Consider the following 102,974-nt stretch of genomic DNA (forward strand, 5'->3'; position numbering starts at 1 on the left):
CGAGACCCTCAATTTAGCACACACCAACAGTTAGAATGTACATTTACAAAACTACAAGATAACAACTTTTCTCATTACGTCCCATTTGTCCCTGTTTTACTGTCGAGAGTGGCATGTTTGTATTTGTATTCCTGGGGTCCAGCAAAATTAACCTGTTTAGGATAGGGGGCAGTATTTTCACGTCCGGATAAAAAACGTACCCAATTTAATCTGGTTATTACTCCTGCCCAGAATATGCATATAATTATTTGATTTGGATAGGAAACACCCTAAAGTTTCTAAAACTGTTTGAATGGTGTCTGTGAGTATAACAGAACTCATATGGCAGGCCAAAACCTGAGAAGATTCCATACAGGAAGTGCCCTGTCTGACCATTTCTTGTCCTTCTATAGCCTCTTTATGGAAAATAGAGGATCTCTGCTGTAACGTGACATTTTCTAAGGCTCCCATAGGCTCTCAGAAGGCGCCAGAATGGGGAATGATGACTCTGCAGTCCCTGGGCGAAAAACAGTAGGGGTTATGGCAAGGTGTCATTCTGAGAACAATGACATGGGAGCGCGCGTGCATGTGAAGACTCCATTTTCTATTTTCAGTGTTTGAACGAAAACAAGGTCTCCCGGTTGGAATATTATCGCTGTTTTACGAGAAAAATTGCATAAAAATGTATTTTAAACAGCGTTTACATGCTTCGAAGTACGGTAATGGAATATTTTGAATTTTTTTCACGATATGCGCCGGCGCGTCACCCTTCGGATAGTGTCTTGAACGCAAGAATAAAACGCAGCTATTTGGATATAACTATGGATTATTTGGAACAAAAACAACATTGGGTGTTGAAGTAGAAGTCCTGGGAATGCATTCTGACGAAGAACAGCAAAGGTAATCCAATTTTTCTTATAGTAAATCTGAGTTTGGTGAGTGCCAAACTTGGTGGGTGTCAAAATAGCTAGCCATGATGGCCGGGCTATCTACTCAGAATATTGCAAAATGTGCTTTCAACGAAAAGCTATTTTAAAATCGGACACCGCAATTGCATAAAGGAGTTCTGTATCTATAATTCTTAAAATAATTATGTTTTTGTGAACGTTTATCGTGAGTAATTTAGTAAATTCACCGGAAGTTTTCGGTGGGTATGCTAGTTCTGAACGTCACACGCTAATGTAAAAAGCTGGTTTTTGATATAAATATGAACTTGATTGAATAAAACATGCATGTGTTGTATAACATAATATCCTAGGAGTGTCATCTGATGAAGATCATTCAAGGTTAGTGCTGGATTTAGCTGTGGTTTGGGTTTTTGTGACATTATATGCTAGCTTGAAAAATGGGTGTGTGATTATTTCTGGCTGGGTACTCTCAAGACATAATCTAATGTTTTGCTTTCGTTGTAAAGCCTTTTTGAAATCGGACAACGTGGTTAGATAAAGGAGAGTCTTGTCTTTAAAATGGTGTAAAATAGTCATATGTTTGAAAAATGGAAGTTTTTGGATTTCTGAGCGGTTTGTAATTCGCGCCACGCTCTATCATTGGATATTGGCGAGGCGTTCCGTTAGCGGCACATCTAGATGTAAGAGGATAAGGCAGTTAATAACAGATCGGTATCTCAATGCCTTTTAATCTAAATTACAATAAGCATGTGTAGACCTCCAAAATCAACATGATACCCCAAATAAACAGTTTACAGCTACCTTAAATCAATTTACAGGCACAGTTGACCACCCCCTCCTTCCCCGCACTCCTTTTCCGGTGTTTCTTCATGTTCTGCTTCAGATAGTGTTTCAGTTTGTCCTCCAAATGTCACATGTTCAAAGTGGATGGCCCTTGATAATGTATCTCACCTGAGCCGCCACTGTTGTTTACATTCCATTATAACTTGTTCATTTTTCAACCAGTATACCAGCATCATAAAAGAAGATTGGACGGGATCTGTCTCCATGTTCACTCCACGTGGACTCATGTCACACTCCTGAGAGAATAGGCATTAGAGAAAAAGGCATTTGACAGCTTTGAATGGATGCTGTGTACTGGTTGCTGGCTTGGACTTAGGTCTCAGTAGAAGTGGTGAAAGACAAGGTCGTAGTGAATGCCTTTGTCACTATTTCTTCAGCCGGTTGGGGGGGTGAAGCTCACATTGTTCTCGTCGATTTATTCCTTCCATGCATCAAGATACCATCTGCAGTCACTATCACCATAACTTCGAGAGAGGATAGACCAAATCAACAGTTTAAGGCATTTCTGAATCGGAAAATCCAAAGAACTATTTACCGAATGGCAAATTATTACCTTCCTAATTTTCTTAATACAACATTTCTAAGACAAATGTTAAAGAGCATACCAACACACTGCTGACACCATTTTCCAAATTGGCTTATACACCCTTATCATACTGGCGATCTCACTGCAGAGTTACCAGGTCAGGGATTTGGAGAGCTACCTCTTAGGGAGAAACCCCGACCATAATCTGGTGAGATTTGTATCGAAACAAAGTTAAAAATCAAAACATAAACAGCTATACACTTCTTCATATTATACTTAAATCTCACCCAACATCTCTATCCTTTCTAGTGAGGTTGATCAGGCCTCACCAGAAAGTTATGACAAAGGTCATCCAACATCATTAAGTATTTTCTTTCCCTTGGTTTAGAAACCATTTCAAACATTTCCATCATTCTGCATTCCCAATTTACAACCAAATTCAAAAGACCCCACACAATAAATCAAACATGGTATTAACGCCACTAACAAATATTCATAACCGTGTGTGTGTGTGTTGTTGTGTGTGTGGTAAAACGTGGAGCAAAAACACACAAATGGCCAGGCCTTACTTATCTGGGAGCTCCCTTTACGGTCGGATCCGGATACCTTTATACTTTATAAAACCGCAGAATTTCACTAACTGTTCTTCCAAGACGGTCTCAGGAAACATCTCAAAGAGAGAGATAATGACACCTCATCCACTCCTGGAAGAGAAAGTGTACATTTCGTTAGTATTCACTATGCTAAACTTAATCAGCAACACAAACATTTTAATTACAAACAAAACACGATAATGCTCAGACCACTATCCTACCATGCCCTTAATGTTCGAAATTGTTAAAAGGTCATTTTAGGTTTGGTAATCCAAATGCTGTCACTTGACAGAATTGCTTTTTCAAAACTCTACTAACAATTACTCACAATATTAACTGTAATTCCCCCCCGAGCTTGCAAGGAGTCTTAACTATTTTCAAAGGTAGCGATACGCACTTCTCCGGGGAGTAGTTATGGTATTTGTGCCTATTAATTGGTCACAGCCCCTAATACCTTTTATTAGAACCAGTACTGAAAAGTCTGCCAATTTACTAATGGAGATTACGGGTGACCTAATGTCTTATACCAGTGTTACGCCTCAAATATCACTGTTGTTAACCTCTCTAGGGTATGTGGGACGAAATCGTCCCACCTACTCAACAGCCAGTGGAATCCCGTGGCGCGATATTCAAATACCTTAGAAATGGTATTACTTCAGAACTCCTTTATGCAATCGCTATGTCCGATTTTTAAAATAGCTTTTCGGCAAAAGCACATTTTGCAATATTCTGAGTAGGTAGCTTGCCATCACGGGCTAGCTATTTTGACACCCACCAAGTTTGGCCCTCACCAAATTCAGATTTACTATAAGAAAAATTGGATCACCTTTGCTGTTCTTCGTCAGAATGCACTCCCAGGACTTCTACTTCAATTACAAATGTTGGTTTGGTTCAAAATAATCCATAGTTATGTTCAAATATCCTCTGTTTTGTTCGTGCGTTCAAGACACTATCCGAAGGGTGACGCGCCCGATGCGTTTCGTGACAAAAAAATTCTAAATATTCCATTACCGTACTTCGAAGCATGTCATCCGCTGTTTAAAATCAATTTTTCTCATAAAAAAGCGATAATATTCCGACTGGGAAACCCTGTTTACGTTCAAAGACGAAAAAATAAAAACATGGTGTCGGCTCGTGCATGCGCCCCCAGTCTCATTGTTCTCTGATCGACCACTATCCAAATGCGCTACTGTTTTTCAGCCTGGGACAGCAGAGTCATCATTCACCGTTCTGCCGCCTTCTGAGAGCCTATGGGAGCCGTAGGAAGTGTCACGTTACAGCAGAGATCCTCAGTTTTCAATAAAGAGAGTGTAGAAGGCCAAGAAATGGTCAGAGAGGGCACTTCCTGTAAGGAATCTTCTCAGGTTTTTGCCTGCCATATGAGTTCTGTTATACTCAGACACCATTCAAACAGTTTTGGAAACTGTAGCGTGTTTTCTATCCAAGTCAAACAATTATATGCATATTTTTGTTTCTGGGAAGTAGTAATAACCAGATTAAATCGGGTACGTTTTTTTATCCGGCCGTGCAAATACTGCCCCCTACCCGAGAGGTTAACAACACACATTACCGAAATTATTCACAATCGTTTCCTATTTCCACATAATCTGTCAGTGTTCCCCGTCCCAATAGGGCATAAACCAATCTCTCTCTTTATTGCTAGTGTTAATCCACACAAATCACTTTCAAACAACGTTTGAATATCTTCTTGCTTTCTAACCATGAATGTATGAATGTGGCTCTCCTCCAGAATTTATATGCAACCTTTTATCACCATGGACTTATTCTCCACAACCTACCTAAGCATGACAATTTATCCACACACACACACACACACACACACACTACGGCCTCACGGAAACCACGGCTGGGCTTTCACCCACCCCCTTCGGGTCTAGTAGGGAACCAACCCAACTCGAGATTTACCCCCAAGGATTTACCCTTTGCAGGTACCAGCCTGCTCGGGCTTACCTTCCGGGACTTACCCTACTCTTTATGGTACTCGCAGAAACCAAACCACTCAGGATTTAACCCCTAGGACTTACCCTCTGCAGGTACCTGCCTGCTCGGGCTTACCTTCCGGGATTTACCATATACCATTAATCTACAACCGGTCGTAATACAATGGGGTTACTGAATAAATTTAGGCTTTCCAGGTCCGTATCCTATAATTGGTTCAGCCTACGACTCTCATCTCCCCAAGATGTCAGAATGAGTGGTAAATGTGCCTACCTTGATTTTTGGTGCCTGCTCCTTTTTCACTGTTTTGGACTCTCTCTCAGACAGGGCACGTCCTGCATGGAATCTTCTCAGGTTTTGGCCTGCCATATGAGTTCTGTTATACACAGACACCATTCAAACAGTTTTAGAAACTTTAGAGTGTTTTCTATCCAAATCTACTAATTATATGCATATTCTCGTTTCTGGGCAAGAGTAGTAACCAGTTTAAATCGGGTACGTTTTTTATCTTGCCGTGAAAATACTGCCCCCTAGCCCCAACAGGTTAAAACGGATTATGATAGAGACATGAGGTTTGGACCATTGGTTTTTCTTAGAGTATCTACACAATTAACTTGTTTAAACTTCAGATTGTTACCATGGATACTCCATAATTAATCACCCTAAAAAAATCTACAAGCCAGAACTTTTAATGAGTAGAAATGATGAAGCTATGGCAGCGGATGCCCAACAGTCTATGGATGTCAGTCAGTTGAGAGCTCCTGAAACACTAATTGCAAAAAAGGTTGATTTTTGTAGTGTTTTTTGCAAAGGTGATTAATTGTACAGGTCAAACTAACAAAACAATCGAAGAAATTGGAAATCATTGTGAAAGCGGTAAAAAGGATCTTGGATCTCCAGGATTTCACAGATGCAACATTGCAGGGAATGCTGTCTGAAGATGCTTCCCCCTCTCAGGCCCCAGAGCCTGTGTAGAGATCTGAGTAAGCTACATTTGACTAACACCATGCCCAAACCGGACACGTCGCGTGCGCTGCAAAAATAAATTTACACATGTCATTCAATCATTGTACCCACACTGCTCAAGGACACCAATGAGCATCTGCGTTGCCAGGTGCTAAAATAGAAGTTGATTCTATTTGTGACGGAGAACGCACTGCAAGTCTTGTCTCTCCCATCTTCTCATTGGTTTTTAGAAGCATATACCCACTTGCCATCTTCTCTTTGATTTTTAGGAACATATACCCATGTGGTTGATTGAAAGATGAACTGAGGTCGGTTGTGGTAATGCACCTTATTATGAAAGTTAGTTGCCAATCGCCATATAAAGTCCAAAGAAGAAAAAGAAGCCTGGGAGGAGAGATGACTAGAAACGATTCGGTTGACCATTTTATGTGTGGGTTAATTGTCGGAGTAGAGGACCATGTGCATTTCAGGTAAAATAACAACTCAATGTTTATATGCCAGGACAAATTAAATAGCAACAGCAAGCTAGCTAACTAATTTGTCCTGGGATATAAACCTTGAGTTGTTATTTTACCTGAAATGCACAAGGTCCTCTACTCCACCAATTAATCCACACATAAAACGGTCAACCGAATCGTTTCTAGTCATCTCTCATCCTTCCAGGCTTTTTGTTCTCTTGACTTTAGATTGCGATTGGCAACTTTCATAAATTAGGTGCATTACCGCCACTGATCTCGTTTGTCTTCAGTCACCCATGTGGGTAAACCAATGAGAAGATGGCACGTGGGTACCTGCTTCTATAAACCAATGAGGAGATGGGAGAGTCAGGACTTGCAGCGCGATCTGCGTCAGAAATAGAACTGACTTCTATTTTAGGCCTTGGCAACGCAGACGCTCGTTGGCGCAATAATTGAATAATATAGATTTCTAAATTTATTTTGCAATGCTTGCGCACGTGAAGCGCACGCGAACCGAAGTGGTGTAGTCAGCCTGTAATAACACTTCCCTGTGGATATTTTGTCTCATATTACCTCCTACATAAAGACAAAATCCACAGGCAACATGTAAAGTACATTCAAAAGTTTATTCAACAGTCTGATTTGTGAAGGGGCTTCTGAATGGCGCAGCGGTCTAATGCACTGCATCTCAGTGCTAGAGGCATCACTACAGACACTGGTTCAATTCCAGGCTGTATCACAAACGGCCATGATCGGGCTTAGGGTAGGCCGTCATTGTAAATAATAATTTGTTCTTAACTGACTTGCCTAGTTATATATATATTTTTTAATTGTTAATTTTCAAAGTATAGATAGGACTCTTATTCTGAAGGATTCCAAAAACCGTGACCCGGAAAGTACTTAATTATTCTTGTCTGCTTCACAGCGGTAGTACCGAGAACGTACCGGGGTGTGAAACACACATTTGCCGGCAGAACAACACCAAAAGAGCGGCAAAGTGTTTACGTTTATCGTTCGAAGAACAAACGTCAAGTAATTGTTATTATCCCGGCAACTGATGACGAGGCGAAACTCCGAACGACTGAGGTAGCATTAAAACAGTTCAGAAATAGGCGCCGTCTGTCGAGTCTCCGTGAAATATTTTCAGAGACTTGTCTTTGAAAATAAATAGATTTGTCTATTGGGAACAATTAATACTCCAACGAACATAATGGGATACGTCGTTTAGCTTGTGCGGGTTGACAACAACTGGGGCAATTTGGGAGGACCTCTGGTTAAGTGGACACCGCAAGCGGCCCGTGTCCACATCAGCGACAGAAGCCGGGGTGTCGGCTTGAGAGTCTTCGGGTGGAAAATCTCCAACACTAGAGCTACAGCGCTGAATAAATAGCGTCGTACGAACAGGAGCTGCGCCGATATTTGACCATTGGGAGCCGGGGAGTATCCGGACAGAGACCTCATGAATGGAAATCGGAACTTCAGGTATATTCTTATACCGTCTGTCAAACCCCATATTAAATTGTTACATTTGGTGTTGAAGTTTTGTAGGCTGACTAACGTTACCAGTTTAATTCCTTAAAGGATAGCATACGATCACGCCTACTATACCAATCAGATGAAATTAAATAAACTAATTCAGTCCTTTCACTGTACTGTCTGGGTTAGAAAACGAATTTGGGTGACTAGATATACTGTCGTTGGTAAGATTGTTTGCTGGTTGGTAGCCTCTGCCGGGTCCCTTTCAACCGAGGGGTCCAGCTGCGACAATCTCTCAGAGCAGTCATCTCTCATGATCTCTATGCTGCCACCTACTGATATGTAATCTCTCAGGAAAAGTGGGGGATTCGAAAGGAACCATAGAGGGCTTGCAGTTGCGTCACAAATCACCTAGCAACCCCACGCTTCGTGTTGGAAGACCAAACTCACATGCTGACTAGACAGCTCGCGCGCCATTGCACGCATACCAGACACGATCAGGACACGCAGGTTGAAATATCAAAACGAACTCTGAACCAAATATATTAATTTGGGGACCGGTCAAAAAGCAAACATTTATGGCAATTTAGTTAGCAGCAGCTTGTTATTAGCAACAGCTATCTAATTTGTCCTGGGATATAAACATTGGGTTGTTATTTTACCTGAAATGCACAAGGTCCTCTACTCCGTAATCCACAACAATTAATCTGCAGATAAAATGGTAAACCAAGTTTGTTTCTAGTAATCTCTCCTCCTTCAAGCTGCTTCTTCTTTGGACTTTATATTGTGGTTGGCAACCAACTTTAAGGTGCATTACCACCACCAACTGGACTGGAGTGTGGACCTCAATTCATCTTTAAATCACCCACGTGGTAATATGCTCCTAAAAACCAATGAGGAGATGGGAGAGGCAGCACCTCAAGCGTCACAAATAAAACCAAGTTCTATTTTAGTGCAAACACTTGTTGACGTGCGCAAGCAGTGTAGGTGAAATGATTGAATAACAGGTATTTGTATGCGACGCGAGCGGTGTGGTCAGCAAGTCAGTCTGTTGAAAGTCCTCCAATTGTCCAAATGGCTGGCTGTGTTTTGCAACCACCATGAACTTTGGGAAGATTTCCTATTATTTGGTTTTTCAAGGACCCAGAAAACAGAGGCGGGGTAGAACCTATTCAAGTAAGTAAACATCTATTTTTAAAATGATCAATTTATTATTAGCTAGCTTGCTACAGAAACTTAGTGTGCAGGCTAACTTAAATGAGCTGCTTACGTAATGTTCGCTAGCTAACTTTACATACTGTATATGTAGCTAGCTACGTGAATTAAATATCACCAGTTTACGGACGTCATATTAGTTAGTTATCTTTACGTATTTGTTGTAATTCCAAATGCATTTGTAGCTAGGTACTGTAGCTAGGTACTGTAGATAGCTAACTAACAGCCAAGGAAGAGGGTGACAGGATTAGCTACCACTTCCAGCTGTCAGAGAAGGGAGAGTAGGCTACTCTGGATATGGCAGGTAACTTTGTGGGAGAACACTATGAAACTTCTCCAGTTCCAGTCCCTAGTGAGGAAAAACTGAGGACAGAGAATTTTCAGGGATGTCTATCTTTAGTATAATGCAGCCCGTTTCTTTTGTGTTTTCTGTCTTCAGATACAGAGAGCTGTCAAACCCTTGCCTGCAGATGAAGAGGTCCCAAGAGAATAAGGGTACATCCTTGTGTACCATATGTTAGCAAATTTAGTCAACAAAAGTAGTTTAAAAGCCACACAATGTATAAACTTATTACAACTGGAGCAGACCAACCCTGCTGGGTGTGCAGGCTTCTGTTCCAGCACTAATGCACCTTATTAAATGTATCAAACATAATTAGTTAATCAAGTGAGCTACTGCTGCACTGGAGCAGAACTCTGCACACCCAGTAGACAGGGATCGGGTGGAGCGAGGTTGGTATTGACATTTCCACCCCCCCCCCACCCCCCGATATTGTTTTAGTAATAATAGCCTACTTGTTGCTAAAATGTCTACACGTTTACATATGAATTAGCTTACTTGTACACTTTGAAATGATATAAAAGTGTTGATTCTTTGAAGTGTTTAAACTTGTTTTAATTGTTAACTTAACTATTATTCAGGATGAACTAGCGCCAATGTTGATTTAATCACAGATCACAATCCAGCAATTGAGAGGTGAAGGGAATCTGTCTCTAATTTGTCTGTTCCTGTGTTGTATTCTCAAATTAATATCACCTTTCTGTTTAGTCATAAATTCTCCAATTAGTTTTATTTGATTGCCGCAATGTTTTCAGGATATCAGCCATGTGACCCCATTTTTTTTAATTGCATGCAACGCCAATGCAGCCAAAGGCCTACAGCAGTGGTTCCCAACTCTAGTCCTTGAGTACCCATCAATAGCAAGCACTTTTTTTGTAGCCCCTGACAACATACTGATCCAACTCATTGAGGGCCTGATGATTAGTTGACAAGTTGAATCAAGTGTGTTTGCTGCTACAGTAAAACTGTACTGTTGTGGGGTACTCGAGGACCAGAGTTGGGAACCACTGGCCTACAGTATGATGGCATTAAAGCAAATTTATGCATGATCTGAAAATGTGGTCAGAGGCACCTTTTGGATGATATGACGCAATGTGTAGCCTCCGGAGGTACGCAGAGGCCAACTTGAGCTCTGTACTGCATCGCCGTGCACCTCTCAAATTTTGTAACAATGTGGAGGGCTCCGTATAACTCTGCATTGACATGATTGGTTGATGGTAGGTGGGGGGCGGGAGGTCCTGTATAAACAAACTCACTTCCTTCACAACAGCTCTGCTCCACGTTCCACAAGAAGTATGAATGCCCCGACTTCTGCAGAGGCCGTATCAGCGTAAATGCTGCATGGCCAATGCAGATGTCGGATTGACCATGTAGCGCCTTTAAGCCTCATGGGCGTTTGCAATGCACCCCTTGACATTGTCCATCTGAAGCAGAAAATGGCTTAACTCACACACTGTTTACATATTGTTCAGCTATATGTTCTTAATTTAAAAACGATACCAGTAGACAATGTACAGTGAGGGGGGAAAAAGTATTTGATCCCCTGCTGATTTTGTACGTTATCCCACTGACAAAGAAATGATCAGTCTATAATTTTAATGGTAGGTTTATTTGAACAGTGAGAGACAGAGTAACAAAAAAATCCAGAAAAACGCATGTCAAAAATGTTATAAATTGATTTGCATCTTAATGAGGGAAATAAGTATGTGACCCCCTCTCAATCAGAAAGGTTTCTGGCTCCCAGGTGTCTTTTATACAGGTAACGAGCTGAGATTAGGAGCACACTCTTAAAGGGAGTGCTCCTAATCTCAGCTTGTTACCTGTATAAAAGACACCTGTCCACAGAAGCAATCAATCAATCAGATTCCAAACTCTCCACCATGGTCAAGACCAAAGAGCTCTCCAAGGATGTCAGGGACAAGATTGTAGACCTACACAAGGCTGGAATGGGCTACAAGACCATCGCCAAGCAGCTTGGTGAGAAGGTGACAACAGTTGGTGCAATTATTCGCAAATGGAAGAAACACAAAATAACTGTCAATCTCCCTCGGCCTGGGGCTCCATGCAAGATCTCACCTCGTGGAGTTGCAATTATCATGAGAACGGTGAGGAATCAGCGCAGAACTACACGGGAGGATCTCAAGGCAGCTGGGACCATAGTCACCAAGAAAACAATTGGTAACACACTATGCCGTGAAGGACTGAAATCCTGCAGCGCCCGCAAGGTCCCCCTGCTCAAGAAAGCACATATACATGCCTGCCTGAGGTTTGCCAATGAACATCTGAATGATTCAGAGGACAACTGGGTGAAAGTGTTGTGGTCAGATGAGACCAAAATGGAGCTCTTTAGCATCAACTCAACTCGCCATGTTTGGAGGAGGAGGAATGCTGCCTATGACCCCAATAACACCATCCCCACCGTCAAACATGGAGGTGGAAACATTATGCTTTGGGGGTGTTTTTCTGCTAAGGGGACAGGACAACTTCACCGCATCAAAGGGACGATGGACGGGGCCATGTACCGTCAAATCTTGGGTGAGAACCTCCTTCCCTCAGCCAGGGCATTGAAAATGGGTCGTGGATGGGTATTCCAGCATGACAATGACCCAAAACACACGGCCAAGGCAACAAAGGAGTGGCTCAAGAAGAAGCAGATTAAGGTCCTGGAGTGGCCTAGCCAGTCTCCAGACCTTAATCCCATAGAAAATCTGTGGAGGGAGCTGAAGGTTCGAGTTGCCAAACGTCAGCCTCGAAACCTTAATGACTTGGAGAAGATCTGCAAAGAGGAGTGGGACAAAATCCCTCCTGAGATGTGTGCAAACCTGGTGGCCAACTACAAGAAACGTCTGACCTCTGTGATTGCCAACAAGGGTTTTGCCACCAAGTACTAAGCCATGTTTTGCAGAGGGGTTAAATACTTATTTCCCTCATTAAGATGCAAATCAATTTATAACATTTTTGACACGCGTTTTTCTGGATTTATTTGTTATTCTGTCTCACTGTTCAAATAAACCTACCATTAAAATTATAGACTGATCATTTCTTTGTCAGTGGGCAAACGTACAAAATCAGCAGGGGATGAAATACTTTTTTTCCCTCACTGTATATGTGGCTAATCATTCTACTAGACTTTGTACGCCATGTACTGATATTACATTTTTGGTTAAAAAAAAATTCCAACCCTTGTAATCTAGGTGGTGAAATGTCTGAAAGCAGGAGATAAGATCCTTAGCTTAAAACATACACACAATTTCTACTACCAAGTTCAATGCCAGATACTTTTCTCCAAGAAGATTTGAGTGGCACTTAGAGGTGATAACTACAACAATTACATTGTCAATGCTAAATGTGTTTTATGGGGCTAGGCAAAGCAGAGATGACAATGATATTCTTTCACCCATACAATAATATTCGCTATAATTAAAGTACAGTATGTTTACAATATCATAAACGATAGCCTTTTACATGTTCCAAATGATATTTTAGATATTCATACGGTTTAAGGGGGCACTTTTGTCCTGACGACAAGGTAAAGGTGCTCTACTTCAATGGCACTACCAACTCATTCAGATTGACCAAAGGACAGCATATAACAACCATCTCGTATAATTGGAGGGATGTCTCCTTTCATATCTAGAAAAGGACAAAGTAGTAGAAACTGATGCTGCTGTAGCACTGCACATCTTCACAGTGGGAATCCAGTCGACATGGGTGTCTTGATAAAGGTTAGCTGCTGAACCTACAGTAGTACATAAACAAATGAAAAGCACACCTGATGCTAGAATATCACAACTTCAGGCCAACTATAATGTCAGTGCAATTGTTTGATTGTGTTTTTAATTCATTCAGGTGTTTTAGAGTCCATATATAAAGATTCTATATTTTTATTTAACTAGGCAAGTCAATTAAGAACACATTCTTATTTACAATGACGGCCTACCAAAAGGGAAAAGGACTCCTGCGGGTACGGGGCTGGGATTAAAAAATAAAATATAGGACAAAACACACATCACGACAAGACAGACCACACAACACTACATAAAGATCGACCTAAGACGACAACATAGCAAGGCAGCAACACAACATGGTAGCAGCACAAAACATGGTACAAACATTATTGGGCACTGACAACAGTACAAATGGCAAGAAAGTAGAATATATTGTTGGGCTTGAACAACCAATAGTCAACACAGCAGGTTTCCCATCCCATTGAGGCCTTTGTCCTATGCTATAATGTCCATACATTTTCCATCTTATGAATAAAGTTCAAAAAATTACCATATGAATATATGATAACCACAATTATTCTGGGACAATAGTGTCCTCCAGGCTATACAGACGTCATATTGTACAATTTGTGTTTCCCCTTTTCATGGCTATGTCTAGAAGGGATCCAGCTTTTGTAAAATTAACGTCATATTTGACACTTCGTAGCAGATTAGGAGAATTTAGGCAGCAGGTTAGGAGAAAAAGTTTAGGAAAAGGGTTATGTTTAGCTAAAATGCAAAAACAATTTTGACAAAAGCTGGATCCCTTTTAGCTTGGACCCCTTTTTTCATAGGCCTAGGTTACATGATTGCATTCAAGACAGTCATTTTTTAAAATATTTTTATTTCACCTTTATCTAATCAGGTAGGCAAGTTTAGAACAACTTCTCATTTACAACTGCGACCTGGCCAAGATGAAGCAAAGCAGTGCGACCAAAAACAACAACACAGAGTTACACATAAACAAACGTACAGTCAATAACACAATAAAAAAGAAAAATCTATGTACAGTGTGTGCAAATGTAGGGAGGTAGGCAATAAATAGGCCATAGAGGTGAAATAATTACAATTTAGCATTAATACTGGAGTGATAGATGTGCAGATGATGTGCAAGTAGAGATACTGGGGTGCAAAGAAGCAAGAGGGTATGTAATAATATGGGGATGAGGTAGTTTTTTTTTTTTTATAAAAAAAAAAAAATATATATATATATATATATATGACAATTACAGCAATACTGAATGAACACTTAACTTAATATAATACATCAATACAATCAATTTAGCCTCAAATAAATAATGAAACATGTTCAATTTGGTTGAAATAATGCAAAAACAAAGTGTTGGAGAAGAATGTAAAAGTGCAATATGTGCCATGTAAGAAAGCTAACGTTTAAGTGCCTTGCTCAGAACATGAGAACATATGAAAGCTGGTGGTTCCTTTTAACGAGTCTTCAATATTCCCAGGTAAGAAGTTTTAGGTTGTAGTTATTATAGGAATTATAGGACTATTTCTCTCTATACGATTTGTATTTCATTTACCTTTGACTATTGGATGTTCTTATAGGCACTTTAGTATTGCCAGTGTAACAGTATAGCTTCCGTCCCTCTCCTCGCTCCTACCTGGGCTCGAACCAGAAACACATCGACAACAGCCACCCTCGAAGCAGCGTTACCCATGCAGAGCAAGGGGAACAACTACTCCAAGTCTCGAGTGACGTTTGAAACACTATTAGCGCGCACCCCGCTAACTAGCTAGCCATTTCACATCGGTTACACCAGCCTAATCTCGGGAGTTGATAGGCTTGAAGTCATAAACAGCGCAATGCATTGCGAAGAGCTGCTGGCAAAACGCACGAAAGTGCTGTTTGAATGAACGCTTACGAGCCTGCTGGTGCCTACCACCGCTCAGTCAGACTGCTCTATCAAATCATGGACTTAATTGTAACATAATAAACACACAGAAATACGGGCCTTAGGTCATTAATATGGACAAATCCGGAAACTATCATCTTGAAAAACAAAACATTTTTTCTTTCAGTGAAATACGGAACTGTTCCGTATTTTATCTAACGGGTGGCATCCCTAAGTCTAAATATTCCTGTTACATTGCACAACCTTCAATGTTATGTCATAATTACGTAAAATTCTGGCAAATTAGTTCGCAACGAGCCAGGCGACCCAAACTGTTGCATATACCCTGACTCTGCGTGCAATGAACGCAAGAGAAGTGACACAATTTCATGTTAGCAGGCAAAATTAACTAAATATGCAGATTTAAAAATATATACTTGTGTATTGAATTTAAAGAAAGGCATTGATGTTTATGGTTAGGTACATTGGTGCAACGACAGGGCTTTTTTCGCAAATGCGCTTGTTAAATCATCACTCGTTTGTCGAAGTAGGCTGTGATTCGATGAGAAATTAACAGGCACCGCATCGATTATATGCGACACAGGACACGTTAGATAACTACACATGGTTGATGATATTACTAGTTTAACTAGTGATTATGTTAAGATTGATCATTTTTATAAGATAAGTTTAATGCTAGCTAGCAACTTACCTTGGCTTCTTGCTGCCCTCGCGTAACAGGTAGTCAGCCTGCCACGCAGGCTCCTCGTGGAGTGCAATGTAAGGCAGGTGGTTAGAGCGTTGGACTAGTAACCGGAAGGTTGCAAAAACTAATCCCCCTTAACCTCTACGGGCCACGGGGGCAGTATTGAGAATTTTGAAAAAAATATGTGGCAATTTTTAACTGCCTCCTACACCAACTCAGAAGCTAGGATATGCATATTATTAACACATTCGGATAGAAAACACTCTGAATTTTCTAAAACAGTTTGAATGGTGTCTGTAAGTATAACAAAACTCATATTGCAGGCAAAAACCTGTGAAAAATAGATTAAAAAAAATGAGAATTTTGTGACTGTACTATTTAGTGTCATTGTTTTAAAGATACCACAGTGAGAAAGGATTCAGTTCGCAACTCCTACTGCTTCCACTAGATGTCAACGATCTTTAGAAAGTTGTTGGAAGCATCTGTGATGAATACAGACCGAATAAGAAAGCTTACAAGTTGACACGTCATCACTTCATTTTTTGCGCCTGCGCATGAATCTGAGAAGAGTGCCTTTGTCATTATCGTTTATTCTAGACACTTGATAGGTTGTGTGAAAATATTACTGATGTTTACTGATGTTTCACGTTAAAAATGGACCAAAAGATTAATGATGAACAACGTTTGACATGTTTAAACAAACGTAAATAGATTATTTACTAGGTTTTCTTTAGCTTTTTGACGTGACTTTACACTGCCCACCTCATTTTGTGGGAGCCTACTGAACGCTAACTATTTGGACATAAATTATGAACTTTGTCAAAAGAAACCACATTTGTTCTGGACCTGGGATCTCTGGCAGCGCCTTCTGATGGAGATAATCAAAGGTAAGGGGATATTTAGAATGTTATTATCGATATTAGATGATGCTAATGCTAACGGTATAGCTTAGCTTAGCTTAGCATATAGCTTATTGTTGTTAGCATAGTACCCAGTTTATGCAAAATGTGATTTCCCAGTAAAGTTATTTTGAGATCTGGCCATTCGGTAGCAATTACGAGATGATAATATATTATTCTTTGAATGACAATATTATAATTTACCAATGTTTTCGAATAGTAATTCCGTGATTTGTAATGCTGGATTCACTGGGTGCATTCGAGCCGAAAAAAATTCTGAATTTCACCGCGACTGTAAATGCTGTTTTTGGATATAAATATGAACTTGATGGAACTAAAAATGCATGTATTGTATAACATAATGTCCTATGAGTGTCATCTGATGCAGATTGTCAAAGGTAAGTGCATAATTCTAGCTAGTTTTCTGTCTGTTGATGCCCTTCTTTGAATTGGCTAAACATTACACGCAGCTATTGTCAATGTACTCTCCTCACATAACCTAACTTTATGCATTCTCCGTAATGCCTCTGAAAATCGGACAGCGTGGTTAGATTTAGGAGATATATCTTTCAAATGGAGGAAAATAGTTGATTATTTGATTTTTTGAAATGATTACTCTTGCAGTTTTGAATTCCCCGCCATGGTCACATGACAATGAATCCCAATACCGGGATAAGATCGGGATAAGATCCTCAACAGGTAAGGCAGTTAACCCCCGTTCCTAGGCCGTCATTGAAAATAAGAATGTGTTCTTAATCTGACTTGCCTAGTTAAATAAAGGTGTAAAAAATTTTTTTTACAAATCGGCAAATCAGTGGCCAAAAATACCAATTACCAATTTGTTATGAAAACTTGAAATCGGCCCCAATTAATCGGCCATTCCGATTAATCGGTCGACCTCTAATCCAGAGTAGTGATCGATTATTGATCTGTTGTCAGTAGAGTAGGCCTGGGCTATCGTCGCAGTGAAGATTTTGCTAATTTCTCCAGTTATATAAAGTGTAGTAGAATTGCATGAAATGTTTATCAAAGGACACATTTTTCCTGTGCAAAGGAAACATCTCTGATATAGCATATAAATCTATGCCACTATGTGCTTATTAATAGCCTAAATTATCAAAATCAAATTTACTCATAACATTTGGAATAGTAGGCTTAGATTTGTCTGTAAATGTGATGGAGGCATGCAATCCTTTTGTTATAAAGGTGAATTTTTATGCTGAGAAATAACTTTCCCAAAACTTAACTCACGTGACACATTCTAATTGCTTGACTACAAGTGTCTACAGTAGCTAGCTAATTTTGGCTAACTTAGTGTTGTTGTTAACACTTGTTTAGCATAAAAGCTAAACTAAATCCAAAATCGATCAGACTTGACTTACCAGTGATGAAATTATCGTAGCAGACCCGCTACTGACAGCTGTCTGGTTTCAAAAAGGTTTCTTCGCTTTTGACAGTTATTGAGTCAGCGCTTCTAGTGATAAGACTCCTTGAAAACCCCCACTTCTCCTTATATGGTTCTTTTCACACCCCCACTTTTCCTGAGAGATGCACTGCACTAAGAGATGACATATCAGTAGGTGGCAGCATAGAGACCTGAGGGATGACTGCTCTGAGAGATGACATTGCAGCTGGACCCTATTGCGTCAACCGGATGTTCAGGTTTTCAGGGGAAATGGAAAGAGAGCCTGTGACGTGACTTCCGCTTTTGGACATAAACAAGATGACACTCCATCTTAACTCCTCCACATTTACTCGATTGGTTGAACAGTGTAGTAGAAAACCTCCTAAGACAGCTTTTTTGTTAGTTTTTTTCCCTCTTCTCGTCAAGACCAGTACACTGAACATGCCCTCCAAGAGCCACCCATGGCTGCACCCCTGCCCAGCCATGAAAAATCCAGGAATTTATTTAAATTGAATGATTTCCTTATATGAACTGTAACTCAGTAAATTATTTGAAATTGTTTTTTTAAGTATAGTTTCAGGGTTTTCATTTACGCCTGCTATGTTAGCTTAGCCGGTTGGTAAACGCCATGTGCACACCAGTCTCACTCGTTTTGCAGACGGTTGTCATAGGCAGGTGGAATGCCCATCAGGTGTGCCTCATCATCTGGAGCCCGTGAGAGACTGGCTGGCTGTGTGTGTGGTTGGCTGTTTGGAGGTTGCCTGCCTGCCTTCCACACCATCTGGTGTCAGAAGTTATTGAATGGTGCTCACTGTAGCCTCGCCCAATAATCAGATCAGCCACAAAGGCAGTTAACTATAACCTATGGGCAGCTGCTTTGAGAGTAATGGTTGTTGGCATACTTTTGAGCTGTTAACATTGAAACCAACCATGATTGGAGATGGATATGATTTGTGCTGTCTGCTTTCTTAGCACTCATTCAACACAGTCTGGTGGGTCGGCATGTTTTCCGAAGAACAGGATGACTGCTTACAAGACTATGGGAATCAAGAGGCCATGTCATTAGGTTATTAGGGTCCACCTTATTCTATCAGTTTAACATCAAATCTTAAAGCTGCAACGTTTTGGGCGACCTGACCAAATTCACATAGAAATGTGAGTTATAGTGCTGTCGTTCTCATCGAAAGCAAGTCTAAGAAGCGGTAGATCTGTTCTATGTGTGCTATTTTTATACTTCCCATTCTTAAGTTAAATTTTTATGTATTTTTATTTACACCTTCAAAAAGCTGAAAATACAGTATTTTTGGTTATGGAAAATATATTTCACAAATGTATTTCTCTACACTGTAATTGCTTGTCTTGTAACAACTGAATTAGGCTATTAGAATTTTAGCAACCATGAAATGGTGGAGCGATATCTGCATAGTTCAGCTTTAATATGTATTTGGTGTCTTAAATGAGGCCTGGTAGATAAATTATGAATAGGTAAATAAAATTGCCTAGTTCCTCCAAAGGACACTCTGTGCTGTGTTTTTAGGGGAAAAAAAGGATACATTTTGCACACACCAAATGACGTGTGTTAATGTGGCTTGAGAGAGGAGCCAAAGGTAGGATACAGCTGCCGATAGCTCTTGATCATGACTCTCAGTTCCATTACTTTACACGTAAGAGCCATTGGACAAAGGCGTCTTCTGTACAAGGGAGTTTTGTTAAGAGGCCTGACGCTCGGTCTGAACATTAACACGCATTGCTTGTGGTACGGTTTTGGATGCTTAAGGACCTTTTATATCAGCAAGAATAAAATGGCATAAAGGTTAACTTGATATACACCTTTCTAGGATTAGTGTTCCCACAGGGCCAAATCTCCATGTTACAGCAAGGGTGTATGGAAGACCTAGGGACCACCTGTGCTAATTAGCTATCTAGCATGCTTTGAACACCTGTGGCCGCCAGAAGGTGTCACTGAAAAATACTGTTGGCTGCAACTGTGATAAAGCTGGTTAAACATTTGTGAAATTATTTTGATGTGATATGAAAGTAAGCGGCTTTATGTTTCTAGAATCGTATTGCAATTGAGAATCGATCCACATGTGGATGGAATATTTGGCTGTTTTGGCTGCCAGAGCCAGTCTACCAAAGTATTCACACCCCTTTATTTTTTTCCCCCACATTTTGTTTTTACAGCCTGGATTTAAATGGTTGAAATAAAAATGTTGTGTCACTGGCCTATGCACAATACTCCATAATGTCAAAGTGGAATTATGTTTGAAGACATTTTTTACAAATGTAAAAATGAAAAGCTAAAATGTCTTGCATCAATATATATTCAACCACTTTGTTATGGAAAGCCTAAATAAGTTTCGGAGTAAACATTTGATTAATGAGTCACATAATAAGTTGCATGCACTCACTCCGTGTGCAACAATAGTGTTTAACATGAAAATTATCTATAAGGTCCCTCAGTCGAGCAGTGAATTTCAAACACAGATTCAACCACAAAGACCAGGGAGGTTTTCCAATGCCTTGCAAAGAAGGGCACCTTGGTAGATGAGTCATTTATTTATTTTTTTAAAGCATACGTTGACTATCCCTTTGAGAATGGTGAAGTAATTAAGTATGCTTTTGGATGGTGCAGCAATACACCCAGTCACTACAAAGATACAGGCGTCCTCCTTAACTCAGTTGCCAGAAAGGACGGAGACCGCTCAGGGATTTCAACATGAGGCCAAATGGTGACTTTAAAACAGGAACAGAGTTTAGTGGCTATGATAGGAGAACTGAGGATGGATCAACAACATTGTAGTTATTCCACAATACTAACCTAAATGAAAGTGGAAAGAAGGAAGCCTGTACAGAAATTATATTCCAAAATATGCAACCTGTTTGCAATAAGGCACTAAAGTAAAACTGCAAATCCAACACATCACTGAGTACCACTCTTCATATTTTCAAGCATGGTGGTGGCTGCGTCATGTTATGGGTATGCTTGTCATCGGCAAGGACTAGGGAGTGTTTTAGGATTTAAAAAAAAACAGAATAGAGCTAAGTACAGGCGAAAACCTGGTTGTCTGCTTTCCAACAGACACTGGGAGACACATTCACCTTTTCAGCAGGACAATAACCTAAAACACAAAGCCAAATATACACTGGAGTTGCTTACCAAGATGACATTGAATGTTCCTGATTGGAGTAGTTAGTTTAGCTTAGGCTTAAATCTTCTTGAATATCTATGGCAAGACTTAAATGGTTGTCTAGCATTGATCAACAATCAGCTTGACAGAGCTTGAAGAATTTTTGTAAATAATAATTTGCAAGTATTATACAATCCAAGTGTGCAAAGCTCTTAGACTTACCCAGAAAGACTCACAGCTGTAATTGTGATTCTAACATGTATTGATTGACTCAGGGGTGTGAATACTTAAGTAAATTTGATATTTCTGTATTTCATTTTCAATACATTTGAACACATTTCTAAAAACACCATGTTTTCACTTGTCATTATAGGGTATTGTGTGTAAATGAGAGAGGAAAAAAATATATAAAATCTAATTTGAATTCAAGCTGTAACACAAAGTGGAATAAGTCAAGGGGTATGAATACTTTCTGAAGGCACTGTAAGGCCCTTGGAGCTAAAGGAGTAATGGTAGGCTCCTTCAGAGTACATCTTGGGCAAAGCTGGCGAGTGCCTGTACCTGGCTGAAAACAACTGGCAGACTCACTATGATGAAAGCCTACAGCTTTCACATGGTGTTTATTGTGTGGGTTTTGTATGTGTAAGCCAACAGAGCCCAGGATCCAGAGCTCTATGGGTAGACTTGTAGCCTAACTATAAAGGGAAGGGGAGGAGAAAGAAGAGGCAGTTAGCCATCCACACCTCCATTGCTGCCCACTCTTGTACACTTCGTTGTTTCTTGGTAGGTTTAGGTTCAGTAGTTGTGCAGTCAGTGTATAAGTTAAGGTTTGAGCGTATAGGCTATTTCTGTTCCTGGCTGACACTATTCATTTTCCAACACACTATTAGACCATCTTCCTTTGATCTTTCCACAGGTAAGCTAAGCTAGACCCTTGATGAGATCGGTGTGTGTTTTTGTCTGTTTTTCCTGTTGTCAGCATTTTTTACAACTTTTTTTTAATGTAACATTTCAAATTACAATACAGACATAAGACATCACTACATGTATATTTTTTTCTGAATAAACATAAAATAGCATTAAAAGTGAAAAAATGAAATATTTATTTTCAAAAGTTAAAGTTCCTTAAAGAAAATAACAAAAAAAGATGAAAAAAGCCAGGGGTTACAGTTGTATAAACTTATGATAGAGTTGTAAGAATAGTGTTTTTTTGTAATTCACTAATTCTGGAGATTTTATTAGATATTGAATTTCAAATATTTGTTTTTCTGTATATACAATTTACCAGCGAGAATTAAGAAATTAATGACTAATTCAGTGGTTTTGTTTTCCTTTGAATAAAAACATTTGACATCTTTCATTGTAAATACACAGGTCTTATTGATTAAATAAAAATTGTAAATACTTGCTCCAAAATAACTTCAGAGTCACACACATAAAAGGTGTATAATAGTTTCTCCTTTATCACAGAAAAGGCTTATGTCCTCTAAATCCATGAATTTAAACAAGTTATTGCAAGGATATATTTTGTGCAGGATTTTAAAGTGAATTTCTTTTTACTTTATTTGACCTACAAAATGGGTGAGGGAGCAACCAAGCTTTCTTCCATTCAATTTCAGTAATATGTGCGTTCCAGAATAATTTCCCTCTAGGAGATCTTGTTCTTGGAGTGAAAAAGTTATCTTATGAATGTATTACATTTCTTATCCAGCAGGGGGAAACCTTGTAACAAGTTGTGCATCTATCATGACATGTTTGCCAAAACACAAATGAGATTTCATTAATTAAGTCCTGAAGATATTGCTTTGCATATAGAATTAAATTATTTTATTTATTATTTGTATTGGGAAGTTATGTTTCTAATAACTTTCTATAAGAGTATATTTCCTTCTTTATCAAATAGTTGTTCCACAGAAGTGGCTTGTTTGGGGAGAAGTTAAAAGGCTAAAAGGGCTTGTTCATGAAATTTGGACAGTGACAGGTAATTTTGCTGGAGAATAATTGCACTTCCACAAAAATTGAAGACCACCCAATTTCATAAAATATGACAGGGAATGAAGTACCATATAGATTCAGATGTAAGCATACATCTTTTTATCCAGTTTACTTTAAAGGTATTGTTGATGTCAATGAAATCTAGTACTTCAAGCCCACCATCAGCTCTTTGGTTTGATATTACAGACTTCTTAAGTTTGCGTTTATTTTTCCATATAAAGTTTTTGTTGATATCCTTGCTGGTTTGATCAGCTACAAATAGGGATAGCAGGGTAGAAAAAACGTGACAGACCCTCTTCTTTGGACAATAAAACCCTTCCAATAATAGAGGTCACGTTGGAGCCAGTTATTAAAGATGGATTTTTTTCTTTAATCTCTGAGAGAAATTGAGATGTTGATGGACAATATGGTTTTTCACCTTGTACACCCCTAAATATTTCACATTATCTTTCACTGCAATATTCTCAACAGATTTGAGTAATTTGAGTCATGCAGGGACAATATTTCGCATTATTTAAGATCCAGACCAGAAGCAGAAGAGAATGATTTGATAATATTAAGTGCAAAAGCAACTTATCCTTGTCTTTTAGAAACAGCTGTATCGTCTGCTAATGTATCTTAATTTATTTTCCAAATATTGAAATTCCTTTTAATTCAGGGTTGTTTAAAATGTTATAGTAATTCTACAACTAAAATAAGTGCTGAAATAGGGCAACCCTGCCGTACACTATGGTGAATATTAAATATTTTAGATGTGTTACGATTAATCATAATAGAACTATTAATATCTTTATAAAACATTGATAACAGAGACAAAGTTAGTCCCGAAACCAAGTGTACAACAAATGTATTAGGAATTTGTGTTCAATTGTATCAAATACTTTATAAAAGTCAAGGAATAAAATAATAGCCTCTGAGTCAACTGAATCAGCGTGATCAATCAAGTCTAAAACGAACCTAATGTTACAGCTGATGTGGCGACCTTTCATGAAACCAGTTTGGGTTTCAGTAATAAGGTGGTTTAGGCCCATTAAGTCTATTAGCATATGCTAAAGTTATCCATTTCTAACTTGTATTTAATAATGTAATGGGTCTAGCTAAGGATTTGGTATTAAGGAAATAACCCCTTGTTTCATGGTAGTAATCATCTCACCCTTAGCTAGGCATTCTTGGAACATGTTGAATACTGGTCACTCTAAATGTTCCCAAAAGTGTAAATAAAATTCCACAGAAAGACCATCTGTTCCAGGTGCTTTGCCCTTCATAGATTTAAGAGCATCTCTAATCAATACAATCGAAAACTCCTCTTCACATATGGACTTGAACTCATCAGAAATCATTGGAACATGACCAGTTTTACAAAATGTTCACATTCAATCCCATTAATTTGATTTATACAGATTTTCATAGAAAGAATACACAAAGTTAGAGATTCTTTGGGTCTTTACACAAGGTGTTGCCAATATTTAAGGGGCGGGAGGTAGCCTAGTGGTTAGAGCGTTGGACTTGTAACCGAAAGGTAGGTTGCAAGATCGAATCACCGAGCTGACAAGGTAAAAATTTGTCATTCTGCCCCTGAACAAGGCAATTAACCCACTGTTCCTAGGCCGTCATTGAAAATAAATGTGTTCTTAACTGACTTGCCTAGTTAAATAAAGGTAAAATAAAAATCAAGGCAGAAAGAGATTTTATCTTATAGTTCCTTTTTTCAAGAGCAAAAAATAGCTTGTGTTTTTCTCACCCTCCTCAACCCATTTTGCTCTAGATCTAATAAAGGCCCCTTTAGCTAAATAAATGTACATTTGATCTAGTTCTAATCGAGATATATTCAAATCTGTTTCTTCTTCTGCTGAAAGGGTATCCTTTTTTCAAAGAAAACATTCAATTTATTCATAAGCTCATCTTTAAAACATTTTTGCTTCTTTAGTTCCTTACTGTGTGTAATGGCGACTAGATCTTACCTTGAATTGTAATATTTCCCAGTTACTTCCATGCTTTGGTTCTAAATCATTTGAGTTAAACAAGTCTATGGTCTATTTATGCTCTTTTTAAAGACTGAATCATTTAGGAGTGAATTATTAAGTTTCCAGTATCCTCGAATGCCACTGGATTTTTCAGAACATTCTAACTTCAACGATATCATTTTATGATCAGTCAAAGGAGCATGTTTATGATTAACTTCTTGTACATACTGTAAAAGTGGGGGAGAAATGAAAAACAGATCAATTCTGGATCTGATTCGTCATTGACCTATTACACCAGGTGTATGATTTAAGTTCGTATTAAAGAAGCGTCATGTATTGATCACTGTCAGTTTACTGCAAAATTAGATGTCACTATTCTGAGATCTTTGAGCTATTCTAGGTGGAAATCTAAAGAGTTATCAGGTGTTTCATTAGTCTCCAGCTATTATAAGCCATGCATTTGTATACTTGTTTTGCAGCTCAGTAAGCTTATCAGCAAGATCCAAAAAGAAAGTCTGTTTTGAGGAGGAAGAGTTGTACCCATGTACAGTTGAAGTCGGAAGTTTACATACACCTTAGCCAAATACATTTAAACTCAGTTTTTCACAATTACTGACATTTAATCCTAGTAAAAATTACTTGTCTTAGGTCAGTTAGGATCACCACTTTATTTTAAGAATGTGAAATGTCAGAACAATAGTAGAGATTTATTTCAGCTTTTATTTCTTTCATCACATTCCCAGTGGGTCAGAAGTTTACGTACACTCAATTAGTATTTGGTTGCCTTTAAATTGTTTCACTTGGGTCAAACGTTGCGGGTAGCCTTTCACAACCTTCCCACAATAAGTTGGGTGAATTTTGGCCCATTCCTCCTGACAGAGCTGGTGTAACTGAGTCAGGTTTGTAGGCCTTCTTTCTGGTACACGCTTTTTCAGTTCTGCCCACACATTTTTTTATAGGATTGAGGTCAGGGCTTTGTGATGGCCACTCCAATACCTTGACTTTGTTGTCCTTACGCCATTTTGCCACAACTTTGGAAGTATGCTTGGGGTCATTGTCCATTTGGAAGACTCATTTGCGAACAAAACTTTAACTTCCTGACTGATGTTTTGAGATGTTGGCTTCAATATATCCACAATTTTCCTTCGTCACGATGCCATCTATTTTGTGAAATGCACCAGTCCTTCCTGCAGCAAAGCACCCCCACAACATGATACTGCCACCCCCGTGCTTCATGGTTGGAATGGTGTTCTTCGGCTTGCAAGCGTCCCCCTTTTCCCTCCAAACACAACGATGGTCGTTATGCCAAACAGTTCTATTTTTGTTTCATCAGACCAGAGGACATTTCTCCAAAAAGTAAGATCTAAAAAGTAAGATCCCCATGTGCAGTTGTAAACCGTAGTCTGGCTTTTTCATGGCGGTTTTGGAGCAGTGGCTTCTTCCTTGCTGAGCGGCCTCTCAGGTTATGTTGATATAGGACTTGTTTTTACTGTGGATATAGATACCTTTGTACCTGTTTCCTCCAGCATCTTCACAAGGTCTTTTGCTGTTGTTCTGGGATTGATTTGCACTTTTGGCACCAAAGTACGTTCATCTCTAGGAGACAGAACGCATCTCCTTCCTGAGCGGTATGACGGCTGCGTGGTCCCATGGTGTTTATACTTGCGTACTATTGTTTGTACAGATGAACGTGGTACCTTCAGGCATTTGGAAATTGTTCCCAAGGATGAACCAGACTTGTGGACGTATACGATTATTTTTCTGAGGTCTTGGCTGATTACTTTTCATTTTCCCATGATGTCAAGCAAAGAGGCACTGAGTTTGAAGGTAGGCCTTGAAATACAGCCACAGGTACACCTCCAATTGACTCTAATGATGTCAATTAGCCTATCAGAAGCTTCTAAAGTCATGACATTTTCTGGAATTCTCAAAGCTGTTTAAAAGCACAGTCAACTTAGTGTATGTGAACTTCTGACCCACTAGAATTGTGATACAGTAAATTATAAGTGAAATAATCTGTCTGCAAACAACTGTTGGAAAAATTACTTGTCATGCACAAACGACTTGCCAAAACTAAAGTTTGTTAACAAGAAATGTGTGGAGTGGTTGAAAAACGAGTTTTAATGACTCCAACCTAAGTGTATGTAAACTTCCGACTTCAACTGTACATTGCATATAATAAAACAAGCATTATCTAGTTTTGAGATCAATATAACCCATCTCCCATCTTTGGACATACAAGACTGAAATATCACCTCTAAACTTATAAAGCAGTATAGTATCATAGTACCAGCTGAGTGGTTAGACCCGTGACTTTAATAAACAGTATTTCCCCATTGTGATTTCCAAAAACTAGAATCTGAATCATAATTCTCCTGTAGTAGAACGAAATCCGCATTGTTTACAAAATAAAAAGTGATTTTCTTTTAATTATGTTTCGTAAACCCTTGGCATTTAGAGAGACAATATTTAGTGCATTGAATTCAAAACGTTGCATAACCTGACAAAAATAAAATAAGACAAATACAGTTTAGTGAAAAGAATAACTAGTTGAACTAGTAAGCTAGGTAGCTAATAAGGAAACCTGAGCTTAGAGAAAGAACTGGTCTACCCTAAACCGAGGTAGTTATGATCAATATGATGAACCCGTATTCATTTACAAACCTGGTGATATAAAACGGGGTGAATGTAAAAATGTCAGTCGACTTGTTAACTCAGTCATTTAGCGAACTCTTAACGTTTTCACTTGACTTAGAAAGAATAGGACATCAATTTTAACTTAGTGTAGCTATATACCTGAGCAGTGTTTTCAAAACATTCCGCACTCTCATGACATTCACTTGATGTCCTGACAATCGATCTTCTTTCCATCGATAAATGCAAAAGGATCACTGAAAGATGTTTTTACCATTGGCCAAAGTTTTTCCATTGCAACAGCATCTCCTGGAGTGAGAGCCTCCTTGATGCATAGTTTATTCTCCACAAGAAACCTGGACTCCTTGGCTTCTTTCCATACGACATCTCTGTAGATTCATTGTTTTATTTTATTGACCTTTATTTAACTAGGCAATTCAGTTAAGAACAAATTCTTATTTTCAATGACGACCTGGTGGGTTAACTGCCTGTTCAGGGGCAGAACGACAGATTTGTACCTTGTCAGCTCGGGGATTCGATCTTGCAACCTTCCGGTTACTAGTCCAACGCCCTAACCATTAGGCTACCTGCCGCCCCACATTGTGAACCACATGATGGTTGTCTGCGGAGATCCATCATCTCTTCGCTTTCCCAGGCGGTGCACCACATCGATGACATCCGGGAGCTTGTCTCGAATCCTGGGTGCTACTTTCCTGAGGATGTCAATGGTAAAGCTCCATATGCTCTCCCAGTCCTCTTCTCGCATCCCGTGCAGTTTCAGGTTCCATCTCCGTCTGTGGCCTGGACTTCGATGATATTCTGTCGCATTTGGAGATTCACCTGTTGCAGTTTCTGTATTTCAGCTTCCATGGTCAATATTTTTTTCGCTTTGGGTTGACACCTGGTTGCTGCACAGTGGCTAAGGGAGACTATTGATTTGGAGGTAGTCTCTGTTTTTTTTTGTTTTTTCAATGATGGCCAGTTTCTCAAAGATGGCTTTGAGAATGTCAGGGTTGCTAGAACCATTTTCGACTGCTCTGTATTTGGCTGGAGGGCTCTTACCCTGCATAGGTGGCAGTAGTGAGAATAAGGAGTATTTTTGCTTTGAGTTCTGGGAAGTCTTCACGTGGGCTGCATGCTTCTGTCTCGCTGCTAGCATTTGAGGTGATAAGTATCTGTTCAGCCATGCCTTGCCCTTTTCGGTTTCTTCTGCCCATGTAGTCGTGTGATCACCGTGTTTTCCAATCACCTTCTGTTACTTCATATAGACAAGGGTCAGTTTACCCCCAAAAAAAATATTAAATCCTCAAGTATTGATCATAATCTTCCTGGTTTACCGAGACCTACGTTCAAATACACCCGCTCAAAGTGGCGCCATCTTGGACTCCCTCCTCTTATTAGCATGGTCTGAGTTACCATGGAGAAGTGGCAACAACATGGGTGATGTTGGCATGGAAACAACACATAGGAGCGAGTGATAAGACACTGGGGGATGCGCCATCACAGACAATCCCACTCTACAGCCTTCCCTGTAGCTTAGTTGGTAGAGCATGGTGTTTGCAACGCCAGGGTTGTGGGTTCGATTCCCACGGGGGACCAGCACAGAGAAAAAAAATGTATGAAATGTATGCATTCACTACTGTAAGTCGCTCTGGATAAGAGCGTCTGCTAAATGACTAAAATGTAAAAATGTACTACACCGTGTTTCTGGGAGTAGGGCGAAGTTGCCCCTAAATGCTGATCTTGGGTAATTTCCCCATAAGGCCTAATGGTTAAGTTCAGGATTGGGAAAAGGCAAGCTTATCCTAGGGGAAAATACGTAGGGGAAAATTTATCCCGGAGCACTTTATTGCAGGGTCATTCTCTGACCCTGACACAGTGCTATGAACCAGGACAGCCTCACTTTTTAGTTTCCCCTTTAGACCTAGTCATCTTTTTTGTCAATTTGAGGTCGAGATCCTATAATAAATGTTCTACATGTAATTCTATGTTTAAGGTCTACAATATGTGAAGAACGCATCCTATTTAACTCAGGCCAATAATACTGTTTATTATATTCTTCTTTACGCATGATTTTGATTTGATGTTTTCTGAGAGATGACTCATGACACTGAGTGGATGTCATGTCTTTTGTGTGGGTGTCAGAGTAGGTCGTTTACGGCTCGTCTGAGTGTGGGTAGTGTGTGGTTTTGTGACATGATTACCGGAGTAGTTTCCGACGAGGCTGTCGTGAAAGTGCTTTGGTAGAATTGGCGTAGTGTGGCTGGCACACCCCTACTCTACTCTCATCCAAAGCTTGCGTTTGTCAGTTAGGATAATTCAGTGCCTTAACATGGTAAATGTCACCACAAAACTCTGTAGCCTTTAGTGTCAATAGCTCTGGGGAGGAAAAAAAACTAGGCTACTCATGACTCCTATTTCATCAACTCCTTATGTGGGATCCCACAATACCCTCACAGCCTTTTTATATCCCCCTTGAGCCCCCTGCCTTTCGCCACATTATCTACTACTTCCTATCTACAGTTTGATTTTATATTGAGTACTCGCACCCTCTCTCTCTCCCTCTAGGAGATGTTGGGGCCCAGGCCCTGTTCTCAGTGCCACGGAGGCCTGGCTTTGGCACCATGGGGAAGCCTATCAAGCTACTGGCCAACTGCTTCCAGGTGGATATCCCCAAGATGGACGTCTACCTCTATGAAGTAGACATCAAGCCCGAGAAGTGCCCGCGTCGCGTCAACAGGTAAACAGCTGCCCGACGCGCTGGATCAAACCCACAAACCTATCATGTGTCAGCATCAATATTCTCAAACCAACACAAACTGGCAGCAGATCTTTCATGCGATCTCATGAACTGTACTCTGCATCACTTTACCCACTTAAAAGACCAGGGTTATGGAGCAGTGTTGGATAGTTGATATATTTGTCTCTCTGGTGCCCCTGTAGGGAGGTGGTGGACTCCATGGTGAAGCACTTCAAGGTGACCATCTTTGGGGACCGAAGGCCAGTCTACGATGGGAAGAGGAGCCTCTACACAGCCAACCCCCTGCCAGTTGCCACAGCGGGGGTGAGTTGCGGGCGCGCACACAAGATACACATGATAACATTTCTAGTGTAATTTACAATGTTGAATGTCAGATGGGTATGCTAGTGATACATTGAGTTGCCGTAGCTCGAGCTCATATATATATATATATATATTTATTTATTTATTTATTTATTTATTTATTCTCATTCTCCTCAGGTGGATCTGGATGTCACCCTGCCAGGGGAGGGGGGTAAGGATCGCCCCTTCAAAGTGTCCATCAAGTTTGTGTCGCTAGTCAGCTGGCACCTGCTGCACGAGGTCCTGATGGGGCGCACCATGCCTGAGCCCTTGGAGCTGGACAAGCCCATCAGCACCAACCCTGTACACGCTGTGGATGTGGTGCTGCGACACCTGCCTTCCATGAAGTGAGTGACTGCTGCCGCCCTAGTGGACAGCACTGGCGTACAGATTTATCTATGGTCTGAGGGCCTAGGCGTGTCCACGTCCTGCAGAACTGCTATAAAAAGCTCTATGCTGTGTTTTTTTAGATGTGGAACAAGCTATTCTGTTTGGTGTGCAGTTTAAGAGTATATATGTATTTATATACCCTTATAGTCCTGAATATACTAGTAGTCTACAATGTATATATTATATATCTATAGTATAGATTATTTCAAAGAAGATATATAACCCAATGAAGCTATATCTTAAATAAAACATGATTAGTAGAGTAATTCAATTCATTTTCTGTCTGTGAAAGATGACCCTCTCTTTCTTCTCCCCAGGTACACCCCAGTGGGGCGCTCCTTCTTCTCCTCCCCAGAGGGTTACGACCACCCCCTGGGCGGGGGTAGGGAGGTGTGGTTCGGCTTCCACCAGTCGGTGCGGCCCGCCATGTGGAAGATGATGCTCAACATTGACGGTGAGGGCCTTTTCCCTTGATTGTAAGGAACATGGACAATGATTAAAAAATATATTCTTCACTGTTGGCAGGGACTTGTTTCCTTCCATGTTGTCTGGATGATGATGATGATGTAGTAGCTGTGTAGAGTCTCAGTCAGTCTGTGATGTCTCAATCAATCAAATGTATTTCTAAAGCCCTTTTTACATCAGCAGTTGTCACAAAGTGCTTATACAGAAACCAGATCTAAAACCCCAGCGAGCAAGCATTGCAGATGTAGAAGCACGGTGGCTAGGAAAAACACCCTAGAAAGGCAGGAACCTAGGAAGAAACCTAGAGAGGAACCAGGCTGTGAGGGGTGGAGATTATAGGAGTACATGGCCATTAAGTCCAGATCGTTCTTCAAGATGTTCATAGATGGCTAGCAGGGTCAAATAATAATCACAGTGGTTGTAGAGGGTGCAACGGGTCAGAACCGCAGGAGTAAATGTCAGTTGGCTTTTCATAGCTGAACATTGAGGTTGAGACAGCAGGACAACAGGTCAGGGTTCCATAACCGCAGGCAGAACAGCAGAAACTATTATCAGCACGAACAGGTGGACTGGGCACGGGAACAGCCAGGAGTCATCAGGCCAGGTAGTCCTGAGGCATGGTCCTAGGGCTCAGTTCCTCCAGGAGAGGAGAGACACAGACACTGTCTTGATGGGGAAAACTGAGCTGACTACAATGACTCTGCTATGGGCAGACTCCACTAAGCTGGCAATGACTAGGGTTTTAAATTTGTCCGAGCTAATGGTGGGAGGCTTCGGCGGCTCAGACCCCGTAACTGGTGGAAGACAGACCTGAGAATGCTCGGGCTCTGACCCCGACTCGCTGCTTAGTGGGGAAAGCTGGTTGAAAGCCGCTGTTGGCTGAATGAGCGACACCGGTTAAGCATGCCGACAGCATTTCTTTCCAGAAGCTGTGAAAAAAATGTCTGGCTGCGGGAACTGTGGGGGGGATTTCACACTACTACCTGTACTTACTGATGACACAGAATTGCCCTAGCCTAACGATTGCGTCTTGCAACTTGGCTATCCTCACCATAAGGCGATAGTTCTCCTGCATATTATGAGTAGGTCTATAGCGACTGCAATTTTAAGTCATTTTACTGAGCTTTTTCGGCTGGTGGAGGTCTTACAGATCCATGTCCAGATAAAGTGTCCGGGGCGGGAAACTTGGATGAAAAAAGTTGAGTGAGGACAAAACTAAGACGTTAGTAAATTTGTTAAATACAGAGTTTGATTTCATAGTTATTAAAAGTAAAATGTTTGGCTTCTGCCAAGTAGCAACAAACAGCACGGAGGCAGCGTGGAAGTGTCTGAGTTGCATCGTGTTTACTCAGTCATGTCTTTGATTAGTCCAATTGGTATAGAATTCAGCCTATCCCTCACATTTTTTCTTTGGTTGTAAGCTATCAAATTTGGGTTCCTTAGCTACATTGAAGTCCCTGATTTCGAATTTACCTATTCTAACTCTTACTATTTGGATTTGGTTGTAGACTGTCATAACTTGGATCCTTCCGCATTGAAGTAACTTATTTTAATTTGACCACTTCTCATCAATAGTATCAGCCACGGCGTTCTACAAGGCCCAGCCAGTGATCCAGTTCATGTGCGAGGTCCTGGATATCCACAACATAGATGAGCAGCCCCGGCCCCTCACTGACTCCCACAGGGTCAAGTTCACCAAAGAGATCAAAGGTATGCAGAGTGACGTCCCCACCACCCAGGTTCAGGAATGCTAACACTGCTAGACTCCTTGCATCACTGTTGAACTTCAGGGCTAATGTTTTTGTCATTTTAACTTTGTTTTGGTTGTAAGGATATTGGTATTGCAACTCACTGCTATTTCTGTATTGCTGAATTGTTTTACTACCTACCAAATTGTACACAGTAGACGACTGTCTGTAATACATGATTTCTGTAATCCATGATGACTTTCAATTGAACATACCACATGAAAATGTGTTTGCATTGGGCATTAGAAGCCCCTCAAACTATATAATTATAGTTGGATAGTTCTTCTCACACATATTCCCCTTCTTCCTTTGTTGTGTCCAGGTCTGAAGGTGGAAGTGACCCACTGTGGGACGATGCGGAGGAAGTACAGAGTGTGTAACGTGACTCGCCGTCCTGCCAGCCACCAGACGTGAGTACCTACACAGAGAGACAGGGATATGTGTAGTTTAACTCTGACGCATTCTCCATTGAGATTAAGTTTATTCCTGGAATAAAAAGCAATCTGTGTCCAGGAAGCCACCCCAAAGAGTTAAACATGGGAACTAGATGAGCACAAAGTCACAAAAACATCAACTCCATGTTTCTCCTCCCCGAACCCCCAGGTTCCCCCTGCAGCTGGAGAATGGTCAGACAGTGGAGCGCACGGTGGCCCAGTACTTCAGAGAGAAGTACAGCCTGCAGCTCAAGTACCCCCACCTCCCCTGCCTACAGGTGGGCCAGGAGCAGAAACACACTTACCTGCCCCTGGAGGTGAGTACTACTGGCTCTTTGTACTTTTGACCAATTATCAACCTCTCTTTGATTATGTGCATTATTGCTTTGTTTATGGGAGTTTGCTCTCAGCAGCCGTGATCTTAAGTCAGCATAAGTAGATCCCTGAGTTATTGTCTTTCATGTGGTCAGGATCAACTCGGGGACCTAAGCATAAAACTGTACCAGTTCTGCTCTCTCTACTGTATTAAATTACTTTAACTCACATTCCTATGTGTCTCCTTGCAGGTGTGCAACATAGTAGCTGGCCAGCGCTGTATTAAAAAACTCACTGATAACCAGACGTCCACCATGATCAAAGCCACGGCCCGCTCTGCCCCAGACAGACAGGAGGAGATCAGCAGGCTGGTGAGTACTGTCTATAGCGCCCTCCAATGACTGGGAGGTATTAAGACTACTGAGTGACATGTCTTTATAATTAATCTTACTAATTAATATAGCACTTTTCCAGATACTCAAAGCACTTACATACTGTAGTAAGGGGGAAACTCATCTCATCCACCACCAATGTGATGCACCTGCTTAAGTTATCATCTCCTCCAAACTAATAATTTCTTGTTTTGTTACTACCCCTCCCTCCGTCCTACCCCTCTATCCTCCTCTCATTTACTCCCACTCTGTATCCAGGTGCGGAGTGCGAACTATGAGGCGGACCCGTTCGTCCAGGAGTTTCAGTTCCGCGTGCGTGACGAGATGGCTCAGGTGACGGGCCGTGTGCTGCCGGCCCCCGGGCTGCAGTACGGCGGCAGGGCAAGCTTGGAACACTTCATGGTACCTACCCTTTAAATCATCCTTCATCCGCATGTCTCTGTGATTTAGCTTCCCCGTCTGTCTCTTTCTTGCCCCTGGCTCTTTCATTTAGTCACTTTTGACATTTATGTCATTCAGCAGACGCTCTTATCCAGAGCAATTAGGGTTAAGTGTCTTGCTCAAGAGGACATAGAAAGATTTTTCACCTAGTCAGTTACTGGTCCAACGCTCTTAACTGCTAGGCTACCTGCCGCCAATTGTCAATCTCTACCACCCTCTCTCTTTCACCCACCTCTGTTTTTTGTCTCTGAAAATAATGATTACTACTTTACTTGTGTGAAGGCTATGACGAATGGCATGACAATGTTTTTAGATTCATTAAATGACCATTTCGAAGAAAATACAAACAACATTTTCTCAATCTTTTAGAACCAATTGGTCTCTCCACCTTTCTGTCAATGTCTGTATGTGTGTGTGGGTGGCAGTCCCAGCAGATGAACCCTGCGGTGTCATTGCAGAACCGCACAGTGGCCACGCCCAGCCACGGCGTGTGGGACATGAGGGGCAAACAGTTCCACACCGGGGTGGAGATCAAGATGTGGGCCATCGCTTGCTTTGCCACACAGAGGCAGTGTCGTGAGGAGATCCTCAAGTGAGTGCTGTCTGTCTTATACATACATACATGCATACATACATACATACATACATACATACATACATACATACACACATACACACATACACACATACACACATAAACACACACACAGGTCTCTTTTTCAACAGATAAATACTCAATCCAATGCAATAACATTATAATCAACAAAAAAATAGCATTATTAGCATATCTATTATGTTATATCAAATGTCTTAGTTTCTTTTGATTGGTTTCTGCAACACTAACAGTACCAGTCAAAAGTTTGGACACACCTACTCATTCAAAGGTTTTTCTTTATTTTTACTATTTTCTACATTGTAGAATAATAGTGAAGACAAACTATGAAATAACACACATGGAATCATGTAGTAACTACAAAAGTGTTAAATAAAAATATATTTTAGATTCTTCAATGTAGCCACCCTTTGCCTTGATAACAGCTTTGCACACTCTTGGCATTCTCTCAACCAGCTTCGTGAGGAATGCTTTTCCAACAGTCTTGAAGGAGTTCCCACATATGGGGTGGCAGGTAGCCTAGTGTTAGAGCGTTGGACTAGTAACCAGAAGGTTGCAAGATCGAGTCCCCGAGCTGACAAGGTAAAAATCTGTTGTTCTGCCCCTGAACAAGGCATTTAACCCACTGTTCCTAGGCCTTCATTGAAAATAAGAATTGGTTCTTAACTGACTTGCCTAGTTAAATAAAGGTTTAAAAAAAAATATGCTGAGCTTGTTGGCTGCTTATCCTTCACTCTGTAGTCCAACTCATCCCAAACTATCTCAATTGGGTTTGAGGTCGGGGGATTGTGGAGGCCAGGTCATCTAATGCAGCACTCCATCACTCTCCTTGATCAATTAGCCCTTACACAGCCTGGAGGTGTGTTTTGGGTCATTGTCCTGTTGAAAAGCAAATGATAGTCCCACTAAGCGCAAACCAGATGAGATGGCATATCGCTGTGGTAGCCATGCTGGTTAAGTGTGCCTTGAATTCTAAATAAATCACTGACAGTGTCACCAGCAAAGCACCATCACACCACCTCCTCTATACTTCATGGTGGGAACCACACATACAGAGATTATCCGTTCACCTACTCTACATCTCACAAAGACACGGCAGTTGGAACCAAAAATCTCAAATTTGGACTCATCAGATTTCCACCAGTCTAATGTCCTTTGCTCGTGTTTCTTGGGCCAAGCAAGTCTCTTTTTCTTATTGGTGTCCTTTAGTAGTGGTTTCTTGGCAGAATATTGACCATGAACGCCTGATTCACTCAGTTTTCTCTGAACAGTTGATGTTGAGATGTGTCTGTTACTTGAACTCTGAAACATTTATTTGGGCTGAAATCTGAGGTGCAGTTAACTCTAATGAACTTATCCTCTGCGGCAGAGGTAACTCTGGGTTTTTCATGTGGCGGTCCTCATGAGAGCCAGATTCATCCTAGTGCTTGATGGTTTTTGCAACTGCACTTGAAGAAACTTTCAAAGTTCTTGAAATGTAAAGTAATAATGGACTGTCATTTCTCTTTGCTTATTTGAGCTGTTCTTGCCTTAATAATAATATTTGGTATTTTACCAAATAGGGCTATCTTCTGTATACCCCCTTGTCACAGCACAACTTATTTGGCTCAAAGCATTAAGAAGGAAAGAAATTCCACAAATTAACTTAAGGCACACCTGTTAATTGAAATGCATTCCAGGTGACTACCTCATGAAGCTGGTTGAGAGAATGCCAAGAGTGTGCAAAGCTGTCATCAAGGCAAAGGGTGGCTATTTTGGATAATCTAAAATATAAATATGTTTGGTTACGGCATGATTCCATGTGTTATTTCATAGTTTTGATGTCTTCGCTATTATTCTGTCAGAAATGGTAAAAATAAAGAAAAACCCTTGAATGAGTAGGTGTGTAAACCTTTGACGAGTACTGTATGTCTCTGTAAGTGTCCATAACGTCTCTTTGGGTCTCCTCATCCTCCCTCCCCTTCTCATTCTTGCTCTTTTTCTCATCCAATCGCTCTCCTTCCCTCCATCTCTACAGGGGTTTTACTGACCAGCTGCGTAAGATCTCTAAGGATGCTGGGATGCCCATCCAGGGCCAGCCATGTTTCTGTAAGTACGCTCAGGGATCAGACAGCGTGGAGCCCATGTTCAGGCACCTGAAGAACACCTACGCTGGCCTGCAGCTCATCATCGTCATCCTACCTGGGAAGACCCCAGTCTATGGTACAGACTAGACACTGTTTCATTTTGTTTTACATTTGATGAATTTGTTTTTTTACTTTTATTTTCTAAAAACTCTATTCATATACTATTTATTTGTATGTTATTTCCATAGCCTGAGTATACAGTTCCAGTCAAAATGTTGTACACACCAGGGTGTTTCTTTATTTTGACTATTTTCTACATTGTAGAATAATAGTGAAGACATCAAAACTATGAATTAACACATGAAATCATGTAGTAACCAAAAACGTGTTAAATCTAAATATATTTTAGATTCGTCACCCTTTGCCTTGATGACAGCTTTGCACACTCTTGGCATTCTCTCAACCAGCTTCATGAGGTAGTCACCTGGAGTGCATTTCAATTAACAGGTGTGCCGCCTTAAGTTAATTGGAATTTCTTTCCTTAATGCATTTGTGCCAATCAGTTGTGTTGTGACAAGGTAGGGGTGGTATACAGAAGATAGCCCTATTTGGTAAAATACCAAGTCCATATTATGGCAAGAATAGCTCAAATAAGCAAAGAGAAACGACAGTCCATCATTACTTTAAGACATAAAGGATAGTCAATCTGGAAAATTTCAAGAACTTTGAAAGTTTCTTCAAGTGCAGTTGCAAAAACCATCAAGAGCTATGATGAATCTGGCTCTCATGAGGACCGCCACATGAAACCCAGAGTTACCTCTGCCACAGAGGATAAGTTTATTAGAGTTAACTACACCTCAGATTGCAGCCCAAATATTTGCTTCACAGAGTTCAAGTAACAGACACATCTCAACATCAACTGTTCAGAAGAAACTGTGAATCAGGCGTTCATTGTCAAATTCCTGCAAAGAAACCACTAACGTACACCGGTAAGAAGAAGACACTTGTTTGGGCCAAGAAACACGAGCAAAGGACATTAGACCGGTGGAAATCTGCCCTTTGGTCTGATGAGTCCAAATTTGAGATTTTTGGTTCCAAACACTGTGTCTTTGTGAGACGCAGAGTAGGTGAATGGATGATCTCTGTATGTGTGGTTCCCACCGTGTAGCATGGAGGAGAAGGTGTGATGGTGTGGGGGTGCTTTACTGGAGACACTGTCCTTGATTTATTTAGAATTCAAGGCACACTTAACCAGCATAGCTATCACAGCATTCGGCAGTGATACGCCTTCCCATCTGGTTTGCGCTTAGTGGGAATATAATTTGTTTTTCAACAGGACAATGACCTTAAACACACCTCCAGGCTGTGTAAGGGCTATTTTACCAAGGAGAGTGATGGGAGTGTTGTATCAAATGATCTGGCCTCCACAATCATCCGACCTCAACCCAATTGAGATGGTTTGGGATGAGTTGGGCCGCAGAGTGAAGGAAAAGCAGCCAACAAGTGCTCAGCCGATGTGGGAACTCCTTCAAGACTGTTGGAAAGCTGGTTGAGAGAATGCCAAGAGTATGCAAAGCTGTTATCAAGGCAAATGGTGGCTATTTTAAAGAATCTCAAATGAAAATATATGTTGATTTGTTTAACACTGTTTTCTTTTTGGTTACTACATGATTCCATATGTGTTATTTCATAGTTTTGATGTCTTCACTAGTATTCTACAATGTAGAAAATAGTACAAATAAAGAAAAACCCTTGAATGAGTATGTGTTTTCAAACTTCTGACTGGTACTGTATGTATCATGTACAAGATGGTATCAGGTGTAAAATGGTTACCTGTGTCCTACAATATGGCAACAGCTGTAAAATGGTTCCCTCTTTCCCACAGCTGAGGTGAAGCGGGTTGGAGACACCCTCCTGGGCATGGCCACTCAGTGTGTCCAGGTGAAGAACGTGGTGAAGACATCCCCTCAGACCCTCTCCAACCTCTGCCTCAAGATCAACGTCAAACTGGGGGGCATCAACAACATCCTGGTGCCACACCAACGGTAACGCACAGAGTGAAAGAGTGTGTTTCTACAGGCAGAAAACCCCTATTTGGGTGATTGAAAACACTTATGTGCTATTTAGCAGAGATGCATACACTGAGTGTACAAAACATTAAGGATACCTTCCTAATATTGAGTTTCAACCCCCCCCATTTTCCCTCAGAACAGCCTCATTTTGTTGGGGCATGGACTCCGACAACTACATTTTACCTTGTAAAAGCATTCCACAGGGATGCTGGCCCATGTTGACTCAATGCTTCCCACAGTTGTCAAGTTGGCTGGATGTCCTTTGGGTGGTGGACCATTCTTGATCCAAATAAAATGTCACATGTGCCGGATACAGCAGGTGTAAGCCTTTACGTGAAATGTTTACTTACAAGCCCTAAGCCAAAAAGTGTGAAAGTATTTACTAAAATAAACTGAAATAAAAAAATAAAAAAAATTAAGGAGCAACAATAAAATAACAGTAGCAAGACTATATACAGCGGGTACCGGTGCGGGGGCACAGGTTAGTCGAGGTAATTAAGGTAATATGTACAGTTGAAGTCGGAAGTGTACATACACTTAGGTTGGAGTCATTAAAACTCCATTTTCAACCACTCCACAAATTTCTTGTCGGTTAGCACATGTACTTCGTGTATGACACAAGTAATTTTACCAACCATTGTTTACAGACAGATTATTTCACTTATAATTCACTGTATCACAATTCCAGTGGGTCAGAAGTTTACATACACTAAGTTGACTGTGCCTTTAAACAGCTTGGAGAATTCCAGAAAATGTCATGGCTTTAGATGTTTCTGATAGGCTAATTGACATCATTTGAGTCAATTGGAGGTGTACCTGTGGATGTATTTCAAGGCCTACCTTCAAACTCAGTGCCTCCTTGCTTGGCATCATGGGAAAATGAAAAGAACTCAGCCATGACTTCAGAAAAAAATTTGTGACATCCACAAGTCTGTTTCATCCTTGGGGGCTATTTCCAAACACCTGAAGGTACCACGTTCATCTGTACAAACAATAGTATGCAGGTATAAACACCGTGGGACCACGCAGCCGTCATACTGCTCAGGAATTAAACGCGTTCTGTCTCCTAGAGATGAATATACTTTGGTGCCAAAAGTGCAAATCAATCCCAGAACAACAGCAAAGGACCTTGTGAAGATGCTGGAGGAAACGGGTACAAACGTATCTACAGTAAAACGAGTCCTATATCGACATAACCGGAATGGCCGCTCAGCAAGGAGGAAGCCACTGCTCCAAAACCACCATAAAAAAGCCAGACTACAGTTTGCAACTGCACATGGGGACAAAGATCGTACTTTTTGGAGAAATGTCCTCTGGTCTGATGAAACAAAACTCTAACTGTTTGGCCATAATGACCATCGTTATGTGGAAGGAAAAAGGGGAGGCTTGCAAGCCGAAGAACACCATTCCAACCGTGAAGCATGGGGGTGGCAGCATCATGTTGTGGGGGTGCTTTGCTGCAGGAGGGACTGGTGCACTTCACAAAATAGATGGCATCATGAGTAAGGAAAACTATGGATGTATTGAAGCAATATCTCAAGACATCAGTCTGGAAGTTAAAGCTTGGTTGCTAATGGGTCTTCCAAATGGACAATGACCCCAAGCATACTTATAAAGTTGTGGCAAAATGGCTTAAGGACAGCAAAGTCAAGGTATTGGAGTGGCCATCACAAAGCCCTGACCTCAATCCTATAGAAACTTTGTGGGCAGAACTGAAAAAGTGTGCGCGAGCAAGGAGGCCTACAAACCTGAATCAGTTACACCAGCTCTGTCAGGAGGAATGGGACAAAATTCACCCAACTTATTGTGGGAAGCTTGTGGAAGGTTACCTGTAATGTTTGACCCAAGTTAAACAATTTCAAGGCAACGCTACCAAATACTAATTGAGTATATGTAAACTTCTGACCTACTGGGAATGTGATGAAAGTAATAAAAGCTGAAATAAATCATTCGCTCTACTATTATTCTGACATTTCCCATTCATAAAGTAAAGTGGTGATCCTAACTGACCTAAGACAGGGAATTTTTACTAGGATTGAATGTCAGAAACTATTAAACGGAGTTTAAATGTATTTGGCTAAGGTGTATGTAAACTTACGACTTCAACTGTGCATGTAGATAGAGGTAAAGTGACTATACATGGATAATAAACAGAGTAGCAGCAGCATAAGAGGGGGGGGGGGACCATGCAAATAGTCCAGGTAGCCATTTGATTAGCTGTTCAGGAGTCTTATGGCTTGGGGGTAGAAGCTGTTAACCTGTCTGGGAATGTGGGACGCTTGCTCGCTAGCTTAACTTCAATTTCTCAAACATATGACTATTTTACACCATTTTATAGATACAGCTCTCCTGAATCGAACCACGTTGTCCGATTTTCAAAAAGGCTTTACAGCAAAAGCAAAACATTAGATTATGTTAGGAGAGTACCCTGCCAAATAAAATCACACTGCCATTTTCAAAGCTACTAGATGCATCACAAATACCCAAAACACAGCTAAATGCAGCACTAACCTTTGACAGTCTTCATTAGATGACACTCCTAGGACATCATGTTACACAATACATGCATTTTTTTGTTCGATAAAGTTCATATTTATATATAAAAACAGCATTTTACATCGGCGCGTGACGTTCAGAAAATATTTTCCCTCAAATGCTTCCGGTGAATCAGCGCTACAATTTACAAAATTACTATTCGAAAACATTGTTAAAATGTAATATTGTCATTCAAAGAATTATAGATTAACATCTTGTGAATGCAACCGCATTGCCAGATTTAAAAATAACTTTACTGGGAAATCACACTTTGCAATAAACGACGTGGTAAGCTCAGAAAAATAGGCTAGGCGATACATGTTAGCGCCATCTTGGAACCATCTAAAATCAAATATACTATTGTAAATATTCCCTTACCTTTGATTATCTTCATCAGAAGGCACTTCCAGGAATCCCAGGTCCACAACAAATGTAGTTTTGTTCGAAAAAGTTAATAATTTATGTCCCAATAGTTCCTTCTTGTTAGCGCGTTCCGAAGGCTACTCATAATGTACTGAAGTGCGCAGGACTTGTCGTCACGAATGTGCAAAAAATATATATTTACGTTCGATCAAACGTTGTATAACATAAATCTTTAGGGCCTTTTTCAACCAGAGCTTCAATAATATTCAAGGCGGACGATTGCATTGTCTTACTAAACATTTCGGAACAAAAGGGTTCCCATGGGCGCCCGCGTCATAGTAGTAATGGCCCTCCCCCTGTGACCAACTGCCCAAGCCTCTCTTTGGGTCAGTTTCTACCATAGAAGACTCAAACCATTTTGTAAAGACTGTTGACATCTAGTGGAAGCCTTAGGAAGTGCTAAATGATTAATAAGTCCCTGTGTGCTTCAATGGCAAAGGTTTGAAGTGATTCCACACATCAGATTTCCATTTCCTGTTAGGATTTGTCTCAGGGTTTTGACTGCCATATGAGTTCTGTTATACTCAGACACCATTCAAACAGTTTTAGAAACGTTAGTGTTTTCTATCCAAATCTACTAATTATATGCATATTCTAGTTACTGGGCAGGAGTAGTACCCAGATTAAATCGGATACGTTTTTTATCCGGCCGTGCAAATACTGCCCCCTATCCCCAACAGGTTAAGAAGCCTTTTGGACTTAGACTTGGCGCTCCGGTACCGCTTGCTGTGCAGTAGCAGAGAGAACAGTGACTAGGGTGGCTGAAGTTTTTGGCAAGTTTTTGGGCCTTCCTCTGACACCGCCTGGTATAGAGGTCCTGGATGGCAGGAAGCTTGGCCCCAGTGATGTACTGGGCCGTACGCACTACCCTCTGTAGTGCCTTGCAGTCTGAGGCAGAGCAGTTGCCATACCAGGCGGTGATGCAACCAGTCAGGATGCTGTCGATGGTGCAGCTGTAGAACTTTTAGAAGATCTGAGGACCCATGCTAAATCGTTTCAGTCTCCTGTGGGGGAATAGGCATTGTCGTACCCTCTTCACGACTGTCTTGGTGTGTTTGAACCATGATAGTTTGTTGGTGATGTAGACACCAAGGAACTTGAAGCTCTCAACCTGCTCCACTGCAGCCCTGTCGATGAGAATGGGGGCGTGCTCCTTTTCCTGTAGTCCACAATCATCTCCTTTGTCTTGATCATGTTGAGGGAGAGGTTGTTATCCTGTCACCACACTGCCAACACTGCCAGGTCTCTGACCTCCCGTCTATAGGCTGTGTCATCGTTGTCGGTGATCAGGCCTACCACTGTTGTTGTCGGCGAACTTAATGATGGTGTTGGAGTCAGGATATATGTGCCTTGTGTTTGTCTCTCTCTCCACCCAGTCCCTCAGTGTTCCAGCAGCCTGTTATCTTCCTGGGGGCCGATGTCACTCATCCTCCAGCCGGAGACGGAAAGAAGCCATCCATCGCAGCGGTCAGTTTCTTCCTGTCATTCTAGTTTCCATTGTCACTTTCCTCACAAACACTGCCTTGTCTGTATCTAGTTGTCATGGGGTCTGAGGCATCTAGTACATTGGTAATTTACTAGTTTGTTTTGTTACCCAGACCCCTACAATAGCATTCTGAAACATGGTGTCAGAAGTCATGTTTCTGACCATCTCCCTCTCTCTGGCCCTATCCAGGTAGTAGGCAGTATGGATGCCCACCCCAGCAGGTACTGTGCCACAGTGAGGGTCCAGAGACCCAGACAGGAGGTGATCCAGGACCTGGCCTCCATGGTGCGGGAGCTCCTCATCCAGTTCTACAAGTCTACCCGCTACAAACCAACCAGAATCATATTTTATAGGGATGGTGTGTCAGAGGGACAGTTCAGACAGGTTAGTTAAAATAATTACAGCCAAGCCAAATGATGTCCCTATGTTGAAATGCATTTATTACAAATAGCAATGTTCTTCATAGTTTATTAACCTTAAACTAGAGTCTTAAGCTTAAATCTTTAGCTATTGGCCATCAACCCTAAATTCTTCACCGCTCGCCACTCTTTGCTGATTTGTTGACTTCTCTCTGTGTGGCAGGTGCTGTACTATGAGCTGCTGGCCATCAGAGAAGCCTGTATCATGTTGGAGAAAGAGTACCAGCCGGGCATCACCTACATTGTGGTGCAGAAGCGCCATCACACACGCCTCTTCTGTGCCGACCGCAACGAGCGGGTAAGGGGCGCTATGGATCTCTCCTTGTACATTAACGATCTACTTTGCTAGGTATAGATTGGTTGTTTAACTGTTTTTAAATGGAGTGTTTATTTGGCAGGTTGGACGGAGTGGTAACATTCCTGCAGGCACCACTGTGGACACAGATATAACCCACCCCTATGAGTTTGACTTTTACCTCTGCAGCCATGCAGGAATACAGGTGTGTCAAGACTCATACCAAGGTTGTGTTCAATAGGCATAAGATGGTAACATTTTATAAAACTAAAGTCAGCATTCTTATTGGACAAGTTCAGGTAGTATCTCCTGCTTATTTCTCCCTAATGTTGACTCTTGCCATCATTTTCTCAGAGGTTTATCTGCTTCTATTAATTTCCACTGAACTTCATTGTCAGTGTTGAATCAATGCTGGTATTCTCTCCATGGAACCTGCATTGTCCCTGTGGTATTACTGACTTAGCCTACTCCCTCCAGGGTACAAGCAGACCTTCCCACTACCATGTTCTGTGGGACGACAACTGCTTCACAGCTGACGAGTTCCAGCTGCTCACCTACCAGCTGTGCCACACCTATGTCCGCTGCACCCGCTCAGTCTCCATCCCCGCGCCAGCCTACTACGCCCACCTGGTGGCCTTCCGCGCCCGCTACCACCTGGTGGACAAAGAACATGACAGGTGAGGGTGGGAAAGGGATTCATTTCATTGTGACCAGTATACTTTTCTGTAGGGCTAAAATCAATGTCTCTTGCTGTTTATCAGGTAAAAAGAAACTGGAGGTCGATATCATGTATTGATTTTAAAATGTTCATTCAAGATAAAGGTTCTCTCCCTCCCTTTCTGTCCTTTTCCCTTACACGTTTCCTCACTTCCTTCTCTTGAACACACGCAGTGCGGAGGGCAGCCACGTCTCGGGGCAGAGCAATGGCCGAGACCCCACAGCCCTCGCCAAGGCTGTTCAGATTCATCACGACACACTGAGGACCATGTACTTCGCCTGAGAGTGGGGTGTTGGGAGGGGTATTCTGTCAGCCTTGTCGGTCTCACATTGGACCCTGGACTGGCACAGCTCTGGTCCTGACAAGGGGATGCCAAGCTGCTAAAGACAACAACTACAACAACAATAGCCAGAGGGGAGTACAGAAACGTTATGCAATACGAAACCAGCCAATCCTCTCCCGGCCTGTTCTCTTCTGCTATGTTTTTAATTCATTATGGATTGTCTCTGATATTGCTCCTTGAGCTGTGCAAGTCATGTCCTCGCCTTACAGGTTTGACAGCAGCTCAACTTTTGCTTTGTGTTACTTTCAAAATGCCAGAGTGTAGAAGACAAGACTGGAATTGATAAGGATGGTTTCAGGGTGTGGAGGCATAGCAGGTCCAGTGAGGATCAGTCTTGTTCCTCAACACAGTGATGAATGATATGCTGACTTGTCTATCCATGGGGTTCAATTGCATAAGTTGTCCTCTTTACATGTCTCTGTCAGCTTGTCGTTGTATGTGCGTCTTCTTATGTTCTGTAGAAGTCTGATTGCCAGGATGATGCCTGTTAGTCAAGAACGCTCGTGAATCACAGCTATGCCATTTTTCATACGGCAAGCTGCTCGCCCAGTTACTCTACTACTCTACTCTCTACGCCAATGGTGACTTACTTGTAGTCATTGCGCCAGTCAAAGTATAACACTGCATTCTCTATCAATATCAAGAGTTTTTTTTTTTATACATACAGCCACAGCCATTGTTTTAGGGATTACCTGTTAAGTACTGTTAGAAAATCAACCCTAGCCACATCATGGACCTACTCAGAACCTTTACAGAGTTCACTGTGGAAGCTACAGATTTCACTTTTCTTTAGTTTTATTCCTGCTATTTTATCAGATTAGTCTTATTTAACATTCATTTTCAGCAATAGAACACTTAGTTTGTGACAGAGGTTTTTCACATTTTTAACTAAGGAACTGATGATGTCATGCAATCCTTAAGTGCAATAAGTCGTTAATGCAGAAAACAGGTCCTATGGTTAACATACCAATTTGATATTTTTGGGCCATTATGATCGGACATGGGCAAGTTATAACGGATAAAGAATGTAAACTGGGCCAAGAATTGATGCCATAAAATTGTTATGTGGGGGTGACAAATGACAGTTATTTTGTAAATTGGGTGAATGACAAAGTGCCTGTTTTGGGTGTAAAGAAGAATTTGAAAGACAAAGGGTGTATTTCTTTTCGTTAGAGCTCCTGTGGGATTAGTTAGTTAGTTTGTTTAGTTATACAGTCAAATTATTTCATCCAAGCATTACTGTAAGCATGATATGTTGTCCAGGACTGTCTGGGGTTAGAGAGCAGAGCGGGTGTGGCTGCATTGATTCAGTTTCATGATTTAGTTTTTAATGTGAATTATTATTGAGTATGTAGACTGACCAATTGAAGGTGGCGACAGTTGGCTAACGGATCTGTCTAATTCATTTTAACACTGGTGGTAGGATTCATTTTGCACTGTTAAAAGCAAGCATTCATATTTCAGACTTTTATCAAGCCATTTTGTCACATTGTATTTGAAGGGCATTGTCTCTCCATTTGCCTTGCTGTGAAGTATCCTCCAGGTGAGGCTTTTGAGTTTCGTCTCGTTCCACTTGGACCAAACCAACGTGCCTGGGATCATCTGCTTGGGGAATGGATGGTATGGGCCTTGTCTGACTGGGATACAGTTGATCCCTGCTCTCACTGCCTTTGCAAAAGAAGCAGCCGCGTTGTAGCATGGCCAACGTTTTGCCACACTCATTGTCCTATAGCCACGTGTTACCAGAACAAAACTAGCTGCTATACTACATTTTTATTTTGTTCATATATATTTGTACAAAGAGACTATATAAGAATGACAATTTACTGCACTTAAAGATGCATGTGTTTCAGGTGAGACACATGCCCTGGTGCTGAGAGATGCAGTTTGTTGTGTGTGTGTGTGTGTGTGTGTGTGTGGGGGGGGGGTGTTAGTAGACAGACCGCCTCTGTTGTAGTCAGAGATTGAGATTCATTGGGTGTTTTTCAAGGATCAGGAGTAACAATAGAGAGTACTCTCTCACTATGATACAGGGGACATACTTTAATTCCCAGAGGGTACGATTGTTTAGTAACATGGTTTACACCGGTTTGTGGACATCAATACAGCTCCGCCCCTGGGGTTTGTGCGAATTGTCACAGCTAAAATTGTTACTTTCTTGCAAGATGTCAGACATTACCAGCATTTGATTTTACTTGAACAGCATAGGTAGGATCTGATCAACTGCTAATGTGTAACTGCCCTGCTTGTGTGAATAATTTGTCTGTACAGCAGTAGTACAGGAAGGAATTCGCTTTATACTCACGTTGCCACGGAATCGACCTCTAGAGCCAGTGGGTCGGGTTTTGCATCTAGGAGGCAGAGCATTGGGAGCTTGTGCTGCGTTCGTAACCAAGTGGGAGGTGGGAATTTACCAGTTATAAATACCATTCACACACTTTAAACTCATTGAGAAATGCAGATTTTTGTCTAATGTCCAACAGGCTGTGTAAACCATAAACTAAAAGTACAGCTACACTACATGACCAAAATTATGTGGAGACCAGATCGTCGAACATCTCGTTCCAAAATCATGGGCATTAATATGGAGTTCGTCCTCCCTTTGCTGCCATAACAGCCTCCACTCTTCTGGGAAGGCTTTCCACCTAATGTTGGAACATTGCTGAGGGGACTTGCTTCCATTCAGCCACAAGCATTAGTGAAGTCTGCATTAGTGAAGTCGGGCACTGATGTTGGGCGATTAGGCCTGGCTCGCAGTCGGCCTTCCAATTCATCCCAAAGGTGTTCGATTGGGTTGAGGTCAGGACTCTGTGCAGGCCAGTCAAAATCTTCCACACCGATCTCGAAAAACCATTTCAGTATGGACCTCGCTTTGTGCACGGGGTCATCGTCATGCTGAAACAGAAAAGGTCCTTCCCCAAACTATTTCCATGAAGTTGGAAGCACAGAATCGACTAAAATATCATTGTATGCTGTAGCATTAAGATTTCCCTTCACTGGAACTAAGGGGCCTGGCCCGAACGATGAAAAACAGCCCCAGACCATTATTCCTCCTCCACCAAACTTTACAGTTGGCACTATGCATTCAGGCACCCAGATTCGTCCGTCGGACTGCTAGATGGTGAAGTGCGATTCATCACTCCAGAGAACGCGTTTCCACTGCTCCAGAGTCCAATGGCGGCGAGCTTTACACCACTCCAGCTGACGCTTGGCATTGAGCATGGTGATCTTAGGGTTGTGTGCGGCTGCTCGGCCATGGAAACCCATTTCATGAAGCTCCTGACGAACAGTTCTTGTGCTGACGTTGCTTCCAGAGGCAGATTGGAACTCTGTAGTGAGTGTTGCAATCGAGGACAGACTATTTTTACATGCTACACACTTCAGCACTCGGTTGTCCCGTTCTGTGAGCTTGTGTGGCCTACCACTTCGTGGCTGAGCCGTTGTTGCTACTAGGCGTTTCCACTTCTCAATAATAGCACTTATAGTTCACCAGAGCAGCTTTAGCAGGGCAGAAATGTTATGAACTGACTTGTTGGAAAGGTGGCATCCTATGACAGTGCCACATTGAAAGTCACTGAGCTTTTCAGTAAGGCCATTCTACTGCCAATGTTTGTCTATGGAGGTTGCATGGCAGTGTGCTTGATTTTATACACCTGTCAGCAACGGGTGTGGCTGAAATATCCAAATCCACTAATTTGAAGGGGTGGCCACATACCTTTTTTGTGTGTGTGTATATATAATGGATCATGCTTGCAAACAAATTATAGTGTTCAAAAACCATATTAAGATACATGTTTTGTTGCATTTATCTACCAAAAAATGCTGTAATGAAGGTCATTTCCTTAGTAGGTGATGTCAGAGGTCACCATGTGGGAGATCGGGATGATGGATGAGTTTCACACTAGTAATTACTAGTTGGAGGGCCGTTCCAGTGGATTTTTCCCAGTCGTATGTGGTAAATTCCCACTTGGTTACGAACGCAGCATCATTCTGAGGCAGGGGGGTAATACAGGGCTTCCGTTTCAAATGGCACTCTATTCCCTATATAATGCATTACTTTTGACCAGGACCCATAGGCCTCTTGGCAAAAGTAGTGCACTATAGAGAGTAGGGTTGCATTTGAGGTTGAACCAGGCTCCTTCATGTGATGCCCTCCCCCCTCTAAAAGCTGGACATCAGATGCCTTCATTCATTATTCTAATGCATTTTTAATTCCGAAATGGAGATATATTTGTATATTTAAAATATGTAATAATATAATGAGCCACTTATTTTTGCTAATAAATTCTAGAAAAATAGAACAATAATGACGATAATAATGAAAAAGACCATAGTGATATAGTCACTAATAATAATCCAAATGTAATTATTCAATAGACTCGTTTATTTCCTGGTTGCTAAAATTCTAGTAGTACCCCTAATTTCAGTTTATGACAAAACAAGCAAGAGAATCATTGTACCATCTAAACTGCTGTGAAATATCTTTTTAATAACCAAAAATATTGTATTTTTGGCTTTTCTAAGCTGGTGTACAAAACGGAAAGTAAACCTGAAACTTAAGAACGGGAAGCCTAGAAAAAGCGCACAGAGAATAGATCAACCGCTTCTTAGATTTGCTTTCAATGAGAGTGACAGATCTATAACTCACATTTCTATGTGCATTTGGTCAGGTCGCCAATGAAGTTAAATATTGCAGCTTTTACAGCAAAGGTGTGTCATATTGAAGCTTCATCTGCTGCATTTAAATGACCTACTGTGTGGGGGGGGCTTGTTTTTCTTGTGGCAGCTGTTGTCTTGTGACTGATTGGATGAACCTCCTGCTATTTCCCATCACCCTCCTCTCTGTTCATTGAGCTAACAATCTCTGGAGAGTAGCCTAGCTTCCATTCAGTAGGTTCCATTCATCTCACAGAGCCTGGTCTTCTAGGTCCTGTAGTGAATGTGACCTACATTTTGATTGTTGATTTCCTCCAAAACATTTGACTGTGTGCATCCCTCAAAGTTTTTCATGTGGAAGGAGTGAAGGTTTTATCCTTGGACAGAATAGTCTGTAGACTGTGCCTTTTCTTGATGGTGCTGAAAACAAGTAAATCAAAGAGATCTTACTTTCAAAACGTTGAGGGCAATATGCCCATGTCTACATTGATGCGTATATATTGATACATGACAATTTTGTGTGTGTGTGACACAGACATACAGTATAAGAACACAATAATATGCAGAACCAACCAGTTTTGAGGTGTCAGGACCAAAAATGCTTATGGGGATGGTAAGGTAGGCAGGCACTTGCATGGCACAACCAAAGAAGTTGCATTTAATAACTGGGCATGATACTATAGTGGATATTTTAGACTGCCACCCTCCTCAGGTGGAAAACAGTTTACTGTAATGCATGGGATTTCCACCCCTGGTTCCCTTTGTTTAAACCTTTTAGTAGATAGATGTTCAGTGATGGTGTTCTACCCAAAGTGATCTTTAGGCTCTGAGCAACTAGCTGTTGGGGTTACACCAGGGGGTGCTTCCCAAATGGCACCATATTCCTTATATAGTGCACTACTTTTGACCAGAGTACCTCTTCTTTTGAATGACTATCCTGTGAGAGCCACTTGCCACATGTTGATGCTAAATTCTTTCAAACACCATTTATGTCCCAAATAGCACCCTATTCTCTTTTATAGTGCACTAATATTGGCTCTGATCAAAAGTAGTGGGATGGATGGATGGATGGATGGATGGATGGATGGATGGATGGATGGATGGATGGAATAGTGTCATTTGGGAATTAATTCTGGTGAACCCAACCATTTATTCCAGGCCTAAACGAAAATGCATTATATTTGTTTAGAACCACTGCTCTTGCATGTATACATTTCTTCAAGATCTTACAGCAAGAGGTTTACAGACAGAAAACAACATGTAGTTGTGCCACAAGAATGCCTGCTTGCCTAGGAAAGGATTCCTCTGAAAATCTCCAAACCCTGCACCTCTTGGCTCCATATCGTACTTATTAATAAGATGCAAATGACAAATTGCTTTGGTAACAATATGCAAAAAAAAATTGCAAATACCTTTTTTTTGTCTGATCCTGTTAAGCGTTTTTATTTGGTTGTCATATGTAATAGTTTTAATTAAAACAATGTATGAAATCTGTTGGTGTATTCATTGAGCGAATGGATAAGTGATGCATGTTGACTCTTGCAGTTTTTTTCTGCTTCATTCCTAGCCAGACTGAGATACTGTAGCTACGGTACTCAACTGTGATGGGGAGTTGCACTTAAGTGTAGGATTCTATTATGTATTTCTTCATTTAAATGACTTAGTTGTACTTCTAGAACTAAAGTAAGACCATAGATGGCTTCACAGAAAATAAAAGCATATAGGGGAGCACTAGTAGCCCAGGATACAGCAGAAACATTTATTTCTCCAAGTTGGAGATTAATCTGTCGCCAACTATTACATTTTGGGTACCTTTTTTGCATCATCTGACAGTCATAGAGCTTCACATTATGATGTAGGCTACAATGTTGCGTCATCTGACAGTCAACGATTGCCAATCACTAAAGCCCTTCATAGGGCTATTTGTTTAACGTTGCCATGGCATTTTAATTATTTAGTAGTGTTTGACTCGTTGCGTCTGTGCGTTACCTGGAGACAGTCTACAAGAGTTGGCGAGGGACAGGTTATGAAACACCGCTGCAGACACTCCAGGATTTCCGCAAATTCGAGAACTTTGGGTGAGTAAATATAGTTCCGTTATGTAACAATTTAGCTTGTGCCATAATGCCAAAGCTATGTTGAATAATGGATAAAGGTTGTCTACTTATAGGTTCAATATCAAATTAACACCAATTTTATTAGGCTAACTATCAAAACAGCCACCATAAAAACAAGACTGCAGGTATGTTCCATTATTCAAACACCTGACGTTAATTACAGTAGCATAGTCTGTGTGCTGAATTAAGCATAGGCTACGGAGAAAACGTATCTTGCCTAGTTTCAATTTGATTAGGCCTAGTCTCTTTCCTGAGGGAAAGTTGCAGACATTGGGTGTTTCTCAAAATGCATACTACCGTGCCAAACATGTATTCTGACACCAATGTAATGAACAAGCAGGGAGCAGGTCTCGAACCCTCGACCTTCAAGCCCGAAGTCCGGCGCGCTATCGACTGTGCCGCAAAAGCATGCTCATCCGGCAGAGTCGATTTCCGCGCTTATAAACCCAGGGTCGTTACACTATTGTAACGACCCGGTATTGTGTTCTGTGTTTGTGGGTGTGTTATGGTTCTCATGGCTACTAGCAGGGGTTAAATGTGTCAGGACAGAGGGAAAGGGTGGGGGGTATGATGGGTAATCCCGCGGGATTTGGGAATGCATAAATAGGGATTACTGTCTCATCTCTCTCTCTCTGTTCGGGCCTTGATCTGTTCTTATGGGGGTGACCCTTAACTCGACATGGTGTAATTGTGTACGTTCGGTATTTAGCGGCGTGGGCTGTGGCCACAACAATAGCCCAGTTAGGGAATAAACCTGTGTTCTAACCTGCACACCTGGAGTCCGTCTCTTTTCCTTTTATGACCCAGCCGGGTCATTACAGTATAACTAAACCAAGATTGGGAACAAATTTGTCATAGTTGGCAGAACAAGCAAGGACCCTGGGCAGAGCCAAGCACGAGCTTGCGAGATCCTATTGGCACGTTGTAGCATATATTTTCATATTTCTGTTAGGGAACGCCGACTCAAAAGTGGCTAAATTCGCAATAACTAAATTCGCCTTTGCACTCCTAAACAATGCACTTTTTTCTTACTTTACCAAGGGGTAAAGCCTACAAAACTTAGTCCACTCTTCGTAACAGGATATTTTTGGGAACAGAAAACTGTTATTGAGATCAAATGTTTCATCGGTGAGAAAATGTGCAGAATGTCGGACAAAATCCATGTCGTTCCTGCTTCTCCAACTGCCGGACACTTGGCTTCCTCACTACGAGTGGAAACGCCAAGTGGATGCTTCACATGAATATATCCGGTGAAATGTCTGTCTCATTGTTCTCATACGTACTGTATATAGCGATCACATAAGTCAATAGGGCTTACTGGCTAGCTACCAGTATTGTTAGCTAGCCAGATAGCTACGAAAAATCATTAGCCAGCTACCCACGAAGAATTGACATTTAACATAATATTAGTTTTAGGTCATTTTTTCATGTCTAACTAGTTTGCTAGCGAGATTATTACAATTCACACATCTAGTTCATAAATATGAAGCAAAATGTTTGCTTTGGGTATATCTTGTTTCGCTTATTATTGCCATTGTCCTGGCTGGAAGGTTCCGTGAATGGGGGGTAAAGCATGAGGTGCTACAGTAGAGGAAGTGTGAGTGCTTCTCAAATGTGTTGTTTTGTCCATTCTCCACAGTCTTGTCCTCACAAGAATGTACTCAAGAGAACGTGGTCAGAGAATGCACTCAGAGCATGAGAGTGTAGAGCACGGTAGTGCCAAGCCTGGGCTCAGGTACAGTGTGTCTGACTGGGACACCAGTAACAAGCAGATATCTGACACAGCAGAACACAGGAGACACATGTCACACATGACAAGGCAGGAAGGGAGGGCCTTACGCAATGAGACAACCAGCAAGGTAAGATTTTGTGACTATGTAATGAAACAACCAATTCAGTAAGGGCTTGCTTGACTTTGTGACTGTAACATTGGCCTACAGACAGAGCCTTATGAATTAGTTAACACAAATTGTCATGGACTATTATTTATTATCATCACACTTATTCATGCCATCTCTATCTTCTCACTCTCCCTCTTTCTCACCCTCACTCTCTCAATCTCTCGCCCTCCTCTCTACCTCATCTCCCACAGACTAACTGGGATAAGAGTGATAGCTCTCGCAGGCTGAGTGATAGGATCTGGGATATCTCCCGCTGGAGAGAGACTTTGGAATCATGCATACAGGAAGTGGAGAAAGAGATGGATGCCTTAACCCTGGTGAGATTTCAGATTAGTATTAATCTGGCATGCCATTGTTTCAACAGTATGAAGTGCCTGGTAAAAAAACAACAACATTCTGGCAGCTTTCTACATTTATCAGACTTAGTAATAAACCAGGTTGTAGGGTGATGTATTGACGTGCTAGTACACCGTAGGTGAGTTTGGCTGCTCTGTGTCTCAGGGGAAGGAGGAGACTGAGCGGGCTCTGACGGCCACTGCAGTGCCTCTAGAGGTCACGGTGGAGTGCCTGACCCTGAGGGAGGGTCGCCGCGGCAACGAGCTGGTCAGCGACCCAGTGGAGGCCCAGCTGAAGAAGGAAGTGGAGATGATCGACGGAGCACAGCGGGTGTTCCAGCAGCGCATCGACAAGGCATTCGAGCAGCTGTGGTAAGAAACCTTTTGACCAATGTTGTGTCCCAAATGGCGCCCTATTCCCTTTATAGTGTACTACTTTTGCCCATAGTCCTATGTTCCCTAGTCAAAAGCAGGGGTTGGAACAGGTTTAGGGAACAGAATCAAAAAACAGAAAATAACTATGTTTGATGAACAGAACCGAGAACAAAATTGATCTATACTGAACCCGGTTAATAATGTTCTTTTACGTTCCGGGCAAGGTTCATAGATGAGCAGCAGCGTCAAATAATAATCAAAGTGGTTGTAGAGGGTGCAACAGCTTAGCACCTAAGGACTAAATGTCAGTTGCCTTTTCATAGCTGACCATTCAGAGGTTGAGACTAGAGGTCGACCGATTAATCGGAATGGCCGATTAATTAGGGCCGATTTCAAGTTTTCATAACAATCGGTAATCAGCATTTTTGGACACCAATTTGCAGAATTTTTAAATAGTATTTTTTTTTATTTTAATATTTTTTTACACCTTTATTTAAACTAGGCAAGTCAGTTAAGAACACATTCTTATTTTCAATGACTGCCTAGGAACGGTGTGTTAACTGCCTTGTTCAGGGGCAGAACGACAGATTTTTACCTTGACAGCTCGGGGATTCAATCTTGCAACCTTACGGTTAACTTGTCCAACGCTCTAACCACCTGCTTTACATTGCACTCCACGAGGAGCCTGCCTGTTATGCGAATGCAGTAAGAAGCCAAGGTTAGTTGCTAGCTAGCATTAAACTTATCATATAAAAAACAATCAATCATAATCACTAGTTAACTACACATGGTTGATGATATTACTAGTTTATCTAGCCTGTCCTGTGTTGCATATAATCAATGCGGTGCGCATTTGCGAAAAAGGACTGTCGTTGCTCCAACGTGTACCTAACCATAAACATCAATGTCTTTCTTAAAATCAATACACAAGTATATATTTTTAAAACCTGCATATTTAGTTAATATTGCCTGCTAACATGAATTTCTTTTAACTAGGGAAAATGTGTCACCTCTTGCAACAGAGTTGGTGTATATGCAGCAGTTTGGGCCGCCTGGCTCGTTGCGAACTGTGTGAAGACTATTTCTTCCTAACAAAGACAGCCAACTTCGCCAAATGGGGGATGATTTAACAAAAGCGCATTAGCGAAAAAAGCACAATCGTTGCACGACTGTACCTAACCATAAACATCAATGCCTTTCTTAAAATCAATACACAGAAGTATATATTTTTAAACCTGCATATTTAGCAAAAAGAAATCCAGGTTAGCAGGCAATATTAACCAGGTGAAATTGTGTCACTTCTCTTGTGTTCATTGCACGCAGAGTCAGGGTATATACAACAGTTTGGGCCGCCTGGCTCATTGCGAACTAATTTGCCAGAATTTTACGTAATTATGACATAACATTGAAGGTTGTGCAATGTAACAGGAATATTTAGACTTAGGGATGCCACCCGTTAGATAAAATACGGAACGGTTCCGTATTTCGCTGAAAGAATAAACGTTTTGTTTTCGAGATGATAGTTTCCGGATTCTACCATATTAATGACCTAAGGCTCGTATTTCTGTGTGTTTTATTATATTATAATTAAGTCTATGATTTGATAGAGCAGTCTGACTGAGCGGTGGTAGGCACCAGCAGGCTCGTAAGCGTTCATTCAAACAGCACTTTCGTGCGTTTTGCCAGCAGCTCTTCGCAATGCTTCAAGCATTGCGCTGTTTATGACTTCAAGCCTATCAACTCCCGAGATTAGGCTGGTGTAACCAATGTGAAATGGCTAGCTAGTTAGCGGGGTGTGCGCTAATAGCGTTTCAAACGTCACTCGCTCTGAGACTTGAAGTAGTTGTTCCCCTTGCTCTGCATGGTGCTTCGAGGGTGGCTGTTGTCAATTTGTTCCTGGTTCGAGCCCAGGTAGGTGCGAGGAGAGGGACGGAAGCTATACTGTTACATTGGCAGTACTAAAGTGCATATAAGAACATCCAATAGTTAAAGGTATATGAAATACAAATCGTATAGAGAGAAATAGTCCTATAATTCCTATAATAACTACAACCTAAAACTTCTTACCTGGGAATATTGAAGACTCATATTAAAAGGAACCACCAGCTTTCATATGTTCTCATGTTCTGAGCAAGGTACTTAAACGTTAGCTTTCTTACATGGCACATATTGCACTTTTACTTTTTTCTCCAACACTTTGTTTTTGCATAATTTAAACCAAATTGAACACGTTTCATTATTTATTTGAGGCTAAATTGATTTTATTGATGTATTATATTAAGTTAAAATAAGTGTTCATTCAGTATTGTTGTAATTGTCATTATTACAAATGAAATCGGCCGATTAATCGGCCGCAGCTTTTTTTGGTCCTCCAATAATCGGCATCGGCGTTGAAAAATCATAATCGGTCGACCTCTAGTTGAGACAGCAAGTGCGGTAGAGAGAGTGGGTCGAAAACAGCATGCCAAGGTAGCACATCCGGTGGACAGGTCAGGGTTCCATAGCCGCAGGCAGAACAGTTGAAACTGAAGCAGCAGCAGGACAAGGTAGCACATCCATTGAACAGGTCAGGGTTCCATAGCCGCAGGCAGAACAGCAGAAACTTGATCAGCAGCACGACCAGGTGGACTGGGGAGAGGGACAGCCAGGCCAGGTAGTCCTGAGGCATGGGTCCTAGGCTCAGGTCCTCCGGGAGATGGGGGGAGAGATGGTAGAATTAGAGGGAGCATACTTAAGATCACACAGGACACCAGATAAGACAGGAGAATTACACCAGATAGGACAGACTGACCCTAGCCCCCCGTCACATAGACTAATGCAGCATAGATACTGAGACGGGGTGGGGGACACTGTGGCCCAGTCTGACAATACCCCCAGACAGGGCCAACCAGGCAGGATATAACCACACCCACTTTGCCAAAGCACAGCCCCCACACCACTAGAGGGATATCAACAGACCACCAACTTACTACCCTGAGACAAGGCTGTGTATAGCCCATAAAGATCTTCCCACCACATAAGCCCAAGTGGGCGCAAAACCGGACAGGAAGAACACGTCAGTGACTCAACCGACTCAAGTAGAGTATAGCGTGGGAGAGCACTAGTAAGCCAGTGACTCAGCCCCCGTAATAGGGTCAGAGGCAGAGGATCACAGGCAGAGAGTGAGCAAGGGTGCTTTGTCACTCCAGTGCCTTGCCGTTCACTTTCGCACCCATGGGCCAGACTATACTCAGTCATAGGACATACTGAAGAGATGGGTCTTCAGTAAAGACTTAAAGGTTGAGACAGAGTCTGCGTCTCTCACGTGGATAGGGAGACCATTCCATAAAAATGGGGCTTTATGTGAGAGAGCCCTGCCTCCAGCTGTATGCTTAGGAACAATAAGGAGGCCTGCATCTTGTGACTGTAGTGTACGTGTAGGTATGTACGGCAGGACCAAATCAGAGAGATAGGTAGGAGCAAGTCCATGTAAACCTTGAAATCAGCCCTAGCCTTAACAGGAACCCAGTGTAGAGAGCCAAGCACTGGAGTAAAATTTTTTGGTTCTAGTCAAGATTCTAGCAGCTGTATTTAGCACTAACTGAAGTACTTTATCTGGGCAGCCAGAGAGTAGTCTAATCTAAAAGTAACAAAAGCATGGATTAGCTTTTTTGCATAATTTTTTACCGAAAGTTAGATTTTTGCAATGTTACGAAGATTGAAAAAAGCTTACCTTGAAATATTTGTTATATTTGTCAAAAGAGATATCAGGGTCAAGAGTAACGCTTCACAGTTTTATTTCAGACAACTGTACAACCATTGTGATTAATTGTTTGATCAAACAGCAGATTTCTTTGTTTCTTGTGATCTAGAACTAGCATCTCTGTTTTATCCGAATGTAAAAGTAAAACATTTGCCGCCATCCACTTCCTTATGTCTGAAACACAGGCTTCCAGGGTAGGCAATTTTGGGACTTCACCATGTTTCAGCGAAATGTACAGCTGAGTGTTGTCTGCATAGCAGTGAAAGTTGACATTATCTTTCCGAATGACATCACCAAGAGGTAGAATATATAGTGAAACAATAGTGGTGCTAAAACGGAACATTCAGGAACACCGAAACCTACCATTGATTTGTCAGAGGACAAACCATCCACAGAGATGAACTGATACAGTTGAAGTCAGAAGTTTACATACACCTTAGCGAAATACATTTAAACTCTGTTTTTCACAATTCCTGACATTTAATCCTGGTAAAAATGCCCTGTCTTAGGTCAGTTAGGATCACCGCTTTATTTTAAAAATGTGAAATGTCAGAATAATAGTAGAAAGAATGATTTATTTCAGCTTTTATTTCTTTCATCACATTCCCAGTGGGTCAGAAGTTTACATACACTCAATTAGTATTTGGTAGCATTGCCTTTAAATTGTTTAATTTGGGTCAAACATTTCGGGTAGCCTTCCACAATAAGTTGGGTGAATTTTGTCCCATTCCTCCTGACAGAGCTGGTGTAACTGAGTCAAGTTTGTAGGCTTCCTTGCTCGCACAGGCTTTTTCAGTTCTGCCCACAAATTCTCTATAGGAGTGAGTTCAGGATTTTGGGATCGGCATTCCAATACCTTGACTTTGTCCTTAAGCCATTTTGCCACAACTTTGACAGTATGCTTGGGGCATTGTCCATTTGGAAGACTCATTTGTGCGATCAAGCTTTAACTTCCTGACTGATGTCTTGAGATGTTGCTTCAATATTTACTTCAATTTACTTTGCCACCATGGCATTTTGGCATTTTTTTGCCTTTACCTCCCGTATCTCACATCATTTGCTCACATTGTATATAGTCTTATTTTTTCTTCTGCATCATTGATTGTATGTTGTTTTACTCCATGTGTAACTCTGTGTTTTTGTATGTTGTCGAACTGCTTTGCTTTATCTTGGCCAGGTCGCAATTGTAAATGAGAACTTGTTCTCAACTTGCCTACCTGGTTAAATAAAGGTGAAATAAAAATAAAATAAATAAAAAATATATCCACATAATTTTCCATCCTCATGATACCATCTATTTTGTGAAGGGCACCAGTTCCTCCTGCAGCAAAGCACCCCCACAACATGATGCTTCCACCCCCGTGCTTCACTGTTGGGATGGTGTTCTTCGGCTTGCAAGCCTCCCCCTTTTTCCTTCCACATAACGATGGTCATTATGGCCAAACAGTTCTATTTTTGTTTCATCAGACCAGAGGACATTTCTCCAAAAAGTACAATATTTGTCCCCATGTGCAGTTGCAAACTGTAGTCTGGCTTTTTTATGGCGGTTTTGGAGCAGTGGCTTCTTCCTTGCTGAGCGGCCGTTCAGGTTATGTGGATATAGATACTTTTGTACCTGTGTCCTCCAGCATCTTCACAAGGTCCTTTGCTGTTGTTCTGGGATTGATTTGCACTTTTCGCACTAAAGTACGTTCATCTCTAGGAGACAGAACGCGTCTCCTTCCTGAGCGGTATGACGGCTGCGTGGTCCCATGGTGTTTATACTTGCGTACGATTGTTTGTACAGATGAACGTGGTACCTTGAGGCGTTTGGGGGGAAAAATTCTGAGGTCTTGGCTAGAGGTCGACCGATTGTGATTTTTCAGCGCCGATACTGATTATTGGAGGACCCAAAAAGGCGGTACCGATTAATCTGCCGATAATTATTTATTTATTTATTTATTTATAATAATGACAATTACAACAATACTGAATGAACACTTATTTTAACTTAATATAATACATAAATACTATCAATTTAGCCTCAAATAAATAATGAAACATGTTCAATTTGGTTTAAATTATGCGAAAACAAAGTGTTGTAGAAGGGCAATATGTGCCATGTAAAAAATATAACATTTAAGTTCCTTGCTAAGAACATGAGAACATATGAAAACTGGTGGTTCCTGTTAACATGAGTCTTCAATATTCCCAGGTAAGAAGTTTTAGGTTGTAGTTATTATAGGAATTATAGGACTATTTCTCTCTATACGATTTGTATTTCATATACCTTTAACTATTGGATGTTCTTATATGCACTTTAGTACTGCCAGTGTAACAGTATAGCTTCCGTCCCTCTCCTCGCTCCTACCTGGGCTCGAACCAGGAACACATTGATAACAGCCACCCTCGAAGCAGCGGTACCCATGTAGAGAAAGGGGAACAACCACTCCCAAGTCTCAGATCGAGTGACGTTTGAAACGCTATTAGCGCACACCCGGCTAACTAGCTAGCCATTTCACATCGGTTACACCAGCTTAATCTTGGGAGTTGATAGGCTTGAAGTCATAAACAGCGCAATGCTTGAAGAATTGCGAAGAGCTGCTGGCAAATTTACGAAGGTGCTGTTTGAATGAATGCTTACTAGTCTGCTGCTGCCTACCATCGCTCAGTCAGACTGCTCTATCAAATATCAAATCATAGACTTACCGTAATTTCCGGACTATTAAGCGCACCTGAATATAAGCCGCACCCACTGAATTTAATTTATTTTATTTTTTTAACATAAATAAGCCGCACATGTCTATTAGCCGCAGGTGCCTACCGGTACATTGAAACAAATGAACTTTACACAGGCTTTAACGAAACACGGCTTGTAACAAAAATAAATAGGCTTTAACGAAACACGGCTTGTAACAAAAATAAATAGGCTTTAACGAAACACGGTTTGTAACAAAAAATTTAAAATTAGCAGTAAGCTTAAGTTGTCTTTTTGCACTGAGTCAATTCCTCACGCTGCTGTTTCCAACGTCTTATCATTGACTCATTAAGACCAAGCTCCCGTGCAGCAGCTCTATTTCCTTTTCCAACAGCCAGATCAATCGCCTTCAACTTGAAAGCTGCATCATATGCATTTCTCTGTGTCTTTGCCATGATGAGGGTGACAAAATGACTACCGTAATCAGAATGATGGGAAGTTTGAGAGCGCTCGATTTAATCTAAACAGTAAACAAAAAAGTTGTTTGACCTTAACCCGTTCGGCAATTTCATTGGTCAAATGAAAGCTTCATGCCGCCAAAAAACTGAGCACGTCACAGAATGTGTTTTTTTGGAGAGAAAAAAATTGAAAGCGGGAAAAATCCATATATTAGCCGCGTCATTGTTTAAGCCACGAGGTCCAAAGCGTGGGAAAAAAGTTGTGGCTTATAGTCTGGAATTTACGGTAATTATAATATAATAACACACAGAAATATGAGCCGTAGGTCATTAATATGGTCGACTCCATTATTATTTCAGTGAAATATGGAACCGTTCCTTATTTTATCTAACGGTTGGCATCCCTAAGTCTAAATATTCCTGTTACATTGCACAGCCTTCAGTGTTATGTCATAATTATGTACAATTCTGGCAAATTAATTACGGCCTTCACAGTTCGCAATGAGCCAGGCGGCCCAAACTGCTGTATATACCCTGACTGCTTGCACAGAACGCAAGAGAAGTGTGACAACTCCCCTAGTTATAAGAAATTCATGTTAGCAGGTTTAAAAATATATACTTGTGTATTGATTTTAAAGAAAGGCGTTGATGTTTATGGTTAGGTACATTGGTGCAACGACAGTGCTTTTTCGCAAATGCACTTGTTAAATCATCACCCATTTGTCGAAGTAGGTTGTGATTCGATGAGAAATTAACAGGCACCGCATCGATTATATGCAACGCAGGACACGTTAGAGAAACTAGTAATATCATCAACCATGTGTAGTTAACTAGTGATTATGTTAAGATTGATATTTTTTTTTAAAGATAAGTTTAATGCTAGCTAGCAACTTACCTTGGCTTCTTGCTGCCCTTGCGTAACAGGTAGTCAGCCTGCCACGCAGGCTCCTCGTGGAGTGCAATGTAAGGCAGGTGGTTAGAGCGTTGGACTAGTAACAAGAAGGTTGCAAAAATGAATCCCCGAGGTGACAAGGTAAAAATCTGTTGTTCTGCCCCTGAACAGGGCAGTTAACCCCCGTTCCTAGGCCGTCATTGAAAATAAGAATGTGTTCTTAATCTGACTTGTCTAGTTAAATAAAGGTGTTACATTATTTTTTTTTATTTTTTTTTTAAATCGGCAAATCGGTGGCCAAAAATACCGATTGTTATGAAAACTTGAAATCGGCCCTAATTAATCGGCCATTTCGATTAATCGGTCGACATCTAGTCTTGGCTGATTTCTTTTAATTTTCCCATGATGTCAAGCAAAGAGGCACTGAGTTTGAAGGTAGGCGTTGAAATACATCCACAGGTACACCTCCAATTGACTCAAATGATGTCAATTAGCCTTTCAGAAGCTTCTAAAGCATGACCTCATTTTCTGGAATTTTCCAAGCTGTTAAAAGGCACAGTCAACTTAGTGTATGTAAACTTCTGACCCACTGGAATTGTGATAAAGTGAAATAATCTGTCTAAATAATTGTTGGAAAAATTACTTGTGTCATGCACAAAGTAGATTGAAAACGGCGCAGGAGGAGATGGCCGCCGTTTTACGGTCTCCTTACCAATTGTGCTATTGTGTGTTTTTTCGCGATATTTGTAAATTGTACATAATGTTTCTGCACTCGGATTAAATGAAGATTTTTTCAACAACAACAACAGCAGCAAGCAGGACTCACACGATATTCTCCAAACACCCCACAGGGCAGACATCCCAATTATTCGCAAAAGGAAGCGACGCAAAGGAAGAAGAGCCGGATGCCTCGTCCGGACCCGCAGAAGGCAACTCGGAAAGCTGCCATTACCGTCAATATTACTCGCCAACATGCAATCATTGGACAATAAACTAGACAAGGTACGATCACAAATATCCTACCAACGGGACATCAAAAACTGTAATATCCTATGTTTCACGGAATCGTGGCTGAATGACGACATGGATATTCAGCTAGTGGGATACACGCTGCACCGGCAGGATAGAACAGCACACTCCGGTAAAACAGGGGGGGGGCGGCGGCGGTCTGTGCATATTTGTAAACAACGGCTGGTGCACGGAGTCTAAGGAAGTCTCTAGCTTTTGTTCGCCTGAAGTAGAGTATATTGTGATAAATTGCAGGCCAGAGAATGCCTAAAGAGTTCTCAGCTATACTTTGTGGCTGTTTATTTCCCACCACAGACAGATGCCGGCACTAAGACCGCACTCAGCCAGCTGTATAAGGAAATAAGCAAACAGGAAACCACTCACCCAGAGGCAGCGCTCCTAGTGGCCGGAGACTTTAATGCAGGGAAACTTAAATCAGTTCTACCAAATTTCTATCAACATGTTAAATGTGCAACCAGAGGGAAAAAAATTCTAGATCACCTGTACTCCACACAGAGACGCATATAAAGCTCTCCCTTGCCCTCCATTTGGTGAATCCGACCACAACTCTATCCTCCTGATTCCTGCTTACAAGCAAAAATTAAAGCAGGAAGCACCAGTGACTCGGTCTATAAACTACAGGACTGTTTTGCTATCACAGACTGGAACATGTTCCGGGATTCTTCCGATGACATTGAGGAAAACACCACATCAGTCACTGGCTTTATCAATAAGTGCATTGAGGACGTTGTCCTCAGTGACTGTACGTACATACCCCAACCAGAAGCCATGGATTACAGGCAACATTTGCACTGAGCTAAAGGGTAGAGCTGCCGCTTTCAAGGTGCGGGACTCTAACCCGGAAGCTTACAAGAAATCCTGCTATGCCCTATGACGAACCATCAAACAAGCAAAGCATCAATACAGGGCTAAGATTAAATCATACTATACCGGCTCCGACGCTCGTCGGATGTGGCAGGGCTTGCAAACTATTACAGACTACAAAGGGAAGCACAGCCGCGAGCTGCCCAGTGACACGAGGCTACCAGACGAGCTAAATCGCTTCTATGCTCGCTTCGAGGCAAGCAACACTGAGGCATGCATGAGAGCATCAGCTGTTCCGGACGACTGTGTGATCATGCTCTCCGTAGCCGACGTGAGTAAGACCTTTATACAGGTCAACATTCACAAGGCTGCGGGACCAGATGGATTACCAGGACGTGTGCTCCAGGCATGTGCTGACCAACTTTCAGGTGTCTTCACTGACATTGTCAACATGTCCCTGATTGAGTCTGTAATACCAACATGCTTCAAGCAGACCACCATAGTCCCTGTGCCCAAGAACACAAAGGCAACCTGCCTAAATGACTACAGACCCGTAGCACTCACGTCCGTAGCCATGAAGTGCTTTGAAAGGCTGGCAATGGCGCACATCAACACCATTATCCCAGAAACCCTAGACCCACTCCAATTTGCATACCGCCTAAACAGATCCACAGATGATGCAATCTCTATTGCACTCCACACTGCCCTTTCCCACCTGGACAAAAGGAACAGTTACGTGAGAACACTATTCATTGACTACAGCTCAGCATTCAACACCATAGTACCCTCAAAGCTCATCACTAAGCTAAGGAGCCTGGGACTAAACACCTCCCTCTGCAACTGGATCCTGGACTTCCTGACGGGCCGCCCCCAGGTGGTGAGGGTAGGTAGCAAAACATCTGCCACGCTGATCCTCAACACTGGAGCTCCCCAGGGGTGCATGCTCAGTCCCCTCCTGTACTCCCTGTTCACCCACGACTGCATGGCCAGGCACGACCCCAACACCATCATTAAGTTTGCTGACGACAGAACAGTGATCACCGACAACGACGAGACAGCCTATAGGGAGGAGGTCAGAGACCTGGCCGGGTGGTGCCAGAATAACAACCTATCCCTCAACGTAACCAAGACTAAGGAGATGATTGTGGACTACAGGAAAAGGAGCACCGAGCACGTCCCCATTCTCATCGACGGGGCTGTAGTGGAGCAGGTTGAGAGCTTCAAATTCCTTGGTGTCCACATCAAAAACAAATTAGAATGGTCCAAACACACCAAGACAGTCGTGAAGAGGGCACGACAAAGCCTATTCCCCCTCAGGAAACTAAAAAGATTTTGCATGGGTCCTAAAATCCTCAAAAGGTTCTACAGCTGCAACATCGAGAGCATCCTGACCGGTTGCATCACTGCCTGGTACGGCAATTGCTCGGCCTCCGACCGCAAGGCACTTCAGAGGGTAGTGGGTACTGCCCAGTACATCACTGGGGCAAAGCTGCCTGCCATCCAGAACCTCTACACCAGGCGGTGTCAGAGGAAGGCCCTGAAAATGGTCAAAGACCCCAGCCACCCCAGTCATAGACTGTTCTCTCTACTACCGCATGGCAAGCGTTACCAGAGTGCCAAGTCTAGGACAAAAAGGCTTCTCAACAGTTTTTACCCCAAGCCATAAGACTCCTGAACAGGTAACCAAATGGTTACCCGGACTATTTGCATTGTGTGCCCCCCCCCCCCCCCCCCCGCCCTCTTGTACGCTGCTGCTACTCTCTGTTTATCTTATATGCATAGTCACTTTTACTATACATTAATGTACATACTACCTCAATTGGCCCGACCAACCAGTGCTTCCGCACATTGGCTAACCGGGCTATCTGCATTGTGTCCCACCACCCGCAAACCCCTCTTTTTACACTACTGCTACTCTCTGTTCATCATATATGCATAGTCACTTTAACCATACCCACATGTACGTACTACCTCAATAAGCCTGCCTAACCGGTGTCTGTATATAGCCTCGCTACTCTTATTTTCAAATGTCTTTTTACTGTTTTATTTCTTTACTTACCTACACACACACACACCTTTTTTTTCTAGCAGTATTGGTTAGAGCCTGTAAGTAAGCATTTCACTGTAAGGTCTACACCTGTTGTATTCGGCGCACGTGACAAATAAACTTTGATTTGATTTGTCCTAACCGACTTGCCAAAACTATAGTTTGTTAACAAGAAATTTGTGGAGTGGTTGAAAAAACGAGTTTTAATGACACAAACCTAAGTGTATGTAAACGTCTGATTAACTGTATCTTTCCAACAGATACGATCTAAACCAGGCAAGAACTTGTCCCTGTAGACCAATTAGGGTTTCCAATGTCTCCAAACGAATGTGGTGATTGATGGTGTCAAAAGTGGCAGTAAGGTCTAGGAGCACAAGGACAGGTACAGAGCCTTGGTCTGACGCCATTAAAAGGTCATTTAGCACCTTCACGTGCGGTCTCAGTACTATGATGGCGTCTAAAACCAGACTAGAGCATTTCGTATACATTATTTGCCTTCAGGAAGGCAGTGATTTGCTGCGCAATAGCTTTTTCAAAAATGTTTGAGAGGAATGGGACATTCGATATAGGCCGATAGTTGTACAAAAACATTTGAATCAAGGTTTGGCTTTTTCAGGAGAGACTTTATTACTGCCACTTTTAGTGAGTTTGGCACACATCTGGAGGGTAGGGAGCCATTTATATTGTTCAACATAGGAGGGCCAAGCACAGGAAGTAGCACTTTCAGTAGTTTAGTTGGAATAGGGTCCAGTAGGCAGCTGGAAGGTTTAGAGCCTATGACTATTTTCGTGAACGTGTCACGAGATACAGGATTAAAAAAACTTGTGGTCCTGGCAGTTCTGTGCAGACTCAGGACATCTGAGTTTTGAAGAAATATGCATATTCAAAGAGTAGTCCGTAATTAGCATTATTTTTTTGTCAAAGTGAAGGCCATCCTCACTTGTGGATTGCTGCTTTTTAGTTAGTTTTGCCAGAGATTAAAAAATACATTTTGGATTGTTTTTATTCTCCTCAATCAGGTTGGAAAAGTAGGCTGATTGAGCAGCGGTGAGGGCTTTTTGATATTGTACGGTACTTCTCTTTCAAGCTAGTCGGAAGACTTCAAATTTGATGGATTGCCATTTCCGTACCAATTTTCTGGAAGCTTGCTTCAGTGCTCTGGTATTTTCTGTATACCAGGGAGCTAGTTTCTTTTGACATGGTTTTTGTTTTTAGAGGTGTGACTGCATCAAGGGTTTTACGCAAGGTTAACTTTAGATCCTGATCCTGATTTTTGTACTCCAACTTCCTTGGGTAGGTAGAGGGAGTCTGGAAGGGCATCTAGGAATCTTTGGGTTGTCTGAGAATTGAAAATCTTTGTTTGGGGGTCTGAGCAGATTATTTATCGCAATTGCAAACTTAATAAACTGGTGGTCCGATAGTCCAGGATTATGAGGGGGGGAAAAATGTAGATCCACAATATTTAATCCATGGGACAAAACTAGATGATTGTGGCAGTGTGTAGGTCCCTAGACATGTTGGACAAAACCCACTGAGTTGATGATGGCTCCAAAAGCCTTTTAGAGTAGGTTTGTGGACTTTTCCATGTGATTATTCAATTCACCAAAAATGTGATTATTATCTGCCATGACTACAAGGTCCAATAGGAATTCAGTATACGGCACAGGAGGCCTGTAAACAGTAGCTATAAAAAGTGATTGAGTAGGCTGCATAGATTTCATGACTAGAAGCTCAAAAGAAGAAAACGCAGTCATTTTCTTTCTTCGTACATTGAAATTAGCTGTCGTAAATGTTAGGAACACCTCTGCCTTTGCGGGAAGCGTGGGGGATATGGTCACTAGTGTAGGACGAGAGGCCTCATTTAACACAGTAAATTAATCGGGCTTGAGACATGTTTCAATCAGGCCAATAACAAAGTTTATGGTCAGTGATTATTTCATTGACTCTGACTGCCTTGGAAGTGAGGGATCTAACATTATGTACTCCTATTTTGAGATGTGCGGTATTATCACAATCTCTTTCAATAATGAATGGAGGAGGTCTTTATTCCAGTGAGATTGTTAGTGAACACCGCCATGTTTATTTTTGCCGAGACCTAGATTGAGGCACAGACACTGTCTTGATGGGGAAAACTGAGCGGACTACACTGACTGTGCTAGGGACAGACACCACTAAGCTGACAGGGTGGCTAACAGCCTGCTGCCTGGCTTGCACCCTATTTCATTATGGAGTTAGAACTCTGTCTTTGTTGATTGAAAAGATGAGAGCACCCCTCCAGCTAGGATGGAGTCCGTCACTCCTCAGCAGGCCAGGCTTGGTCGTGTTTGTGCGGGAGTCCCAGAAAGAGGGCCATTTATCTACAAATTATATATTTTGGGAGGGGGAGAGAACAGTTTTCAACCAGCAGTTGATTTGTGCCTGTCTGCTGTAGAGTTCATCACTCCCCCTAACTGGGAGGGTACCAGATAAAATTACATCTTTCTAGCTAAGTTACAAGCTGAAGTTATGTTCCACTTGGTGACCCTCTGACTGTTTAATCCTAACATCGTTCGTGTCATCCTGGATAACAATATCCCTCAATCATCAACACTCACCAGTTTTAGCCTCAGCCAGCACCATCTTCAGATTAACCTTTACGTCGGTAGTCCTGCCCCCTGGTAACAATGTATGATGTCTGGATGATTATTTTTAAGTGTAATATTGCGGGTAATGGGGTCGGCTTCGGCAGCTCCGACCCTGTAACGGGTGGTTGGACTTGTGAAGGCTCTGACTCAGACTTGTTGCTTAGTGGGGAAAACTGTTTGACAGTTTCTATCGGCTGAATGAGCGACACCAGTTGGGCATACTGACAGCATTCCTTTCCAGAACCCATGAGAAAATTGTCCGGCTGCAGGGACTGTAGAGGGGGATTAACACTACTGAACTCAGCAAAAAAAGAAATGTCCTCTCACTGTCAACTGTTTATTTTCAGCAAACTTAACATGTATAAATATTTGTATGAACATAACAAGATTCAACAACTGAGACATAAACTGAACAAGTTCCACAGACTTGTGACTAACATAAATGGAATAATGTGTCCCTGAACAAAGGGGGGGTCAAAATCAAAAGTAAGAGTCAGTATCTGGTGTGGCCACCAGCTGCATTATGTACTGCAGTGCATCTCCTCCTCACGGACTGCCCCAGATTTGCCAGTTCTTGCTGTGAGATGTTACCCCACTCTTCCACCAAGGCACCTGTAGGTTCCCGGACATTTCTGGGGGGGAATGGCCCTTGCCCTCACCCTCCGATCCAACAGGTCCCAGACGTGCTCAATGGGATTGAGATCCGGGCTCTTCGCTGGCCATGGCAGAACACTGTCTTGCAGGAAATCACTACAGAACGAGCAGTATGGCTAGTGGCATTGCCATGCTGGAGGATCATGTCAGGATGAGCCTGCAGGAAGGGTACCACATGAGGGAGGAAGATGTCTTCCCTGTAACACACAGCGTTGAGATTGCCTGCAATGACAACAAGCTCAGTCCGATGATGCTGTGACACACCGCCCCAGACCATGACGGATCCTCCACCTCCAAATCAATCCCGCTCCAGAGTACAGAGTAACGCTCATTCCTTCGACAATAAACACGAATCTGACCATCACCCCGGTGAGACAAAACCGTGACTCGTCAATAAAGAGCTCTTTTTGCCAGTTCTGTCTGGTCCAGCGATGGTGGGTTTGTGCCCATAGGCAACGTTGTTGCCGGTGATTTGTGGTGAGGACCTGCCTTACAACAGGCCTACAAGCCCTCAGTCCAGCCTCTTCAACCTATTGCAGACAGTCTGAGCACTGATGGAGGGATTGTGCGTTCCTGGTGTAACTCGGGCAGTTGTTGATGCCATCCTGTACCTGTCCCACAGGTGTGATGTTCGGGTGTACCGATCCTGCGCAGGTGGTGTTACACGTGGTATGCCACTGCGAGGACGATCAGCTGTCCGTCCTGTCTCCCTGTAGCACTGTCTCACAGTACGAACATTGCAATTTATTGTCCTGGCCACATCTGCAGTCCTCATGACTCCTTGCAGCATGCCTAAGGCACGTTCACGCAGATGAGCAGGGACCCTGGGCATCTTTCTTTTGGTGTTTTTCAGAGTCAGTAGAAAGGCCTAAGTTTTCATAACTGTGACCTTAATTGCCTACTATCTGTAAGCTGTTAGTGTCTTAACGACGGTTCCACAGGTGCATGTTCATTAATTGTTTATGGTTCATTGAACAAGCATGGGAAACAGTGTTTAAACCCTTTACAATGAAGATCTGTGAAGTTATTTGGATTTTTTCTAATCATCTTTGAAAGACAGGGTCCTGAAAAAGGGCCGTTTCTTTTTTTTGCTGGGTTTACCTGTATTTACTGGTGGCATCGATGCTGTATCATTCTTTTCTACACTTAAATTGCCCATGCCTAACGATTGCGTCTGAAGCCGAGCTTGCAACTCGCCTATTCTCACTATATAAGGTGACATATTATGACTACAGCGACTGCAATGAGAAGGCATAATGTTATTTTGCTTTTTTGGCCGGAGGAGGTCCTGCAGATCCATGTGCAGATAAAGCGTCCGGGGTGAAAAAGTTGAATTAAAAGTGTTATGTGAGGACAAAACTAAGACGTTTGTAAACTTGTTAAATACAGAGTTTGATTAAATGGTTATTAAGAGTAAAAAGTGAGTTTGGTAGGTAGCCAAGTAGCGACAAACTGCACAGCAGCACGGAGACGACGCGTAAGTACGTTGCGTCACCATGTTAATCATACTATAGATATGTTTCACATTGAATTTATTAACTACAAAAAGGTAAGACATGTTTCTATTTCAACTCTGGTGCCGCTCTATCACATATTTTGCGGTCTCAGTACTTGTCAATGGCTGTTCTCTCCAGTCTTCTTCAGGTGTCCCGGCAGCAGCTGACCCATGACCTTCAGAACAAGATTGAGGCCCAGGACATTGACCTCTCCTGCTTGTCTATCACTGTGACATCACCTAAGATCTCCCTGAAGCCCAACCCCCTGCGCATACCCATAGGGTGAGCTGGAATGAGGGTGTACAGTATAATACAAAGAAATACTAGGCCTTCTGAAATTCGGAGCAGGATGTCTAGATCAAACCTTCTTATCTTGTGTCGTCAATGAGCACCTCATACAATTGCAATTCTTAAGTGCAAATGCGTGTCTAACTAGCTACAATATTAATTTACCAAGGAACTCAATTCATCCAATGATTTTCTGCAATGCCACCACTTGCCTTTCAAATGAATTGAATGTACATGTAGAGTTTTTTACTCCAAGAGAGAGAAAGACAATAGTTGAACAGTTTTGAACAAATTAATTTCCTAAAATTAAGGAGAAGCAAGAGGAAGAGAGACCTGGCTATATTTGGTTGTAATTTTTTTCTTTCACTTTCACTTAGCTAGTGAATGCAGCAAGCTAGTTTAGCCTACTCAAACACCCAGCTCAAACATACTCACCTACAGACTTTATTGTCCCTATGGGGATTATTTTTGCAGTATCATGTACACGTTTAAAGTGGTGTTTAAATACAGTAGAACAAATGAATTGACAATACAACATTCATAAGTTATATACCAATAAAAAGAGACTAGCCTGGTGGCCTTACTGGGTCGATAGGAACATTAGCCTGAGCTGTTTAGGAGGGATATCACACCTGGCACAAATTGTCTAGTTCTGTTTTTCCTGCCGGGGGGTGCCCTATAACCACACCCAGAAGGGAATAGTTAAAAGTCCGGGTACAGGGGGTTACTTGGGTCTAAAATACTTTTGTGACTCTTGCTGAGGGCCCTGACCTTAAAGATCTCATCCAAGCCTGTCTGTTTGATTCCAAGTACCTTGCTTGCTGTGGTGATAATCCTTCTCAGCATATTTTTCTGGCTGACAGTGGCATTGCCAAACCAACAAACAGAGAGGGATGCTATGTTCGCTGGCTGGTTATGGCTTTTGGTTTTAATTTATTGCCACTGGGGCTCGCCGGTGTAACTGCTTTCTGGCTGTACACCGTACTACATGATTGTAGCTGGTCTACTAGAGCGTTAGTTCTAGTAGCTATGTTGAATATGGCGTGACAACGATGTAGGCTGTGTATAGCAGTCATGATATGAAGGTTTGGCTTGGATAGGTTTTTTTTCACCTGGTCAAAGACAGCTGATGTGTTGTGCGCTGAAGTCCACATGCAAAGGGTAAAGTTCCTCTCATCATTATCCATACAGGAGCCATCTCCACCCTGGTACCTCCCGGCACACAAACACCAACTCATTCTATGGAATGTGGGCTCCGAGAGAGGACAAGACCATCATAAATCAGTTGCTAGAGTTAAATCTCTGAAGCTCCTCTCAGTTCACATAGACACAATAGAGTTCTAAGAACCCTATTTTGTTGCATGAAACAACCATTTGGTGCAATAACAGTATTATTAACAATCTTGTAATTTCTCCACAAAAGTAGCCACCCTTAGTCTTGATGACAGCTTTGCACACTCTTGGCATTCTCTCAACCAGCTTCATGAGGAATGCTTTTCCAACAGGAACCACACATGCAGAGATTATTCGTTCACCTACTCAAAGACACCATGGTTGGAACCAAAAATCTCAAATTTGGACTTATCAGACCAAACAACAGATTTCCACCGGTCTAATGTCCATTGCTCATGCTTCTTGGCCCAAGCAAGTCTCTTCTTCTTATTGGTGTCCTTTAGCAGTGGTTTCTTTGCAGCAATTCGACCATGAAGGCCTGATTCACACAGTCTCCTCTCAACAGTTGATTTTGAGAAGTGTCTATTACTTGAACTCTGAAGCATTTATTTGGGCTGCAATCTGAGGTGCAGTTAAATCTAATGTACTTATTCTCTGCAGCAGAGGTAACTCTGGGTCTTCCTTTGCTGTGGCGGTTCTCATGAGAGCCAGTTTCATCATAGTGCTTGATGTTTATTGCGACTGCACTTGAAGAGACTTTCAAAGATCTTAACTTTCCGTGTTGACTAATGATGGACTGTCATTTCTCTTTGCTTATTTGAGCTGTTCTTGACATAATATGGACTTGGTCTTTTACTAAATAGGGCTATCTTCTGTATACCATCCCTACCTTGTCACAACACAACTGATTGGCTCAAACGCATTAAGAAGGAAAGAAATTCCACAAATTAACAAGACACACCTGTTAATTGAAATGCACTGCAGGTGACTACCTCATGAAGCTGGTTGAGAGAATGCCAAGAGTGTGCAAAGCTGTCATCAAGGCAAAGGGTGGCTATTTGAAGAACCTCAAATATATTTTGATTTGTTTAACACTTCTTTTGGTTACTACATGTGTTATTTCATAGTTTTTTTGTCTTCGATATTATTCTACAATGTAGAAAATAGTAAAAATCAAGAAAAACCCTTGAATGAGTAGGTGTGTCCAAACGTAACTGGTGTGTGTGCGTGTGTGCGTGCGTGCGTGCATGCATGGATACACACACACACACACGTGTACCAGTGTGGTAAAACGGAACCTTCAGGAACACCAAAACTTACCATTGATTTGTCAGAGGACAAACCATCCACAGAGACAAACTGATACAGTTGATGTTGGAAGTTTACATACAGCTAAGCCAAATACATTTAAACTCAGTTTTTCACAATTCCTGATCAGTTTTTCACAATTTTTACTAATCCTAGTAAAAATTCCCTGTCTTAGGTCAGTTAGGATCACCACTTTTTTTTAAGAATGTGAAGTGTCAGAATAATAGTGGTAAGAAAAGATTTATTTCAGCTTTTATTTCTTTCATCACATTCCCAGTGGGTCAGAAGTTTACATACACTCAATTAGTATTTGGTAGCATTGCCTTGAAATTGTTTACCTTGGGTCAAACGTTTCGGGAAGCTTTCCACAAGCTTAAGTTGGGTGAATTTTGGCCCATTCCTCCTGACAGGGCTGGTGTAACTCAGTCAGGTTTGTAGGCCTCGTTGCTCGCACACGCTTTTTCAGTTCTGCCCACAAATGTTCGCGGATTGAGGTCATGGCCACTCCAATACCTTGACTTTGTTGTCCTTAAGGCATTTTGCCACAACTTTGGAAGTATGCTTGGGGTCATTGTCCATTTGGAAGACCCATTTGCGACCAAGCTTTAACTTCCTGACTGATGTCTTGAGATGTTGCTTCAATATATCCACAAAATTTTCCGTCCTCATGATGCCATCTATTTTGTGAAGTGCACCAGTCCCTCCTGCAGCAAAGCACCCCCACAACATGATGCTGCCACCCCCATGCTTCACGGTTGGAATGGTGTTTGTACCTGTTTCCTCCAGCACTATCACAAGGTCCTTTGCTGTTGTTCTGGGATTGATTTGCACTTTTGGCACCAAAGTATGTTCATCTCTAGCAGACCGAACACATTTCCTTCCTGAGGGGCATGACGGATGCGTGGTCCCATGGTGTTTATACTTGCGTACTATTGTTTGTACAGATGAACGTGGTGCCTTCAGGCATTTGGAAATTGCTCCCAAGGATGAAACAGACTTATGGAGGTCTACAATTCTTTTCTGATGTCTTGGCTGATTTCTTTTGATTTTCCCATGATGTCAAGCAAAGAGTTTGAAGGTAGGCCTTGAAATACATCCACGGGTACACCTCCAATTGACTCAAATTGTCAGTTAGTCTATCAGAAGCTTCTAAAGCCATGACATAATTTTATGGAATTTCGAAGTTGTTTAAAAGCACAGTCATTTTAGTGTATGTAAACTTCTGACCCACTGGAATTGTGATACAGTGAATTATAAGTGAAATAATCTGTCTGTAAACAGTTGTTGGAAAAATTACTTGTGTCATGCACAAAGTAGATGTCCTGACCGACTTGCCAAAACTATAGTTTGTTAACAAGAAACTTGTGGAGTGGTTGGAAAACTAGTTTTAATGACTCCAACCTCAGTGTATGTAAACTTCCGACTTCAACTGTATATACATACATACATACATGCATACATGCATACATGCATACATACATACATACATACATACATACATACATACATACATACATACATACATACATACATACATACATACACACACAATGAGCAAAGTGATCGTGCTGTTTTTGTGGCTGCTATGAAAGTGAACTGTGTTTGCGTGTGATCAGAGATGTATTCATCCCACTGTTTCTGTTGAAAAAAAATCTTAAACTGAAGTAAACAAAACAAGGATAAACACCTGTAAAAACTCACATTTGCAATTGTTTGACTGATTACAGCATAGATTGGCTAGATGCAGGCAATAGTGTGCAAGGCGGTATTGAACGTATCAATGTCTGTCACCTTGATTACTGAAAATTCTCACCCTGTGCACGTTGTAAACTTTCATTCATCGTTTGTAGCAACCTTGTGATGGGTACAGGGAAAATGTGAGTCTCATACGGTAGCCTAAACCTATCAATGTTAAATTGAGCTTGGTTAATGGAATATAAATGACAGTCATCCAATATGCTGTAATAGAAATAAGGCCATGCTCATAAAAAAAAAAAGAATCATCCTCCCTCATCTTAGCCACTGCTGTAAAATACCTGTACCTGAATGTGTAAAATGTGCTGTTGCAGTTCCACCACCCCCCAGCAGTGGGAGCAGTTCAGCCAGTACAACGTGGCCCGAGCTCAGGAGGAGATGCAGGCGTCACTGCAGCTGAGGGAGGACATGCGTGTCACCAGGGTACAGGTGTGAAATGGGGCCTGGGGTAGGAAGAGAGGAGTGTAGCGTTATCATATGGCCAGCCCTATAACAATAGCACTTTTCTGTATTGGCTCCTATAAAACAGCACTTTCTCTGGGTCCGTCCCAAAAGTCACCCTATTGCCTTACTTTTGATTCAGGGCTCAAAGGGTCAAAAGTAGTGCACTACATAGGGAATAGGGTGCCATTTGGGATGCACACTCTCACTGCTTTCACAGAGCTCTCTGTTGTTGTGTGTGGTATCTGGTTGGGTCTGCTTCATAGATATTGCTAGAATATGTCCCTGTAAGACTAGTGAGAGTTAGGTGAAGATGTGTGTTATATCTGGGTTGTCATCCCTCAGTTGCAGAATGAGCTGGATGCTCAGCGAATCGCCACAGTGTTTGCCATCCGTAAACGCACTCACCACCTGGAGCAGGCCTGCGATGAGACGCAGTGGCAGATGAAGAGCGTGAGTTGTCAACCTTTCTCCACCTCTTCTTCCTCCTCAGTGCCAAACTGATTTTATAAATGTTGAAGACATGCAAGGCGTTAACTTGCAGAATTAGGCACAAAGCTTTAGGCTGCAGGTCAAAATTAACTGTGGCTTGGCCTAACCTGTCTTCTACAGTGGGGTCAAATGTTTAGAAGAGTGACCAGGATTAGGGCTGTTACGGTGACCGTATTACCGCCACACCGGCGGTCACGAGTCATAATGTCAGTTAAATTCCATGTGACTATTTAGTCACGGTAACTAGGCTTCTCCAAGCTCGGATGCTGCTGATGGTCATTAGTAGCCTACCAAACTTTCTAACTGCCTGGTACTCAGCACTCTATTGTCACTCTAAACACTCTGACATCAATGCAAATGTTATCAAAAATCTAATCAAACACATCATGAGAGCTCAAACAGAGTGATGGCCTCTATTAAAAAGAAGATCCCATCAGCTTTCTATAGGCTAGGCCTACTATATTTATTTCTCAACTGTCCTAATATTATACACATTGCTTCTCTTTACATCAGGCTGGCATGGAAATGAACCACGGGAAAATCGTCCTCCATTTTCCCCTGCCCCTGTTTCGAGACATGATAATGGTCCATTCTAAATCAAAACATATTTCACACATATATTATTTACTATATGTAAAGACAAGATTAAATCAATAATAGTCTGATTTATAAACAGCGCATGCCTTTTTTTGTTGTTGCGGCTTTTAAATCATAGTCGCACAACTCATGTAGCCTAGCCCATAAGCCTATATGTTTTGATAAGGTTTGTATCGCAACAAAAGTGAACCAAATAACTTCTTAAAATTAAGCACATTAATACGCTTTACAACAGGTGTAGAGCCTAACTGGCATACGTACGCAGCGCGTGAGTTTCAAGTTTGGGGAGGATAATTTACCATAAAAATGCACCTTTAAAATAAAAGCATTACATACATAATCGTATTTGTGGTCACTTTTGAGAATGGTGTTTTCCTGCTCATAGGAACATTTGCGCTATAATGTGAAGAATTAATCTAATAGTTTATCAACATATTTACATTTAAGATATTTAGCAGACGCTCTTATCCAGAGCGACTTACAAATTGGTGCATTCACCTTAAGATATCCAGTGGAACAACCACTTTACAATAGTGCATCTAAATCTTTCGGAGGGGGGGGGGGGTAGAAGGATTACTTTATCCTATCCCAGGTATTCCTTAAAGAGGTGGGGTTTCAGGTGTCTCCGGAAGGTGGTGATTGACTCCGCTGTCCTGGCGTCGTGAGGGAGCTTGTTCCACCATTGGGGTGCCAGAGCAGCGAACAGTTTTGACTGGGCTGAGCGGGAGCTGTGCTTCCTCAGAGGTAGGGAGGCGAGCAGGCCAGAGGTGGATGAACGCAGTGCCCTTGTTTGGGTGTAGGGACTGATCAGAGCCTGAAGGTACGGAGGTGCCGTTCCCCTCACAGCTCCGTAGGCAAGCAGCATGGACTTGTAGCGGACAGTGGGGTCATATTAAGCTAAACGTTCTGATCTGTTCCATCGACCTCATTGCTTAAAAACTTTTTTCTCAATGCTAGTGGTTGTATTCATTTGGGATCTATCGCATCCAACAACTTTCCCAGACTATGTTTGGAATATTTATTTCTCACACAGAATAGGTCAACTTTTGTACTATGTGGGATAGTAGATTGACATAGGCTAGTGCTTTTGCTTTTCGTTAGGCCTACTCATCTTTTTGTCTGTTCTTTCAATATCTTCAATATGCGCCTCGGAATTGGATAAGGATGAGCGCAGTTGCGCCCCCGATGTTTCTGTCTTCACTTGTACACTGTGAGAAAGACCCGATCACATGACAGAGTCATGTGAGTTAGTGATGCTTCGGAGCACGCAGCTGGGAGAAGCGCTGAATATAATAATTATAATTCCCAAGGGCACAATGGCCACTGAAAGGGGATTCAAGTCATCATTAGAGTCGCATCATGCAGCCTTAGAATGTATTCAAAATCAAAAGAAATAGCCTTTGTATCACAACTAAAGTTACATAAATAGCTCTAAATTAAGCATATAGGAGAACCTGTTTCTTTGTTAACCGCTCAACACAAAATCAATCAATGAAATTTATTTATAAAGCCCTTTTTACATCAGCCGATGTCACAAAGTGCTATACAGAAACCCAGCCTAAAACCCCAAACATCAAGCAATGCAAATGTAGAAGCACACTGGCTAGGTAAAACTCCCTAGAAAGGTTGGAAACTAGGAAGAAACCAGGCTCTGAGGGGTGGCCCGTCCTCTTCTGGCTGTGCCGGGTGGAGATTATAACAGTACATGGCCAAGATGTTCAAACGTTCATAGACACTGTGGCCCCGTCCGACGATACCCCCGGACAGGGCCAACCAGGCAGGATACAACCCCACCCACTTTGCCAAAGCATGTACGCACTCCCTCAAATGGTTTGGAGAAAATATCCTTTCTATTTTATTCAGCTATGTTCAATTGTATTCTTCATACTATAAAATATAAAATAATGCCACTGAATTCTAAGCAAATCTTGTCCGCTACATGAACCTGTGTAGCCCACAGCCATATGGCTTAGCCAGATCAGGGCCTAACATAAGGACAACTCAGAGTATGCTATTCTGTTATTCTGAAATAGACTACATTTCCTTCATATCATGTTTCTTTAGACCTGTCTAAAATAAATAATGGATTTATAGGGATGGTGTAGGCTATATTACATGGATTTTAAAATGTAGATGTTCCAAAGGTCTGCATCAGTGGCGTGTAGGCTATCTGTGGAAGCCAGGAGATGCTAAATGTGTTTATTAACGGTCAATGATGTGAGACCAGCAGTTATTTGCTTGACAATCACATGCTGACAAAATTTCATGACTGCCACAACCCTAGCCGGGATCATATGGATGTCTGTTTGTTTGTTAGTCCCAGGATGAGATCTCAGATATGGAGAGGGACATCCGTAGTCTAGAGGACGATCTCCAGGCTAAGATGGCGCCACTAAAGCTGGTCCACACACGGCTGGAGAACAGGACCAAGAGGCCTGGAGTGGATCTCTGTAGGGACGAGGTAGGCTACACCCGTACGGGCACAAGCTCATTTACTGTAATTTTCAATAGGTTTTGTGGTCGTGAAAATGTTTTTTTCCAACTGTACTGTAAAACAATTGTAAGAATGAACAGGAATGTTGTATTGGAGAGGTCAACAGATTAAAACTGGACTTTATCAGCTTGTTGCGTTTGAACCAGGTTCAGTATGGGCTTGTGGATGAAGCTAATCAGCTGGAGGCCACCATTCTGGCACTGAAACAGAAACTGGCCCAGGCTCAGTGAGTAATGTCTTTCTGAATTACATCTAATGTAGACAACTATTGATTCTTATGAACAAAATGAGAATGAACCATCCCATGCCAATAACATGTCCCATGTCTATCTTCCTCCTTTCTCCTCCTCCCCCAGGTACGCCCTCCAGGCCCTCCAGCTGCACCAGGCCCATATGGAGGAGGATCTGTCCCGTAAGAAGGACGCCCTCTTTCTAGAGCAGCGCAGCCTTGAGACACGCGGCCGCCTCGCCTCTGCTGCCTTCACTGACGTGTCCTCTGGCGCCGTGGTCCCCCTCACCAACTCCAGCGGGAGACACAACCTGGAGCTGGCCTAGGCTCACCACATCATCTCACACACAACCTTAGGGTTCTCTGACCGTAACCTTATTTCCCTCAATTTATTAACCATACCATAAATATCCACATTCGCATCTCAATTGTGTCTTTGTGTCTATGTTTATCTTTTAGGCCCTTGTGTTTTCTGTGCGTTTTACAGTGGTCATAGTCTTACACCTATCTTCTGTAAGTTCCATTATGTGTTATCAATTGAACATTGTGTATCAAAAAAGATAGGCATCATATTAAAACTGCAATATGTAACTTTTTGGGCGACCTGACCAGTTTCACATAGAAATATGAGTTATGTCATTTTCTTTCAAAGCAAGTCTAAGAAAAGGTTACTTGGTCTGTTCTATGTGCCTTATTTTTATGCTTCCCGTTCTAAAGTTTTGTTTTTGTGTCTTTTCGGTTTTGTTTCAAAACAGCTGAAAATATAATATTATTGGTTATTGAAAATATATTAAAGTGGTTTAGATGGAACAATGATTCTCTACACTATACTTGCTTGTTTTGTCACATTAACTGAAATTAGGCGAACTATTAGAAGTTTAGCAACCAGGAAATGGTGGAGCAATTTCTGCACAGTGCATCTTTAAGTAACCTTTTCAATGTAAGTAATTCTCCTAAGAGTTCATTCTGTTCAACTGTATCATCAACATTTGTAAAGATATTGATATCAATAGAATGGGATGCTATTGACGTAAATTACATGATAATTTTTCTGAATAATCTGAGAATTTTTTTCCTGATTGAAAGGTTGGCCTATCTAGTTTCTCGGGGAGGCAGGTTATCTCTGAAGGTGATTTCATTCAAGAAACATGACTAATTTGCACATGTAAGAAATCAGCTAGCTTGCCTACTGACACTGCTTCACTTGCTAATTCTAGGAGTCCTAGGCCTAGCTAAATAGTCTGTTACCTGATTTATTGTGTGCATTAATGTGAGATGTCAGAGTATGCAGACTGTGTTGTATGCATGTGCCCCAAGAGATGGCAACCTTACCAGGATCCAGAGCCAGCTCTGTCTTGACTCTTGGTCAGCCAGCCCAAAAGCATTATTGTGTGTTCAGTTTATGGTGACTAAAATAAATATATGCAAAAAGTAAACGAAATGGCCATCAAACTCCAGCAGGCTCAAGGCTCTGCAAGCAGCCACACCCTCTAATTCCCACATCTGTGCACAATCAAGACTTCCTGGCAGAGTACGCTGCCACCTGGTGATGGAGTGTGGAAGTGGTAGAGTAGGGTCTAATTGTGCTCCTAAGAACTAAACTACCTAACCTATTCCATAACACATGTTTAAGGTAATCTATGTTAATTGAGCATTAGCATTAATGGCCCTGTTTATCCTCCATCTATCCACACATTGTTTGGCCAAGACTTGATCCCAAATGGCATCCTATATAGTGCAGTACTTGTGATCAGATAATGGGCTCTGGTCAAGATTTGGGAAGAGTACATTTGGAAAGTATAAAGACCCATTCTCTTTTTCCACATTTTGTTACATTACAGCCTTATTCAAAATGTATTAAATTGTATTTTTTTCCTCATCAATCTACACACAATACCCCATAAGAACAAAGCGAAAACAGGTTTTTAATGTTTAAAACAAAAAAAACATCTTATTTCCATAAGTATTCAGACCCTTTGCTATGAGACTTGAAATTGAGCTCAGGTGCATCCTGTTTCCATTGATCATCCTTGAGATGTTTATACAACTTGATTGGAGTCCACCTGTGGTAAATTCATTTGATTGGACATGATTTGGAAAGGCACACACCTGTCTATATAAGGTCCCACAGTTGACAGTGCATGTCAGAGTAAAAACCAGGCCATGAGGTCGAAGGAATTGTACGTAGAGCTCCGAGACAGGATTGTGTCGAGGCACAGATCTGGGGAAGGGTAGCAAAACAATTCTGCAGCATTGAAGGTCCCCAAGAACACAGTGGCCCCCATAATTCTTAAATGGAAGAAGTTTGGAACCAGCTTTTCCTAGAGCTGTCCACCTGGCCAACTGAGCAATTGGGGAGAAGGGCCATGGTCAGGTAGGTGACCAATAACCTGATGGTCACTCTGGCAGAGCCAGAGTTCCTCTGTGGAGATGGGAGAACCTTCCAGAAGGACAACCATCTATGCAGCACTCCATCAATCAGGCCTTTATGGTAGAGTGGCCAGATGGAAGCCACTCCTCTGTAAAAGGTACATGACAGCCCACTTGGATTTTGTCTAAAGGCACCTAAAGGACTCAGACCATGAGAAACAAGATTCTCTGGTCTGACGAAACCAAGATTTGACACTTTAACCTGAATGCCAAGCATCACATCTGGAGGAAACCTGGCACAATCCCTACAGTGAAGCATGGCGGTGGCAGCATCATGCTGTGGGGATGTTTTTCAGAGGCAGGGACTGGGAGACTACTCAAGACTGAAGGAAATATGAACGGAGCAAAGTACAGAGAGATCCTTAATGAAAACCTGCTCCATAGCATTCAGGACCTCAGACAGGACAACGACACTAAGCACACAGCCAACAAAACGCGGGAGTGGCTTCAGGACAAGTCTCTGAATGTCTTTGAGTGGCCCAGCCAGAGCCCAGACTTGAACCTGATCGAACATCTCTGGAGAGACCTGAAAATAGCTGTGCAGCGACGCTCCCCATCCAACCTGACAGAACTTGAGAGGATCTGTCGAGAAGAATGGGAGAAACTCTCCAAACACAGTTGTGCCAAGCTTGTAGAATCGTATCCATGAAGACTTGAGGCTGTAATCGCTGTCAAAGGTGTTTCAACAAAGTACTGAGTAAAGGGTCTGAATACATATGTAAATGTATGTCTTAGTGTTTTATTTTTGATAAATTAGCATAATTGTCTAAAAACCTGTTATTGCTTTGTCATTATGGGGTATTGTGTGTAGATGGATGTGGGAAATAAATTATTTAATTTTAAAATAAGACTAAGGTAACAAAATGTTGAAAAAGTGAAGTGGTCTGAATACTTTCCGAATGCACTGTAGGTATATAGGGCATAGGGTGCCATTTGTGATGTAGCCCAAAATAGGTTGTTTTGATACAGAGTCCTGGGCTTGGTGGTTATTAGGCCGTGACCTTTGTCTCATACTAGGAGGTAGCTTGATAAAAACAAGGTAATTACGCACAGGAAAGAGAATCATTAATAATAATCCTCGCAAACTACCTGTCGTAATTTTTCCAAATGTGCTTATGTCAGATAGTATGTTTTCAAGAGGAGGAAGGAGACAGATATTTCTAAGAATCTTTTTTTCATAATATTAGTTTTTTCATACAGTTGAAGTCGGAAGTTTACATATACTTAGGGTGGAGTCATCAAAACTAGTTTTTAAACCACTCCACGATTTTCTTGTTAACAAACTATAGCTTTGGCAAGTTGGTTAGGACATCTACTTCGATTTTTCCAACAACTGTTTACAGACAGATTATTTCAATTATAGTTCACTGTATCACAATTCCAGTGGGTCAGAAGTTTACATACACTAAGTTGACTGTGCTTTTAAACAGCTTGGAAAATTCCAGAAAAATATGGCATGGCTTTAGAAGCTTCTGATAGGCTAATTGACATAATTTGAGTCAATTGGAGGTGTACCTGTGGATGTATTTCAAGGCCTACCTTCAAACTCAGTGCCTCTTTGCTTGACATCATGGGAAAATCAAAAGAAATCAGCCAAGACCTCAGAATTTTTTTTCCCAAATGCCTGAAGGTACCACGTTCATCTGTACAAACAATAGTACGCAAGTATAAACACCATGGGACCACGCAGCCATCATACCGCTCAGGAAGGAGACGCGTTCTGTCTCCTAGAGATGAACATACTTTGGTGCGAAAAGTGCAAATCAATCCCAGAACAACAGCAAAGGACCTTGTGAAGATGCTGGAGGAAACACGTACAAAAGTATCTATATCCACAGTAAAACGAGTCCTATATCGACATAACCTGAACAGCCGCTCAGCAAGGAAGAAGCCACTGCTCCAAAACCGCCATAAAAAAGCCAGACTACGGTTTGTAACTGCACATGGGGATAAAGATAGTACTTTTTGGAAAAATGTTCTCTAGTCTGATGAAACAAAAATAGAACTGTTTGGCCATAATGACCATCGTTATGTGGAAGGAAGAAGGGGAGGCTTGCAAGCCAAAGAACACCATCCCAACAGTGAAGCGCGGGGGTGGAAGCATCATGTTGTGGGGGTGCTTTGCTGCAGGAGGGATTGGTGCCCTTCACAAAATAGATGGCATCATGAGGATGGAAAATTATGTGGATATATTGAAGCAACATCTCAAGACATCAGTCAGGAAGTTAAAGCTTGGTCGCAAATGAGTCTTCCAAATGGACAATGCCCCAAGCATACTTCCAAAGTTGTGGCAAAATGGCTTAAGGACAACAAAGTCAAGGTATTGGAGTGGCCATCAAAAAATCCTGACCTCAATCCTATAGAAAATTTGTGGGCAGAACTTTTTCAACAGTCTTGAAAGAGTTCCCACATATGCTGAGCACTTGTTGGCTGCTTTTCCTTCACTCTGCGGTCCGACTCATCCCAAACAATCTGAATTTGGTTGAGGTCAGGGGATTGTAGAGGCCAGGTCATCTGATTCCGTCACTCTCCTTCTTGGTAAAATAGCACTTACACAGCCTGGAGGTGAGTTGGGTCATTGTCCTGTTGAAAAACAAATTATAGTCCCACTAAGCCCAAACCAGATGGGATGGTGTATCGCTGCAGAATGCTGTGGAGCCATGCTGGTTAAGTGTGCTTTGAATTCCAAATAAATTACAGACAGTGTCACCAGCAAAGCACCCCCACACCATAACACCTCCTCCTCCATGCTTCACGGTGGGAAATACACATGCGGAGATCATCCGTTCCCCCACATTACGTCTCATAAAGACAAAGCGATTGGAACCAAAAATCTCAAATTTGAACTCCAGACCAAAGGACAAATTTCCACTGCTCGTGTTTCTTGGCCCAAGCAAGTCTCTTCTTCTTATTGGTGTCCTTTAGTAGTGGTTTCTTTGCAGCAATTCGACTATGAAGTCCTGATTCACACAGTCTCCTCTGAACAGTTGTTGTTAAGATGTGTCTGTTACTTGAACTCTATGAACCATTTATTTGGGCTACAATTTCTGAGGCTGTTAACTCTAATTAACTCATCCTGTGCTTTCATCAAGGCAAAGTGTGGCTATTTGAAGAATCTCAAATATTAAATATAATTTGATTTAATAATTTTTTTGGTTACTACATGATTACATATGTGTTATTTCATGGTTTTGTTGTCTTCACTATTATTCTACAATGTAGAAAATAGTACAAATAAAGAAAAACCCTTGAAATAGTAGGTGTACAAACCTTTGACTGGTACTGTAAATCACGAGGCTCATTTGAATTTGTCAACAACAACAGAGTGATCAAATTAAGATACTATATCTGTACACATACATCAACACATACAATTAACAGATCACATTGCACACATCACACTGCACATATCATACTGCACCCTGCATAGATATGGTTTAGTTTTTTTAAGTAAAATGGACTTCCTCTGCTTTCTATCACACCTGTGTGTGTGTCAATGTGTCAGTGATGTAGAAACCAAACCTACAGCAATTATATATTCTTCTTTGCATTTCATTGAATAAAGGAAATAAAGGCTAATCTAAATACCAATTCAGAGATTAAAGCTACCTCAAATTGACAAGTAAAACTTAAAAGGCAGACATATATTAAGCTTAGTCCTGGACTAAAAATATATTTAAATGGAGATTCTCCATTGACCCTGCTTTCTAGTCCAGAACTAGGCTTTAATCTGTGTCTGGGAAACTGTCCCATGGTGATCTTACACATGGAGGAATAAATGTAATACTTGTAGATAAGGGTAGCTGTTTTTTCAGGTTTCTCTCTTTGAACAAAGCTGCAGACTGAGGGGGGGTATTGTTTTTGTAATGATAGAACTCACAAGTCATCCTCTATTTTCTCACATATCACTCACATATCAAATCAAATCAAATCAAATTTATTTATATAGCCCTTCGTACATCAGCTGAAATCTCAAAGTGCTGTACAGAAACCCAGCCTAAAACCCCAAACAGCAAGCAATGCATGTGAAAGAAGCACGGTGGCTGGGAAAAACTCCCTAGGAAAAACTCCTGAGAAAGGCCAAAAACCTAGGAAGAAACCTAGAGAGGAACCAGGCTATGAGGGGTGGCCAGTCCTCTTCTGGCTGTGCCGGGTGGATATTATAACAGAACATGGTCAAGATGTTAAAATGTTCGTAAATGACCAGCATGGTCAAATAATAATAATCATAGTAATTGTCGAGGGTGCAACAAGCACGTCCGGTGAACAGGTCAGGGTTCCGTAGCCGCAGGCAGAACAGTTGAAACTGGAGCAGCAGCATGGCCAGGTGGACTGGGGACAGCAAGGAGTCATCATGCCAGGTAGTCCTCAGGCATGGTCCTAGGGCTCAGGTCCTCCGAGAGAAAGAAAGAAAGAGAGAAAGAGAGAATTAGAGAGAGCATATTTACATTCACACAGGACACCGGATAAGACAAGAGAATACTCCAGATGTAACAGACTGACCCTAGCCCCCCGACACATAAACTACTGCAGCATAAATACTGGAGGCTGAGACAGGAGGGATCAGAAGACACTGTGGCCCCATCCGATGATACCCCCGGACAAGTCATCCTCTTCTCATCGAAGATATTACATTTTGTTGCACACACAACCATCCAACCTCTCTCTAATCTTCTTTCTCATTAAGAATAATTTACATCACTTACACTATCAAGGCACAAGGCAAAACCCAAATGCAGACACAGGAGGCAGATGGTTGGAGTCGTACACTGTTTATTAATCCAAAGGGGTAAGCAAGAGAATGGTCGTGGACAGGCAAAAAGGTCAAAACCAGATCAGAGTCCAGGAGGTACAGAGTGGCAGACAGGCTCGTGGTCAAGGTAGGCAGAATGGTCAGGCAGGTGGGTACAATGCCAAAAACAGGCAAGGGTCAAAACCGGGAGGACTAGAAAAGGAGAATACAAAAAGCAGGAGAACGGGAAAAACCACTGGTTGACTTGAAAACATACAAGACAAACTGGCACAGAGAGACAGGAAATACAGGGATAAATACACTGGAGAAAACAAGCGACACCTGGAGGGGGTGGAGACGATCACGAGGACAAGTGAAACTGATCAGGGTGTGCCTGACCCTCAAGTTCATTTAGAGTTTCCAATCAGCTACAAGCTGTACCGGCAGGGCTGCATCTCCTACTTCATCACCTGAGTTGCACCTGAGTCTGGGCCTGGTGGCAGAAGGCGGGGCGGCTTTGTGTCCACCTCCAGCCGTAACGCATCAGTCTGCTTTGAGAACTTTATCCAGGACCAGCAAGACCTGCTGCTGCTGCTGCGCTTGGAGATGGCACTCCTCCTCTTCCGGCTGCCACTGGTCGTGACCACCTGCATGCTACGCAGTGTGGCTCTGGTGTGGCGGTCCTGCTTGCCCACCATAGGAAAGAGTCGCAACCTGGCCACAGCCATCTCCATGCTGGCTGTGTTTGTGGTGTGCTACACACCCTACAACACCTCACACATCGTGGGCTTTGTGCTGCAGGAGAAAGTCCACTAGAGGACTGAGGCCATGCTGTCCAGCGCCTGTAACGTCTTCCTGGAGCCTGTGGTCATGCTGATGCGGTCCCCGGCAACGCCCCACGACCTCATGGGAAGGCTCTGTGGAAGGCCCAGCAGATACACCCAGACAGAAGGGTGCCATCGCCATGGTAGCAACACCATCACATGGGACCCTCTGGCAAATGTGAGGGAACATTTCCAAGTTAAATCAGGAATAATCTGCACAAACAAGACATGCAAGATGTGGGAGTGGAACTCCAAAGGGAAATAGTTTAGGACAAAATTATACTCTTTGCTTTCAATGCTATGAAATCTTTAGAAAGCTCTTGATAACAAACCACAGTGATCATATGAAGAACCTTTGTTGCTTATGAACTGAGAGGCGGAAAGATTTTTACAGGTGGAAAGGACATTTACCAAAAGTTATGTGAGATGAGCCAGTGACGAGCCCTCTAATGTGATGGTCTGGTCTGGATTGTGCCACCAAGAGTGAGGGCAGGAAGACTATATCAGCTGAGTGACTAATTACAATGGAGACGTTGTTTAAAAAGCCAGATTCATAAAAATAGTTTGAATGTATTCCGGTATATTTTTCTATTTACTGTAAGAAACTGGGTATCTTTCTGTATCTCAATAAAGTATGGTGATAGTTTTTGATAGAGATGCCCTGTCAATTCTCTGTCCAAACATACTGGAGATAATTGATCAAAGGGCAAGTGGTATTGAACAGATCAATGTAAATAGAACCATCATTTATTGACTGATATTTACAGCATCAAACGTTACTGACCAGCTTACACTGGGAGATTTAAGGATTTTACAAAGATGACTGTGAAATGCACTATTTAATTCTGATCTGAAACTCTAGTGAACATAAACTTAATCAGAAATATGTCCTCATTGTGCATCTGACAGTCTCAGAATCAACTTTATACTCTAACCTGAAACTGTTATGACTATATGAATGTTTCTCTAATCTCTAAATGTGATTCAACTGAACATGACTTGTTTTCTGGAACCTGCTTCTAATTGAGGATTTGACTTTGTAATATTTACATTTAAATCACTACATTCCTTGTGCAAGAAAAATGTCTGAATAAAAAAATATTGTGTTGTGTATATGTTTTCTGAATCCAAAGTGCCTGGGGGTTGCTTTTGAAGGATACATTCCAATTTTAAAAGATTCTGAACTATAAATAAGTTGATTAATTCAAAGTGATAGTGTTTAGTGCTTCAGTTCCATTAAAGTATCTATACTATTATATTAGTAGGCCTAATTGAGAATACTTAAAGAGATAAGACACTGAATAGCTGATAAAATATTATAAGCTTTCAGTGAAAGTCCCTCAAACTGTTGATATAATTTCATAATTTTCCTTTTAGTAACTTTCTCATCATAGGTACATCCTAATGTGAGTATAAAAAAGTTGAGGCCAGTTGAAGTGCATGTATGGTAAGAAGTGAAGAAAACAACATTTTTGGTGAGTAAATTTACTTTAATAATTGATGACTGTTATTTGAAAGAGTACCATCAATGAGGGATGTTTTAGCAAATGCAACATGGTTCACAGTCCTTATCCGTAGCCATTATCCATTTCCTTTGTACAGGTGTTCCTGAAAATATTCTTCAAACACTTCAATAAAAATAAAAAAAAGTAGCAGAACTGTGTAATTATAAATCTACCATATAATATCTTAGTATGGGGTCATGACAGGAAGTGAATGAGACAGCAATATCAGCTGAGATGTTAGTTGAATAATTCCATTTAGATAACTGTCTCCCAATAGTTTGGCTTTCAAACGTCAGGATATCATTATGCTCTCCTCTCTCTTGTAATGACTGCAGCGCTAACAGTATCTGCCAATATAATGACAGCAGATCACATTCCATGCGGCTTTGCACTGTTCGTCTACATCACCACCTTCCAGATCGAGGTACCTGCCAAAACCCATCGACACTCTGCTACCCAACCTGACCATCTCATCTTCCTCGCCTTCCTGCCCTTCAAGATGAAGGAGGCTGTTGATTATTTGAACTGGACCCTCCCTTACTTCCTGTGTCCAGTCACTGGCTACCTGTTCTTCTCCACTATCTATAACAGCACTCTCCTCCTGACCCCGGCAAGTGTGGAGCACTTCCTCAGTGTGGCGTATCCCATAAGATTTACAGCACCAGGTAGGGTTGTCCACACAGCGGGCCTGTGTAGTGTTCTGGATCCTTTCCCTTGTCCACTGCAGACGCCAACAACACAACACAACCTGCTATGGGAATTTCACAGATGTCCAGCTTATTACCTATCTGCCGGTACATTTAGAAACATCCCTGGTTCTCTTTTTTATTTATTTAACCTTTATTTAACTAGGCAAGTCAGATAAGAACACATTTTTATTTACAATGACAGCCTACCCTGGCCAAACCCTAATCCGGACGACGCTGTGCCAATTGCGAGCCATCCTATGGGACTCCCAATCACGTTGGTTGTGATACAACCTGGAATCAAACCAGGGTCTGTAGTGACGCCTCTAGCACTGAGATGCAGTGCCTTAGACCGCTGCGCCACTCGGGAGCTCTTCTGTGTCCCCTTCCTGATCAGCACCTTCTGCTACGTCAACTTCATCCATATCCTGTCTCGGTTGCCCAACATCGGCCAGAAACCGGCGCCTGTGTGCCATCGGGCTGGCGTTGAGGACTCTGATGGTTTTTGCCTTCTTCTTTGGGCCATACAACATGCCCCATGTAGTGGAGATCATGCAGAAAAAAGTCCCTATTTGGCACAACAAGGCCATCCTGCTCACCACCTTCAATGCCTGTCTGGACCCCATCGTTTTCTACTCCTCAGCTGTTAGGAGCAGCCTCTACCTGAAGAGAATCAAGGCTAAGCTCAATCCGGATGCTGGAGTGAGTAGTCGGGCTGCACCTCGCTCCGCGGGTAATATTACATTTCATTACATTACATTGGAACGATTTGATTAGTGTATTGTTAGCTAGCTACATAGTTGTCGCTGCTGTCTTTGTATCAAGGAAAAAGGTGTAGCTCTGAGGAACTAACAAAAACGTTCGTTCGCGCCGTTTTCGAAACGGCGTCAACACCATAACACCACAGCTAGCTAGCCAACTTTACCAATTAGCAGTACTGTAGAAACTATATACATTACAACGGAACGATTTGACTAGTGTAATGTTAGCTAGCTACATAGTTGTCTTTGTATCAAGATAAAGGCGTAGTACAGAGTAACTATCAAGGTTAGCTAGCCAGCTACATTTTCTAACATAGTCAACAACGCGCCCACTGCTAGCTAGCTAACCCTACCAGCTAGCTGTATCATTTTTAGTCAATAAGATTTTTACAACATAAGCTTAACTTTCTGAACATTCGAGATGTGTAGTCCACTTGTGTAGCTAGCAGGACTGACTTTGTTTTAGCTAGCCAACGTTTAATTACTCCTGCGTTATGAACTAGACACGGACACGAATGATCCATTGGTAGCTTGTTGTTACCAAGTATTGGTGCTAACCGTGTGTTATAGGATGCTAGCATGCTAGTTAGCTACAGCGTCATAGGACACGGTGCACTACGTGGGTTTTCACGGAAGAATATTGTACCAAGTTATCTAATAAACTAGGTTTGAGCCTATTCCTGGAAACATTGAACCACTGTAGTTTACATAAATTGTATTTCTAGTGGTAGCTAGAAAAGTTATATTTTAGCGTTTTAGTGTTTCAGTGAATTGTTAGTGAGGGAGGCCCTGCTCTCTCGCTTCCCCAGTTGTTTAGTTAATTTTCATGCCAATCTCCTTTGCATTAGCGTAGCCTCTCCTGTAGCCTATCAACTATGTGTCGGTCTATCCCTGTTCTCTCCTCTCTGCACAGGCCTTACAAACGCTTCACATCGCGTGGCCGCTGCCACTCTAACCTGGTAGTCCCAGCGCGCACGACCCACGTGGAGTTCCAGGTCTCCGGCAGCCTCTGGAACTGCCGGTCTGCGGCCAACAAGGCAGAGTTCATCTCAGCCTATGCTACCCTCCAGTCCCTCGACTTCTTGGCGCTGACGGAAACATGGATTACCACAGAAAACACTGCTACTCCTACTGCTCTCTCCTCGTCTGACCACGTGTTCTTGTACACCCCGAGAGCATCTGGTCAGCGGGGTGGTGGCACTGGAATCCTCATCTCTCCCAAGTGTACCTTCTCTCTTTCTCCCCTGACCCATCTGTCTATCTCCGCCTTTGAATTCCATGCTGTCACAATCACTAGCCCATTCAAGCTTAACAACCTTACCATGTATCGCCCTCCAGGTTCCCTTGGAGAGTTCATCAATGAGCTTGAATCCTTGATAAGTTCCTTTCCTGAGGATGGCTCACCCCTCACAGTTCTGGGTGACTTTAACCTCCCTACGTCTACCTTTGACTCATTTCTCTCTGCCTCCTTCTTTCCACTCCTTTCCTCTTTTGACCTCACCCTCTCACCGTCCCCCCCTACTCACAAGGCAGGCAATACGCTTGACCGCATCTTCACTAGATGCTGTTCTTCTACTAATCTCACTGCAACTCCCCTCCAAGTCTCCGATCACTACCTTGTATCCTTTTCCCTCTCGCTCTCCTCCAACACTACTGACTCTGCCCCTACTCAGATGGTATTGCGCCGTCGCAACCTTCGCTCTCTCTCCCTCCTGCTACTCTCTCCTCTTCCATCCTATCATCTCTTCCCTCTGCTCAATCCTTCTCCAACCAATCTCCTGATTCTGCCTCCTCAACCCTCCTCTCCTCCCTTTCTGCATCCTTTGACTCTCTATGTCCCCTATCCTCCCGACCGGCTCGGTCCTCCCCTCCTGCTCCGTGGCTTGACGACTCATTGCGAGCTCACAGAACAGGGCTCCGGGCAGCCGAGCGGAAATGGAGGAAAACTAGCCTCCCTGCGGACCTGGCATCTTTTCACTCCCTCCTCTCTACATTTTCCACCCCTGTTTCTGCTGCTAAAGCCACTTTCTACCACACTAACTTCCAAGCATCTGCCTCTAACCCTAAGAAGCTCTTTGCCACCTTCTCCTCCCTCCTGAATCCTCCCCCCCCCCCTCTCTGCGGATTACTTCGTCAACCACTTTGAAAAGAAGGTCGACGACATCCGATCCTCGTTTGTTAAGTCAAACAACACCGCTGGTCCTGCTCACATTGCCCTACCCTATGCTTTGACCTCTTTCTCCCCTCTCTCTCCAGATGAAATCTTGCGTCTTGTGACGGCCGGCCGCCCACCAACCTGCCCGCTTGACCCTATCCCCTCCTCTCTTCTCCAGACCATTTCCGGAGACCTTCTCCCTTACCTCACCTCGCTCATCAACTCATCCTTGACCACTGGCTACGTCCCTTCCGTCTTCAAGAGAGCGAGAGTTGCACCCCTTCTCAAAAAACCTACACTCGATCCCTCCGATGTCAACAACTACAGACCAGTATCCCTTCTTTCTTTTCTCTCAAACTCTTGAAAGTGCCGTCCTTGGCCAGCTCTCCTGCTATCTCTCTCAGAATGACCTTCTTGATCCAAATCAGTCAGGTTTCAAGGCTGGTCATTCAACTGAGACTGCTCTTCTCTGTGTCACGGAGGCTCTCCGCACTGCTAAAGCTAACTCTCTCTCCTCTGCTTTCATCCTTCTAGACCTATCTGCTGCCTTTGATACTGTGAACCATCAGATCCTCCTCTCCACCCTCTCCGAGTTGGGTATCTCCGGCGAGGCTCACTCTTGGATTGCGTCCTACCTGACAGGTCGCTCCTACCAGGTGGCGTGGCGAGAATCCGTCTCCGCACCACGTGCTCTCACCACTGGTGTCCCCCAGGGCTCAGTTCTAGGCCCTCTCCTATTCTCGCTATACACCTCTCTCCTATCATTGCTACGCAGACGACACACAATTAATCTTCTCCTTTCCCCCTTCTGATAACCAGGTGGCGAATCGCATCTCTGCATGTCTGGCAGACATTTCAGTGTGGATGATGGATCACCACCTCAAGCTGAACCTCGGCAAGACGGAGCTGCTCTTCCTCCCGGGGAAGGACTGCCCTTTCCATGATCTCGCCATCACGGTGGACAACTCCATTGTGTCCTCCTCCCAGAGTGCTAAGAGCCTCGGCGTGACCCTGGACAACACCCTGTCGTTCTCCGCTAACATCAAGGCGGTGACCCGATCCTGTAGGTTCATGCTATACAACATTCGTAGAGTACGACCCTGCCTTACACAGGAAGCGGCGCAGGTCCTAATCCAAGCACTTGTCATCTCCCGTCTGGATTACTGCAACTCCCTGTTGGCGGGGCTCCCTGCCTGTGCCATTAAACCCCTACAACTCATCAAGAACGCCGCAGCCCGTCTGGTGTTCAACCTTCCCAAGTTGTATCACATCACCCTGCTCCTCCACACACTCCACTGGCTTCCAGTTGAAGCTCGCATCTGCTACAAGACCATGGTGCTTGCCTACCGAGCTGTGAGGGGAACGGCACCTCCGTACCTTCAGGCTCTGATCAGGCCCTACACCCAAACAAGGGCACTGCGCTCATCCACCTCTGGCCTGCTGGCCCCCCTACCTCTGCGGAAGCACAGTCTGGCACCCCAATGTTGGAACAAGCTCCCTCACGACGTCAGGACAGCGGAGTCAATCACCACCTTCCGTAGACACCTGAAACCCCACCTCTTTAAGGAATACCTGGGATAGGATAAAGTAATCCTTCTAACCCCCCCCCCCAAAAAAAGATATAGATGTACTATTGTAAAGTGGTTGTTCCACTGGATATCATAAGGTGAATGCACCAATTTGTAAGTCGCTCTGGATAAGAGTGTCTGCTAAATGACGTAAATGTAAAAATGTAAATGAAGGCCACAGCCGTCCATGCTGGTAATACACCAGACCCTATGAACTCCACCCACTCGTCCAGCCAGAGGTTTGGCGCTGCCGCTGCAAAGGGGACAAATGACACCTCACAGTAAATCATTGTACAGTAAATCCATCTGTACAATGTAAACATGAAGCATTGACATGTGTATTTTCACAATGTGATATAGAATTCTGATATCATTATTCATATCAAATGTATTTATAAAGCCCTTCTTACATCAGCTGATATTTCATAGTGCTGTACAGAAACCCAGCCTAAAACCCCAAACAGCAAGCAATGCAGCTGTAGAAGCACGGTGGCTAGCAAAAACTCCCTGGAAAGGCTGGAATCTAGGAAGAAACCTAGAGAGGAACCAGGCTATGAGGGGTGGCCAGTCCTCTTCTGGCTGTGCCGGGTGGAGATTATAGCAGAACATGGCCAAGATGTTCAAATGTTCATAGATGACCAGCAGTGTCAAATAATAATAATCACACTGGTTGTCAATGGTGCAACAGGTCAGCACCTCAGGAGTAAATGTCAGTTGGCTTTTCATAGCCGATCATTCAGAGTATTTCTACCGCTCCTGCTGTCTCTAGAGAGTTGAAAACAGCAGGTCTGGGACAGGTAGCACGTCCGGTGAACAGGTCATGGTTCCATAGCCGCAGGTAGAACAGTTGAAACTGGAGCAGCAGCATGGCCAGGTGGACTGGGGACAGCAAGGAGTCATCAGGCCAGGTAGTCCTGAGGCATGGTCCTAAGGCTCAGGTCCTGAGAGAGAGAGAGAGAGAGAGAGAGAGAGAGAGAGAGAGAGAGAGAGAGAGAGAGAGAGAGAGAGAGAGAGAGAGAGAGAGAGAGAGAGAGAGAGAGAGAGAGAGAGAGAGAGAGAGAGAGAATACTTAAATTCACACAGGACACCGGATAAGACAGGAGAAGTACTCCAGATATAACAGACTGACCTTAGCCCCCCGACACATAAACTACTGCAGCATAAATACTGGAGGCTGAGACAGGAGGGGTCGGGAGACACTGTGGCCCCGTCCAACAATACCCCAAGACAGGGCCAAACAGGCAGGATATAACCCCACCCACTCTGCCAAAGCACAGCCCCCACACCACTAGAGGGATATTTTCAACCACCAACTTACCATGAGACAAGGCCGAGTATAGCCCACAAAGATCTCCGCCACGGCGCAATCCAAGGGGGGGCACCAACCCAGACAGGAAGATCACGTCAGTGACTCAACCCACTCAAGTGACGCACCCCTCCTAGGGACGGCATGGAAGAGCACCAGTAAGCCAGTGACTCAGCCCCTGTAATAGGGTTAGAGGCAGTGAATCCCAGTGGAGAGAGGGGAACCGGCCAGGCAGAGACAGCAAGGGCGGTTCGTTGCTCCAGTGCCTTTCCGTTCACCTTCACACTCCTGAGCCAGACTACACTCAATCATAGGACCTACTGAAGAGATGAGTCTTCAATAAAGACTTAAAGTTTTAGACTGAGTCTGCGTCTCTCACATGGGTAGGCCCTGCCTCCAGCTGTTTGCTTAGAAATTCTAGGGACAGATAGGAGGCCTGCGTCTTGTGACCGTAGCGTACGTGTAGGTATGTACGGCAGGACCAAATCGGAAAGATTTGTGTAGAGAGGCTAGCACTGGAGTAATATGATCACATTTTTTGGTTCTAGTCAAGATTCTAGCAGCTGTGTTTAGCACTAACTGAAGTTTATTTTGTGCTTTATCTGGGTAGCCAGAAAGTAGAGCATTGCAGTAGTCTAACCTAGAAGTGACAAAAGCATGGGTTAATTTTTCTGCATCATTTTTGGACAGAAAGTTTCAGATTTTTGCAATGTTACGTAGATGGAAAAAAGCTGTCCTTTAAACAGTCTTGACATGTTCGTCAAAAGAGAGATCAGGTTCCAGAGTAACGCCGAGGTCCTTCGGTTTTATTTGAGACGACTGTACAACCATCAAGATGAATTTTCAGATTCAACATAAGATCTCTTTGTTTCTTGGGACCTAGAACAAGCATCTCTGTTTTGTCCGAGTTTAAAAGTAGAACATTTGCAGCCATCCACTTCCTTATGTCTGAAACACAGGCTTCCAGCGAGGGCAATTTTGGGGCTTCACCATGTTTCATCGAAATGTACAGCTGTGTGTCATCTGCATAGCAGTGAAAGTTACATTATGTTTCCGAATGACATCACCAAGAGGTAAAATATATAGTGAAAACAAGTGGTCCTAAAACGGAACCTTGAGGAACACCGAAATTTACAGCTGATTTGTCAAAGGACAAACCATCCACAGAGACGAACTGATATCTTTCCGACAGATAAGATCTAAACCAGGCCAGAACTTGTCCATGTAGACCAATTTGGGTTTCCAATCTCTCCAAAAGAATGTGGTGATCGATGGTATCAAAAGCAGCACTAAGGTCTAGGAGCACGAGGACAGATGCAGAGCCTCGGTCTGACGCCATTAAAAGATAATTTACTACCTTCACAAGTGCAGTCTCAGTGCTTTGATGGGGTCTAAAACCAGACTGAAGCGTTTCGTATACATTGTTTATCTTCAGGAAGGGAGTGAGTTGCTGCGCGACAGCTTTTTCGAAACACTTTGATAGGGATGGGAGATTCAATATAGGCCGATAGTTTTTTATATTTTCTGGGTCAGGGCTTGGCTTTTCGAAGAGAGGCTTTATTACTGCCACTTTTAGTGAGTTTGGTACACATCCGGTGGATAGAGAGCCGTTTATTATGTTCAACAAGCACAGGAAGCAGCTCTTTCAGTAGTTTAGTTGGAATAGGGTCCCGTATGCAGCTTGAAGGTTTAGAGGCCATGATTATTTTCATCATTGTGTCAAGACATATAGTACTAAAACACTTGAGTGTATCCCTTGATCCTAGGTCCTGACAGAGTTGTGCAGTCTCAGGACAAATGAGCTTTGGAGGAATACACAGATTTAAAGAGGAGTCCGTAATTTGCTTTCTAATGATCATGATCTTTTACTCAAAGAAGTTCATGAATTTATCATTGCTGAAGTGAAAGCCATCCTCTCTTGGGGACTGCTGCTTTTTAGTTAGCTTTGCGACAGTATCAAAAATATATTTTGGATTGTTCTTATTTTCCTCAAGTTGGAAAAATAGGATGATCGAGCAGCAGTGAGGGCTCTTCGATACTGCAAGCTAGTCGGAAGACTTCCAGTTTGGTGTGGCGCCATTTCTGTTCCAATTTTCTGGAAGCTTGCTTCAGAGCTCGGGTATTTTCTGTATACCAGGGAGCTAGTTTCTTATGACAAATGTTTTTGGTTTTTAGGGGTGCGACTGCATCTAGGGTATTGCACAAGGTTAAATTGAGTTCCTCAGTTAGGAGGTTAACAGATTTTTGTACTCTGACATCCTTGGGTAAGTGGAGGGAGTCTGGAAGGGCATCTAGGAATCTTTGGGTTGTCCGAGAATTTATAGCACAACTTTTGATGATCCTTGGTTGGGGTCTGAGCATATCATTTGTTGTGATTGCAAACGTAATAAAATGGTGGTCCAATAGTCCAGGATTATGAGGAAAAACATTAATAAGATCCACAACATTCATTCCACGGGACAAAACTAGGTCCAGAGTATGACTGTGGCAGTGAGTAGGTCCGGAGACATGTTGGACAAAATCCACTGAGTTGATGATGGCTCCGAAAGCCTTTTGGAGTGGGTCTGTGGACTTTTCCATGTGAATATTAAAGTCACCAAAAATGTAAATATTATCTGCCATGACTACAAGGTCCGATAGGAATTCCGGGAACTCAGTGAGGAACGCTGTATATGGCCCAAGAGGCCTGTAAACAGTAGCTATAAAAAGTGATTGCGTAGGCTGCATAGATTTCATGACTAGAAGCTCAAAAGACAAAAACGTGGTTTTTGGTTTTTGTAAATTGAAGTTTGCTATCATAAATGTTAGCAACACCTCCGCCTTTGCGGGATGCGCAGGGGATATGGTCACTAGTGTAACCAGGAGGTGAGGCCTCATTTAACACTGTAAATTCATAAGGCTTAAGCCATGTTTCAGTCAGGCCAATCACATCAAGATTATGATCAGTGACATGGTCTCAATGGGGATAGCTGAGTTGACTACACTGACTGTGCTAGTGGCAGACTCCACTAAGCTGGCAGGCTGGCTAACAGCCTGGCCTGTACCCCATCTCATTGTGGAGCTAGGGGAGTTAGAGCCCTGTCTATGTTCGTAGATAAGATGAGAGTACCCCTCCAGCTAGGATGGAGTCCGTCACTCCTCAACAGGCCAGGCTTGGTCCTGTTTGTGGGTGAGTCCCAGAAAGAGGGCCAATTATCTACAAATTATCTTTTGGGAGGGGCAGAAAACAGTTTTCCACCAGCAATTGAGTTGTGAGACTGCTGTAGAGCTCATCACTCCCCCTAACTGGGAGGGGGCCAGAGACAATTACTCGATGCTGACACATCTTTCACATTTTTTCTTTTTTATTACAGGGAATAAAGCTACTTCCAATTTGTCTTTGTGGGTAATCTAATGCCATGCTTTTTGAGACTGTAAATGCCAGAATATCAATATGCAATTGTTTGCCAAATTATTACTTACATTTTTTAAAATAATTTCAGTGTCAGAAAAGTCATATTGTGGTCAATGCACTTGAATTTGCAGTATGTTGTCTATGCGATATCACACATGTAGTTTACTGTCATTTTTTCATGATCGGTTACTATTGCCAATAAACTCCTTATTAAGACTTATCATTATCCTTACCTAATGTTATTGCTTTTCTTGCCAGCTATCTTTTGGATTTCTCATCAAGTCATTAATGTCAGAACCAAATACACTGCTTATCAGTGTAGCTTTTACATGACCCTCAAGGGTGATCTTTTTACTTATTTCCGTTTTTAATATTGAATACCACCTTGTTGAGAAAGAGCTTGCAAGTAGCATTTCACTGTACTGTTTACACCTGCTGTATGCTGTTCACATAACCTAAATTAAATACAATTTTATTTCCAGACCTCTTAATGACTTGGGGGCCTAAGTTTCAAGTCAGCAAAGAACAATACCAAAACACACTTGTATGTATTGGTGTTTGTGTACGAGTTAAATGTGACATTGAAACCAAACATGTATGTAAGGGAGAGTGGGGTAAATTGAGCCACCCTTGTTTCTAGTAAACCATACACAAAATGATAATTTTACCAATAATTTAGGAAGACGTTTCATGGAGTCTGTGAAGGAATAAACATGGAAAAATGGTAAAGTTAGGTCCAAAAACAAGATTTTCACCAAGTCAAATTAATTTATTGTGTTAGAAGTTTCATAATGCTTGTATCTAAACCAAAGTAGATACTTTTAAGATTGTTCTGTACATCAGTTTGAGTCTCTATAATCTTAAACATGAGATCCTAAGCCTGGCATGAAAGTGCATCCTTTGTAGCTGTGTGGGCTAATATAGTCAAAATGTTTGCCTTGGGATAAGTTGAGGAAATGGTTGAGCCAATGGCAAGTTGAGAAAACGGAAGTGTTTTCTTTGCAAGGCATTATCGCTGGAATATGAGGTAAAAACAGGGCCTGGCCTATGTGAAACATGAAAAAAAAAGTACAGTGTTTGTTAAAATCAAATCAACTAAAACATTTCATTTTATTTGTCACATGCTTCGTAAAACAACAGGAAAATGCTTACTTATGGGCTCTTTCCAACAATGCAGAGATGTTTTTTAAAAATAACAGAAAGATATTAACTTGAGGAATAAATACACAATGAGTAACAATAACTTGGTACAATAACTTGGTACGGTAGCAGCACCGAGTTGATGTGCAGTGGTACGAGGTCATTGAGGTAGATATGTACATATAGATAGGCTTAACACCTGTGTTAAAAGATGCTTAAAATTATTAAAAGGCAAAAAGTGATTATGATTGTGTTGAATTGTGTTTTGGAATAAAGCTAGAAGGTTTAAAAAAGGTAGTGGTAGTATTTCAATCAGTACAGAAATGTGTAGGCGGCTTAACTAACCCTGTCCCGTGGCTTAACTTACCCCATACCCAGGGTAAATTGTGCCAAGAGGCCACAGGTATGTTTTCAAAACGTGTAATGTTCACAGTTTATTTCCATGCATACACAACATCCTGAAATACAGTATATGTAGATATATCTTTGTTAGAAAGAATACTATACTTCCTATTACGGAGTGATGCTGAATGTAAAAACTGTCTCAACTTACCCTCTAACAAATAGTAGACAGCCAATAGAATAAGGTAGAAGGGTGAGTTATGATTGGCAGGAGTTTTAAGGTCCTATAACTAGGCCCAAAGAGAGCTAGTGGAGAGGGAAAGAGTTCCTTTTTGGTTTGGATTTTGATACTTTGCATTTCGTGACTAATTTGCTCTCACTTTCCAACTCTTTGAACAAAACAACTTCCAACTCCCTAGACCAGGGTAAAACAGATTACTGTTTCATTTGATCTGATTGTCAGGTTACCATAATGTCTTAGTGGCCCTGGGATACTGAATAGGTGACTTTGAAGAAAATTGCGAAAGGGACTGTATCCTGTCTAATTATTGATACCTTAGGTTAGTATATTCAGAATGTTACGTTTGAGTATTCTAATGACAAACTCACCTCCATGGATCTTGAAAATCTATAGCCACAAAGACCACAAAGTCATCCGAATGATCCTCAAAAGTACAGGTAACACAAAGTGATGCTGATAGTCAGACTGACAAGTGCCTGTGATGTGGTATGCTGCGAAATGCTTATTAAGACTTATAAATATCATTATGTAATGTCATTGCTTTTCTCTATTACCATTAGTTGAAAATGGTGGTTCCAGTCATTTATGAGCCTGTATAGTGAATGCAGTGTAAATGTCATTGACCCCCCCATTACCAACCCTTTCTTATTAATAGCCAGTCAGTCACTTAGAATATCATCAGGACTAGAGCATGCGAGACTTGATTCTTTAATAACATTTATTCATCGGAGTTAAAACAAAAATTGTAGTGTGAATGAGAGACATTTGTCTTCACAAAATGTAACAAAATTGTGTCTTATGTTTTCTTTTAAGCATACCACATGATCAAATGAGTCCCTAACATTGGTGCAACTCTTTAACGATTGACTGCCATCTGGTGGGCAGAAACTGATGATTCCCAAATGATTTCTATAGCTAATATTTTCACAATCAAAGCACAATGATTTAATGGCTGACCAACTGTATATCGCCATGTCTTTTTTATACTGATCTTAAGGATCCGCCCCTTTAAAAACGTTTTTTTAAAAATGGACTAAAATAAAATACCCAAATCTAACAGGACCTGAAGCAAGGATATGCATATTCGTGATACCATTTGAAAGGAAACGCTTTGAAGTTTGTGTAAATGTGAAATTAATATAGGAGAATATAACACATTAGATCTGGTAAAAGATAATACAAAGAAAAAAACATGCGTGCGTTTTTTGTATATATATTTTTTTTTTACCATCATCTTTGAAATGCAAGAGAAAGGCTATGATGTATTATTCCAGCCCCGGCGCAATTTAGATTTTGACCAGCAGAGCAGTGTATGTGCAAAGTGTTAGACTGATCAAATGAACCATTGCATATCTGTTCAAAATGTTGTATCAAGACTGCCCAAATGTGCCTAATTGGTTTATTAATAGATTTTCAAGTTCATAACTGTGC

The 102,974-nt window shown here is 42.0% G+C and overlaps 2 protein-coding genes and 1 pseudogene across 7 annotated transcripts; all 3 read left to right on the top strand.

The window, feature by feature from the left end:
- Positions 1 to 7,141: 7,141 nt before the first annotated feature.
- On the top strand, positions 7,142 to 47,027 carry LOC115176106 (protein argonaute-3). Of its 3 annotated transcripts, none has more exons than XM_029735919.1 (19): positions 7,142 to 7,714; positions 30,186 to 30,357; positions 30,561 to 30,681; positions 30,859 to 31,067; positions 31,428 to 31,564; positions 33,151 to 33,285; positions 33,646 to 33,733; positions 33,927 to 34,074; positions 34,324 to 34,443; positions 34,723 to 34,866; positions 35,331 to 35,497; positions 37,536 to 37,720; positions 39,470 to 39,629; positions 43,991 to 44,081; positions 44,290 to 44,484; positions 44,683 to 44,817; positions 44,918 to 45,019; positions 45,292 to 45,491; positions 45,706 to 47,027. In XM_029735919.1, exons 1-19 carry the CDS (start codon positions 7,696 to 7,698, stop codon positions 45,812 to 45,814), a joined length of 2,637 nt encoding a protein of 878 aa, XP_029591779.1. In that variant the 5' UTR covers positions 7,142 to 7,695; the 3' UTR covers positions 45,815 to 47,027. The 3 variants fall into 3 exon arrangements, with proteins under 3 accessions (XP_029591779.1, XP_029591780.1, XP_029591781.1); XM_029735920.1 differs by having other exon boundaries at positions 35,340 to 35,497; XM_029735921.1 differs by having other exon boundaries at positions 35,364 to 35,497.
- A 5,472-nt stretch (positions 47,028 to 52,499) lies between these two features.
- Positions 52,500 to 81,890, top strand: tekt2 (tektin 2 (testicular)). Of its 4 annotated transcripts, none has more exons than XM_029735925.1 (10): positions 52,500 to 52,609; positions 54,288 to 54,507; positions 54,741 to 54,866; positions 55,051 to 55,256; positions 71,821 to 71,964; positions 76,521 to 76,635; positions 76,993 to 77,100; positions 80,054 to 80,197; positions 80,377 to 80,456; positions 80,587 to 81,890. In XM_029735925.1, exons 2-10 carry the CDS (start codon positions 54,304 to 54,306, stop codon positions 80,783 to 80,785), a joined length of 1,326 nt encoding a protein of 441 aa, XP_029591785.1. In that variant the 5' UTR covers positions 52,500 to 52,609; positions 54,288 to 54,303; the 3' UTR covers positions 80,786 to 81,890. The 4 variants fall into 4 exon arrangements, with proteins under 4 accessions (XP_029591785.1, XP_029591782.1, XP_029591783.1 ...); XM_029735922.1 differs by lacking the exon at positions 52,500 to 52,609 and adding an exon at positions 53,413 to 53,898; XM_029735923.1 differs by lacking the exon at positions 52,500 to 52,609 and adding an exon at positions 53,413 to 53,898 and having other exon boundaries at positions 76,999 to 77,100.
- Positions 81,891 to 88,449: 6,559 nt separating this feature from the next.
- Positions 88,450 to 91,380, top strand: LOC115176146 (free fatty acid receptor 3-like; annotated as a pseudogene).
- The last annotated feature ends 11,594 nt before the right edge of the window (positions 91,381 to 102,974 follow it).

Source organism: Salmo trutta, chromosome 36 (genome assembly GCF_901001165.1).
Source record: "Salmo trutta chromosome 36, fSalTru1.1, whole genome shotgun sequence".
Classification (NCBI taxonomy): domain Eukaryota; kingdom Metazoa; phylum Chordata; class Actinopteri; order Salmoniformes; family Salmonidae; genus Salmo; species Salmo trutta.

Excerpts from the sequence above, each read along its gene's own strand:
- LOC115176106 (XM_029735919.1), top strand. Across the intron at positions 31,068-31,427 it reads CGACACCTGCCTTCCATGAA|GTACACCCCAGTGGGGCGCT; the intron begins GTGAGTGACTGC and ends TCTTCTCCCCAG. Across the intron at positions 35,498-37,535 it reads TGTCGTGAGGAGATCCTCAA|GGGTTTTACTGACCAGCTGC; the intron begins GTGAGTGCTGTC and ends CCATCTCTACAG.
- tekt2 (XM_029735922.1), top strand. The coding sequence starts at position 53,810 with ATGTCGTTCCTGCTTCTCCAACTGCCGGACACTTGGCTTCCTCACTAC. Across the intron at positions 77,101-80,053 it reads CGCAGTGGCAGATGAAGAGC|TCCCAGGATGAGATCTCAGA; the intron begins GTGAGTTGTCAA and ends TTTGTTTGTTAG. Across the intron at positions 80,198-80,376 it reads TGGATCTCTGTAGGGACGAG|GTTCAGTATGGGCTTGTGGA; the intron begins GTAGGCTACACC and ends CGTTTGAACCAG.